At 48.7% G+C, this 141,557-nt stretch overlaps 4 protein-coding genes and 2 long non-coding RNA genes across 12 annotated transcripts; 4 read left to right on the forward strand and 2 right to left on the reverse strand.

Annotated features, from left to right (window-relative positions):
• The first annotated feature begins 36,386 nt into the window (after positions 1–36,386).
• On the forward strand, positions 36,387–38,957 carry LOC135973363 (trichohyalin-like). Its single transcript, XM_065556305.1, has 2 exons — positions 36,387–37,308; positions 38,383–38,957. The coding sequence occupies exons 1-2, from the start codon at positions 36,765–36,767 to the stop codon at positions 38,955–38,957; spliced, it is 1,119 nt and encodes a 372-aa protein (XP_065412377.1). The 5' UTR covers positions 36,387–36,764.
• Positions 38,958–43,755: 4,798 nt separating this feature from the next.
• Positions 43,756–62,448, reverse strand: CLIC2 (chloride intracellular channel 2). The gene is made up of 6 exons (XM_005301357.5): positions 61,962–62,448; positions 54,262–54,371; positions 52,003–52,128; positions 49,180–49,286; positions 47,922–48,103; positions 43,756–45,987 (listed from the first exon to the last, which is right to left on the reverse strand). The coding sequence occupies exons 1-6, from the start codon at positions 62,016–62,018 to the stop codon at positions 45,826–45,828; spliced, it is 744 nt and encodes a 247-aa protein (XP_005301414.1). The 5' UTR covers positions 62,019–62,448; the 3' UTR covers positions 43,756–45,825.
• A 5,231-nt stretch (positions 62,449–67,679) lies between these two features.
• Positions 67,680–100,697, forward strand: LOC101946328 (protein eva-1 homolog C-like). Of its 5 annotated transcripts, XM_065556307.1 has the most exons (9): positions 67,726–67,942; positions 76,047–76,084; positions 78,400–78,599; positions 89,778–89,901; positions 90,570–90,722; positions 91,567–91,710; positions 94,602–94,673; positions 96,202–96,291; positions 98,749–100,697. In XM_065556307.1, the coding sequence occupies exons 3-9, from the start codon at positions 78,573–78,575 to the stop codon at positions 99,135–99,137; spliced, it is 999 nt and encodes a 332-aa protein (XP_065412379.1). In that variant the 5' UTR covers positions 67,726–67,942; positions 76,047–76,084; positions 78,400–78,572; the 3' UTR covers positions 99,138–100,697. The 5 variants fall into 5 exon arrangements, with proteins under 5 accessions (XP_005301417.1, XP_005301415.1, XP_005301416.1 ...); XM_005301358.3 differs by lacking the exon at positions 76,047–76,084 and having other exon boundaries at positions 67,715–67,942; XM_005301360.3 differs by lacking the exons at positions 76,047–76,084; positions 96,202–96,291 and having other exon boundaries at positions 67,680–67,942.
• On the reverse strand, positions 74,371–80,274 carry LOC122174536 (uncharacterized). Of its 3 annotated transcripts, XR_010590174.1 has the most exons (4): positions 80,026–80,241; positions 79,678–79,908; positions 78,896–78,987; positions 74,371–76,529 (listed from the first exon to the last, which is right to left on the reverse strand). It is a non-coding gene; the product is annotated as an uncharacterized LOC122174536 (long non-coding RNA). The 3 variants fall into 3 exon arrangements; XR_010590172.1 differs by lacking the exon at positions 79,678–79,908 and having other exon boundaries at positions 78,860–78,987; positions 80,026–80,274; XR_010590173.1 differs by lacking the exon at positions 79,678–79,908 and having other exon boundaries at positions 80,026–80,244.
• Positions 100,698–110,402: 9,705 nt separating the features above from the next.
• Positions 110,403–112,883, forward strand: LOC135973364 (SRRM2 protein homolog rsr-2-like). Its single transcript, XM_065556308.1, has 2 exons — positions 110,403–111,325; positions 112,396–112,883. Exons 1-2 carry the CDS (start codon positions 110,779–110,781, stop codon positions 112,881–112,883), a joined length of 1,035 nt encoding a protein of 344 aa, XP_065412380.1. The 5' UTR covers positions 110,403–110,778.
• Positions 112,884–121,116: 8,233 nt separating this feature from the next.
• On the forward strand, positions 121,117–125,170 carry LOC101947132 (uncharacterized). The gene is made up of 4 exons (XR_256391.3): positions 121,117–121,256; positions 121,354–121,402; positions 122,748–122,828; positions 124,054–125,170. It is a non-coding gene; the product is annotated as an uncharacterized LOC101947132 (long non-coding RNA).
• The last annotated feature ends 16,387 nt before the right edge of the window (positions 125,171–141,557 follow it).

Raw genomic sequence — 141,557 nt, forward strand, 5'->3', positions numbered from 1 at the left:
CCTGCCCAGGCTCTTACAATGTTTCAGTAGCAGAACTGGGTATAGACCCCAGACACCTTGACACTCAGTTCTGGATTTTAACAACTAATGTGTCTCATCTGGGAAGCTGGCACATGCATGGATCTCTCGCTGATGCATGGATCTCTCGGAATTTGGATGGATTACTCACAAGAGCTGGGGAATTACCCGAGCCCTATGCTCAGTATAGATGAGGTAGCTAATGGTGTCTGTGCTTTATTCAACAGAAGCATTAACAATGGAAAAAAGACAAAAGGCTGATGACATTTCAGTGTAACCTTTGAACAGCCAAAGTTTCCGAGGAGACATATAGGGTTTCTCACTTTCTCGAGCTATATCCATGCTGTGCTCAGTTAGAAGCATGCTGCACAGAATTTTCCAGCAGCTGTAAGATTAAAGACAACAGTAAAATGAGGTATGCCTGGTACCGGTGATTAATAACAGTCATGCCTGGCACTGTGAGACAGAGAGCAGCTGCCAAGGCTCCTGTGGTTTTATTCAGATGGGGTGGTGAGGATGTGGGGGAGGCTTCTTTATATCCAGTCTCAGTAGCCGTGTGTTTCCAGGACTTAGCATGTCAGTGTGCAGCGAATTTGCGCGTAGGCCAGGGGTCTGTCTGAGGAGGCTTGTCCAACTACTCCAGAGCTCTGTGTCTGTGCTGGAGGGATGCTGTCTGTATTACAGAAGGCATCATATATGCAAGTTTGAATGGGATCATCACATGTGACTGCTGATTCAGGGTCTGAGATGTTGAAAAGGAGCATCGATACCAGTCCTGCTGTAACATGGCAGCAGCTTTGCTGGCACTTGGGCTCAGGGCTGGGGTAAGGCAATTCAGGGCCCTCGCTGCACCATGACACGGGGGTTCCCGTGGCTTCACTGTGCCACCCTATGCCATTGCCCTGCCCCTCATCTGCAGGGGCAGTGACCTTCCTCCCTCCCGCCAGAGCTCTCTTCTCCCCCTAGGAACATCAGCAGGGTCACCTGCCCCTCACAGAGAGGCAGGCCCCCATTACTTAGCCCAGCAGATGGAGTGCTTCTCCAGGTCCAGCCACACACACAGTCCTCTCTTGGGCTGCTGTTTGCAGTCCCATCACCACGTCTGAATGTCTTTAATATCCCTTTGAGAGGTTACGGCTGTTCACACCCCTCAGAGCTCACACCTCTGAGAGCTCTCAGTTCACACCTCTCCAAGCTATCAGCTTTGGGTTCATGCCCTTCAGAGCTACCGGCTCTTGGTTCAGGCCTCTCAGAGCTACCGGCTCTGGATTCATGCCTCTCAGAGCTACTAGCTCTCGGTTCATGCCTCTTAGAGCTACCGGGTCTCGGTTCACACCCCTCAAAGCTACCGGTTCTTGGTTCATGCCTCTCAGAGCTACTGACTCTGGATTCACACCCCTCAGAGCTACCGGCTCTGGATTCACGCCTCTCAGAGCTACCAGCTTTGGGTTCACCCCTCTCTGAGCTATTGGGTCAGGGTTCACGCCTCCCAGAACTACCAGCTCTGGGTTCACACCTCTCAGACCTACCGATTCTCACCCAGACATGGGCAGTGATTAAAGTGAGGGCTCTCACAGGGGATCGCAGACCCAGACTGTGGGTTGTTTTTTTTATGTTTGAGCTGGATGGATGCTGCCTTGTTCTGCCCCACTCAGTGAGTCAGTTCTGCTTCCCCATCAACACGCCCCATGCCACCCAGCCCCAGGTACTGTCTCCCCACTATCTGATAGGGGGCTGGGAGTACTCCAGGTTCTGGTGAGGCCCCAGTGGCACCGCTCCACTAATGGAGAGGGAGTAATCAGAGCTGGGCGGCTTGGGATGGGGCCAGAATCTGTGTTGATGAGGAACAACATAGGAGCCCACGCACCAGGTCACAACACCATTCATTGGCCCCACCACCTCTCCGTTACTTATGGTGGGGTGGGTCGGGATGCACCTCTGCCAATGGGGAGGCAGTAACCAGAGCTGGTAGTATAATGGTGGAGCCCGGTCCCTGCTGGCATGACAGAGGAGTAGCCGGGCCAAATTTGAGTGGTATTGGACCTGGCGCATGGGATCATGCTGCACCCAGTCTCTGCCTCTGCCTCTGCTCCCTCAGGGATTACTTTTGGCTAAATGGATTGACACACACATAAAATCTTCTGAAATGGTAGGAATTTTAGACAGAAACAGCCTTGAAAAAAATCCGGTAGCACAACACACCTTGCAGCAGAAGAAATTATGATAAAAGACAGGATGGTAAGTTAGAAACCTCAGTCAATATTAGTAATTCCAGCCATGCAGAAACTACTACCCAAGTGTTTAGGACTGCGTATTATATTTCAAAAAAAAATTGACTTTTGTTGATCATCCAAAGCTAATAGTCTTCAAGAGGCTAATGGAATTGAAATAGGTAGAGTTCTGAAAAGCAACATGATGCTGCAGACATTATTGGTCATATTGCTCTAGAAATAAAAAAGAAACTTGTTAGCTACATAAGGAAAGGAAACTAAAACTATCTATTTTGATGACAAAAACATGGCCATCAGTAATGTTTCTTCTACGCTGATTATTTATCTATGTGGCCTATTTGGAAATGAAGATAATCCAATTACTATATTATTTGGTTTGATTGAGCATAGTGAAATGACAGCTGAGGATATCAAAGAGCACCTCCTGGCATATTTTGAAAGTTGTGGTACGGAGAAATCTCTTCTTCAAGAAATCTGGGTAAGAATGTGTTTTGATGAAGCTTCCAAAATGTTGGGGATAAACAGCAGTCTGGTGAAGCTAGAATTAACCATCTTGGTTGTTACCTGGCATTGTTTGGCTCACTGACTTGAGTGGCTGTTGAAGATACAGTTAATGAAACTTCTGGTGTCAACCACTTCATATTTTTGGTAGGATCTCTGTATTTACTTTACAGCCTGTCACCAAAAGACAAGGGAGCCCTTGAAAGATATGTCAGTGAAACTGGATCTAAATTGCCAAAGATTGGCAAAATTCTTGACACCCATTGGGTGGCATCAAGTTTTAAAACCGCAAATGCCGCCTGGAACTCCTACTCAGCTTCACATAGGCACTTTGAAGAATCCCCCCAAGACACGTCTCAAGACAATAGAGAGAGAAGCAAGTATGATGGCCTTAAGAAAAAGATAACATCTAATGCAGTTTTGAAAGACTTGGGAATGATGAATGATGCTCATCTAGAATGCACGGAACTAGCAGAGGTTTACAGAAGAATGACTTAAGTAATGTGACTGCAAACAAGTTGTTACTTAAGCAAGCAGACCTTTTTAAAGCCGTGAAAGAACAACCAGGTGATTATTTATTCAAAGCACAGAAAGTAGCAGAAGATGGTGTGTTTCAGACTGTTTCCATTGTGGAAGGAGGAGCCACAAGATATGTATCAATAAATGCCATGCAATATTACCAAAGCTTTTCCATCAACATAAAGAAACTATTTGCCCCAGAGACGGACACAGAGCTCATAGCCAGTATAAAGGTTCTCGATCCAGTATTCTGGCCAACTGGAGAACAGAGTGCTTTGCATGGAGAAAAGGAAATAAAGGAAATCTGCTGTCAGTTTCAGCTGTATGTTCATGAGATTTTGCAAGCCTCCTGAATTTACAAAGATTTTGGAGTGAAACTATGTCTTGATGTTCTGAAAAGCCTTTAAATTTGTGTGAAATTACTGCCTGCCATCACTGAACGTGGATTTAGTGCTATGAACAACTACTTCTTCAAGATCATCCATTCATGTTCGCATACTGAAATCCTGCAGGTGACTCAAGCTTAATGGTCCTTCTGTTGCATGATTTCAACCACGTCTGGCAAAAGGAAGACATTCTGCAGCTCGGAAGAACTGTATGAAATGGAAGAATACATCAGACAATACTCATGAAGGACTTTGGAAGTTGTTTTGTTAGATTATGTTGGACAATCGCCACTGTTAGCCAAGGACAGTAGGTTAAAATTTAAAACTTTAAACTAGTTATCACCTCTTTGCAGGGTGGATTGATTTAAATTGAAGACAAGTAGGAAACCTTGATTTAAATAAGTATTTTAATCTTATTTTGTATTCGTACTTTTTAGTTATTTTTCTAAAGAAAGGTTAATTCTCATTGGTTGGTAAGCATTAAAATATAATGATTTGCAACTAAATATAGCCTTAACACTAAATTTGATGCTTCTTTTGCTAACCAGGAGTATACACTGTAGCTATACACATTGATTTAAGGAATTATATAACTTAACTTACACTTACTCAGATTCTTATTTTTCACATTTTTTATAATGTTACAAAATGTGATTACTTGTGGCACCTTAGAGACTAACAAATTTATTCGAGCATAAGCTTTCGTGGGCTACAGCCCACTTCTTTGGATGCATATAGAATGGAACATATATTGAGGAGATATATATACACACATACAGAGAGCATGAACAGGTGGGAGTTGTCTTACCAACTCTGAGAGACCAATTAAGTAAGAGAAAAAAAACTTTTGAAGTGATAATCAAGATAGCCCAGTACAGACAGTTTGATAAGAAGTGTGAGAATACTTACAAGGGGAGATAGATTCAATGTTTGTAATGGCTCAGCCATTCCCAGTCCCTATTCCATCCTAAATTGATTGTATCTAGTTTGCATATCAATTCCAGCTCAGCCGTCTCTCGTTGGAGTCTGTTTTTGAAGTTTTTCTGTTGTAAAATAGCCACCTGCAGGTCTGTCATTGAATGACCAGACAGGTTAAAGTGTTCTCCCACTGGTTTTTGAGTATTATGATTCCTGATGTCAGATTTGTGTCCATTAATTCTTTTGCGTAGTTGTCTACAGCCAAGCTCTAAGATATAACCGCATTTGCTCCAATCCCTCAGACAGAGACAAGCACCTAGAAGATCTCTATCAAGCTTTCTTAAAACTACAATACCTACCTGCTGAAGTGAAAAAACAGATTGACTGAGCCAGATGAGTACCCAGAAGTCACCTCCTACAAGACAGGCCCAACAAAGAAAATAACAGAACACCACTAGCTGTCACCGTCAGCCCCCAACTAAAACCTCTCCAGTGCATCATCAAAGATCTACAACCTATCCTGAAAGATGATCCCTCACTCTCACAGATCTTGGGAGACAGACCTGTCCTCGCTTACAGACAACCCCCCAACCTAAAGCAAATACTCACCAGCAACCACACATCACTGAACAAAAACACTGACCCAGGAACCTATCCTTGTAACAAAGCCCGATGCCAACTCTGTCCACATATCTATTCAAGTGACATCATCATAGGACCTAATCACATCAGCCATACCATCAGGGGCTCGTTCACCTGCACATCTACCAATGTGATATATGCCATCATGTGCCAGCAATGCCCCTCTGCCATGTACATTGGCCAAACCAGACAGTCTCTACTCAAAAGAATTAATGGACACAAATCTGACATCAGGAATCATAATACTCAAAAACCAGTGGGAGAACACTTTAACCTGTCTGGTCATTCAATGACAGACCTGCAGGTGGCTATTTTACAACAGAAAAACTTCAAAAACAGACTCCAACGAGAGACTGCTGAGCTGGAATTGATATGCAAACTAGATACAATCAATTTAGGATGGAATAAGGACTGGGAATGGCTGAGCCATTACAAACACTGAACCTATCTCCCCTTGTAAGTATTCTCACACTTCTTATCAAACTGTCTGTACTGGGCTATCTTGATTATCACTTCAAAAGTTTTTTTTCTCTTACTTAATTGGTCTCTCAGAGTTGGTAAGACGACTCCCACCTGTTCATGCTCTCTGTATGTGTGTATATATATATCCTCAATATATGTTCCATTCTATATGCATCCAAAGAAGTGGGCTGTAGCCCACGAAAGCTTATGCTCTAATAAATTTGTTAGTCTCTAAGGTGCCACAAGTACTCCTGTTCTTTTTGCGGATACGGACTAACACGGCTGCTACTCTGAAACAAAAGTGATGCATTTCTTATTTACTAGATGATGATTAATTTTTTACTTGTGTTTTGTGTCAAAATCTACTTGGATGGAAATTGAAATTCAATTAGAAATGTTAAATAAAACTCTTAAATATATTGGATACAAAAGAAAAAAAACATTTATCAAAACATGTTTTGCATTTAAAACTAACTGATTTATTAAACAAAATATTATCTATAGCTAGGGAATTTTCTGCTCACCCTGCCTCAGTGGAAATTCTGATGCCCATCTCTCTCCACATTTAAAATCAATAACAATAAATAGGTATGATTTTTTTCATGCAGTAGAAATTGAATGTGATTATTATGTAATAAAGGTATAAATACAATTGTGAATTGTCTGTATCATGTGCATAAAAATGTATTTTGGCTGGGATCATGACAGGTCTCCCACATTTTTCAAGCCACTTTAACAGTATTGCCAAACCCAAAAGTTCAAAAATCAAGAGATTGGCCCAAAATCAGGAAATTTAAAAAAACCTGATTATATTGTGATTTTTTTGGATCTGTTGTTTGATGTCTGAACTTGTTCTGCCTATCCCCCATGCATGTGAGCATCCGTGTGCGCGTGTGTGCATGCGTGATGATCCGTGCTGCCCACTCTCCCACATTTATTGGTTGGATGATTTGGCCCTTGCTGAAGGAGCTCTCACCCCACATCCTTCCCCATCCTTCCCAGCTGTCTCAGGGCTCGGTTCCTGTGTTACCCGTAGTGGGAAATTCAACTTCCCTCCTGCCCTTCTCTGTTTGCATTTTGGCTAACATCTCTCTCTGCATGTTTGGAACCACTGGGGGAGTTTGATTCACCTGCCCTGCCCTTCCCAGAGAAAAAGCTGGATTCGGTTTAAAGTAACACATCCCAAAACACAGGCTTGCACTGCAGTCAGGGGCGGCTCTAGCTTTTTTGCCACCCCAAGCACGGCAGGCAGGCTGCCATCGGTGGCATGCCTGCGGGAGGTCCGCTGGTAACATGGATTCGGTGGCATGCCTGCGGGTGGTCCGCTGGTCCCGCGGCTTCGGCTTACCCATCGCCGAATTGCTGCCAAATCCGCGGGACCGGCGGACCTCCCGCAGGCATGCCACCGAAGGCTGCCTGACTGCTGCCCTCGCAGGGACCGGCAGGGCGCCCCCCGTGGCTTGCCGCCCCAAACATGCACTTGGAGCACTGGTGCCTGGAGCCGCCGCTGCCTGCAGTCAGAATCCCAGAGCCGTCTGTGGTGGCCATATTGACTCAGGCCATAGGCAGAGTGCTGGGGTTCACCACACCCACATCTGTTTGCCTGCTAGCCCTGATAAGGTACCATCTCCATGTCCTTCCACCTGGCTCCCAGAGGTATGCCTTGACCTTCTTCTCCTGGGTGAACCAGAGGCCTTTATCCTGGGGACCAAGGTTCTATGGCTCCAGGCCTGCTTCCTGCACAAGCAGCCTTCTCCACATAGCCTTCAAGTCTCTGGACCTCTAACCAGTGACCACAGTTGTTACCTCTGCTGGACTGTCTGTATGGCACTGTCTCCTCAGCCCCCAGCACTCTGTGTACGAGGAAAAGGGATCTTTCCTCACTCCTTGTCTGGAGGGGCTACCTCATCCCGCCTCAGATCAGATGAGTGCAGCATAGCCACCACCTCCGATTGCTTCGGATCAGCAGCAGACAAATTTTGCTGCTCACAAAACTTCAATGGCTGTTCTTTCTGCAGTGGTTCCTAATTCCTGCTCCTATTTCTCTTTTTGCTATTCTTTTTCCTGAAAAGATTTGAGACACTTGTCTCTGTGCTTTTCCTTCCACGGTACTCGCTCTCACTGCTGTTGGCACTTCTTCACACTGTCACAGATCCCACAAACACTACCACCATATTAGAATCATAGACTCATAGAAGATTAGAGTTGGAAGAGACCTCAGGAGGTCATCTAGTCCAACCTCCTGCTCAAAGCAGGACCAACCTCAACTAGATCACCCCAGCCAGGGCTTTGTCAAGGGAGGACTTAAAAACCTCTAAGGATGGAGATTCCACCACCTCCCTAGGTAATCCATTCCAGTACTTCACCACCCTCCTAGTGAAATAGTTTTTCCTAATATCCAACCTAGACCTCCCCCACTGCATCTTGAGACCATTACTCCTTGTTCTGTAATCTGCCACCACTGAGAACAGCCGAGCTCCATCCTCTTTGGAATCCCCCTTCAGTCAGTTGAAGGCTGCTATCAAATCTCCCCTCACTCTTCTCTTCTGTAGTCTAAATAAGCCCAATTCCATCAGCCTCTCCTTATAAGTCATGTGTCCCAGCCCCCTAATCATTTTTGTTGCCCTCTGCTGGACTCTCTCCAATTTGTCCACATCCTTTCTGTAGTGGGGGGCCCAAAACTGGATACAATACTCCAGATGTGGCTGTCACGGAGTATTGGGGAACTCAGGGCCCTGCACCCCCGGCTTCCTGCGATTCACCATGACTCTCAGCCAGCCAGTAAAGCAGAAGGTTTATTTGGATGACAGGAATACAGTCCAAGACAGGTCTTGCAGGCACAGACCACAGGGCCCCCCTCAGTTAGGTCCAGCTTGGGGTCCCAGGGCATCCCAGCCCACCCCCCTTTGGGGGGTCAGAGCCATCTCTGCCTCCCAGCCCTCTCTCCAGCCCGCTTCCAGCACTCTGCCTTCAGCGACCCCTCCCACAGCCTTTGTTCAGTTTCCCGGGCCAAGGTGTCACCTGGCCTCCAACCCCTTCCTGGGTTCTCATGTTACACGCTCAGGTATTCGCCTTCGGGCAGACTCCCATCCCCCAATGCAGACTATCCTAGCCACACTCCCCTGTCAGCATTCACACACCACAGTAAGAACAGTCCCAGTTCGTCACATCTCCCCCCTTTGAGACCGAACTGAGCAGGGTCACTTTAGCCAGTGACCCGGGGAAGTTCGAACCTACCCCCGTTCCCATGGATGCCCCCGCATCCCTCCCATTCCTTGGTGAGAATTACACCAGGCCCCTCCAGTTTCACGCCCCCCCTTAGGTCGGGGGTGCTTGATGGCCCTTGCAGTTCGCATGTGGGAAGGTTTATGCGGCCTGTGCCCTTTTCCCACCCCCATGCCTCTGGGGTTCCAACTGGGCTGTGGTCTTCTCCCAGCGCTCCAGTCTGGAGGTCTGTGCTTTGGGCTCTCTTGGTTTAGAGCCGCCCTTTTAACCTTGGCCACCCTCCGGAAAGGATCCTTTATGCTGGGCAAGGGTCCTAAAGCTGTTTTCCCCTTGTCCCAGGCCTTCCTCCCCCTCTGACAGGGGTCACAGGATCCGCAGTACTGTCGGACAGTAACAAAGACCCCAGGCCAGTAAAAGCTCCGTAGCAGCCTCTGCTGGGTACGCCAGGTTCCCTGGTGCCCTGAGAGAGGAATGTCATGGGCCCGGCACAGCAGCTGGAGGCGATACTTCTGGGGTACCACCAGCTGCCTCCTGATCCCCCCTGACTCCATTTTCCCTGGGAATGCTGCCTCTCGCCGGGCTGGATCTCTACCCAGTCAACCCTCTGTGGGTTCGGTCTGCTCAGTCTGTCCCTGAGCCTGGGGCACTGGGCCCGTATGTGGCCTTTTTGGCCACAGTGGTAGCAGCCCATGTCCCATGGGTCCCCCCGAGTGGGTCGGATGGTCCTGACGCCGGATGTTCCCCTTTGATGGGGTTTTTCTGTATTTTCCCACGGGGAGGTCCCATGGTGACTCTCTCTCTGCGTTGTGGTGGGACTGTTCCTTTGGGACTCCTCCCTGTTATCTCCTGACCGGCTCTTTACAAACTCATCGGCCAGCCGGCCTGCATGTTGCGGGTTCTCTGGCTTTCTGTCCACCAACCACAGCCTCAGGTCAGATGGGCACCGCTCATACAGTTGCTCCAGTACCAGCAGTTTGATCAGGTCCTCCTTCGTCTGGGCCCCATCAGCCCACTTGCTGGCGTATCCTTCCATGCGGACGGCTAGTTGCAGATATGAGATCTCAGGGGTTTTATCCTGACTCCGGAACCTTTCCCGGTACATCTCAGGAGTCAGCCCAAACTCACGTAGCAGGGCCTTTTTGAATAGTTCGTAGTCCCCTTTCTCTGCCTCTTCCAGTTGGCGGTACAATGCCACGGCTTTGGGGTCCAGTAAGGGGGTAAGGACCCGGAGTCTGTCCGCGGGATCAACCCGGTGCAGCTCGCAGGCCGTCTCAAAGGCCTCCAGGAAGTCATCCATGTCCTCCCCCTCCTTGCGTGGGGCCAGGATGCACTTATCAAAGCTCCGTGCAGTCCTGGGTTCCCCCCTCACTCACCGCAGCCGGGGGTTCGCTGCCCTTCAATCTCGCCAGTTCCAGTTCATGCTGACGCTGTCTCTCATTCTCCTCCCGTTCATGCTGACGCTGTCTCTCTTCATGCTGACGCTGTCTCTCTTCATGCTGATGCTGTCTCTCTTCATGCTGTCTCTGTTGTTCACGATCCGCCAGCTCTCTCAGTTTTAGCTCTTTCTCCCATTCCAGCCAATTCCGCTCCACGGATGCCGAATGTCGCCGGGAGGATCCTCTGCTGGCCGGCGAGCTTCGCCGGGAGGATCCCCTGCTGGCCGGGGGGGTCACGGCGCCCTCGGTATTTGCTGGGCTCCTCCCCACCCTTCCCCTAGGCATAGGAAGGAGGGATCTCGGGCAGCCCTCAGCAGCCGGCTGACCACTCCCAGCTGGGACAGACACTGGTGCCTGCGCTGCATTTGCCAGGCTGCTTCCCTGAGACACAGGGATCAGTTCATTCGCGCGATCTTCCGCCTCCAGCCGGGCAATGAGCTGTTCTTTGGTGAGCCTCCCAATGCGCAGCCCCCTCTGCTTGCACAGCTCCACCAGGTCGCTCTTAAGCCGCTTGGCATACATCTTCCTGCTGGCCACTCACCGGCCTGCGTGCTCACAGCTCCCCACAGTTCCCAGGGGGACCCCTAGTGTGCCAGCCCTTCTCGAGGTCACCACCTCTCTGCCAGGGTCGAGCTGCAGACTCCTCCACCCCTGGGACCACTCGCTGCGATCCCCCCGGGGGACCCTGTTACCGCAAAAGTCCTTCTCGCTGGTCACACACTCCCAGGGGTAATAACCGTCTCTCTCTCACTCTTCAGCACGCCTGGTCCCCGTCAATCCCCCTTCGTTTTACTGCTCCCCAGTCACTTACTGCAGGAAGCGCCGTCCACGGGGTGCAGTAGATCCCACCGCTGCCACCAGTTGTCACGGAGTATTGGGGAACTCAGGGCCCTGCACCCCCGGCTTCCTGCGATTCACCATGACTCTCAGCCAGCCAGTAAAGCAGAAGGTTTATTTGGATGACAGGAATACAGTCCAAGACAGGTCTTGCAGGCACAGACCACAGGGCCCCCCTCAGTTAGGTCCAGCTTGGGGTCCCAGGGCATCCCAGCCCACCCCCCTTTGGGGGGTCAGAGCCATCTCTGCCTCCCAGCCCTCTCTCCAGCCCGCTTCCAGCACTCTGCCTTCAGCGACCCCTCCCACAGCCTTTGTTCAGTTTCCCGGGCCAAGGTGTCACCTGGCCTCCAACCCCTTCCTGGGTTCTCATGTTACACGCTCAGGTATTCGCCTTCGGGCAGACTCCCATCCCCCAATGCAGACTATCCTAGCCACACTCCCCTGTCAGCATTCACACACCACAGTAAGAACAGTCCCAGTTCGTCACAGTGGTCTCATCAGTGCCAAATAATCACTTCCCTCAATCTGTTGGCAGTGCTCCTACTAATGCAGCCCAATATGCTGTTAGCCTTCTTGGCAACCAGGGCACACTGCTGACTCATATCCAGCTTCTCATCCACTGTAATCCCCAGGTCCTTTTCTGCAGAACTGCCGCTTAGCCAGTCAGTCCCCAGCCTGTAGCAGCGCATGGGATTCTTCCATCCTAAGTGCAGGACTCTGCACTTGTCGAACCTCATCAGATTTCTTTCGGCCCAATCCTCCAATTTGTCTAGGTCACTTTGGACCCTGTCCCTACCCTCCAGCATATTTATATCTCCCTCCAGCTTAGTGTTATCTGTGAACTTGCTGAGGGTGCAATGCATCCCACATCCAGATCATTAATGAAGATATTGAACAAAACCAGCCCCAGGACCAATCCTTGGGGCACTCCGCTTGATACCGGCTGCCAAGTAGACATCAAGCCATTGATCACTCCCAATTGAGACCGATAATCTAGCCAGCTTTTTATCCACATTATAGTCCATTCATCCAATCCATACTACTTTAACTTGCTGGGAAGAATACTGTGGGAGACCGTATCAAAAGCTTTGCTAAAGTCAAGGTATATCACGTCCACTGCTTTCCCCATATCCACAGAGCCAGTTATCTCATCATAGAAGGCAATCAGGTTGGTCAGGCATTACTTCCCCTTGGTGAATACATGTTGACTGTTACTGATCACCTTCCTCTCCTCCATGTGCTTCAAAATGGATTCCTTGAGGACCAGCTCCATGATTTTTTCCAGGGACTGAGGTGAGGCTGACCGGTCTGTAGTTCCCCGGGTTCTCCTTCTTCCCCTTTGTAAAGATGGGTACTATATATTTGCCTTTTACCAGTCATCCGGGACCTCCTCTGATTGCGATGAGTTTTCAAAGATAATGGCCAATGGCTCTGCAATCACATCAGCCAACTCCCTCAGCACCCTCAGATGCATTGCATCCGGCCCCATGGACTTGTCCATGTCCAGGTTTTCTAAATAGTCCTTAAACTGTTCTTTCACCCCTGAAGGCTGCTCACCTCCTCCCCATACTGTGCTGCCCAGTGCAGCTGTCTGGGAGCTGACATTGTTTGTGAAGACCGAAGCAAAAAAAGCATTGAGTACTTCAGCTTTTCCCATATCATCTGTCACTAGGTTGCCTCCCCCATTCAGTAAGGGTCCCACAATTTTCCTGACCTTCTTCTTGTTGCTAACATACTTGTAAAACCCCTTCTTGTTACCCTTCAGATCCCTTGCTAACTGCAACTCCAATTGTTCTTTGGCCTTCCTGATTACACCCCTGCATGCTCAAGCAATATTTTTATACTCCTCCCTAGTCATCTGTCCAAGTTTCCACTTCTTGTAAGCTTCCTTTTTGTGTTTAAGCTCACCGAAGATTTCTCTGTTAAGCCAAGCTTGTCGCCTGCCATATTTGCTATTCTTTCTGCACATCGGGATGATTTGTTCCTGCGCCCTCAATAAGGCTTTATATAAAGTTCTCCTGGACTCCTTTGCCCCTCACATTAGCCTCCAGGGGATCCTGCCCATTAGTTTCCAGTTGTCGCAGTTTCAGAGGAACTGCACCTGTCTATGGTCCACTCCAGGAGTGCTCCATCAGGTCTTGGGTCTCCAGCCATCACCTGTCTCTGGGCAGGGACCCTTTCCCCCTTCCCTTCTGACAGGGTGCTTTAAGGGTGCACAGTTCCTGGCCTTATGCTGTGATATCCCCAGCAAGCCAGTCTGTGTGCTGCTTTCTCTCCAAGGGCTACAGACAGTGTATTGCCTGCAGTTACAAGTTGCCACTCAGCACTTTCTAAGCAAGCACATTTATTCTTAAGGTAAAAGCATTACAGAAAAAACCTAATAAAAACCACAGAGTTGAACACATGCTAAATATCAAGTTTAAGGTCTTGCTCGTTATCTTCAAAGTGCTCCATGGCTACCTAAAGACCATCTAAAGCTCCAGGACGAAGACTATGGTCGACAGCTTGGTTCCTCTGTTCCGATGGAACTCCCAGCAATAGGCATGAATCTCGTCTCTGTGTTAGACACAACTTTCTCTGGGGGCTGGTCCAAGACTGTTGAATTTACTTCCCTAGGGGCTAAGGACCATTGCAAACCTCCTTGCCATCTGCTCTCAGGGCAAGGTGCATTTCTTTGACCGTCCTCTCTAACAGAAACACATGGTAATGGTGTATGTAACAAAAACACCCCATCCCAAACATACCCAAAATGACACATTCCACTGCACACGCTTCTCCCTCTGTGGAGAGCATGAGAGAACAAATAGCACATGACAGATGTGTGGTCACATTGCTTAATGCACTACTGGCAGGCACTCATTACTACGGGAATTAGCATGGTCTAAAAACCTATATAGAAAGACAAGAGCAAAGAGGGAAATCAGGTTTGGAGGGATGTTGGGGGCAGAAGGTAGGCTGAGTGAGGGTACAGGGATATATAGGGATTAGGGGAAGGCAGAGGGGTGCAGGGGAATGAGGTGGTAGGAGGTAGGCTGAGGGAGGCAGTGGTGAGGAAGGGGGTCCCTTCTGAGCAGCTGGAGGGGCAGTATTGTCAGCTCCTGTGAACTGATCATACATCATGGGATTTTAGTGCCTGCTGGAGAAGCTGTCACAATGATGGGACCCTGCGATTTTCAGGGCTGGGCATGCGGGAAGAAAGCCTTGGGGCTGAGGGCAGAGACCTGCCCTGCCTTCATGTATGTCCTAGCACAGAGAGGGTCCTGGGGCCATGGGTGGTAGGAGAACAGAGAATCGGGGAAGTGGTGTTGCTGGGTGCCAAGTAGAGAAGTCCGAGGGCAGGAGAAGGCAGAGGAGTATTGCTGCTGTGTGCGGAATAATGGGGACTAGCCAGCAGTTCTCCTAGCTTAGGGGTGAGGGCAGGGTAAGTGAAGTTTCCAGCTGAGCAGTCAGGGAGAGACCCGCACTACAGATTGATGTTTCACCCTGAAATCCTCCCTCCCCTCTCTCACACACACAGGCAGAGGAGTAGCAGGGAGTTAAAAAGCCAGGCTGCAAAAACCTGATTTGATTTAATAGTAAAATAAAATAAAAAGTCCTCAGGATTTTTGGGGCAAGCTCATGATTTTTGAGGGTCTGACTCTGGATTTTTGGTCCCTTTAGGCTTGCAGTACTGTAGGCCCAGGGGACATCTACACAGCAAAACCTCCCCCAGCAGCGAGTCTCAGCATCCAGGTCAACTGACTGGGGCTTGTGCTGCAGGGCTGAAAATAGCAGTGTAGACCTTTGGGTTGCAGCCTGGCCTCAGACCTGACAAGTGGGGTCCCTAGAGGGCTTCAGCCAGCCCTGGGGTGGGTTTGATTCATTCTGACCTCAGCTCCTGAAACACCAATGTAAGGAGACAAATCAGGCTTGTGTGTGCTCTGACTCATCTTAAACCCCTTGGTCTGGCTCTCCATTGCTGTCTGCTCAGTGATCTGCATGTTGACTCCTGCAGTTGCCAGATCAAAGAACATAGGAAAAAGCAGCTGAAGCGAGCCCTACTCAGAAAAGCTAGCTCAGTAATATTGTACAGGGTATTTTTATTACTAATACTAATTCTGATAAAACCAAATTGCCTGAGTGCCAAGAAGCTAATTGTACTGGCCTCAGAGAAAAGAGAAAAACGCCCAGGAAGACAGGGGGCGGCTTTACTAGCAGTGACTGGCTAGGAAATAGTTAATCAGTATTTAAATTTCTAGAAAGGCTCGAAATGAGCTTGTCTATAAATCACAATGCTGCAGAATTAAGTCCTGCTATCTCACAACCTGGCAGGGTTAGAACAAACACCTTCACTCATTAGAATGAGAGCCCCTAGTCACTCTCCGTTAGTGCCATTTCTAGTCCTGACCTGAGGTCTTGTGTTTCATTAGCCCTGTCATTCACCCAGGCCTGAGTACTGTCCATGCTGCACTTCTGGGAAGACCTGCATAATTCACATGAAGGTTTCAGCGTGCATCAGTAATGCAGCCATCCTAACCTCAGTCTGCTACAGCATTGATGCCACCCCCACGTACTCCCATGCTTTGTATCTGCATCGAATCATCTGCTGGGGAGCACGCTGGTGTAGACGCTTGAGAGGATAGTCTTCTCCTTAGGCTGGTTCTCAGATGCTTTGTAAACAAATATGAAGCCATGATGGTCTAAAATAACCCAACCGAATCCCACTCCTTCCCTGGGCTGTGCAGGCAGCAGCTGTAATACCAGCTGCTGGCAGCCTGAGCCACAGAGCTGTAGCATGTCGATATCACTCTGCTTAGTACTGATTGGTAGGAAGCGTTGTACAGTGGGGCGGACACTGGTCTAGGAGTCAGAAGACCTGTGTTCAAGTCGCTACTGTGCCTCAGCCTGCCTGTGACGTTGGGCGAGTCACTTAGCCACTCTGTGCCTCCCCCTGTACAATGAAGACAATGTTTCCCTAGCTCCCAGCGGTTTTCTGAGGGTTAATACATTACAGATTGTGAAGCACTCAGATACATCAGCACAATAGATAGATTAATAGAATAAATCCCTGACCTGTTGGGCTTTTGCAGCTCAGTGGGGCAGTAGCAACAACAAATCTTTCACAGATACTGTTTCATAATATTTCCATTTCTGAAGTTCCTGGCTTGCCAGCCTGGCAAAGGGTCTTTTCATGAGGACAATGGAAAGTCTCCAGCTAACTGTGATACAGCCCCTGCTGCAAATGTCCCCACTAAAGATTTAAATAGAATATTCCCCCTGATCACAGCTAAGTTGGCCACATGGCCAGGTTTTTACTGTCTTGCTGGTTAAAAGCTTTAATGTACTGTAAAAAGAACAGGATTTTTTTCACATTAGAGTGCTACAACTCACACCTAAGGCTGCGTGTCTGTCATGGAGGTCATGGAAGTCATGGATTCTGTGACTTTCCGTGACCTCAATGACTTCTGCAGTGGCCAGTGTGGCTGTCCAAGAAGATCAGGCAGCCTCTGGGCCAGCAGCACTGGCCGCTGCTGGGGAAGTTTGGGTGTGGGAAGGGGTTGGGGCTGGGGTGGGGTGTTGGGGTGCGGGGTGGCACTTACCTCTGGGGGGACTCCCCAGAAGCAGCCGGCATGTCCCTGCAGCTCCTAGGCAGAGGGGCCGGGGGCTCCGCGTGCTGCCCGCGCTCCCAGGCACCGGCCCCGCAGCTCCCATTGACTGCGATTCCCAGCCAATGGGAATTGCTTAGCTGGAGCTCATGGCGGGGGCATTGCAGGGAACTCTCCTGGCCTTCCCTCCCCCTAGGAGCTTCAGGGACACGCAGAGCCCAGTAGGGAGCCTGCCAGCCCTGCCAATTCTCCCCCCCAGCATCAGCATGGGTCCCGGGCCGTGTGCCGCTGACCATCACCCCTCCCCTAGCACCAGCAGGGGTCCTAGGCAGCGCGCTGCCGCCCGCCCCCACCAACACCAGCAGGAGTCCTGGGATGCACGCTGCCGCCCGTCCCCACCAGTACCCGCAGCACCCCTGGACACCCCCGCCCCCCCCGAGTACCTATGGCCCAAGTTTTAGTTAGGGATATATAGTACAAGTCATGGAAGGTCACGGGCTGTGAATTTTTGTTTACTGCCTGTGACCTGTCCATGACTTTAACTAAAAATATCTGTGACTAAAACGTAGCCTTGGTCCAGACCAAGATCCAGACTGTGGCACCAGGCATCAGGTTCACACCCCATGGTCCAGACTGCAGCACCAGGTTAGGATAAAGTAAGACAAATGATAAAATCACACACAAATGTGTGTATGTGTACAATCATTCTCTAAAACACTTTAGTAATAATTAGCTGCATCAGCACAAAGCCCCTTTCTGCTGGTGGGTGAGGGCTGGCCAGTGGCTGGCTTTCCTGCCTCTCAGCGGTTCCAGTGTCTGCTTTTCCTGTATTTCAGAGGTGGCAATGCTGGTCACAGCCCATGATCTCCAGTGTTTGTGGAAGTGAGGCTGAGATGTGCTTAGAACAACTATGGGCATTTCAGTTCATTGCATTGACTCTGGTCCAAGCAAGCCCTAATGAGCCACTCCTCTGCAGTTGAGGATGGGAGAACTCTAGCAACCTCTGATGGGTATGAGAGGCAAAACAGAAAACAGGGAAATAGTGTAGTATAGTCCTCTGGATTAAGAGGCGTTGGCCATGTGCAGTCAACGGGGTGTGGCTAAATCAGCAGATCAACCAAATTTATTTCCTTTCTTATATGTCTCTCTTGCATCCATTTGTGGCCAGTGGGCTAGGAGAAGGAGAGCCCAGACCATGCTGTGCTTGTTGAAAGATTTGGATTGCATTAAATTATTTTTGCAACCCCTCCCAGATCCTCGACCCTCTGACACAAGTGAGAGCAGCCTCAGGGCAGCTCTATTTTATACTGGCTACCCATGGCCCCCAGGGGGCTGTTCTGGCATCTGGGATAGGTGGGGACAGAGGGACACCTGAGCCATGCCTCTTTTTTCCAGCCACATCCCCTGCATTTCTTTGGAAGATGAGAAGCCACTACCATTAGCTACAGAGAATATTAAGGTAGCTCTATGCAAACCCCCCCCCCCGCCCCAGATCCTCGACCCTCTGACACAAGTTAGAGCAGCCTCTGGGCAGCTCTATTTTATACTGGCTCCCCATAGTCCCCAGAGGGCTGTTCTGGCAGCTGGGATAGGTGGGGACAGAGGGACACCTGAGCCATGCCACCTTTTTCCAGCCACACCCCGGCATTTCTGTGGAAGATGAGAAGCCACTACCATTGGCTACAGAGCATATTAAGGTAGCTCTAGGCAATGAGGACTCTGTTGGGACTGTAAGCTGTCACTTTAAGAGTGGGGGCAGGGAGGAGGGAAGGGCATTTCATCCTGGTCCTGCTTACAGGATAGGGGGTTCTGTGGTGAAGTGTGTGATCAGAGATTCAGAGTCATTCTGGAAAAAGCTAGATTAGAAAATCATAGAATCGTAGGACTAGAAAATCATAGAATCATAGGACTCCAGAGGTCTTCTAGTCTAGTCCCCTGCACTCAAGACATTACTCAAGTATTATCTAGACCAGGGGTCTCAAACTCAATTTACCTTAGGGCCAGTGACAGACCTAAAATCCTCCCAGCGAGCCAATAATGTCACTGAAGATGGTGTTCAGAAAAGAAAACGTTTATATTTTATTTTTTATTTTGAATTTCTTAGAAATAATAAAACTGTTATACAACTTTATACAATTCTCTGCATGCCAGAGAGTTTTTCTTGTTTGCCAGACACCTGGCAACGTTTCAGTTCAGTTAGTTTGTTGATGTTTGGCCTCAGTGACTGAGCAGTTGAAACCTTCAGGATTGCAGCAAGGTGTGCATCAGATAGTTGTGTTCGGTATTTTGACTTGTTTATATTCATTGTGGAAAAAAGTTTCTCACAAATGTAAGTACTGCCAAACAAGGACATGATTTTTCTAAAGGTTTTGCAAAGATTTGGGAAAGATGGTGGTAGCTGTCTGAAGAACTCTGTGACATCCTCAGTCTTTCTGAATTTAGTCTTTAAAGATGTATTGCACTGCATATCAATGAGTTCCACTTGTAAATCACATGGTGCTGTTGCCACATCACCAGAAAATGGATTAGCAAACATATGAAGCTTTCTTTGTGCTTTCTGAAATCTGCAACCCGCTGATCAAATTCTTGCAAAAGCAGGTCAAGCTTAAAAGTGCATTCAGAACCACTGAACTGTATTTCAGAGCCGAGCTCTTCCACAAGTGACTTGCATGCTGGGAAATGAGTGAGATTCCCCTGAGAAATCTGATTTGTCCACAATTTTAGTTTAGTTGTGAATGCTCTCACATTATCATACACTGCTGTCACCTAGGGTGACCAGACAGCAAATGTGAAAAATTGGGACAAGGGGTGGGGGGTAATAGGAGCCTATATAAGAAAAAGACCCAAAAATCAGGACTGTCCCTATAAAATCGGGACATCTGGTCATCCTACTTGTCACCACCTGGCCTGGACCTTGCAGCTTCAGGTTTAGGATATTCAGCTCTTGTGTTACATCAACAAGGAAAGCAAGATCTGTCATCCATTTAAAAAGAAGAACAGGAGTACTTGTGGCACCTTAGAGACTAACAAATTTAACTCTGAAACCTGTCATCCATTTGTGATCTTCAAATTGTGGTACAGGCATTTTAATTTCTTCCATGAATCTTTTCACCTCTGTTTTCAATTCAAAGAATCTCTTTAAAGTAGAACTCCTGCTTAGCCAGCGCACCTCAGTGAAGTAGAGCAAGTCACCATATTTAGATTCAGTTTCCTCCAAGAAGGCACGAAACTATCTGTGCTGCAAGCCCCTGGAGCAAATGAAATTCACACATTTCACAACAACGGACATGACATTGTCAGATTTCAAAGATTTAATGCACAGTGCTTGTTGGTGAATGATGCAGTGTAACGCTGTTGGTTGCTCAGCATTTTGCTCGGCCATCTTTCTTTGTGTTAGTGCTACCAGACCATTTTTTTGACCAATCATTGCAGGGGCCCCGTCAGTGGTTAAGCCTGCTAACAAGTGCCATGGCAGAACGCGTTGTTCCAGTGCTTCTGTGAGGCAGTGAAAAATGTCACTGGCCGTTGTTCTACCGCGCATTGTTGACAAGCTGAGCAATTCTTCAGTTACTGCCAAGTTTTCATCAATGCCTCTCACAAATATGGCAAGCTGCGAACTGTCAGTCAAATTGGTACTCTCATCAAGTGCGAATGAATATGCGTGGAAAGCTGTGCTTTTCTCAATGAGCTGCCTATCGATATCTTTAGAGAGCTCAAGAATACGCTCTGCTACTGTATTTGGACATAGGAGAGATGTTTTCAGCAATACCAGCCTATCGGGACATACAATCTCACTGACTTTAATAAAGCATTGTTTAATAAATTCACCATCAGTAAATGGCTTCCCACACTTAGCAATCATTTCACTCATGCAGAGCTGGTGCAAGGATGTTCACGCCCTAGGCAAAACTTCCACCTTGCGCCCTCTCCCCTCCCCGAGCCCTGCGACAGCTCCCTGCCCCCCCCCCCCCCGCCCTGAGGTGCCCCCCCGCGACAGCTCCTCACTCCCCCCTCCGCCCTGAGGCACCCCCCCGTGGCAGCTCCCCCCCACCCTGAGGCACCCCCCCACGTGGCAGCTCCCCACCCCCCCGGCCTGGGGAGCCGTGCAGCAGCTCCCCACCCCAGCTCACCTCCGCTCCACCCCCTCCCCGAGCCCTGCGGCAGCTCCCTACCCCCTCTCGCCCTGAGGCACCCCCCTCCGCCTTGAGGCGCCCCCTGCCCGGGGAACCATTCGGCAGCTCCCCACCCCAGCTCACCTCTGGTCCGCCTCCTCCCCGAGCACGCCGTCGCTGCTCCACTTCTCCCGCCTTCCAGGCTTGCGGCGCCAATCAGCTGTTTGGTGCCACAAGCCTGGGAGGGAGAGAAGCAGAGTGGGGCGGTGTGCTCAGGGCAGGAGGCGGAGCAGAGGTGAGCTGGGGCGGGGAGTTCCCCTGCGTGCCGCCCCCACCCTTACTTGCTGCAGGCGGCCCTCCCCGCGCCTCCCCGTCCCAGCTCCCTCCACCTAAATGCCGACGACGACCAGGGTGGCCGAAGATACGGCCGCCGCTGAAGAAAATGCTGCCCCCCAAATGCTAGCGCCCTAGGCGACTGCCTAGGTCACCTAATAGGTTGCACCGGCCCTGCACTCATGATATAACTTGCCAAAACTGTTGATTCTGATTCTTTTCTCGCTTTGTGAAAAAGCTGCTACTGCTTCGCTAATTCTTTTTTCAATTGTAAGACCATCTTCTCTCTCTCTTCTCCCGGATATTTATCATATTGCTGTGCATGTTTCGCTGTGTAATGTCGTTTGATATTGTAGTCTTTTAAAACAGCAATTTTGTCTTTGCAGATCAAGCATGAGGCAGTTTGTTTGTACTCAATGACAAAATAATCAACAGTCCATTTATCTTGGAATTGGCGGTGTTTGTCATCAATTTTCCTTGTTTTAGGTTGAGACATCTCTCTGTAAGGCTGTTTACAAGCAACACGTGTGTGTGTGTGTGTGTGAGAGAGAGAGAGAGAGAGATGGGTTATTATTATCCCGGCACAATGGGTTATTATTATCCCTGTGTGACAGCTGGGGAACTGAGGCTTTGTCCAAGGTCACATAGGACATCACTGGCAGAGGCAGCACCAAGAATAGAAACCTGGTCTCTCAGGGACCACCAAGCACTTTCACCAAAACCATCCTACCAGGAGGCAGTTCCTGTTCCACTTTCCCATACTTCAGCTCTGCTGACAGCAGGACCTTGCTGGGCTGGGCCTCCAAAAGCAGCTGAGGAGGAGGCACAGTCATGTCTGCCCACTGGTCAGATGCAGGGGGTGAGGAGCATGGCTACTACCCTAAAGAGATGGGGCAGTGCGTGGTTCTAATCCTCCCTGTGTGTCTGGGATTATGCTCCCATCAGGTTCAGTGCCTCCTGGTGCTCTTGCTGAGATGGCCCTCTCCTACACAACCTACCAACATTACATGGGACAGTGGGTAAAAACTAAATAAAGGGCCCCATTTCATTACACAGACCTGCAGTGCCAACAGCTAGAAAGAACCTCTTTCCTTTCTTCTTATTTTCACCTTATCTTATCTGCAGGCATCAGGCACATTGCCTCCATGCAGGCGCCGTCCCCTGGAGCTCCCAGGAAGCCGAGCTGCCTGAGGTGAATGTCCCGGCAGCCACGAGGGCCGAGTGAAATAATTTTTTTAAAAGTTTCCGCGGGCCGCAGTGGGGTGGCTTTCAGGCTGCAGGTGGCCTGCAGGCTGGGATGTTGAGACTCCTGATCTAGACGAAGTGGTGGGGTGAATTGTGTATCGCCTCCTTAGGGAGCAGCCTGCTTTGTCTCTCTCTGTTTTGGGTTCTTATGTGTTACCGTTCTGAATTCTAAGAAGTACAGAAGTGCTGTGTTGCAAGAGTATTTATGTCTTTATCTAACTTTTTTGTGTGTACATAGCCATTTCCAGAAGCCTTTTTTGGACAACTAAACTCGAATACCCCAAGCTCATCTCTCCATCCTATGTAGCTGTTTTGTCTCTCTGTGTTGCTGGTCTCTTTGGTGCAAATTCAACTGTGATCATATTTGTAGGTGACATCAAATTGAGAGGGGTAGCAAAACATGCAGGAGGAGAGAGATTTTCCCAGCTCTGAAATAAGGATAAAGATACTGACCCATCTTTGTAACATGATTTAAGATCTACAGATAGAAAGTATTATAGGAGTGCTCAGCACTATTATTATTAATTACTTATTAAAGTGAATGGAAGGTTTGGAGCAGTGAGGGCTTGAGACCATGAGACCACTAGCAAATATAATGTTCTTCCTCCAGAGAGATGATGTGAACAGCAGAAATGTATAAAATAGAGGATATAATCAGGCAACCACACATGGCACATTCAAGCCTGTGATAAATGAGAGTGGGGGTAGCTTTCTTTTGTGGACACGCAGCCAGCCAGTTACCTATAAAATCCCCCTTGACAGCTGTTCTCTACTTACTTTACCTGTAAAGGGTTAAAAAAGTCCATAGGTAAAAAGAAGGGAGTGGGCACCTGACCAAAGAGCCAATGGGAGGGCTAGAACTTTTTAAAATTGGGAAAAAACTTTCCCTTTGTCTGTTTGTTGTTGTTCTCTGGAGAGAGGAAATGCAGAGCAGGAACTGGGCTGAACTATGATGTAGGAAGCTTTAAGCCAGGTATGAAAAACCATCAGATCATACCTAGAGATTGCTTATCTAAAACCCCAGATATGTAAGTAAGTCAGGGAAGGTCTAGGAAGATGCCATTAGGGTTATTTCTTTTATTTCTTATTGGCATGTAGACTCCTCTGTGCTAATCCCAGGTGCTTTTGTTTTGCTTGTAACCTTTAAGCTAAACCTCAAGAGAGCTATCTTGATGCTTAATTGTTGTAATTTTTTTTGATCTAGCAAAAAGCCTAAGTTCCAGATGTATTTTCTTTCTTTTTGTTTTTAATAAAATTTACGTTTTTTAAGAACAGGATTGGATTTTTGTGTCCCTTTTGTGGAGGTTTGTGCATGTTGTTTAATTAGCTGGTGGCAACAGCTGATTTCCTTTGTTTTTCTTTCTCAGCTCTTCCCCGGAGGGGGCGTGAAAGGGCTTGAGGGTACCCCACAGGAAGGAATTCCCAAGTGCGCCTTTCTAGGTTCTCATAAGGTTTTTTTTGTGCATTTGGGTGGTGCAGCATCTACCCACCCAAGGTCAGAGAGAAGCTGTAGCCTTGGGAGTTTAATAAAAGCTTGGAGTGGCCAATATTAATTTTTAGAATCCTTGCAGGGCCCCACCTTCTGCACTTGAAGTTTCAGAGTGGGGAATCAGTCTTGACAAAGCCATTTTGTCTCCTTATTACCATCCACTAGTCCTTTCTTTTAGGGGCACCGTGGAATGACCCACTCACTGAGCAGTGGGTTCAGTTCTAGGAATAAGGGAACATTTGGGGTTGTTTCTTTTTCCCAAATCTGGACACCCATCTGGAACCATCTCCTGGGCACAGGAGTTGGATAAGTATTGATCATGTTTGACAGAAGCATGGAGATCATCCATCTGCAGGCCACAGCAAGCTCTGCCAGCAGCGTGCAGTGTGCTGTCTTTATCGTATCTGGCTTTTATAGGGAGCCTAGAGCACGTCTTTATACCCTCTACCTTCCATATTACAGAGTATTAAAACACTGATCAGGGAAGCCTCACAACACCGCTGTGAGGAAGGGAAATATTAGCAGCAATTCACAGGTGGAGAAACCAAGACAGAATGGCTAGGTGATATGCCCAAGTCAAATGCTCCATTCTGGTCTTCTGACTCCCTAGCCTATGCTCTAACCCCTGGACCATGCTCTCACTTACTTGGAGTCCCTTTGCAGAGCAACCAGATCAGAGTCCCAAGAATGTTATGTCAGTTGCAGTATGGGGAGAAGCACAGTTCTCCTTTGTACAGAAAGCTCTCCTTCCTGCAGAGGCTAACCTTTCACTGACAGCCATGCTGAGAGGTTTCTCCTAGAATGTCTCTCAAACTTTTTCATCCTGTGTGTGGACCACTTGGTAAGCGGACATTCCTCCTAGAAAGTCTGCTGAATCCAGCCCATAAGAGTGACTGAATTTTCAGAACAAATACAAGACCCGTAGCACTGGCTCGTGTCAAGTCTGGTATGGACAACATCTTTGCAACCTTCCCTCAATCACAGGCCTTAAATTTTACCTCATTCCTGATCTGCAGCATGCCCTGAGATGCCAGTCCTGGGCCTCCACAAAGCAATACCAACGCCCTTTCCTCTTGGCCTGGAGCTCTCTGTGCTATTCTAGTCCTGGACCCCCCAAAATCTCAGTCACTGACCATCAATCCCAATCTGCACCATATGCCAGCCAGCTGTGGTTCTGAGATCTGGGCTAGACTGGGACCAGCAAAGCTATATCACTGATAGGATGTAATTGCCGATCTCTGCACTCTCACCACCTTCTTACCTGGCCCTTTGTGACTGATCTCTGGCTCACGCCTTTGCCCCCGTGCCTGTCTGGTCTGATGAAAGGAGTGATGGGCCCCCATCAGGGATATTTCATTCTGTCTTAAGAAATCTGACAGTGGAAACAAATGGAAATAGAATAGAAATGGATTTAATCAGAGAAGAATAGTCTGAGCTGGCTGGCACTTGGGGGGAGGATGAATGGGTGCTGGGCCTCATCAGTCTCATCTAGGCCTCGGCTGATGGGCGATGATGTGCAGACAAAGGTAATGCTCACTAGTCCAGTCCCTCAAGCTGCTGCATGAAAAATGAGCCTCAATTTAGGAGAGGGATCAACAGCAAATGCATGTCTAAGAGTCCCCCAACTGCGCTGTATCTAATTTGGCTCTTCTCAGCAAGTGGAAGGCAAAATATTTCTTTCTTCCTCAGCTTTTTCCAACCCACAGACCCTCCAACATCCCTCCTCTCCTTTACTGTTATTTATTATTTGTAGGAGCGTTGTGCTCAGGAGCCCCATTCATGGAGCAAGACCCTGCTGTGCTTGGTGCTGGGCAGAGACAGAAAAAAAGATGGTCCCTGCCCCCCAAAAGCTTAGTCTATGCCAAGTTTCCCCCCCACTGCTACACACACACACATACACTATGGGAAAGGCAAGGTGGTCATGATCCCCTGGCACCTATTTGTAACCCTCTTTGGAGTCATGACCCCTCCTTTGAGCAACATTTCTAAGAATCTTTTTTATTGCCATTACTTTGGAAATATCTTAACACAATTTTTAACAAGCCTTTAAATGTGATGTTACTACGGAATATACACTAGCCCCCATCACAGGTCATGGCCGTCCCATAGTGCTCTCTGCTGGCTGAGCATAGTGCAGCTGGCAGTCAGCCTCAGTTTCCCTCCCTGAGGTTGGTCTCCTTTGCAGTGCACACACGGGTCTGTGCTGGAGATGTGGCTTAGCCTCCAGCCACATCACAGCAAACAGACCCCTCCTGGGGTAGCAAAATCCAACTAAAAAGTCCCAAACAAGCAAAAAGGTCCCTCTGACATTGGGGGCTTCTCTTCAACCCACTGTCTAGGCCCTGTCCCTTTCTGGGCTACATCTGAGGGTACATCTACACTACAGGGGGGAGTCGATTTAAGATACGCAAATTCAGCTACGTGAATAGCGTAGCTGAATTCGACGTATTGCAGCCGACTTACCCCGTTGTGAGGACGGCGGCAAAATCGACTTCTGCGGCTTTCTGTCGTCGGCGCTTACTACCACCTCCGCTGGTGGAGTAAGAGCGCCGATTCGGGGATCGATTGTCGTGTCCCAATGGGACGCGATAAATCGATCCCCGAGAGGTCGATTTCTACCCGCCGATTCAGGCGGGTAGTATAGACCTAGCTTGAGAGTCTCTCTCTCTCTCTCTGTGCTCTGGGCTAGATGCTGGGCCCATGCTGATTCCCGTGATGTTCCCTTTCCCCGGCAGATCCTAGCTCGGGAGTGAGCCACCCAGCCTGTGGTTCCCTCTCTAGTCTGCTCACACTCTCAGTCCTTTGATATGCCCAGGTGTCCATTAATCTATCATCTGACCCCTCTTAGCCCCACCTCCTCAGGCTGGAAGCAACTAATTAATTCAGGCACAGGTGTGGCTGGCCTCATTTCCCCTTAGGGAATGTCTGCACAGTAACTAGACACCCCAGCTTGCCTGTGCCAGCTGACTTCGGCTCACAGGCTTGGGCCGGGGGGCTGGTTCATGGCTGTGTAGACTTCCGGGCTCAGGCTGGGGCCCAGGCTCTAGGACCCCGAGGGGTAGGAAGATCCCAGAGCTCGGGCTCTAGCAACACCATTGATGATGCTTGTTACCATAAAGTGGTGAACCTTACGTTTTCCATTCATTAGGCGCCGGGAGCTCAGTGGGGAAGCATGCCCTGTCTGCACAGCAGAGAGGAAGGGGAGACAGTACCTCATCTAACTCAATAGTTAAACTCAATAGTTCAACACAATAGACTCAATAGATGGTGTGGATGGACTCCAAAAAGCCCTGTCCACTCTTCCATGGCAAGGCCTGTGTGCAGAGGCAGATTAAGGTTTCCTGGGGCCCTGGGCCAGAGCAAGTGGGGGGCTCCTCCTTCCACCTGCGGTCCCGCCCCTGTTCCACCCTTCCATCTGCAGCCCTGCCCACAGCCCCACCTCTTTCTGCCCCTTCCCTGGGACCCTGCCCCTGTTCCACTCATGGTCCCCCCCATTCTGCCCACTCCACAACCTGTTTGCTCCTTTCTGCCCCCCCCACACTGCTGGGGGGGCTTCCCCCATCCCGCAGTTTCTGCGGGGGATGGGCTGCGTTGCTGCCGGCGGGGGGAAGGGGCTTCTCCCTTCCCATGGCTTCTGCTGGGGATGAGGTGGGGGAGTGCTGCCAGGGGGGCTTCCCTCATCATGCGGCTTCTGCGGGGGATAGGGTCGGGGGCACAGGGGCTTCCCCCACCCCACCCACTGGGCAGAAGTTATGGGCCCCCAGTTGGCTGGGTTCCCAGGGCCTGGGCCCCATGGGCTCAGTGGCTAATCTGCCATTGGCTGTGTGATAGTGACCATGGTGTGGAACATCAGCCAGTGGAGGCCATGAGTGCGAGAAGTAGGGGGAGAGCCCCAAAGAGCTAACCAGGGACACATGAAACTTCCATCTTTCATAAGACACCTTAGTTTAGTTCCAATTTCCCCTGACTATTTATGCTCATATCCATCACCTGAGCGTGTGTAGGGTGAAGTGAAGCCAACAATGCAATGCTTTCCCTCCCCTGATCTCCTGCCACCACCTTTGCACATGGAAGAATAAATATTAAACTCAAAACTAAAAATGTCCAGAATTTAGAAACAAATGTGAATGGTGCAGTGTGTACAAAATCGCACAATCAAGTGAAAATCCCCTGACATTTATGGGCATGGACCATCCCAGTCGGGGAGTCCCTGGGAGAGGGGACTTTATCAATACCCTGGTGTGACTGTACTAATCTTGGCCTCCCCTAGAAGGAGGCCCTTTAGCCATAGCTTGGGGTTCAGTGAAAGGAAAGTGGCTCCCTTGCGAACTTCAGCAGCAGCCTGGTGCTAGTTGTTCCGACCTGTGGCTTCGAGGAGGGGGGAAATGACCACTAACCTTCTATGGTTGTTGGCGAATGGGGACTTCTGATGTGTGTCCTATGGAAGAGGGTCTGCATTATCACTGACCGGGGGTGCAGTAGGAGGGGATGTCTCAAAGTGGGGGTACTTTGGCCCAGATCCTCAAAGGTATTTAGGATCAATGGGAGTTATGTGCCTAAATATCTTTGACGATCTGGGCCTTTATCATTAACCCTGGCTGGGAAAGTCCTGATCTGAAGGGTTTTTGGGGAAAATGGCACAGTGATGTTTGCAAAATAGTGTCCTGTGAAAAGGAACTGCAGGTTTTCTACAAATGGCAGTTCTGTTTCACTGTTGTCTCTCCTCAGATTTCCACTCAGCGTTGGCCGAAACCTGCTGCGTTCATTGTGAAGCTCTCAGGCCTGTGACATCAGGGCTCAGAGAGGGGAACTGCCCCGTCTCCTGTTCAGCATGGCCAAGGTAAACAGTGGGGCTCTTCAAGGGCCAGGCAAACGTCTGTTAACGCCACCTGTTCAAGCAGCGATAGGGGGAGATTTAAAGGATGGTACCCGGGTGACAATAGTGATGGCTGGCTCTGTCACCAGGATGGCTGGCTGGCTAGGAAGATGAGAATCACAATGATGACATATTGATCTCTCAGAGATTGATACGCGAGGAATGTATAAAAGAAGAGGTCCCTTCTCAGCCCTCCATCAGGCTGGCAGGCTCCTCCAACGTTGATCAAGTTTCCAAGGAGAAGAGGAGTCTGGGAGATGCATCCCCGGGTTCTGGTGTGCATCCTGGCAGTGCTTTCAGCAGCCTGCCGCATGGACGCTTATCCCATGTATCCTGAGAGCGATGGGGTGCAAGGTAAGAGCCATTACTGAGTCTTTCTTTCACTTGGTTGGCAGCACCGATAAGCCAGGCAGAGTTTAGTCAGTGTCCTAATGGGCAGGTCCTGTCCAGCTCCAAGTGGAATCAAACCAAATCTGACATTTAGTTTGGCATCGAACGCTGGAAAGTGCATGCAAACTTGCCTGCATCTCCCTGCTTTGGTCTTAGACCTGGTTTGATTTGGTTCATCAGAACCACAAGCTAGCATGCCAGAATTTTTCTACAGCCAGTGAGATGGACTGTGCTGGTCTGGTTCTGTGTATAACTGGGTCAAATTTAGAGGTGAGACAACAGACCCTGTTCTTAGGCTCAAATAGGCAGTGTGGCCTAATGAATTAGGCAGTGGACTGGGACTCACGAGACCAGCATTCAATTTCTGGCTCTGCCACTGACCAGCTGGGTGACCTTGGGCAAGTCACTGCCTCTGTGTGCCTCGGTTTCCCCATTTGGGGTTAATGATACTGACGACCTTTGCAAATTGCTTTGAAATTTGCTGATTAAAAATGCTGCATAAGGGCTAGAATTATTTTTAAATGACTAAAGACCAGTCTACTCATGAGCAACCTGATCTCATTGATCTGTTGTTTTTTAAAACAAGACACAGGTAGCTGAGTTCAGGTGAGGTGCTCAGATGTGCCTGTGGTGAGAGCCCTGCATACCCTATAGGTAGCCAGACAGAAGTAAATATACAACGACCCCATGGAGAATGGGAGATTACATAGGCATTTCTGGCTTCTAAACAGGAGATCTGGAAACCACAGCTCATGTGTAAAGCAATTTTCTAGAGTTACCACCCTTGCTAATAACTAATATAACTAATGTCTGACTATGAACACCATATATGGGGCCAGTCCTGCATCCCTGGATCAGTTTGTTTGCACTCAGGCGAAGTTCTCAGTGGTGTATCAGTGGGAATTTGCCCCAACCAGGGCTGTGAGACTTGGGATTTGTAATTAACGTTATTTGTACCACATAAGTTAGAAACATCAGGATTCCATCATTTGGTATTTTACAGGGCAGCCGAGTAGAAAGCAATGTGGCCTAGTGGCTAGAACACCACACTGGGCATTAGGAGACCAGGCTTTGATTTCCGGTTATGCTACTGCATGACCTTGGGCAAATCCCTTCACCTCCCCGTGCCCCTCTAAAACGGGGTAATGGCATGCCCCTCATCACGTGTGACGCGCTTGGCGATCTACACATGACAAATGCGCTGTGAGAGCTGGGTGTCGTTACTGGCCTATTGAAGGCTCGTGTGTGGGGGAGGATTTCAGGTTGGAGTCCAGTGGTGAACAGTGCCTGTGGGGATCAGTGGCTTCCCCCCCAGAGATTCAGTCTGTAAGTTCCATTAATGACCAAGGTGGTGATCGTGAGCTGCAATCAAAGCTGCCTCTTCAAGATCCCACTGATGTTCTGTGGAAACCTTTGAACAAATGTTATCTGGAGAGACCCCAGGCCTGATTCCAAGTCAGGATCAGATGAGCTAGAAGGAATATGTTGAAGTACAGGTCTCTTTGGGAGAGAACAAAAGCCATAAGGGAAACTATGAAAACCACAAACAGGCCCAATGCTCAGCATTCCTGAGCATCTGTAAATCCCACTGAAGGCAGTGGGTAAAATCCTGGCCCCAGTGAAATTAATGGGAGTTTTGCTGCTGACTTTAATGAGGCCAGAATTTCATCCTACAGCAGCTGCTGGGACTCAGCTGGTGCCAGCCCCTGTGGCCGTAGAGGATGGATACAGAAAAGCGATAGCAGTGCTGATGCATATTGCATTAGAAAGCACTGGACACACACTGATCTTTCTAATTAGTGATCCGGGATGTCTTGGAGGCCGGGGAAGAGCTCAGTTATCCAACAGGTTGATTGCTCAGTCACTGGTGTCTTTTTGCTGTTGCCAGTGGCTCCTCTGCATGTCTTTGCCCCTCTGCTACTTGGTCCTTCTGGACACTGGCATCCAGCAGTATGTGGGAGGGATCTGAAATTTGGTATCACCAGCTGTGCCCAGCCCTCTCTTTAAGCTTCTGCTGCCTACCCCCCATGGATGGCTCCTAAGTGAGCAGGAACAGCTCTGTCCCCTCGGAAGGATCCGCTCAGGGCTTCCCTGCTGCAGACTTGGGCAGTGAGGGACGTGGGGGCAGCCTGGGGGGAAATACTGCCTGAGTGCCAAGTCACCACAGCTGACTGCCAAAGCTCTAGATTTCTAGGTGCCCAGAAATGCCAGTGACAAAGCCATAAGGTGCCCTCTCTAGGGCAATAACCACATCCCTTTGGAACATCCCTTCCCACCTAGCCTGGCTGACAGTGGTCACTACAGCTGTGGCCCAAAGTACTTCATCCCACCAGAAGCCAGAGTGCATTTCCTGTGGGGCATGGGACAGAGATCAGGCCATGAACTCAGATGTCCTTCCTGGCCATGTGATATACCCACAGCCACGAGTGACGAAAGATTCCAATACCACCCCTCACAACATATCAAATTCCTCTGCCTGTCTGTCTGAGGAGCATGACTGTCCTAAAGTACCAGGAACCTTGTGATAGTTTCTTTATTTAACCCAGATTTTGTTCCTACGGATTTTAACTTGGCGGACAATGCAGTTGGGTTCATACCTGATAACACCCCTTCCACTGGGCTCAGGCAGTCCAGGAGATATCCCATCTCCTAGAACTGGAAGGGACCTTGAAAGGTCATCGAGTCCAGCCCCCTGCCTTCACTAGCAGGACCAAGTACTGATTTTGCCCCAGATCCCTAAGTGGCCCCCTCAAGGATTGAACTCACAACCCTGGGTTTAGCAGGCCAATGCTCAAACCACAGTCTGAACTCAGTTCTCTCTGCTCTAGAAGAAGGAATAAGCCAGATTCAGAAAGCTGGCCCTTGGAAGGGTGAGTACCCAGAGTCTTTGGCACCTGCCTTCTGCTCTCCTGGCCCTCATTTGTGTCCTGTGCTCTGTCCCCTGAAAGAGGAGAATTTCCTTTGGTCTCATTATGACACTGCAAGGTGCAATCCAGACCAGTGAAGGGCTGTGTCACCGCCTGCCCTGCAACCTGGGGTGCCTCACAGTGCCTTGCTGCTGTAGCTCCTACCTGGGCCGCTCACAACCAGCCAGACAGTATGCAGGTCACTCCCTGCGTGTCTGTGAGTACAGTCCTGGTCCAGCAACTCTGACCCTAGCAGCCTGTCAGCAACAGACCTGCCACACACTGGCTCCCAGCGGCCTGGATTACTACCTGCACTCCTGCAGTGTGACCCCAACACACTGCCAGGCCCGGATTTTATCCCCAAATGTGTGTTCTGCACTGTCTGGCCCTCTCCTGGACAGTTCAGCTAGATTACGTCCATTGCTCCTCTAAGGGGATCAATATACAGCAGTTTGCCACTTTAAATGAATTTATCCACACAGTTCACAACTCTGGATCAGTTTTGATTAAAGAATGAAACAAATTGATTTAACTACAAGGAGATAGGTTTTAAGTGAGTGGCCTTAAAATCAGAAATGGTTACCAGAGAAATAAAGTGAAAATACTTTCTAGGGCTAAACTCAACTAACTAGATGTAAGCGAGGGAATGGTCCCGCTATTGTGGGGAACTTTCCTGGCTTCTGCACTACCCTGGTGAAGTGGGCTAGCGAAAGGATCTGAGTCCTTGCTCCCACTTCCTTTACCCAGAGGCCTCCCTGCCCTTGAGGACTCCCCTTCCACTCTCCTGTCTGGCAGAATCCTCATAAACCCCGACAAAGCTGGGCCCAGGATTCCTGGGGGGCTTGACCCCCAACCCTGCTTTGGTCACCCAGGACAGGGGCTAGGGTGTGCCCACTCCGGGGTACTCTCTCTGCACTGGGCACCGCCCTGACCCACTGTGGCCACACACTCTCAGGCTCTAGGTGGCAGGACCCTTCTTCCCAGCATCGCCCCCACCCTGTCAGGGTTACGATCCCCCTCCAAGTCTGGCCTGCTGAGGCGTCTCCCTGTGCTGGGCCCACTGCCCAGGGTCCCCCTCACTCTCCCCAGCTGCTCACCACACTCAGCTCCGGACTGCTCCAGCCCCAGCTCCAGCTCCACACTGCCTCAGCACGGCTGCTGCTGCTGCTCTGCCTTCAGCTCCCTGGGCTGCTTCTCTGGCCTCTCTGTCTCTGGTTGCTACAGCTCTGCTCCCAGGACAGGTCTGCTCTGCAGGCTGCTTCTGTGACTCTGCTCCCAGCTCTGACCTGCTTCCTCGCTGCTTGCCTGGCCCCTCTGGCTCTGGCTTTTGGGCTGCAGCTCTGCTCCCAGCAGCTTGGCTTTGGCCCCTGCTCTCTCCTTAGCTCGGCCCCATTCTGTCTGACTCAGGCAATTCCAGCTCACACGGGGGACAGGACACCCCTGGCCTCCTGACTCCCTGACTAGCCTGCCCGCCCTGTCAATCAGGCTGATCTGGAGCATTGGCCTCTCTCCATTGTGCTGGGAGCTAGCGAACCAAAACACCCCCACTGAATGTTAGTATGGGGGCAACAGTCCCCTTACATTGACTTGACTCAAGGTGAAGTCCCTTACCACATGTTTCTAGTAATGCTGCTGACCAAACTTTCAGGCCAGGACCTGCTTCCAAAATCCAATGGCTGCTTCTTTTGTCGTCTCAGCTGAAAAAGAAGGGGCTGGACAGGGAGAGTCATGGAGTCTCTTCATGAAAGAGGCTTCATGCTGTTGTTTGCTAAAATGCAGATTTGCTTTGTCTCCCTCTTGTTGTCTCAAAGACCTTGGTTAGCACTTACATGTAAATTGAGGTAAATTCACACTCCTTTGTTTAGTGTGCTAAACTTGTGTCACGCTGCTTGACCGGTCCTCCCTAACTGGGGCTGCTTCTGAACATATGCCACCAACATCACTCAGGGGGAATTAATAACTTTACAGATAATGTTGCTGCACACATTTCGCCATGATACTATTGACCAGTGAGTTGTTAGTTTTCAAATGATAGCTCACAAGGCATATTTTGCACAAAGATTATTACAGTCATGTGTAGGGGGTGAAGACGGGGTGCATTCCATCACACCCATTTGATTGTTACCCAGTCTTTCTATTGGAAAACCCAGTTGCTCTGTGTTCTGTTGACGATGGTGTTGCCATAGATATTTTGTCATTTCAGGAGGCAAAGAGACTTCTCCGGAGGACGCCCCTGATAACCTGGTGAGTGAGAGAGGCAGGCATTGTTGCTGTTTTTCACTATGGAGTAGTCAGCCTTGTTTGGGATGCCAAGTCCCAAATGATCAGACCCAGGGCCAGTCATTCTGGAGTAGGCCAGGTGATGGAGAAAGCAGTTTTGAGGTCTAGGGGCTGTAACAGGGCACTGCTGGAGGGAAGCTCACACTGTTGGGAGTTTAATCTGTCATTGGCAGGACCCCGCTGTGCAGACTTGGGGCACCAATATGAGGGAGCTCTCACTGGCCCTGCTGCCAGGGGGCTGGAATCCAAGCAACATGCTTGCAGCTTGCAGTGCTGCTGAGGCAGCCTCTTCACTAGCATGTATGATTGGGAGGTGAGGAGGGAAAGGGTTCCAAGGAGGGCACTTTCTCCCCAGCGGAGGGCTGTTGTCAGCCAGCATGGCTCTGTGTCTTTTCAGGTGAACGATGTCAAGATGATCCTGTGGAAACTGGTGGCCACAGACCAGCTCCAGAGCCAGGGATTCACCAAATCAGAGCAGCCCCGACAGAAACCCAACAAGCGAGGTGAGCACTTAGCTCTTGGGGAGCCACAGAGCCAACCTGAGTCTCCAGGAGGGGAAGGGGCAGTTTGCTGAGTGTGGTTCCTTGTTCTCAGGGGCCAGACGTCTGGTCTGTCAGGGTGGGATGCTTGTCACCTGCTGCAGGAATCGAGCAGAGCGTTAGTTTTTCCGTCTCTGGGAGCGGGTTGGAAGACCAGTGGTAGGAGCTGAAGGAACTTTCCCCAGTCAAGTCGTGAAAAGGAATTGTAGGGGTAAGTGCAATTCATGGAGAGTGGGGACTTGAAACAGCTCCCCGAGTACCTTCCACTCCTTTGAGGAGGATAGAAACGCTAGATCCCCTTGCTCTGGCTGCTTGTGAAACCTGCCTGAAGTGACTGCTCAAAGGACTGACAACAGTCAATTACTCCATGGACAACTCAATAAAAATGTCAAAGGACTCGACTGGCCATATTGAGCAGCAGTGACTTGGCGTGTGAGGCAATTGGCTCCCTCCTGTGCCAGCAAAACCATTGCATCCCAGAGAGGATTCATCCCAGGGGATGGGCAGGAGGTGATCCCAGGGTAATTCCTCAGCTCCCACAAGTTTCTGTAGATGAACCCAGCTGGGTTCACTAGCTGCTGTAGCTATACCCACTCTGTAGGGGTCACAGCCTGGACTTGGGGCTGCACTGCCTGTCTGCAGGTCCCTGGGTGAAAGGAAGACAGTAGGTATCTTGCACAACAGCAAACCTGACAGACTCCCTGCACCAGGCCTGGCTCCTGGAGTGAATCTGGCCCAGTATGTTCTGGGAATGTTTTACTTGATGACTAAAGATAGAATGTTGCCTGTGGTCATTTCACTGTCAGCATAATGTGAACAGCTGGCTGAGCACCAGCTCCAAGTCTCCTCCAAAATGATCCTGATAAACTGGAGAACTGGTCTGAAATCAACAATTCAATAAAGACAAGTGCAAAGTTCTTCACTTAGGAAGGAAAAATCAAATGCAAATCTACAAAATGGGGAATAACTGGCAGTACTGCTGGAAAGAATCTGGGGGTTAGAATAGATCACAAATGAAATGAGAGCCAACAATGTGATACTGTTGCAAAAAAAGACAATCATCATTCTGGGGCATATTAACAGGACTGTCATATGTAAGACATGGGAGCTAATTGTCCTGCTCTACTCAGCACTGGAGAGGCCTCAGCTGGAGTACTGTGCCATGTTCTGGGCAGCACACTTTAGGAAAGATGTGGACAAATTGGAGAGAGCCCAGAGGGGAGCAACAAAAACTATCAAAGGTTTAGAAAACCTGACCTGTGAGGAAAGGATACAAAACTGGGTGTGTTTAGTCTGGAGAAAAGAAGACTGCAGGAAGGTCTGATCAGTCTTCAAATATGTTCAGGACTGTTCTAAAGAGGACAGGGATCAATTGTTCTCCACCTCATCTGAGGGTGGGACAAAAGATAATCAGTTTAAGCTGCAGCAAGGGAGATTTAGGGTTAGGTATTGAGGCCTGGTCTACACTACGACTTTAATTTGGATTTATCAGCTTTAATTCGAATTTACCCTGCAACCGTCCACACAACGACGCTATTTATTTCGATGTAAAGGGCCCTTTAAATCGATTTCTGTACTCCACCCCGATGAGTGGAGTAGCGCCAAAATCGATTTTAACATTTCGAATTAGGGATAGTGTGGCCGCAATTCGATGGTATTGGCCTCCGGGAGCTATCCCACAGTGCATCATTGTGACCGCTCTGGACAGCAATCTAAACTCGGATGCACTGGCCAGGTAGACAGGAAAAGCCCCGCAAACATTTGAATTTCATTTCCTGTTTGCCCAGCGTGGAGAGCACAGGTGACCACAGATAGCTCATCAGCACAGGTAATCATGCAGGCTGATAATCGAAAAAGAGCACCAGCATGGACCGTACGGGAGGTACTGGATCTGATCGCTGTATGGGGAGAGGATTCAGTGCTTGCAGAACTTCGTTCTAAAAGACAAAATGCCAAAACTTTTGAAAAAATCTCCAAGGGCATGATGGAGAGAGGCCACAATAGGGACTCAGATCAGTGCCGCGTGAAAGTCAAGGAGCTCAGACAAGCCTATCAAAAAACAAAGGAGGCAAACGGTCGGTCCGGGTCAGAGCCACGGACATGTCGCTTCTACGCCGAGCTGCATGCAATTCTAGGGGGGGCTGCCACCACTACCCCACCTGTGATCGTGGATTCCGGGTCGGGGATAGTCTCATCAGCTACACCTGAGGATTCTGCCAATGGGGGAGAGGAGGAGGAGGAGGAGGAGGAGCTTGCAGAGAGCACACAGCACTCCGTTCTCCCCAACAGCCAGGATCTTTTTCTCACCCTGACTGAAGTACCCTCCCAACCCTCCCAAGCCAGTACCCAAGACTCTGACCCCATGGAAGGGACCTCAGGTGAGTTTACCTTTTAAAATATAAAACTTGTTTTAAAAGCAAACGGTTTTTAATGATTACTTTGCCCTGAGGACTTGGGATGCATTCGCGGTCAGTTCAGCTACTGGAAAAGTCTGTTAACATGTCTGGGGATGGAGCGGAAATCCTCCAGGGACATCTCCATGAAGCTCTCCTGGAGGTACTCCAAAAGCCTTGCCACAAGGTTTCTGGGCAGTGCATCCTTATTCCGTCCTCCATGGTAGGACACTTGACCACGCCATGCTTGCAGCAAGTAATCTGGTATCATTGCCTGACAAAGCCTGGCAGCGTATGGTCCCGGTGTTTGCTGGCATTCAAGCAACATCCGTTCTTTATCTTGTTGTGTAATCCTCAGGAGAGTGATATCACTCATGGTAACCTGGTTGAAATACGGGAACTTAATTAAGGGGACAGAGGTGTCCGTTCCTACTGGGCTGTTTGCCTGTGGCTGAAAATAAATCCTTCCCTGCAGTTAGCCAAGCGCAGATGGGAAATTGGCCCTGAGCTTTTCGCGTTTGGCTAGCAGGGATCTTCCCTGTTACCAGCCACGCGGTGGGGGGAGGGGTACCGTGATCATCCCAGAGAATTCATGGCGGGAGGGGGGCGGCGGCGGGGGGTGGTGGTTAGTTTGGTTCCTGCAGGGATCTTCCCTGATACCAGCCACGCGGTGGGGGGGGAGGGATACAGCGATCATCCCAGAGAATTCATGGCGGGAGGGGGGGCTGGGGTGGTTAGTTTGTTTTCTGCTGCTGCTGAATGTTAACAGAAAAACCGCAGCACTCTACAGGCTATGCTTGGTATGTGGGAAAGGAGGGCACAGAAGCTGTAAGACAATGGCTTACCATGGCCGCATGCAAGCCGAATTCTGTTGCCCAGACCTGTGATCTCTAGCAGCAAAGCCACAGGCACTCAGCATTAAGAGGCAAAATGCGACCTTGCACAGAAATCACATGTGCTATGTAATGTGAATAGTGTTGGTCACCGTGAAAGAGTATAAGGATTGTTCTGCAAAACGTAGCTTTTTAAACAATTCTCTCTTTTTTCCCCTCCCTACAGCAGCTGCAAATTCCTCAAGCCTCCCTCCTCCATCCCGAAGGCTATCACAGATAAGGCGTCGTAAGAAGAGAACGCGAGACGAGATGTTTTCTGAAATTATGGAATCCAGCCGCAGTGACAGAGCTCATCTGAATGAGTGGAAGGAAACGGTTTCAAAGTATAGGAAAGAAGCCAGTGAACGTGAGGACAGGAGGGACCAACGTGAGGACATGAGGGACCAACGTGAGGACAGGAGGGACCAACGTGAGGAGAGGAGGGACCAACGTGAGGAGAGGAGAGACGATCGAGATAAGAGGTGGCGGCAGGAAGATCAGAGGAGGCAGGATGCAACGCTGGGGCTGCTGCGTGAGCAAACAGACATGCTCCGGCGTCTGGTGGAGCTTCAGGAACGGCTGCAGGAAAACAGACTGCCGCTTCAGCCCCTGTTCCACCCTCCCCCCTCCCCATGTTCCGTATCCTCCTCACTCAGACGTGTAAGAACGCGGGGGGGCGGGGGGGAGGCTCCGTACACCTTCCCATTCCACCCCAGTAGACAGCCCAAGCAAAAGGCTGTCATTTTTTTAACCTTTTCTTAGTGGCTTTTTCCTTCCCAGCAAACCTCCTCCCAAATACCACCCGGGTTCCCTCCCTCTTTTTCTAATCTATTAATAAAGAATAAATGATTTTTAAATGATAGTGACTTTATTTGGTTTGAAAGAAAGCTGGGGGAAGGGGGAGGGTGGGTTCCTCACAGAAAATCAGTCAATAAAGGGGGCGGGTTTTCATGAAGGAGAAACAAACAGATATTTCACACTGTAGCCTGGCCAGTCATGAAACTGGTTTTCAAAGCTTCTCTGATGCACAGCGCTTCCTGGTGTGCTCTTCTAATCGCCCTGGTGTCCGGCTGCGTGTAATTAGCAGCCAGGCGATTTGCCTCAGCCTCCCACTCCGCCATAAAGGTCTCCCCCTTACTTTCACAGAGATTGTGGAGCACGCAGCAAGCAGAAATAACAATGGGGAGATTTCTTTGGCTGAGGTCTGAGCGAGTCAATAATGATCGCCAGCGACCTTTTAAACGGCCAAATGCACATTCTACCACCATTCTGCACTTGCTTAGCCTGTAGTTAAACAGCTCCTGACTCCTGTCCAGGCTGCCTGTGTATGGCTTCATGAGCCATGGCATTAAGGGGTAGGCTGGGTCCCCAAGAATAACTATTGGCATTTCAACATCCCCAACGGTTATTTTCTGGTCCGGAAAGTAAGTCCCTTGCTGCAGCCCTTTAAACAGAGTAGTGTTCCTGAAGACGCGAGCGTCATGAACCCTTCCCGCCCAGCCCGCGTTGATGTTGGTGAAACGTCCCTTGTGATCCACAAGTGCTTGCAGCACCATTGAAAAGTACCCCTTGCGGTTTATGTACTCGGTGGCTTGGTGCTCCGGTGCCAAGATAGGGATATGGGTTCCGTCTATCGCCCCACCACAGTTAGGGAATCCCATTGCAGCAAAACCATCCACTATGGCCTGCACATTTCCCAGAGTCACTAACTTTCGTAGCAGCACCTGAGTGATTGCTTTGGCTACTTGCATCACAGCAGCCCCCACAGTAGATGTGCCCACTCCAAATTGATTCCCGACTGACCGGTAGCTGTCTGGCGTTGCAAGCTTCCACAGGGCTATCGCCACGCGCTTCTCAACTGTGAGGGCTGCTCTCATCTTGGTATCCTGGCGTTTCAGGGCAGGGGACAGCAAGTCACAAAGTTCCATGAAAGTGCCCTTACGCATGCGAAAGTTCCGCAGCCACTGGGAATCATCCCACACCTGCAGCACTATGTGGTCCCACCAGTCTGTGCTTGTTTCCCTTGCCCAGAATCGGCGTTCCATGGATAGAATCTGCCCCATTAACAACATGATCTCTAAAGCACCGGGGCCCGTGGTTTCACAGAATTCTGTATCCGTGTCCATGTCCATGTCCATGTCCATGTCCATGTCCTCATCATGCTTGTCGCTGCGCTGCCGCCGCCGCTGCCTCCTCGCCTCATTTTTCTGGTCCTGGCTCAGCATAAACTCCACGAGAACGCGCGAGGTGTTTACAATGTTCATGACTGATGTCTTGAGCTGAGCGGGCTCCATGCTTGCCGTGGTACGGAGTCTGCAGTGTTCACCCACCTAGGAAAAAAGGCGCGAAATGGTTGTCTGCCGTCCGTTGCTTTCATGCAGGGAGGGAGGGAGGAGGTGAGGCTGTACCCAGAACCACCTGCGACGATGTTTTTTGTCCCATCAGGCACTGGGATCTTAACCCAGAATTCCAATGGGCACGGGAGACTGCGGGAACTATGGGATAGCTATGGGATAGCTACCCACAGTGCAACGCTGCAGAAATCGACGCTAGCCCCGGTACTTGGACGCACACCGCTGAATTAATGTGCTTAGTGTGGCCGCATACATTTCGACTTTATACAACCTGATTTCCAAATTCGAATTATATAAATTCGGATTAATCCCGTAGTGTAGACATACCCTAAGAAAAGCTTTCTGGCTATAAGGATAGTTAAGCTTTGGAACAGGTGACCTAGGGAGGTGTGGGATCCCCATCACTTGAGGTTTGTAAGAAGAGGTTGGACAAACCCCTATCAGGGATGGTCTGTGTATTCCTGGTCCTGCCTTAGTGCATGGGCTTGACTACAGGACCTCTCAAGCTCCCTTCCAGCTGTACCTTTCTGTGGTTCTGTAACGTGTACTTATGCCATTGTATGCCCAGTGCAGTGAATGAAGTTACACCAGTGCAAAGCCAATTTAAAAGAGGTGAGATTGAATCAGGACCTGGGTCTCTTCAGAGATCTGTCTCCATCTCTGGGACAGCAAAATGGTCTATCCTGTGTAAACCCTCAATTTGACAGCCTAGGATCCAAACAGAGGAATTTTCAGGAGCCTTTCTCAAAAATGGAGACTTCTTAGCTGTTCCACTGAAACCATTAACTTCCCACCACAAAGTTTCACCTATATGGTGAATTAAAGGGTTAGGGAGGTCCATTGCTCCATCAGTCTGCTCAGTTTAACATCCTCAGGTGCTTTATCTGACATTTCCAGATAGAAGCGTCTGTCTTTTCTACTCACAAGCTATTGTGGATGCAGAATGGTGGGTCCAAGTGCTAACAGTGAGCCATCTAACTACCTGGCTTTGGAACTGATTGCCAGGGCAACTATAGGTGCTTGGCTAGATAACTGTATCCACAAAGCTCAGCCATGTTGCTGTATCAGAACTGTGCTGTATCCCCTCCCACTGACTGTCACACTTCTCCTCCACTCTCCTTGTCCCAGCCTGCTTCTGGAAGTACTGTATCACCAACTGAGGCTGCCTGTCACATGGCCAGACATGCACTTTGTGAGTCCTCCACCAAGAGTCCTCCACAAACTCATCCCCCTTGGATGCGTGTGCCCCTTCCTTGCCTGCCTTTGTGCCCCCCAGCCTCTCTGCAGCTGCCATGGAAGAGCATGCATTGCTTTGTAAATAGCATTACAAATAATGAAGATGCGTCGGTGGAAAGAGGAGAGCATTTGTAAGAGGGTAATGGGCTTAGTATGTTGAGAGAAAGAACAGGGTTTGACTCTGTTCAGATGAAATAGTCCATATTGAAATATAGGCTACAGTCCTGGGGCTGTATTCCCCTGCCACAGCGTGCACGGAAACCCACTGAAGTCAAGTATCCTGCAGTGTGAGAATCAGGCATCTGGTGCCTTTAAAGGTCCCCCCTATCCTGCAGTGTGAATTCCACTGAATAATGCTGAGCTCCTGGAAAGAGACATCCCGGTGCTGCACCACAGGAGGAATCTTAAAGGGCTGGAACTGTTCCAGGCTTGTTTCAGCATTGCAAATTTCAGACAAACTGGGAAGACAAAAGAGCATGACCCATGCTGGGCATTTGTCAGTTTGTTCTTGTGCCTGTCAGGCCCATTGCAGAGGTCACAAGGCGAGAGTGCTCCATGCCCCAGGATCAGCGGGCAATTAAGAAGAAAACTGAATGATCAAACTCTCATGTTGAAAACCACAAGGCAGCTGCGCTGGTTTCCTGCACATCACATGACTGACTCGTAAAGCAGCTAAACCGTTCTTGTGGCTGTGTGGATTATAGCAATGGAATGGTGTAGCTGCTGAGGGATAAAGGCCAGACTTGGTCTGGCAACAGAGACAGCTAAGTGGGGAAAAAGAAAAAGAAAACCCATTACTGATCATTTTCCAGGCCTCCGGGATATGCACTTAGCAATTGTCCATCTCACCAGGTTTGCCGCTGTTCATTCCCCCAGTTCTAGCACTTGGTGGCTTAACCCCACTTGGAGCTATTTTATTTAATAAACTCCGACATGTTTAATACATTTTCTTGATTTCTTGTGTGTTTGGCTCTTTCTCTTTACTCTCTGAGTCCATCTTGTTTAGTGTCTTTGGCCCCTCTTCTTCCCTCCCTTACATTGCACAGAGGAAACAGGTGGGAGTAAATGAAGCATAAAGGGCTCACAGAAAGACAGGAAATGCTGCTGCATGGTGCCATCCAATGGCACTATGTAGAATGCACAGGCAACTTGGAGGTCCTTGCACACCAGGGACTGAACTGGGGACCTCCAGAGCTAAAAGCACCAGTGGCTACAGCTTGCTGCTGCTGAACAGACTCATGTTTGCTGTGGATTGAGGACCGTCGTGGACATGGTGAAATGGGGCCTACCCCTCAGGGAGGAGTCAGGGACCAGTCCTTGGATGCAGCATGTTCCTCTCCCAAATCCAAGCACAAGGTGCAGAAAGCAATGGCAGAAGTTACTGACCAGCAATAAGTGCCCTATATGCTCTGCATCCCTCACTGGTGGCATGGGCACGTCAGATGCCAACAGGGGACTAATATCAGCACAGCAAAGGGACAGGCCATGCTGCCAAAACTGAGGGGCCTGGGAGCCCTATGGAGGGCCATGACCTCAACCAACATGTGGTCAGTAGTCCCTGTCCTTTGCACTGTTCCTACTGCCAGTGAGTGACATCGTCAATAATACCACAGCTGTCGCTATGCTGCTGTGGCTTCTCCCATTCTGCAGTTTCTGAGGGGAGTAAAGGGGTCATGAAATTCCTGTTCATGTGACGCTGCTCTATAGAATTCGAGATGCAGAGCAGATGCAGTGTGCCACCCCAGAGCGGGCTGCCTTGCAGGTGGTGTCTATATCCCTCTAGTCTGTACAGCATATTAGGATCCTTCAGCACAAGGGACTGCACAGAAAATGGAGGTTATTATTACTGTTTATTTTAGAAATGCAATTAATATTCACTTCCTCATGTTCCCAGCACAACCACACACCTTTTCATGCTCTACTGCCTTCTCTAGCTCTCAGCGTCTCCTGGACAGCAGTCTGGGGCCAGGTTGTGAAAGTTGTATATAAAATAAAGTTTATTATCACTTGAATGAAACTAACAAATATATCAAAAGCAGAATTGTGAGTACACACTATTTAGTGCAAAAGTACAAGAGAGAAACTTAGTGGGTTTTCTAGGGGGCTTTTACCATCAGCCCAGTGCAGATCTGTAACGCTCAGTACATTATAGGCAGGCCATTGCATTCTACAGAATATCTACGTTGCCACTGGTTTCCGTACTATTTGGGGCGAGGAGTCAGATTCCTGGGTACAGATTTTGGCGGGAGGCCCCAGCAGCACAAATCTAATGGGGGAGAGGAGAGTGTGGCCATGCAAAATGTTCCCAACATCCCATGGGTCCCTGTAGATAGCCAGTTCACACCATAGAGTGGATAATGCTGGATGAGAAGGGGCAGGGCTGGCATGAGCACTGGGCCAGCCCCTCCCAGCAAACCTCTCTCAGTTGCCTCCTGGACTATGCCAGAGCTAGCAGCAATCCCCAAGGTTGCAGTGGTTGAAAAGGGCCTCAAGAGTCGTACTTCTTAAGCCAGCATCAGTCACTCCATGCTTATATGGGCCAGATTCTTAGCTGGTCTTGCCCTTCAGTGGAACTGTGCTAGGCTCACCCAGCTATGGAAGTGGCCCTGGGTGCTCTGTGCACACGCGCACACAGTTTGACCTTGATACGCTGCACATCAATTATAAAAACCCTTTTGTTTTAGAAAGCAAATGAATTTTTGTCCATTCTGGTTGGCTGCGCAGGTGGGTACAGCTTGTGTGGGATCAGGGGAAAGTTCACAGTCTGCTGCCCAATCATGGAAAACTCCTGCACTGCCTGTACCTGCAAGGGGAACCTCTCCTGATCAAGCTGCGTTGCTGCGCGGGATCATGGAGATCTGGAGATGAAGCACCTGAGTCTTAGCAGTGCACATTCCAGCAGTAAGACCGAGGCAGATCTCTTGCAAGAGTTTCCAAGCTGATCACTGACACTTACCGGGTGAACTTTGTATAAGAAATGGCTCTTTGCTGCTGGTGCTCTGTATTGAGCTTGTGATATGTGTGAGCCTGATCTACCTCGAACCTACACCTACATGCCTCAGGAGGAGCTCTGCTGAAGTCAGTGGAGACAAAGCAATGGAAACCTGGTATTGGAGGAGGGGAAGGCACTGTAGTTCAGTGTCTGTTGTTGGTATGTTTGTGACTTGCAGAACCTCCCATGCTGGAGCCTTCACACAGCTCCGCCAGGGCACCTCATTCCTCATCTAGAGCAGCCCCCGCTGGTGCAGCCCTGTGCACATCCTGAGCACACTATTTTTCCACAACAATTAGATGGAGCTTCTCCAAATTCTAATTAGAAATCAGGCACATGCCTTTTTACCAGTGAGGGTGATTAACCATGGGCATAAACGCTCCAGGGAAGTGGTGGATTCTCTATCTCTTGGTGTCTTCAAATGCCTTTCCAGAAAATATACTTTAGCCAAACACAAGTGATTGGGCTCAAAGCAGAGGTAAGTGGGTGAAATGTAATGCCCTGGGTTATACAGGGTAGGTAAGTCTAGATGATCTGATGGTGTCTTCTGGCCTAAACTCTATGCATATGTGAAAACCCATTTTGCTGGGATCTAAGACATCATTTGTACCCCGTCCTCCAGATTCAAAAGGGGGATACTTAAACCGCTCTATGCCGCATGGTCACCAGCTCTGCGCAGTTTTGCACAATAAACGTTGGTGATCCCACAAAACGGTTGGGAATCCTAGCCTCTAAGGAATGACAAAGCAGCTGCCTCGGCAGCTGGGTGGTGGCATTTCGCTACATGCAATGATTATAGCTGTAAAATCAGGGTGCAGTCAATCTACACATGAGGAGGATAGCTGCAGCAGCTGGAAGCACAGGGTTATTTTCTGAAAGGCTGTTACTAATTACATCATAATGATTCCTCCAGTTCCTAGATCCCCAAATGTTTGCAGGTGACAGGACTGGGCTGTTCTACTGGCATGGCCATTCAGAAGAAGGCAGCTTTCACGGCAGTGTTTCCAATGGAAAGAGGGGTTTCAAAAACCGGCTCGTTTGGCTGCCCCTAAGTCATCTTCTTGGCAACGCTGGCATAGGTGCGTTCTATCTCCTCATTGGCTGGGCATGTGTGGCTGAACTCATCACGGGAGTAGGCATTGTGGAGGTAGCGCCAGATGCCTGTCATTTCCGCTGGGATCTCGAAGTCACGGTATTTCTTGGCAGCAATCTAGAGGGATGAAGGGTGAGAAAATGCAGGTGATTATTAGACTTCTGGGTAACCAGATAAGATCTGGCCCCACTGACCTGGAGGCCCGCAGGCTTTGTTGTTAAGGCACTGGCCTGGTATGCAGAAACTCAGACTTCACTTCCTAGATCCATCATTAGTTCCTTGGGCAACTCACCTAATCTCTCTGTGCCTCAGTTCACATCTGTAAAATGGGAACAATAATCCCACCTTGGGCAGTGTCCAGCACAATGGGGCCCCAGTCTCAGCTGGGGCTTCTAGATGCTACAGTAGAACCTCAGAGTTACGAACTGATCAGTCAATCACGCACCTCATTTGGAACCGGAATTATGCAATCAGCCAGCAGCAGCAGACCAAAAAAAAAAAAAAAAAGACAGTACAGTGCTGTGTTAAACATAAACTACAAAAATAAATAAAGGGAAAGTTTAAAAAAAAATTTTGACCAGGTAAAGAAACTGTTTCTGTGCTTGTTTCATTTAAATTAAGATGGTTAAAAAGCAGAATTTTTCTTCTGCAGAGTAAAGTTTCAAAGCTGTGTTACGTCACTGTTCAGTTGTAAACTTTGAAAGAACCAGAACATTTTGTTCAGAGTTACGAACAACCATTCCCGAGGCATTCATAACTCTGAGGTTCCACTGTAGCATCTTGGACCAAACAGGACTCCATATGCATGAGCAACTAAGGGTGAATCTTGACTTGGAACTCCCAGGGTGCCCCCTAAAGGTTGGCCAAGGCAATCCACGTAAGAGAGGGAGTGAAAATCATGAAGTGGATGAAACAGTGAAGTCCACTGAGTTCCCACAAATCCCTCCCATCCCTTCTGGATCAATACCCTCATTCAGAGGAAGAAGACGGCCAGCTTTGCTGGAGAGAGATCAATAGACCTGTCAGCTCAGAATCTCAGCTTTCTCGGCTCATCCATCCAGCATGTCAGGGATGGCTATTACACACTGTGCTCTGTTCCTGCAGCAATGCTCTCCCTGACTTCACACTTATTGTTCATCATGGATGAGATGGATGGGTTCAAGGCTGTTAAATCCAGAAGCAGAGGAGGGTTGCAGGCGGGAGGGGAGCTGTCCACCCAGTCTGGCTTTGAATCAGAGACACAAAGGTGTCCCAGCGCTTCCAAAAGTACTGGCTGTGAAAGCCATACCCCTGAAAATAACATCAGAGCTTCACACGGCCAGAAGGGGTGATACTGTGAAGGCTTTACTGGGGACATCGCCTTTGAGATCTAGCCAGGAGCTTCCCAGACTTTGGTTACCAGCACTGTGTTTGGGTCTGGCTAGTGCTGTTGGTCCCTCACGGAAGAGCAGGGGCTGGAGTGGGGTTGCCCCTACAGGTTTCTCTCCAGTGCTTTTCCCATTTAGCTTTAGCTCCCTAGAGTGATGGAGCTTCCTTCACTCTCCTTGGGATGAAATTCACCCATGTTTAAATGATCAGACCTGGCTCACCTTCTTCTAGCCTCCCTCTCCAGCCCACTGCCCAGGTAAATGCCCTATTGAAGGGACAAGCGAGACACCGAGCAGGGGATAGCGCCAAAGGGATGAATACAGACAGGCTTGAGTCAAGATATTCTGAGCTGGAACTGGACAGCGCCTCAGCTCCCCAAAGCTTCACAAGGTCAGATGTGGTGAGCTGGCTCTAGTTGGGAGTGTAAAGGGACCTGTACTGCTTTGGGAGGTGATTCTCACAAGCGCCTAAGGCCCAGATCCTCAAAGGTACTCATGTGCCTAACTGGCATTGATCTCAATGAGGTGGTAGGCCTAAGTGACTTAGGAGCACAAGTCCTGCTAACTGTCACAGGACCTTGCACTCCCTGGGCATGAAGGCACTTTTGAAAATCCTGTACTTCGTGTGCTGGCCTGCCCTTTGACCCAGAGATTGTGGCCTCTGTAGCTAGTGGGTGGATTTACTTTGATGATGTGCAGCTTGGGCAGCAGGTTGCAGTCAGCTAACGTTAGCCTGTTCCCATCCAGGAACTTCCTGTTGGAGACCAGGACTTCCTCAGTACTGTCCTGGTCGATTTCTTCAGGGAGCGGGTTGTTCAGGTAGGTATCCAGGCGTTTGAACTCCCTCAGCAAAGCCTTCTCAAAAGCTGCACTCAAGGAGAAACCAGTGTTAGTGTGAAAGACCTTGAGCAGATTCTGCTCTCACACCCACCAGTTTCACTGCAACTCCACTGATTTCAGTAGAGTTACTCTTGATCTACAACAGCCCAACTGAGATCACAGTCAGGGCCCCTGGCGTCAGATAAGGAACCTGCCCCAATACGTAGGTATAGACAGAATCCGTGCCCCTGCCCCCATCAAAAAAAAAAAAATCTCCACCCTCACAAACAAATCCCTGATACTTGTACCGTTGAGCTGGACCATACATGAAGAGGAGTTTCCACCTGGGACCGCTGTTGGGATTTTGGTGGAGAAACCCCGGAAGATATCCTTTTGGCACCTTCCAAAGAGCTCTAGGATCTGAACGTGCCCCTAATACGTATTGCCACCTTTCTCTGAGAGGGAGTGGTTAGAGGGGGTTGGCCAAACCAGTGGTAGACTGCCTCCCCAAGCCCAGATCCACCAAACACAGTGCGATGTCCCACTGCCCCCCCTAGGGTGTGCCAGAACTGCTCACAGTGTGTACAGAACAGGGCTCTGTGCAGGTGGAGCTACCAGAGCTGCTCCTTTAGCAGCCACCTAGCCTGATGCTGTGCTGCTTCCAGGCATTTACAGCACAAGCTATGGATCATGATCCTCAAATGGTGCTGGGTGAAAGGCAGGGTTGCTTTTGTCCTTCCAATTTATTGCTTTACTTCCTGGGGGCATCACTTGGGCGGGTGGAGTGTGGGAGACAGTGGGGACTCCAGCCCAGCCATAGGATGCCCTCTCAACGAGCAGGAATCCTGCACACAGGAGTTATCACCAATACTCAGCACCTCTAGATCCCTGCGGCTGTTGTTGAGAGGCATCCCCTCCACCTCTCCTGGAGGTTCTGTAGCTCCCATTCTGTGCACCGACATCCCCACCTTCATGGACTGTGAACAGCTGATACACCCTCTGGATCTCCTTGGGTGAGCGAGCTATTTTTGTAATAGGTTTTGCTTCAGGATCCAGGAAAGTAAATTTCCAGGGGAAATGATGAACTCAGAATAATAAATAAAAATACCCCAGGGTTCCTTACTCTCATTCGCTTCCTTGCGGGGATTCTTGATGTATGCAGAGAACTTGGCAAAAATGTTGCTGCCCACATCAAAGGACTCCTTATATTTGGGGCTTAAGTGTGGGTACCTTAAACAGATAATTGCATAGAGTCATATATGGAGAATTCACTCTGCCATTAGAAGGCTAGTCAGCTGCATTTTCCTCTGGTGACTATACAACCCACAAGCACTGAGATGGGTTCAAAAGCATAAAGCCCTGCAATGATCAACCTCATCTAACTTCCCGCCCAAGGGATAGGGGGAAGCTCTGAGCTCTGCTGGCTCTTCCGGGATGCTGGCCTCAGACAGGAGTGCACGGATTGGCACGAGGGGGATATGGAAACTCATGCAGCTCCCATGGGGAAATGCCTTTTGTTCTCGAGGTATCCCAGTATACCCCGCAGGCCAACATCATCCCAGCTGTTGTGTTAGGCCCAGCCCTGCACTGGCCCTAAGGTGGGCTTTGCCAGACTCAGGGTCTGTCCACACTGCAGTCAGAGCGGGGACTGCAGCCCGTGTAGACAGACCCAAGCCAGTTCTAATCTAGCTAGCTCTGGCAGCAATAGCAGCAAAGCTGCAGCAGCACAGGCTAGCAGCTCCAGTACCTACCCAGTGGCCTGGGGTGAGGAATGAGTGAAGAAGGTTGAAGGGTGCCTCAAAATAACACTGCTGTAGGTACCAAAACCTCTCCTGGCAGGGGGTGCTGTTCTGTAACTAGACCTGACAATCTGAGCAGGTAATATGCTTTTTCCCATTAGTCTGTTTGTCACAGGGTGGTCGGCCCCTTTAAGGAGAGCAACCCCATCTCAGCCCACCTGTAGGTCATTAATGCCATGCCCAGGTGGCTGGCTGGCAGTTCACGAGTGCCTGGACATGAGGAAAGGTAGCTCAGCTGGTGGTGGGTGCACCTAGAGGAAATTCCCCAGGAGATCAGCACTACTGCTGGCTGAGCTTTCCCAGGGCAGGGCAGGGCTGGAAGGACTGACCTGTGAGCCCAGGAGGGGGGCTGGTGAACTCTCAAATGCAAGGGAGGTAAGCCTGCCTGAATTATTACTCAGGCCATGGAGGAGGCTGTGGGACTCCTGAGCTTGGGGGAAGAGGCCTGAATTAGCTCCCAGAAGAATGGGAAGACTTGAGGGGCTAAAGAGCTTTGTACTCTGTACAGGAGTTAATCCATAAGCTGTTGGTCTAAGTGCCCTTGTCTGGGAGAGGAGAGGGCAGGACTGCACCATGCCATTGCACTGAGCTGAGACTCACACCTGCCCCATCTCTGTGCTGTGCCTGCTGGGCTGAAAGCTGTTAGGTGAGCGAGGATGGAGAGCAAAGCCTCAGTGTTTCATGTGCTCAGCAGTCACCCAGTGAAAGGCTTGAGCCTTGAGCATTGGTGTGTCTGATGGTCGCTAAGAGTGCACTCCTCCAGAGGCATTTCAGCCCCTAACTCCCACAGGAATCAGGCCTTTCATGCTGGGGCTTTCAGAGGGGCTCAGCCCCCGCCACTGTGGACAGATTTGCAAGATATCCCAGCACCCAACATGCGCCCAATGTGCCGAGCTTGTTTGCAGATCTGGCCCTAGGACCTAGCGAGTATCTTGGATTCCTCTAGCATGAGCTCCTGGAGTGCCCCCATGCCAGCTTGCTCGGGACGTGGCTGCAATCTGGAAAGGGTCGTGCAACAATGACCTCTAGCTAGGTATGTTCCAAAGTTTGGCTAGGCACAGAGGGGAGTTTTCAGGGCAATATGGAGCTGAAGGAGGAAACCCAGGCTAGGATTCTGCTCCCTGCTATCCAAAGAGTGTTGCTTTGGGTTCCATCCAGACAGCCATGCAGCAACCAACAGCTGGTAACTGATCAGGGAGGTGAGAGGGGGAGACTCGGGGGAGCCACACAGCTTTCTACAGCTCAGGATCTGGCCTAAAGCCCCAGCTGTGAACTGTTCTGGCCCTTTAAGGTGTCTCCTGTTTACCACTGCAGTGAACCTTTGGGGAGAGAGCCAAGAATGAGCGCATAATAACCGCTCAGCTGGGAGCTAGCTGCACTCCTAACCCCTGGGCTGGAGTGTTCACCTTGGCTCAGCTACATGCACCTGCCCCTTTCAAAAACAAGCAGAAAAAAGGTTTTCAGATCCCTTCCCCTCCCCTGCTGCAAAAATAATGGCATCTGCTTCTTGGGTCTCTAAACCGATCCACTTGCACGTTCTCACCACATCCCCCACCCCTGTGGCTCGCCTGTCCGGCCCCTTTCCCTCTTTGCCTGCATCCAGAGATCACACAGTGAATTTCCTCCCATTGTGTTATCTCACAGGCCAAACTGTTTCCTTGCTGCTTAGCTATTCATAGAGGAAGGGGGAGGGAGGGTCACAACCTTAAACCAACCGTCTCACACTAGGCAAAAGCCTATCTCTGCTTCTTCTGAGGGACACACAGCAGTACCTTGGCCTCAGCAATACCCTCATGGAGAGAGCAATATATTGCTCAGAGCAAGGGACTAGGGCCAAGGGACATTCTAGTCACTGCCACTGGCTCCCAGTCCCACTCTGTGCCTCTGTCCGTTCCCACCGCCCCACAAGATAACAAGATGAGTACCATTGCTGAACTGATCAATGTTTGCAAAGTGCAAGGGGCGAGAGGGGAGGTGGGGGGCAGGGGAAGCCCAGAATTGGGTAAGTGCAATGGCCACTACTGCACCCATGCCATTCGAGCTTTGCCATGGCCACAGATCTAGGCCCAGTGTTCTGATCTGGTGGCAGTTCACATCTCCTGGTTGGAAGGTTGCAAAGAAGTGCATAATACTATGATAATAAATACTTAGGAGGCGCCAGCGTCTGCTCCAGGAACTCCTCGATCTTAATGAAGTCTGTTTTCAGCTCCTTGTTGAACAATAAGAATGGAGGGTTGGTCCCTGGAGCCAGAGATTTCAGCTCTTCAGGTTTCCTGAAATGATTTTTTTTTTTTTTTAAAAGAGGGATTCACTGCTGAGGCGAAGGCCTCACTGCAAGTGCAGTGTCACAATCTCATCTCACCACCATGCACAACCACCAAGAAGAACATAGAATGGTAGGACAGGAAGGGACCCTGAGAGGTCATCTAGTTCAGGCCTCTGCACTGAGGCAGGACCACGTAAACCTAGAACATCCCTGACCGGTGTTTGTCCAACCTGCTCTTAAACACCACATGATGAAGGCATCAAATTAGGGTTACCATACGTCCTCTTTTTCCCGGACATGTCCGGCTTTTCGGCAGTCAAACCCCCGTCCGGGGGGAATTGCCAAAAAGCCGAACATGTCCGGGAAAATGGCGGCTCTGCTCCTCCCCGACTCTTCGGCTCTGTTTAAGAGCCGGGCTGCCCGAGTGCTACTGGCTTCGGGCAGCCCGTGCCTCCGGACCCTGCGCTGCCGGAGCCCGGGAGGGGAAGTGCCCGGCTGGGAGCGCAGGGTCCGGAGGCACGGGGGCTGCCCGAAGCTGGTAGCGCACACAGAGCCGAAGAGGAGCAGAGCCTCCAGCCGCGGCGGCTCTGTGTAACTTACACTGTGTAAGTTACACAGAGCCGAAGAGGAGCAGCGCCTCCAGCTGCGGCGGCTCTGCGTAACTTACACTGTGTCAGTTACACAGAGCCGAAGAGGAGCAGAGCCCCTCCTCTTCAGCTCTGTGTAACTGACACAGTGTAAGTTACGCAGAGCCGCCGCGGCTGGAGGCGCTGCTCCTCTTCGGCTCTGTTTAAGAGCCGGGCTGCCCGAGTGCTACCGGCTTTGGGTAGCCCCCGTGCCTCCGGACCCTGCGCCGCCGGAGCCTGGGAGGGGAAGTGCCCGGCTGGGGTCGCAGGATCCGGAGGCATAGGGGCTGCCCAAAGCCCCAGTGCTACCGGCTTCAGGGTTTGCCGGGCAGCCTCCAGACCCTGCGCCCCCGGCTGGGCGCTTCCCCTCCCGGGCTCCAGCTGCGCTGGGGAAGCGCCGGCTGGGGGCGCAGGGTCTGGGGGCTGCCCGGCAAACCCTGAAGCCGGTAGCACTGGGGCAGCCCTTTCCCCCTTGCTGGGAGTGGAAGGGAGGAGGGGCGGAGTTAGGGTGGAGAAGGGGCGGAGTTGGGGCGGGGCTAGGGGTGGGGAAATGGGCGGGGCCAGGGCCTGTGGAGGGTCCTCTTTTTTTATTTATGAGATATGGTAACCCTAATCAAATAGTGAGAGACACAGATTAGTACATGGAGGAGACACAGTGGTGAGAAGGAATCATGGGCCCCGTGTTTTGGAGCCAGAGCCATGCTGATCAGGAGAGGGAGCTCCCTAGATAAAGGCTCAAATTCTACCCTGAGTTTACAGCTCCCATTGACTTCACTGGCCATTGGGACATCCATCTTTGGCGGCACATGGGATATGTGTAGTCATTTCAATTTGCCAAGAGGGCTCACTGCCATCTTTTCATGGCCTGTCTCTGCAGGATATCTTGTATAAATCTCCATGGACAAACTTTTGTTGTTCACATTGTGTCCCCAATTGCTTACAATGGCCTGAACTGTTGATTTTGGGACCAAATTTCCTGCTGGCTTATCCCCTGTGTAATTCCAGGGAGGTCAGTGGCGGGGGGCAAATGGAGCATAAGTGAGGCGAGAATTTGGTCACAGCTAGACTGCTAGCAGGGACACCGCCTCGTAATGATGCCAGTCAGCTCCATCTATGCCAGTGACATGGCACATGTAACGAAAGGGGATGTGATGCTGACAGCGGGAGAGATCTGAAGTGTAGAGTGAAGAGCAATTGAGCCATATGACACTAAGATTTTGTTGAGTATCAGAGGGGTAGCCGTGTTAGTCTGAATCTGTAAAAAGCAACAGAGGGTCCTGTGGCACCTTTGAGACTAACAGAAGTATTGGGAGCATAAGCTTGCATCTGAAGAAGTGAGGTTCTTACCCACGAAAGCTTATGCTCCCAATACTTCTGTTAGTCTCAAAGGTGCCACAGGACCCTCTGTTGCTTTTTAAGATTTTGTTGGTGCACACAATCCAAGGGGCAGCCCTGAGCTTCCCTGCTGTGTACTCTGGATATCTCACTGGCAAGAATTACCACCATTCCCTTACCTCGTCATGTCCACTGTGGTCACGTTGAATTTGACTCCTTTGAGCCACAGAACCATGAAGAGACGCTGGCAGAAGGGACAATTCCCAATGTTCTCGCCATCCAGGCCAGCCTGCAGAAGGAGCAAAATAGACCAATGCTGCTCACTGGGCATAAGATGTCTCCCACAGCTGGGCCACTGCAAGCGGCTTTGGGCAAGGAGCTGCTAGCACAGCTCCGGGCTTGGTAAACAGGCAGTGGCAGCATAACAGGTGATTCACTGGTTTCATTGGGAGTTAGGCCCAGATCGTCAAAGGTGCCTTTCTCTCCATTTTTTTTTAACAAGGAGATTCAATGCAACATTATGGTTCAGATTTCAAATGGACCAGAGATGGGAGATGCTCAGATGGTTCTTGTAGCAACTATAATCTAAGTCACATGGCACATTTATAGTCTATCTAGATATAGGCCCAGGCTGCAAAGTTTGCATCTGTGTTTAGGTTTTTTTAAGGGATATGTTAGGATTCAGGGGTCCATTCAGGATCCATTACACAGAGAGACACCTAAGCACCAAATTCAGATCTAGGTTTGCATCTGTATTTTGGAAATCCCTTCCCAGAAGTCTGGGGTTGGTTAGAGGCTGGGGGTCCATTACAGAGACAGGGCATCAGGCTGATTGAAATTACATGGGGAAGATGAAGGGGAGAGGTGGGGGAAGCCCAGTGCATAGCCAGCCCAGTACTGGGGAAGTGCAGTGGCCACTACTGCACCCATGCCAGTCTGAGCTTTGCCACAGCCATGGATCTAGGCCTAGCGTTCTGATCTGGTGGCAGTTCACAGCTCCTTTGCACAGTTGTGAATGATCACACATGATGCAAAGCAGGGGGTAATTAGCCCCTACTACGCTAACTTACACCCAGGCTTGGGGAGCTAAGTCAGAGGAGTCATGTAAGGGGAGGAGGTGGCAGTGGCCATGGGCTGGATTCACTAGCCCAGATAGCCTGCATTGCACCCCTGCAGTGCATACAAAAGCAAATGTAACATTATGAAGTCACACTCCAGCATCCAGGCATCACAGCCCAACGTCACCAGGGCATTCGCCAAACACAGGGCTCAGGACTGGAGATAGCTGGGCTGGGAAAGCTTTGGAGTCCCATCCAAATTGGTGGCCTAACTCTAGCGAACGTGGCAGCAACCCCCTGAAAGACTGAATTTAATCTAGCTATTTATATGGCCCTTGTCACTATGGTATCTGAGCACTGGAAATGCACCAAAACTGATCGTCATCAGAGCAGGTGGGCCAGGCCCCTCGTGGGGCTGCTGGGTTCATGACCCAGCACCACTCACAGTGATTGTTTTATACGCTAGTGTGGTATTGTTTCTGTTTCTTTGGGTGGGAGCTGGGTCAGAGGGGAAGACAATATGAAAGCTCTCTGTGCCCCTTGTTGCCATATTTTGGAAAGCCTGTCTCTAGAAGCTGGATTGTCAGGGGTTCCTCAGACAGGAAGCGAGAAAGGGAGGCGGAGGCCAGTACACTCAGCGCTGGTGGGGGCGGGAGGCACAAAATGGAGTTTGATAATGGATTCAACAGGAAGGGAGGCTTCTCACTGGCAGGAGGAAGAACTCAAGAGGGAGGGTGTGGGAGAAAATGCACTAACGTTTTCCAGGAAAACAGTAGTTTGTTTTCTTTTTACTGTTCACTTGCTGATTTAAAGGTACACGGCGTAAATTTCCAAAGGCTCAGATTTTCCATGAACTAGACAAACAATTCCCTTTTTAAAAACGAAAGTCAGTCTTCAACAAAAATGAAGAATACTGCAAGCCTACTGAGCAAGTCCTGGGACTACCTTGTCAGACACAGATTACAGCCCTCATTCTCTGTAGAAGTCCTAATCAACAAATACATCTAGACAGGCCCCTCCAGGAGTCTTGCATGTATTTGGAAGGCTCTGAGGTCAGTATAGGAGAGGTGGGATTGTTCAATACAAGGCAATAATAACTCTCAAACTGTGGGCCCCTTCTCCAAGTGGGGTCTACTCTGAAAAGTGACTGTAACAATGCCAGCTTGGGGGTTCCACATTTATAAACCCACAATCTGGGCTCCTGCCTTCTTGTGCATCAGTGCTATGCGCAGGGTCTGCAGGCTACACTGGGCTCTTGGGGTGACATTTTCAGAAGCACCTAAGAGTAGATTTGTAAAGATCGTTAGGCCCCTAACTTGCACGGAATTGGCCAGCCCCAATGTCTACACAGCAATCTTACAGCCCCGCAGCCGAGCCCCAGGTATCATGTGGCCCGGGCCAGCCACTGGGGTTTTATTGCAGTGTGGACATACCCTTAGGCACTGGAGGCGTCTCAGTCCCACTGAAAGTCAAGGGCCAGACTTTAGAGGTGCTCGGGTGCCTAAAAATACAGATAGACACCTAAGAGGTACTTTAATAAGTCCCCCACAAGTTACGCACCCAACTCCCATGGGCTTTCAGTGGGAGAGAGGCACCCAGCCTGCTTAGGGCTTTCAGAAATGCCACTAGGTATCTGTCTGCAGCTTTAGGCTCCCGCTCCTACATAGTTTAGAAAATCAGGCCCCTGCTTACATAGGCACCATTGGAAATTTTACCTTGATCCATCAGACTCTTGTAAAGACAACTAGAGCATCGGAATCAAACCAAGGAAAGCCGATTGTTTAAATAAACAAAATGACAATTTAAAAATGTTCTCCCCTTACCTTAATTATGCTGAAAAGAAACTATTCAAATGAATATTCTCCCAAGAGTATTTTCTGTTACCGTTTCTGATCAAAGATCTGTGTAATCAGTAATTTCCATCTCAAGAGTCATATGGAACAGGAATAAGTAACTAGTAACTATAAGGCCTCAGCACTGCAAATGCTTACATGCCTAATTTTAAGCCCCAGAGTATTTCCACTCAAGTCAGTAGGACTATTCAGAGACTGAAAGCCAAGCCCATGTGTTTGTAGGACTGTGCCCTCTTGCTGCTGAAGCAAATACATTTACAGAACGGGGGGTGATCAGAATAAATCAGAATAAAAGAATTAAGAGAAATGGAACAACTTAGGTCCAGGTCCTCAAAAGTATTTGGGTGCCTAACTCCCATGGGTTAGACGAATAACGAAATTATGGGAACAAATGTAGGACAAATCGGATGAACTGATTTGATATGAACAAATGAATTAATATAACTTTTAAAAATCAATTTGTATATCTACCAGCACTCAGACAGTCTTCTGCCTCACCTCCGCTTCATGCCCTTGTCTGCTGTGTTTGTCACCCCCTCTTTTAATGGGTGTGTAAGAAAATAATTTGGACTGCCCACAGAATTCTACTTGTTGATTTTAAAAAAGGTAATAAATAAAATCTTTTCAAATAGTCATATTTACAAATGAGGAAAATCTTCTGGGTGCTGAAAGCTTAGAGAGCTTTATTACCTTTCTTGGAGACCTTTACTACTGCAGAGAATTAAAAAAAATACCAAACCCATAAACCTAAAATGGAGATTGGCTACCCTATAGCAGGGGTAGGCAACCTAGTGTGCCGAAGGCGGCACGCGAGCGGATTTTCAGTGGCATTCACATTGCCCGGGTCCTGGCCACCAGTCCGGGGGGCTCTGCATTTTAATTTAATTTTAAATGAAGCTTCTTAAACATTTTAAAAACCTTGTTTACTTTACATACAACAATAGTTCAGTTATATATTATAGACTTATAGAAAGAGACCTGCTAAAAACGTTAAAATGTATGACTGGCACGCGAAACTTTAAATTAGAGTGAATAAATGAAGACTCGGCACACCACTTCTGAAAGGTTGCTGACCCCTGCCCTATAGCCACTGATAATAGGAAGCTGAGCTTTTTGGTGCTAGATGGCTGATTCGGATTCAGGCTAGGCCACAGACAGCTGGAAGTCATTACATGCTGATTTATGGAGACCTATTTGCAAGGAGTGAATGTTCTCCTAACTCCACAGCTACAATACAAGTGGTACTGAAAGAATGGTGCGTGTGTTGACACTGTTATCACAGAAGCCAAGGACTGAATGAATTTAAAACTGAACTACGGTGGCAGCCCTAGATGTGATCTCCCTAGATTAACGTTCAGATGCACTGGGAGCATATCAACAGGGCAAGGAGCTTCCTCTGCTATCTCTACTCAACTGGCCCATTAGACACAGACGATTTGACTCGCCAGGGTTGTCCTCCTGCCACGTTGACAAGCAATCGCCTAGCAATCAGACTCTAGCAGGCAAGGGGCTAGTACAATTTGACAAATGGCCCCTTACAATACACTCCTGAGCTGTAAGGAACTCTCCCTGCCATTGCAATGGGGGCAGTCAGATCATCAAGGCTTGAGAGTTCAGTGACAGCTAGGGATTAGCCGCTGAGCGACAGATACAGAAAGATTGTTGGTTGGGTGACCTAAAGAGAGGACCAATATTGCAGATCAAGGGGGAGTGAAGGGATAGAAATTGATAGGAGCAAAGTGCCAGAGTGAGGGCACAGGAAAGATTTATGGTATATTTTTTCGATTCTTTTAAAAATTAATCCGAAGCTGGGTAATGTTAGACAGAGCTGAATTTTAACAACAGAATGACGATTGTAGAAAAAAGTGACAGATAGCTCCTTAACTCATATAAATTGGTGTAGCTCCACCAGCTTCAGTGGCGCTGCACTGATCCATAGCAGCTGAGGATTTGGCTCTTAGGTTAACAGTTAAGACGATGGCCAGTCTATCACCAGTTCTGACACAGACTTCCTGTGTGACCTTGGGCAAGTCACTTTGAGTCAGATTTTTAAAGGTATTCAGGCACTAACCCCCCTGGAAATCACAGGAAATTAGGTGCCTTTAAAATACATCCCTTAATGTCTTTGTGCCTCTCTTCCCCATCTATGGGGGGATAGCTCAGTGGTTTGAGCATTGGCCTCCTAAACCCAGGGTTGTGAGTTCAATCCTTGAGGGGGCCACTTAGGGATCTGGCAAAATCAGTACTTGGTCCTGCTAGTGAAGGCAGGGGGCTGGACTTGATGACCTTTCAAGGTCCCTTCCAGTTCTAGGAGATGGGATATCTCTATTTATTTATAAAATAAAGATAATCATTCCTTTCTTGCACCCTTTGTCTGTCTTGTTTTCACTGCAAAATTGACTCGAGTTATAACTCGAGTCCTGTCCGGACACAAAACCCATTGACTCTAGTGTGGTGGTGCTTTTACTTCCTGTAGATGAGCCCAAGTGCGGGTAGAGGGTAAAGCTCAAGTTAGTACAACTTGTCAGCTGCTGGTATGACCACTCTGCAGTGTGGATGCAGGCTAGCTTCATTCGAGGGCTAATAGTCCTCTGATGCCTTCCCACAATTCCCCGTGTGCCCAGAAAGGAGAGGCAAGTTTCCCCACAACTCACTGACAGAGAGATCATAGAGTGGCTCAGCCTACAAAAAAGCAAAGAACCATGGGATGGCCCCCAGTTGCCGTAGTGCCACACATGAGTGAATGCAATGCATGCTGGTGTGGACACAACAGCTCAAGTGTTAGTCCTCCGTGTGGCTGCTCTCACCCACTCAAGGCTAACTCCAGAGGGGTAAATTGAGTGTGGCTAACTCAAGTGAACTGCAATGAAGACATGTCCAGGGGCCATGCCAGGGATTGTCTCTTACTATGTGTTTGTATAGTGCCTGGCACAATAGCGTATGCCTCAGGAATAGAAATAATGATCACAAATAATAGCTTTTACCATCTGAAGATGCACGAGTTACAAGGAAGAAAAATCAAGACCAAGAGGTTCTCAATAGAGCTTCAGGAACTGTCACTCTGGGAACAATAGCAAAGGTAGGTAAAAGGGCAGCTGCATCACACCATCCATGTCCTATTGGTCAATATCTCTGCCAGGAGACTAAACCAGTCCTGTGAGGTGCTTGGAACTAGGTGTTCAGCACCTTGTGGGAAGCACTCAGCATCTCATGGGATTCTTTTCCCCCCCAAAACAAGATTGGGGTTTAGGGCCAGATTCTCTCCCACCAACACTGGTGTGAATGGGGTGTAATTCTAAAGTTACTCCAGTGTTAATTGGGGAGCAGGATCTGGCTCTTGATCATGAGAGGTGCTGAGAGCCTACAACTCCCATTGGGATCGGTGGTTGCTCAGCACCCCTTTAGATCAGACCCTGTTTCATTAAAGACTGCCTGCCAAAGATGGTTAAAACACAGAAACTATTATGGTAGGGGACTGTTAGTTTACCACCATACTACTTGTTCCGAGGGGTTTTTTTACTGCTAAATTAAGTAAGTTTTAGGGGAAGTACTGACTAAGCGTTTGTTTTCTGTTTCCCTTCTCTAATAAAAAGCCCCTTGATTCTGATGCAGTTTTGAAACAATCTTGTGTATCATTTTCCGGCCTCTCCCTAAGATAGTTAGGGACTAGCTAAGTAATAGTGATAAAACAGGGAACCACAGAAGCGCTGAATTCACCAGCAAAATACCCTGGGCCAAGTTTGGTTTTAACAATTGAAGGACAGTGAACAGAAGATGATCTTAATGAAGTATCTCTGTTCAGCAACTTAGCCTAGGCTTTGAGAGGTTAAGGACAGATAATATCTTTTACCTGACCCCTGAATAGTTTTACTTTGGACAGTTCTGTACGTCAACAATGAGAGTGGAGTCTGAGTCCCTAGATTTCTAACATAGACCGAGGTAGCCTTCTGTTATTTGCTGTGGGAAGGATTCGTTGTAATAGTTGGGGAATAAAACCTCCTATCTCATTTAAATGACACTTTTAGAACATTAAACATTTCTTTTTAAAAGACTCAGAATCTCAACATTATTTGTGGCGTGAAATCTTGAGCATTTGCTGTTTGCATCAAAATACCCTAGACAAAGTCACGTGTTGTTCTATTACTGTGATGGTGTAATCAATGGCCAGCCAAGTAACAAGCACAGGGCCAGGGAATTTAAAGTTATGGAAGTTGTTTGGGGTCATGTCTCTCTCAGACATTCATTTGGAAATTCAGGTTCTCTGATTTATTTATTGCTCTCTCCACTTTTGCTAAGAATATTTTGAAGAAGGGAGTTGAAATGTTCCAAAGGAAACTGTCCCCCAAACACTTAACGGAGGGGGAAACATTTCTACAGCAAAACAGCCTTCAGCTGAATAATTGACACATACAGAGCAAAAGAGAGACAGAGCAGTTCAGAGAGTCTGTCTTGCAACCACAACTTGGTGAGAAGCTGAAATTGAATGTATGTGTTTGTGTTGTTATCTATTATCTCTTCTGGACAGGCTCACACCTTATCTGTCTCTGTAAGGCACATGCCATATTTACACTGCTGTACATATGATTTATATCAGCATAACAACAATTAATAACACAACATTATACCGAAGGAACTTGATCCCTTGATAACTTTATAACCTGCCAGTTCCTTTGGCACTCCACAGTAGAATGCATAGCTCCCTGGGAATTCCCCCAGTTTGGGCATGCTTGGCACCCTTTTCTGCCAACCGCTGTGCACACACACATGTAGTCATGGGTCTATCTGCCCATATGTACCGCTGACCATTGCAAATGGGACAATGCCCCCCACTCTGAAATGAAAAAGCACTTGTAAAAAAATCTGCAGGTAACTTCATCAAAAGTAACTGGTGAGTTTAGTGGGTCGTTGTTCTTCCTGCCTGGGGTAAATCCAGCATGCAGAATTCATAAGCATGTCTTTGAAACTCACCTTCACGAAAAGCTCGATCTCAGGCTCCTTCCGAGGGCTGTGCCGCTGGCTTGCCATCCTCTCTGCTTGTTCAAACTGCTAGCCACTCTCCACTGCAGCAAGTTGCTCCGTTCTTTGCTGCTATTGAACCTCTGAGTGGAAGCAGGTGGCGATCCAGTGGGAAAGCCGCTGGTGTATGGTGAAGGACCTCTCTAATGAAGATACACCAAGTCCCGTTGCCAGCTTCACTCACCAATGGGAAGTTCTATCGCGGTTCTTTTCCTTCCTCCTCCTGAATTCTGAACTGAGGAGGAGTGACAGAGTATGTGCAGCAACTGCTGGAGGGGCAAGGGTATTTCCACAAGGGCCTCCCAGTTGTGACTCAGCATCCTAATCTATCAGAGAGCATGCAAGAGGTCCCCCTGTCAGCTATCAAGCAGACCAGATGCTGCCCTGGGCTCTTTCTGAGCCGTGGGCTTATGTCCCAGAAAAGGTCCTTCCACTTCTGTTACTGTAAACTCCCACCCATGAGAGCTTTTATGACAGGAAATGGGCTGGAAGTGTCTTGTGCTTCATCAGTTGGAGAGATCATGTATCTAATTATCCAGGAGGCAAAAAGTCCACAGCTCCAGAGCACATCCCTCCCCTCACAACACTCACTAAGAGAAAGCAAGCGTTGTTGGGAGAGACCCCAGATTCACCAATAAAAGAGGCAAACTTCCCTCTACTAAGCACAACTTTAAAACACATAGTATCTGCCTTAAACAACAACATCTGAGCAGGGCCCACACTGGCAGCTCAGATCTGAATCCCTTTCCACCCTTTGGGGAAAGCCCCAGCGATCCAGGGAAGGGTCTGAATTTCATACCTCTGGCCTCTCACTTTTGTGGGCTGATCTAGAACCCCAGAGGTGAGCAGCCCCCAAATCAGCAGGAGTTTCAATTCCAATCCTGATCTGAACTCTGTGGCTCTGGCTCATCTCCTCTGGATCCAATTCACTTTCCATGTGTTATTCTCCCATTTCCTTTGAGAGTTTCATGGATTTGTCATGGATATGTGTGTGTATCATCAAGGGCTGCGTGACAGGGGAGAGGTGGGGATCTGCTTGATCCATAGTAAACAAGGGAATATCTCCAGATGTACTCTGCCCTTGCACAGGTCGCCCAGGAGAGGGAATGCTTGACGAGACAGAGTGGGAAGAATGGCTTGGGGGAGGTCAGGCCCCACACCCAGGAACTTAGGAGAAGCTGGAGAAGTTTACTGTCTGCCCTCCACACTCTGTCCTTTGCTGATTGGGGGCTGTTGGGACAAAGAGTTTGGTTTGGCCCAATGAAAGTCCATCACAAATAGATCAGCTCTCCAGACAAAAACACAGAGATTGAGGATGGCTCCTTCTCTTTGGCCCAGAGACTCCCAGGGGCCAATGGGAGGTGCTGCTGCTTTCCTGGCAGCACAGGAGTGGGGGAAGTGACTGTCATATGCCTTATCAGGGAATCTTTCAATCAGACTCAGCGTAAGAGCCTAGTACTGGAGATGAAGTCATTTCATTAGAAAACATGATCAAGTTGCTTTTTCTCCAGAAGGGAAGGGTCATGAATGTGATATTACTGGCTGGCTGCCCTCCCCCTCCCCCTCCATCCCTCACCCCCCTGCGCCCTGGGATTCCTGATTAGAACTAGAGCACCCACTAGGAAAACAAAAGCGAGGCCTCTCCATTACAGCAGGGGCAATTTATTGGCTTAAACTTTTTTTCAATGAATTCAGGTTGACCAAACCATGTCGTGAATTCAGGTCCAAGTCACTGAATTGTTTCAGTTAAAAAAAAAAAAAAAACTTGGAAAGAAGCCAAAACATTTCCATTTGGACTTTGAACTGACTTGTTTGTTTCACATTTCACTTCACATTGACTTTAAAAAAAGTTTAAAAATACCCCTGCTCAAAACCAAGCCATTTCCTTCCATCTGAAACGAAATTTCATTGACTTTTCCCATGTGGTCAGTGAACCAAAAGCTCAGTTATTTTCACAGATCTCCTGCCAGCCCTCATACTTCAGGACATAGGCTGAGCCCCAGCGAGGGTCGGAGACTAATACCTCTGCCTGGGACAGCATTGCATACTTTGGTATTGTAGCAGCAGCACCCACTGTCAGCCACAGTGCAAAATGCTGGTCGATTGTGCTCTGGCTGCATGTATGGGCCAGTGGCAAAAGCCCCAGCCTTGGAATCAGGGGAGCTGTGCTCTGTAATGATAGCTGCTTGCAGTTATGCTATTCAGCAACTAGGGGCTATACTGAAAATTTCAGAAAGAGTGTGGTCTGTGGGACTAAGCAAAAATGGAGGCTTCATAGATTTCAAGGCCAGAAGAGACCATGTAGGCTACGTCTACACTAGGAGCTTGGGGTGCAGGGCTGGCTCCAGGCACCAGCGTAGGAAGCAGGTGCTTGGGGTGGCCAATTCAAAGGGGCGGCACTCTGTCTGGTATCGGAGCGGCACGTCCGGGTCTTCGGTGGGAATTTAGCGGCGGGTCCCTCATTCCCTCTCTTCCTCTTTGAGCTGCCGCTGAATTGCCGCCGAAGAGGAAGAGAGGGACGACCCGCCACCGAACGGCAGCAGAAGAAGTGACGTGATTGAGCAGCCGCCGAAGTGCAGCCGCTTGTCTTTTTTTTTTTTGCCGCTTGGGGCGGCAGAAAAGCTGGAGCCAGCCCTGTTGGGGTGTGATTCCCCTGCTCATGTACACATACTCAAATGGTATAAATAGTAGCATAGCTGCAGTAGTATTGGTAGCAGCAGCGGGGACACAGATTAGTCATGTACCCACCGGTTTCAAGTAGATTTGTCCTAGGCATGGAAAATCAGTGCCTTTGCTGCTGCTACCATGGCTACACTGCTATTCATGCTCATGCTAGCTCACTGAGAGCTAGCACGTGTGTGTGTACATGAGGGGGGAATCACACCCCAAACTCCTAGTGTAGACATTACGCTGGTCTGACCGCCTGTACTACACAGGCAATAGAACTTCCCCCAAATAATTCCTGTTCGAACTAGAGCACATCTTTTAGAAAAACATCCAATCTTGATTTAAGGATGAAGCTGGAAACTCTGATGGAAGGCAGCTTGTTTGTTTTGCTGCTGTTTCCCCCTAATAAGTGCCTGTTGTTTACCCAGATGGTGGATTCATCCATTCTGACACTGACACTGAATGTGGTCTTGGGCTAATCCCTTCACCGCTCCATGCCTCAGTTTCCCTATCTGTAAGATGGGGGCAAAAATCCCTTTCTAAAGTTCTCTGAGATAATAAGTGTCATGAAAGTGTTAAGTATACTGAGGATTAGCACACAGCCCCTGCTTCCTATCTTGAATGAGTCACCCCAGAGTCGCAGAGAGAGTTCAGAGATTTTTGAAAATGAGCATGCCCCTGGTCAGAAAATAGCTATTGCAAGGACATTTTGGTGACCAATGTTGTCTGTTGCAGCAGAGCACATGGGAAGCATTTCTGCTGGGAGCTCCTGCTGTTATAGCACGGAGCCATAAGACACAGCCACTGGTGAGGAGCATATCATCACCTGCCTGGTGATACCCTGCAGCTCTGAAGTTGTCCTCTGCTGTTCACCTCCTGCCCAAGGACAGGAAGAAAGAGACACTTCCAAGGTGAAATGCATTAGAGAAGGCAAAGCGTTATTATTCAATGACATTGATGCTCACAGGACAGGGCAAGAGATGGGAAAGAGCAGCCAGGGACCAATGATCTTAAGACTGTTAAATTAATACTGGTGGATTTTCAAAGAGCAATATTAAAACATAAACCAACCTTTAATTAATGTGAGTTAGGAAGAAACTTTCCCTATGGGCAGGTTATAAATAAATGCCTTTTACAGGGATGTTTGCACCTTCCTATGAAGCATCTGGGACAGAAACAGGATTCTGGGCTAGATGGACCAATGGTCTGAGCTCGTCTGCCAATTCTTTAAAAAAAAGCAAAGAACTGTCTCCTTCATCCAAGACCACTGGAGGAAGGGAAGAGGAAACATTTAGCATGAAGGGCAACTCCTTGTACAGCTGTTAAATAAATACCATGGCCAGAGATAGGATAGTGCTACAGATATTTGTTTGAATTTGGAAACAAAAATTCACCTTGTGCTTGTGCCCCTTTTGTAGGTGCATTTTGCAAATATTCCAGCCAACAAATTCACTGGCAGGAATATTCCCTGAAACAGATAATGCTACACAAACACTGCAGAATGTTTCCCTTTGGTATCTGTAATCAGGGTATCCACAAAGGGAAAACCCGATTTTAAGAGTTATACTCATCCAGAAGGGGAACAGAAACAAAACTATGTGACGAATCAAAAGAGCACAGCTACTGAATACTCCAACAAACTGCTCCAAAGGAGGTGCTGACCCAAATTATTTGACAAACAATTTAGAGTCATAAATAAATCTAAGGACATTGCAGTCAGTTCTTGGGTAGTCCATGAACAAGAAAAGGCGATTTTATGTACTGTATACTGGGCAATAACATGAGAAGGCTCCTGATTTCTAAAACTAACCTGACTCTTTCTTAAGAGACCTATTTACAGAGATGCTGCAGCTGCAGCTAGCATGCCAACCATGTGCACACAAACTGACTTCCTTCTCCAAACTCTTCCCTTCTGCCCCCCGTGCTCCCCTCTCCAAGTTCCTTCCAGATTGCTGCAAGTGACATTTTCCAGGTAAATTGTTTGATACCACGGAGTCACAGATTTTTAACAACCATTTGAGAGCTCTTTAAAGAGTTGTGCCAGTGCCCTTGTCCTTGGCACTGTTGTCTTGTCTTTCTGGTGCTGACCTCAGATTCTAAGCAGCCAGTTCTCTGGACTTTGGAGGAGGGAATCCTTTGCTTTGGGCTTATCAAAGTTCTGCAGCTGAAGTAACAGCCGATGTTGTAACCCTTTCAGACTGCCAGGCACAACAACAATGTGTTGAAGATTTTCCACCACTTGTGAAAGTGCTGTGTGTCCTGAGTGCCCCCCAAAAGTCAATTCAATGCCTCAGGCAAATTACTGATTTCTCAGCAGGGGAGGATGAGGAGAGCAGCTGTGGATGGATAGAGGCAGCTAGAATTGCATACAGAGTGGTAGAAACTATGGGGCTTTACCGTTGCCAGGGAGAACCAGCCCACTCGCTCTCCCTGAGTGAATTTTCATGCAAGGGATCATTTCATGAGCATTTGTGAGGTTGGTGCAGGGTGCACATTTCCTCTGGAAAATGCCTCTTTGTGTGGCAGGCAGCCGCCTGGCACCATTGCATTCAATGCAAAATCAACACTAAACAAACATTTGCTGAGATGGAGATTTTATGTATTTAATATCTCTATTCATGGTTTAAACAGGGAAAATGGCTTTTTATCTTTCTGAGAAACTAGAGGTGTAAGCTAGAAATCTGGCAAATACACGAAACCCTGATTTGTGGAGAGACGTTGTCTGTGTTTGGGTTGTTTTTGCCAGTTTCACTGGCAGTGAAAACTCTGTGGACCCTGCTCCATGGCACAATTCCCCACCAGGTCTTGCTGCAGAATTCCAGTGGACCTTTGTTGTGGCTTATTCCTCCTTTTAAAGTATGTGTGGTGGTGGGGAAAGACATCCCAGCTCTGAGAATGAGACTTTACTGGTTAATTAATGAGTCATTTTCTCATTGAAGGGAGACACACACACACACACACACACACACACACACACACACACACACACACACACGAGTTCCTAGTAATTCTGGCAATGCAAAGAACCAACCCATTGTTAATGGACAATAGGAGCCTCTGAGCTACAGCACCAGCAGCAAAGAAAGATGAGATCCCACCCGGACTGGAGTCACAGTGGCTCTGGGACCCAGGCAACAGGGAATCCGGGACAAGCTACATGATGACTGTGTCTCAGCGGCTGCTTGGGGCTCGGGTCTCATGTCTGGGGGCAATGCTGGGCTTCCTTTGCTTCTCAACGGTGCTGAAGGCAGCCCCTGAGTTCTCAGGTGAGTTTGTGAGATGGCATAGTGGAGAGTGAGGGTAGGTTGGAGGGAGAAGAATCTTCTTAAGTCTTAGCCCTGTTACCACTACCACTTCTTAGCAGACAGCGAATGAAGATGGGGTGGGGTGGAGATGGGAGGATAATTTCCTCTAATTGTACATCCAAGAGATCAGATTCTCAGACCTATCCAGGGAGAGGTTCCCACCAGTGAAGATGAAGGTGTAGGGAAGGGTTATTTGTCGGAGGTGTGGGGGTGGCACAGTCTGTATTTAGTTCTGGTGAATCAGGGTATGAGTGACACAAACAAATACACCCTGTTTGAGTTCAAGCCGGCTGTGATTCACTGGCAAGACTATTCTCCGTCTGGCCCAGATCAGACCCCGAAGCAAACAATGCCTTCCCTGAGCTGTGGCCGTTCTGTGTTTGCTACAAATGGTCTAGGAGCAGGGCCCTGCCTGCCACTGATGCTGCAGGCCAAGTTAGAATGGCAAAGTCACAAAGCAGAAAATGAATTCTAGGAAGATCCCTTTAACCCCGGTGACATTTCCTCCCTGCCCCATGGAAGTTTGGGCATAGAACGAGTGAGCTGTGAGGCACAGAGACAAAGCCCAGCAGCCTTTAGAACCCATGTGTCATAGTGTGACAGGTACCTTGAAAAGGGAGTTGGGTCCAATGCACCTGTGACTGGCCAGTTGCATCCCAGTTGGGCTTAAGGGAAGGCACCTGGGGCTGTGGGGGAGGAAGACAGGAAGGGGCAGGAGAGAGCTTCCTCAGAACACAGACAGAAGGAGTAGAGACTAGCCCCAGAGAGAGAGTTGCAGGAAGCATGGATGAGGGCAGTAACTGTGGCTGCTGGGGTGAGTTCTGTGGAAAGCCATGGGGTGGACTTGCTAGAGCTGGAGAACCCTGCCAAGTTGTGGGAAAGTTAGTGCAGAGGCCCCTGAAAATGAGGGGAAGAATCAGCTTGGTCAGTGTGTGCTGGGCATAGGGATTCTGGAGGGAGGTTCCACTGAGCGAAGTGGGACACACAGGTGAGGAGCCCTGGGGCAGTGGAGCCCTGAGGGGGGCCCTCTTACAGGAGACCTAACTTGGGGCTACAGGAGAAGGCTGAGGCCCAAGTCTTCAAGGGAGAGAGCAAGGCTTCATGGCTTCAAGACTCATGAGAGAGCGGCAGATCTGGGAACTCTCAGGTGGAGGAGAGTGAGGCCCTGGGGCAAGGGAATGGATCTGGGACCGAGTGGTTAATGACTCGGGTGGACAATCTGGGAACAGAGACCTTTGTGTGGGATTGAAGAACTGGCGCATTGTGAGTGGATTTTACTTTGCGGTTTTGTTTTACCATGAAGGATCCGCAGACTGTTGCCCTTTCTATGACTAAAAGGGTTTGCATTTGCCACAGAGGGAGAGAATATTCTTTTGCATGGGTGACACTCTGGGGAAACTGAGGCAGGCACAGCCTGACCCTGGAGGGCACCCCAGTGGGGGCAACCCAGTGATGCCATATGTATGTAGGACCCTCATCTGAGCAGTGTTTTGGTTCTGTGAAATGAACAGGACGAAATGAGGGGTCAGGTAGAGCACAGTCACAAATGGAGTCTCTGGCTGGAATGAGAGAGCTGGAATTTTTCATTGTGCAGGGGTTCAGATGGGCAGTGATTTGGATTCTAATGCCCGGATCTGAACCAGCACCCTTGCACTGCAGGTAGTCCTTGGGGGCTGTTTACAGCTGCTTCAAGGTCCTTTCATGGTGCTGGAGTAGCAGATAGGGGTTTCTTGGAGCAATGAAATGTCTGGCCCTAGAATTTATGAGCCCAGCTAAATGTACCACCTCTGGGCCCAGTGGTGCTGAGCACCCAAACTCCAGTGACTTCAGTGGAACCACATCTGTTTATGCAAGTAGAGAAACTGGCCCTACTATGTGACCATTACAGCATGTGACATTTCTCCAACTAAGCTCAGTCAAACCTCAGCTCAGCCTCTAGAGATTTGTGCCTAGCCAGAAAGAGCAAAATGTTTCCCCCCACCTTTGTCCAAAGACTCCTGGACCAAAAAGTGTTTGAGCGAAACCCAGCCACTTCCCATTTTGTGGTAAACTGAAACCTGCTGTGTATTTTTGGGTTTCACAGTAAACAGCCCTGAGCTAGTAGGATAATAAACTGAACCCCCTGCCTTTCATTAAACCTAAGCATCTTGTAGAAGCACTAATGCATATCAAGATGTTACTTAGAATAACAGATGGGGCTGCAGTAAGATCAAAGGAAATGACTTCATCAGGCAGGGTTATGGTAACTTCATAACCACGAGAAGAGGGACTGAGTCACTGGAACCTCGAGGCAGGAACAATTCCCTGCAAGCCCTGTTCCTTAAAACAAACGTATGGGCTGAAGTCTGTTTAATTCTAACACTCCTAAAACAATGTACCCCAATCCGCCCGCATCTGTGGAAACAGAGGCTGGATTCTGGTATTATGCAATATACCATGTACCCACGTTCTACCAGTGCCCTTACCAGCTTTGGCCTCATTTCAGATTTCATTTTAAAATAAAAGTTTTTAGTCCTAATGGTTGTAAAGAAAATTGCTGAACTATCAGGACAATCATTGCTGGGAGGTGCCAGCTACAAGAGAGAGTGGGAGTTGGGAGCACACTGCGGTATTGGATTATTTTTGAATGCTTGGCATCAGGCACCTGAAACTCCTAAAATCAGCTTAAAAATCATGAGATTAAAGAAAAGCCCAATACATTTTTATATATATTTGGATTATTAGATGCCTTTTGAGTTTTCAGCATTTAGGGTGCCCTCAGGTCATGTTTTCAAGCTTTTCTCCATGACCATCAGGGCTAGAAACTTACTTTAAAAAAAAAAAAAAAGCTAAGAGTTTCATATAGTCACTTGACTCCAGGAATTGGAGTTTTAAGAAAGCCATCAAAAGTCATGAAGCTCATGATAAAATCATGAGAGTTGGCAACAATTAAGTTGCCATTGTAAGCTCAGTTGGCCATTCAATATACATAGGAGTTTAAAGAACAGGTCAGCACCATGTATGGCAGGCTATCAAGCAATGAAATCTCTCTTGTTTGGGCCACATTTGGAGGTGGTGTGGGCTGCCAAAAGTATGACACCCCCCCCCCCCCCCCGCTTCCCCTGCCCTGGACCTGTGAGACCATTTGAACTACAGTTCCCAGAATGCTCCTGTTCTAAGGAACCTAGGAATTCCAGACTGGATCAAATATGTAGTTCATCTAGTCCAGTGTCATCTCCAACAGTGGCTGGTGCCAAATGCTTCAGAGCAGAGTGGATACAAATCAATGATTTAAAAAAAAAATGTAAAAAATGGACTTTTTTGATAAAATGCTTTTTGAGGAAAAAACCTATCTAAAGATAGTTTTAATTAAGATACATTATAGCTCAAAGAAATCTCATTATGGAATAGGGATTATACATTCTAATTCTATAGTATGAGAGACTATATTCATGTAATGTTTAAGAAAAATTTTGTAAATGAGTTCCAATAGTTCATGGATTAGGGACCCAATTTTATGGGGTTCCAGGGGCTTCTGTATAGATTATTTTGGTTAATCTTTCTATCTACCCAATGGGACTCATTGCTCAGTCTAGAAGATACCATCAGAGATGCTTAGTTTTGCAGTTCTCAAACTGTGGATTTGTGTCTCCAGAGATAACATGCTTGTTAACAGCAAAAAGACTTTTAAATAAATAATATATAGAGGTGAGAAATAACAGACCTCAACCCTATTGCCCCTTTGCAAATTTGTGTACACAGAGACAATCCCTTACCTCTCTCTAAAAGTGCAAATTTTCAAAAAGTTCAATGAATAGAAGATTGTTGGGGACGGAATAGATCTGGACAAGGAGAAGAAGTCTGGAGATAAATGTGAGAAGGGAGGGACAGGCAGTAAAAACAAAAGTGAAACTGTTTGAGCAGCATATTCCAGAAGTCTTGAGGTCTTTCTGAGTGTAGCCTTCATCGATTTGAGATCTACTATATCCAGGGCCGGCTCTGGCTTTTTTGCCACCCCAGGCAAAAAAGCCTCCGGCCGCGCCCCGCCCCCAGCACGGCAGGGGAGGACGCGGGGTGGGGGAGGGCGGCCGGAGCCCCGGGGGGAGGGCGGCGAGCCCCGGCCGGGGCTCCACTCTCCCCGGCGGCCGGGGGGAGGGCGCCGGAGGGGGAGGGTGGCCGGAGCCCTGGGAGGAGGGCGGAGTGCCCGGCCGGGGCTCCGCTCTCCCCGGCGGCCGGGGGGAGGGCGCCGGAGGGGGAGGGTGGCCGGAGCCCTGGGAGGAGGGCGGAGTGCCCAGCCGGGGCTCCGCTCTCCCCGGCGGCCGGGGGGAGGGCGCCGGAGGGGGAGGGTGGCCGGAGCCCTGGGAGGAGGGCGGAGTGCCTGGCCGGGGCTCCGCTCTCCCCAGCGACCAGAGCACCGGGGGGAGGGCGGCGAGTCCCGGTCGGGGTTCCGCTCTCCCTGGCAGCCAGAGCGCCGGGGGGAGGGCGGTGAGTCCCGGCCGGGGCTCCACTCTCCCCGGCAGCCGGGGGGAGGGCGCCGGGAGGGAGGGTGGCCGGAGTCCTGGGAGGAGGGAGGAGTGCCCGGCCGGGACTCCGCTCTCCCCGGCGGCCAGAGCGCCGGGGGGAGGGCAGCGAGCCCCGGCTGGGGCTCCGCTCTCCCCAGCGGCCAGAGCGCCGGGGGGAGGGCGGCGAGCCCAGCCGTGGCCCCGCTCTCCCCGGTGGCCGGAGCCGGAGCGCCGCACCACGCCGCCCTCCTCCAGGTGCCGCCCCAAGCACAAGCTTGGTGGGCTGATGCCTGGAACCGGCCATGACTATACCATTCTCTCACTAGAATGGAAAACCTAGAATGGCAGCAGGCTGTAAAAGAGACCCAGTTTGGGAATAAGAACCTGGGATGGGGTAGGGAGGATTGACCTGGGAATGTTGTGTGGGAGTTTTATTGGGACTGTCTGCATTTCTGATGGGATACCAGGCTGTGGCCTCACTTGAGGGATGATACCTGAGCCCAGGAGGGGATTGGGGCCAGGTGATACCTTTTGCCCGGGAAACTGGACAAAGGCTGGAGGAGGAGCCGGGGGGAGGCGGGGTGAGACTGCTGGAGGGGATTTTTCAGTTTGGAGCTGACTGGGGAAACGGAGGGAACCCCAAAGCTGGAGTCTAAGCTCCCTGCCCCCCCCACCCCCCCTTGGGACTCCACCTGGATGCGCTGAGGCTCCGGGAGAGGGGCGGATGCGGGGTCGGGCCAGGGCCAGGGAGGGAGCCTCAGCCCTTCTTGTGTGGGCCCCTGCGGAGCCCGGGGCCTGGGGCAAATTGCCCCACTTGCCCCCCCCCCCCCCCCCCGGGCGGCCCTGCTCAGTCCTACTTCTTGTTCAGCCAATCGCTCAGACAAACAAGTTTGTTCACATTTGTGGGAGATAATGCTGCCCACTTCTTGTTTACAATGTCATCTGAAAGTCAAAACAGGCATTTGCATGGCACTGTTGTAGCCGGCGTCGCAAGATATTTATGTGCCAGATGCGCTAAAGATTCAAATGTCCCTTCATGCTTTAACCACCATTCCAGAGGATGTGTGTCCATGTTGATGATGGGTTCTGCTCGATAACGATCCAAAGCAGTGCAGACCGAAGCATGTTCATTTTCATCATCTGAGTCAGATGCCACCAGCAGATGGTTGATTTTCTTTTTTGGACGTTCGGGTTCTGTTGTTTCTTCATTGGAGTGTTGTCTTTTAAGACTTCTGAAAGCATGCTCCACACCTAGTCCCTCTCAGATTTTGGAAGGCACTTCAGATTCTTAAACCTTGGGTCAAGTGCTGTAGCTATTTTTAGAAATCTCACATTGGTACCTTCTTTGTGTTTTGTCAAATCTGCATTGAAAGTGTTCTTAAAACGAACATGTGCTGGGTCATCATCTGAGATTGCTATAACATGATATATATGGTAGAATGTGGGTAAAACAGACCAGGAGACATACAATTTTCCCCCCAAGGAGTTCAGTCACAAATTTAATTAATGCATTCTTTTTTTAATGAGCATCATCAGCATGGAAGCATGTCCTCTGGAATGGTGGCCAAAGCATGAAGGGGCACGCAAATGCTGAGCATATCTGGCACATAAATACCTTGCAATGCCGGCTACAAAAGTGCCATGCAAATACCTGTTCTCACTTTCAGATGTCATTGTAAATAAGAAGCAGGCAGCATTTTCTCCCATAAGTGTAAATAAACTTGTTTGTCTTAGCGATTGGCTGACCAAGAACTATGACTGAGTGGACTTGGAGATGCTAAAGTTTTATACTGTTTTGTTTTTATGTAACAAAAAAAAATCTACATTTGTAAGTTGTACTTTCATGATAAAGAGAATGCACTACAGTATTTGTATGAGGTAAATTGAAAAATACTATTTCTTTTATCATTTTTACAATGCAAGTATTTTTAATAAAAATAATAATATAAAATGAGCACTGTACACTTTGTATTCTATGTTGTAATTGAAATCAATATAATTGAAAATATAGAAAAACATCCAAAATATTTAATACATTGCAATTGGTATTCTATTGTTTAACAGTGTGATTAAAGCTGCAATTAAATCGTGATGAATTTTTTTTAGTTAATCGCGTGAGTGAACTGCGATTAATTGACAGCCCTACTTCCAAGTCATTGATACATTTTTATCTTCTGATTTTAAAATCTATTAATGTAATTGTAGTTCTAATCCTAGTACTTTTTAGCATAGGCACTGCTGTTTGGACTATACTACCTAGAATCTGCAACAAGAAGTAATAATTATTAACATTATCATTTATAAATTATATAGAATCATAGATGTGCTTGGCACTTTACAATATAGATAAAGACTGAGTCTCTGTCCCGAAGACCTTACAATCTAAGCTGGTCATCCTGCAAAATCATATGATCATAAGTAGTCCCAATGCGTCAATGGACTGTTCATGTGTATTAAGTTAAGCAGATGCATACATTTTTGTACAATTGGACCTTTGTGCAGATGAGATAACAGTGAGAAAGTGAATTAAGAGGAGGGAAGCATGTTGGAGAAGACCGTGTGATTATGAGTATATGTGCTTATCTAGAAGGGAATATGACATGCTTACAACTGTGACTATGCATCAAGATGATGAATGTTTCTAAAAATAAGTGATATTTTGGGTTTGTCGCTGTGCTCAGTGGATTTTTAGCTGTACAGCCAAGGTTGGTGTGTTTCTTTACAAAAATTAAACCCTACGGAGTGTGGTGTATTGTACATATCTGTATTGTTATACAATTCCCAGCACCCTGCATGTTACAGAGAAATGCCAACACTTCTTTGGATGCTGAATCCTGAGGTTTTGGCAGCTTTGGGCTTTTAGATTCACCTATCACAGTGTATTTTCCTCCTTGGTGTATCAATGACACACCTCTGCTAGGAATTATTACTGTTGCTGGTTAAGCACCTTAGCAGTAAGTTCTAACTTGGGTGGGCTATTGTTTTGTATCTCACATGTCAGAACCCTCCTCCACCAATCAACTTGAGCCTCTGGTTCTGTCATTTGCTTGCCACCTACACTTAAGGTGTATTTGCTGTGGTGCCCCGGAGGCACGCTCTGACCTGTGATTCACTGGTCAATGGACACCTGTATTCTGCTGGCTATTGATGCATTGCTTGTGACATGAACTCATGCACTGTGTCTAGCTTTTGATGGAGAGGTGCTCACATTAATTTACAGTAATTGGTCTTTTGCAGGCCGTGGCACAGAGAGACCAACTGACTGAATGGGCTATGAAGAGTGGTCCCAATGGGGGAAATTGGCACTGCCATCGTCTGAGCCAGCCCTGTCCTTTGGCTCAGTGGAGCACTTCAGTCTTTGGGGCTGTCAGTCTGTCTTGTTTCACAGCACTAAATTAAATGTTAAAGGATAAGGCACCAGGCTGGGAATTAGGAACCCTGGGTTCATTTTCTGGCTTTGCCACCACCACCTTGCATGGCTTTTGGCAAGTCACTTCATCTCTCTTTGCCTCAATTTCCCCATCTGTACAATGGGAATAACTACACTTGCTTTCTCCCACCCTTTGTTTGTCTCATCTCTTCAGATCATAAGTTCTTTGAAGCAGGGGTTGTCTCTTAGCAGGTATGTGCAGTGCCTAGAACAAATCGGACCTGATCCTAATTGGGGCCTCTAGGCAACCATATTCCACACTTGAATCACTGTACTCTGTGGGGACCCTTGAAGAGCAGTACTTTTCCAGGATATGAATGTTGCTCTGTGGCCTTGTTGATCCTGTCAGCCTCTTTCAGTGGACACCAGTGCCCCAAGAGCCTCCCTCTTTTGCCCTTGTTGGGTCAGCACTGTTCTTTCCTGGAACCAGCACCCGTTCCAAGGAATGCCATTTCTTCCCCTCTGGGGGAGGTGGGCTTTGCAGGGACCCCACCAAAGCTGTTGATCTGCTGCCCTCTTGGCTGCATTTCCGTCCTCCTCCCTTCCTTTCTTGTTTTCTTCTTTGTAGTTACATTAAGATGAATGAACCAGTTGTGAAACCCCGAGGCCCTCCAGGGACAGATTTCAGATGTTTATTCTTCTCTCACCAATGAAAAGAGAAGGAAAGAAAATGATCAAAAAATCTGCTGCTGTGTCCAAGTGTATAATTAACCCTTTGGGGCCTGGAATGAGTCTGCATACAGGAAACCCTGCACTATCAGGAGCTCTGACTCCAGACATCAAAGGGTTAGTGTCAGCACTGAGTACTGGGAAGGTAAAAGAGGCCATTGTACAGCAGAGCCTGGTACCAGGGTTTCTGGATGGATTCAGAGAGCACGTGTGAATACACTCGGTGTGGATGGCAACTCCTTCCCCAGATAGCCCAGTTGGAGGGATGGGGGATAGCTGGATGTACACAGCCCCACCACACGGCTCTCCAGATTCTTCACCAGCTGTGAATTCAGAGCTTCTCAGACCAGTGATTGAAAAAGAATCTGGTCAATTGACTCCTTTACTCAGAGTCATAGATTAGGCCAAGGGTTTCTGAGACTTTGACTCTTGCTTGTAAATAGGGCCGGCTCCAGGCACCAGCTAAGGAAGCAGGTGCTTGGGGCGGCCAATACAAAGGGGTCTTCGGCGGGAATTCGGCGGCAGGTCCCTCAGTCCCTCTCTTCCTCTTTGAGCTGCCGCCGAAGTGCTGCTGAAGAGGAAGAGAGGGAGTGAAGGACCTGTCGCCGAACTGCCGCCAAAGAATGGAGCGGCTCGATTGAGCTGCCACCAAAGTGCTGCCAATCAGGTTTTTTTTTTTTTTTTTTTGCCGCTTGGAGTAGCAGAAAACCTGGAGCCGGCCCTGCTTGTAAAACTGGGGTGCTGTTGGTTTGTGGATCTCTAAGGCCTTGTCTACAAATGCCTAGTGTAGCCTCTCTGGTGAGATCTGCACTGGTGTAAATAGTGCAGACTCCTGTAGACACAGATGCAGCTACATCAGGGGTTGAAATTCCAGTGTAGACAAGGCCTAAAACCTAGAAGGGATGCTGGCATTAGGTTGACCAATTCACTACCCATCCTGGCTATTAAATCCCCAAGCTCTGTTATGAAAAATATTAGATTATAGCCTTAGAAGCGATGAATCTATGAACCATCTTGGTCTGTTTCTACAGTAAGTTTGTTATGTCACCAAAAACCTTGAAACCCCCCAATTGGTTCTTTTAGCTTAAAGACAGGTTAAAAAAAAATCAAATTTTGTCTCCAACTCTTGCTTATTCTTTCCAAGTGGCTGAGCTGGTTTTTGTTACTTTTATCCCACTTTGGACAACCCTTAGTGTAGACCAGGGGTTCTCAAACTTCACTGCACTGCGACCCCCTTCTGACAACAAAAATTACTACAAGACCCCAGGAGTGGGGACCAAAGCCTGAGCCTGCCCAAGCTCTGCCACCCCAGGTGGGGAGAATCAAAGCCAAAGCCAAAGCCCAAGGGCTTCATCCCCAGGCCCCTGCCATCCAGGGTGGAAGCCCTCGAGCTTTGGCTTTGGCCCTGGGTGGTGGGGCTCAGGCTTTGGCCCTGGGCCCCAGCAAGTCTAATGCCAGCCCTGGCAACCCTACTAAAATGGGGTTGTGACCCACTTTGGGGTCCTGACCCATAGTTTGAGAACTGCTGGTGTAGACCTTGGTACAATATTCCCCTTCCCCTGCCTGGCAGAAAAGTGCATTCCCCTCCCTGCCACAACATCTCCCTCCCTCTTTGAGTTTGCATTTGCCTAGGATACTGCCCCAGTTCAGGGCCATCCCCTTCCTCCCCCTCCGCCCTCCTCCCCCCTGCTGCCAGGAGTCTGGAGGCTGTGTTCTCATTCCCTGCGGCTCTAGCACTTCCCAGCTCTAATGACTCTCTCTATTTTATAGAGACAAGGTGGGACTAGCATGGCTACAACAACCCTGCATACAACATCTGTGTGTTTTACTCCTCTCAGGTTACCTTCAAAAGGTGCTGAAGAACCACACAGCCCACGCCTGTGATGGGGAGCAACTGGGAGTCATTTGTCCCCACAAGACCTCCATTAGCATCCTATCTGCATTTTATGGGCGTCGAGTGCCCAGCCAGAACCTCTGCCCGAGCACTGGCAATATCTCTGGTGAGAGCATCATGTGTGTATCTGCCACAGCCCGCCAGGTAAAAGCAAAAACATCCTTGAAATTCACAAGTAACAACATTCTAAGGGACTGCAGGAAACCAGGGCAGTACCATGCATGGAGGTGTTCAGGGTGACATGGGATACTTTTGGGTTCAGGCAAGGGAGATTAGATTGTCTGATTGGGGGCCCCCAAAGTGCCCCCACATCTGCCAACTGGCCCTCAAACATTGTAGCCTCAGGTCCCATCCCAAAAAATGGTGGGTGGTTTGGGACCTTGTAGTGAACTCCTGCCCCTTACCTATACATGCAGAAGGAATTCAGGATGCTATTTTACCAGTGGAGTGATGAAAGGTACTGACACAATGGGACCTTCTGTGATGGATTGGGTGGGGTTCACCTCCTGGAACTGCATTTGAAGATATAAACCTAGGAAGAGGCGTTACAGATTCATTTTAACCAAGATGAATTTTGGAATAGGCATACAAAAAATTAATGGTGAGAAATTTATCCATGTTAGGGCTTAACCCAGAGACGAAGGATGGTCCAGTTGCTGTGTAACCCCCAAAAATTGATTCTGGGATGCCGCTCTAATAATCTATCCCCATTAAACTGTCCTTCCCGAGATATAAGTTTCCGGGGTTGTTAAGGAAACGCTAAAGGACACGGATATAACCTTCGGATAAAGAAATTGACACAGAAAGTATTGTTTTTCAAAACAACGTATCTAATAATCCCTAATACACTGTATCCTAAAAATTCTAAACAAAAAAACACAAAATCCCTTGTTGCAAGTTTAAAGAGCATTTAAACCACAATAGTATATAGTTTATGATTCTAAGCAAAGTGCTTTGTTACAAGTGGCCAGTTTGTAACAAATCGCAGACAGTTGTTCTTTAAATCAGTGGTTCTCAACCTTTCTAGACTACTGTACCCTTTTTAGGTGTCTGATTTGTCTTCTGTACCCCAAGTTTCACCTCACTTAAAAACTACTTGCTTACAAAATCAGACATAAAAATACTAAAGTGTCACAGCACACTTACTGAGAAATTGCTGACTTTCTCATTTTTATCATATAATTATAAAATAAATCAATTGGAATATAAATATTGTACTTACATTTCAGTGTGATATTGAGCCTGTTTTTTTCACTTGTGAGCCTTGTCTGAAGCCCAAGCCTTGCTGTCCAGGGCTGAAGCCCTGCTTGCCACCAGCTAATTTTGGCTCTGCACTTGCAACCCCATCCCGTGACCCCCATGGAGGCTTCAAACCCCAGGTTGAGAAACACTGATCTAGATGAGTTGAGTACCTCCTGGAAGACCTTTGAGTACCCCTGGTTGAGAACCACTGCTTTAAATTTCACACAAGTAAAATACAATTAAAAGACACACACTTCTAGCATACACATGTTAAATACTATGCTAGACTACACTACACTAAAAATTATATTAAAACTGGCAAGCTTACTTTATAAATCCATTGGTATCCCTTTATATCACTACTGCTGCTGTGATAAATCTTTTACTATTCTTCTTTAATTGCAGTTCAGCTCCTGGTCAGTCAGCTCTGCTCTGTCTCTCTCTCTCTGCAGCTTTTCTGACTTCTTTGGCTTCTCTTACTGGTTTCCAGTTCCTCCGTCTGCTCCCCACTGAATTCCCCCCTCTCTCTCTCTCTGACTCGGACTCTGAAACTGCCTGCTGGCAGCTGACCTTTTATAGTGCACCTGTGGCTCTCTCCTAATATACCTTTCTATTCTTAGAAGCAATTACCTCACTTGCACATGCCCAGTATCAACCATTAATTTAGGAAATGTAAATTTCAGAGATTTAAATAAGAAAGATCATGATTTTTAATTTGCTGGGGCTAATATAGAACCAAAGGAAATCATTGTTTTCCTTTGACTCTGGATACTCGAGCCATGTATGGTGGAGGTGAATGCCAAAAGATTCTTTGAGAGGTGCTTTTATTGTGTAGAGTCCAATGGCAAAAGAATTTTTAAACCTGATTAAATACTTCCTTAACATTGCACTTTTGCTGGGAAGAGATCTGCCTTCACATGGGCTTATGAAGGAAAGAGATTGTGTGTCAAAGAGTCAGAAAGCCAGATAGAGGCACAGGTTCTTTGACATTAGCAGTAACTAACTTTTCATTCTGTGTGTCACCATTTTAAGGAGGGGTGTCTGGATAAGAAACTAGGAGATATGTTGGGGTTTTAAAGCAACTGAACCTCACCCACCCCACTAGGTTCTGACAACTACTGTGAAAATTGTTTGAGGTGGGTGGCATCCTCTGACTGTCTGGAACATGCAGTGACTTTTCTAACACCAGTTAGATCCTCATCACAATCACAGTGGAATGTTTTTATTTAGTGACAGGCCATTTCACCATTTAGTGCAAGATGATCTTCATCCTCTTCATTTAATAGAAACATTCTTGACTGTCCCAGCTGACATATCAGGGAGTCAAAATGGGGCTATGAGCCTAGACTGATCCTGGGTCTCTGATCTCATGAGCCAGGGGACTTTATACTTGTGAAATCTTATTGCCTCTTGTTGGCTTATCTTGGGGATAGGATGCAGCTGGGTTTTGCTATTGAATTGAGAGCTATGACTTGTTTTGTAACTGAGTCTATGGTAACACCACTAAGCTCCTTTTTACTCACCATCACCTCCTTGTTCTAGATTCACCAGGAGAGTGGAAATCCTTGTCCTTGTGCCTTTGGCTGCCAAGGGCAGCTGGACTTAAAGAGAATATTAGAGCAAGAGGTGTGCAGAGCAGCCCAGGAGAACTAAGAGCTGATCAGAACCTTCCTTATAACCTCAGACTGAACCTTTCATAGTACACGTCTCACTAATAAGAGCAACCCTCCATAGGCAGTTAGGAGTGCCCTGGATGTCATGTTCCCTGAGTCAGGAATAGAATAAGGAATGAGGCCGACCGGGGATAGCAGTGTTACCATCTCCCCATAGCTCATAGTTATCATTCGTCTGACGAAGTGGGTATTCACCCACAAAAGCTCATGCTTCGATACATCTGTTAGTCTATAAGGTGCCACAGGACTCTTTGCTGCTTTTACAGATCCAGACTAAGGGTACGTCTTCACTTACCGGAGGGTCCGGCGGCAGGCAATCGATGTTCTGGGATCGATCCCGGAAGTGCTCGCCGTCGACGCCGGTACTCCAGCTCGCCGAGAGGAGTACGCGACATCGACGGGGGAGCCTTCCTGCCGCGTCTGGACCGCGGTAACTTCGGACTAAGGTACTTCGAATTCAGCTACGTTAATAACGTAGCTGAATTTGCGTACCTTAGTCCGAAGTGGGGGCTAAGTGGGGACCAGGCCTCACATGGCTACCCCTCTGATACTAGAGTTATCATAGTTATCCATCCAGAGTAATTCATCACCACTCTTAACGTGGGTGACCGTTGGGGCAATCCCCTCAACCCTCAGAATCAACTAACTTTCCTGGCTGTCTGGAAACCAACCTGATTTCAATGAAAATAATGGTGCTGATAATGAGCATAAATCACACAACTCTTTCGAAGATTCCCCAGCGCAGCAGCTCTAGTTCTTTGTCTGCCATTTCACTTTTGACTTAATAAACACACCAAAGGCTTTTCACCCATGGGCTGGGCTTTCAATTTGCAACTTTTGTTCCCCATCAAACGTCTCACATCAGCCTGAGCTGTCCTTGTGTTGTGCCTCTCTTTAGTTACAACACTCTGGCCCATCAACCCAGCTAGAGAAGGGTAGGGTAACTCCCTGGTTTCCCTCCAGGGACTGAATCTCCCTGGCCAATCCAAGTATGCAAACTAGGAAATATCATCTGGTCCAGCTGCTTATCATTTTAATCATGGATAAGCCTGTGATTCTGTCACAGAGGTCATGGAAGTCACAGATTCCAGGACTTTCTGTGACCTCCGGGACTTCCAGAACAGTTGATACGGCTGACTCCAGGGCCACTCGAACAGATGGCCCCAGGACCAGCTGCTCCGGTGTCCCACGGCCAGCCACACCGGCCGCTGCTGGAACGGCCCCGGGGCCAGCTGCTCAGGCTGTCCCCAGGGCCAGCCGCATCGGCTGCTTCTTGAGTGTCCCCCGGCAGCTGGCTCCAGGGAGCGCCGGGGCCCCCTGAAGCAGAGATTCAGTCATGGGTATTTATAGTAAAAGTCATGGACAGGTCTCAGGCTGTGAATTTTTATTTATTGCCCGTGACCTGTCCATGACTTTTACCAAAAATACCTGTGACTAAATCTTAGCCTTAATCATGGATTGAGAGGCATAGTATTCACCAACTGACTCCTGCATGGGCATTGAAATGGCTCAGTTGTTTCTTCAGCAAACTTTACTGGCTTATTTTAGTTGGTCCTTCTGAAGCCCCACCCCCAAGCTCTGCATAGCCAATGGGGACAGGAACCCTGTGCTTATCCACTTCCCGGTAATCTTTTTCTATGAACATTGAGGACGAGCTGTGACCCTAGCTGTATATATCACATTGTATGTATTATGTTTATTGATTGCAGGGTCCATTGACTTAAGGTATTGAGGCTTAAGAGTGAAATGGGTCAAAGTTGTTTTCCATATGTGTCATTACAGATACAGTGTAGAGGGAACCAGTCACCAGGTTTGGAGGCTTATTGAGTTATTTGTCATTATGGCCTGTAGCCATCAGTCCCCTATTCCTGCCACTTGTGGGGCCCACTGACTTTCCCTTACTCACCACAACCAGCATGCAGGGCATTTCTTAGGGGGCTTTCTAAACCAAGTGCTCTGGGGAATGTGCCCTTCCCCTCCCCCCCCCCGCCTCTCACGAGGTCAGAAGGCTGCCGGCCCTTTAAGGGAAGTCCCTATGCTAGAGGCATGAAGTCATTCAAGCCTCCAGTGATCTCATTGTACACAAAGATGCTAGGATTAGAACCAAAGAAATGGTATGTAAATAACAGCTCTGGTGTGACACTCCATCAAGGGTCACCCTAGGGCTAAGTACAAGGAATAAGAGACACCTCACAATTTTAGAGAGCACTTTCTCACCCTCCTAGGGGGTCTCAGAGACACCACTCTGTGGCTTTCAGCTCAGCCCAGCACACATATACATTCCAGGTTTCTATCTGGCCCCACCATGGGAATCAGTAATGCACTTATCCCAGCAGCCCTCTGTGAGGCAGGGCTATGTGTCTCATTTTACAAGGTGTGGAATTAAGGCTCAGAGAGATTAAGGAGTTTGTCCATAGTAACATGTGGCAGAGGAGGGAATCAAACCCAGGTCTCCCCCAGCCTAGACAAATGCTCTAATCACTGAACCATCCTTTCTCTCTGCAGCATGCCTGGCTTGTCTGCTGGGGTCTAGCCCTGAACTGATCCAGGATTGTCTCCAGGGCGGTAGCTAAACTCTCTCATTGCCTAGTCTACCTTTGCATCTCATCACCTCTACTAAGCATCCTGGATCTTGCAGGCTGCCTGCTTTTCGGGGTAGTCATAAAGACCAGGCTTTGGCAAATGTCTTGTCTTGGTGTGTGGGGTCACCCTTAAACCAGTGCAGCCTGCTTTGAAAGATGCAGGGCAGATATAACACCAGATCGGAATGACCTGATTGGATACACAGCCCTCAGACAGTGGAGTCCTGTCAGGGGCCTTGGATTTCATGTGGCATTTTTCTATTGTCATATCTAGTGTAGGCTCTTGCCAGCACTGGTTTTAGAAACAACGGACACCTGAAAGAGTGTGCATGGGCACAGCAGTAGAAGAGACACAGAGAGTCATATATGGCCCAGAAGTGAAACAGCAGCTCATAAATTTTGGAGTGTCTGGGACTCTAAGGCCTCTTTGCCTGCACATGTTCCTTTCGGCTGTGGTTTCATTGCTAAGTTCAGTACTACCCCCTCATTGTACATGGGGATCTGTAAGTGCTAATACAGAATGTTTTGCCCTAGGCTTCCACTTGTTCTGCCCATAGTAAATAGGAGAGCTGTGCTGCTCCAGGCCGGTAGTGTCCTTTTAAAATAATTCTTCTCAACATGTGTCTCCATCGGTGGAGCTTTGGAAGCTAGGTAGGGAGAATGTCAAAGAATTGTTCCATATTGGCTAAATTTAAAGTAGCATCAGTAGATAGAAAGGGATTATTGTATGTGACCTTTCTGGTTTTAGCTTTTTCCTAAAAAATAAATAAAAAAAATAAAAAAGGCTTCAGGGAACCAGGAAGCCATATTTGGCACTGGTGTGGCCGTTGCTGGAATATTGTGTCCTGTTCTGGTGCCCACAATTCAAAAAGTGTGCTGATAAACTGGAGAAGGGTCAGAGAAGAGTGATGAGAAAACTTAAAGGATTGGAAAACCTGCCTTGTGGTGATAGACTCAAGGAGTTCAATCTATTTAGCTTAACAAACAGAGGTTAAAGGTTTCAGAGTAGCAGCCGTGTTAGTCTGTATCCGCAAAAGAACAGGAGTACTTGTGGCACCTTAGAGACTAACAAATTTATTTGAGCATAAGCTTTTGTGGGCTACAGACGCATCCGAAGAAGTGGGCTGTAGCCCATGAAAGCTTATGCTCAAATAAATTTGTTAAGTCTCTAAGGTGCCACAAGTACTCCTGTTCTTTTTAGAGGTTAAAGGGCGACTTGATTAGTCAGTAGACCATGGGGAACAAACATTTAATAATGGGCTCTTCAGTCTAGCAGAGGAAGGTCTTACACAATCCAATGGCTGGAAGTTGAAGCTAGACTAATTCAGACTGGAAATAAGGCAAACATTTTTAACAGTGAGTAATTAACCACTGGACAATGTACCAAGAGTCATGGTGGATTCTCCATCACTGACTATTGTTAATTCAAGAAGGGATGTTTTTCTAAGAGATCTGCTCTAGGACTTATTGTGGGGATGTTCCCTGGCTTGTGTTATACGGGGGTCAGACCAGATGATCACAATGGCCCCTTCCCACCTTGGAATCTGTGAATCTCTGAAAAGACTGGAGTAAGATAAATGAGAAATAGGCTCCTGACTCTCTAAATCTTTCCCCTGTCCTCTGAGTGAATGGCAGCTGTAGGGGTCAGGCCAGAACTTCTTGGGTTGACCACAGGCTCAGAATGCAGTAGATTAGTTTAGATTAAATGAGGTTAGACCAGCCAATCAGTTCTTATCCCTGATTTGGCTATTTCTGGGTCTCCCAATGCCATTCCCGGCTGCTTCCAAGCTTTCAGTAATGCCATTCTGGGGTGGGTTTTTTTCCTTGCCCTCTGCAAAGCTGGGAACAGGCACCCAGGCACTCCCATTAGAAAAAATCCCCAGCATCTTGCTGCAGGCTCTTCTAAATCTCTCTCTAGAGTTGGTGAACTGTGGAGCCTAGGGAGCTCTGGAAACGCTCGTACAGAGTTAAGCTCCTCCTTGCTCTGCCTATTCAATGGAAGAGCTGACATTGTCCTCTTAAAATAATTCTTTCAAATCTGGTTCCACCTCATGCCTGGCTTTGGTTGCATATATGGGGCTTCCATTGACTGAGGTTGGAGCAAAGCCAGTATTTTACCTAAGGACTGCAGTGAAAATGAGCCTTCTCTGTGTGTGCTAAACCCCATGTCTCTGGGATGCATGGGCTCTGCTGAGAGTAGTGGGGAGGGACTGGGGAATGTTTCCCCCAAGGAGCTCACCATATTGAAGTCCAAAGCAGGAGTGCCTCCATCTTGGGACAATCACCCCCAAACTTCTTTTCAAACTGGTTGTTGTATTTTAAGAAGGGGCTTTTGAGCGCCTGCTCCAGCCCATCACTGGAGATCACGCAGGATGACTAACGCCATGACCCTTGGATTAGTTCAGCTCAGATCCTGCATGCTGCAACCAACTCCATCCTTTGCTGGAAACAATCCGCACAGAACTCCTCAACAGCCACGTCTGAATTTATTTTCTGTGTACGTTGATGGGTGTCTTTAGCCTCATTGGAGCACTGCTCCTTTAAAATACCTGACGCTGACCTGCTCAGCTCTGGGCCAGGAGGTCATGGGCTCAAATCCTACATGTCCCATGAGTTCAGGTCTGGAGCTTCGACCCAGTGCTGTCACTGTGGGGCATTTCTGTGTGGGTGTTGCACTGAGCACTCTTCTATTAACCTTGGTGTCTTGGTCAGTGTTCCTTCTTTGAGCATAAAACCAAGTGCTACAAGCCATAGCTTTCGGTGAGCTGCTGCTGTTGAGCTAAAATAGCTGTTGTGTTATAGTCTCTGGCTGCAGTGTTTGTGCTGCCAGCATCTAACTCAAGGATTTCTCTGTAAGACCAAATTCTACTCATATGCATCCGAAGAAGTGGGCTGTAGTCCACGAAAGCTTATGCTCTAATAAATTTGTTAGTCTCTAAGGTGCCACAAGTACTCCTGTTCTTCTTTTTGCAAATTCTACTCTGTTCAGGGAGCAACTGAGTTGCAGCCAGTAATTGTGTTTGCTTGTTGAACTGTGCCTGTGAAGGGAGGAAGTGCCATCTAGTGGCCAGTGCCTGTAATAATCTATGCTGTTGAGAGTATATCACTTACCCGCTACTGAAAAGCAGCTGCGCATTCATGACACTGGAGCGGCGCACGCAGCATTGTAATGCAAGACAGAAAAAATAAGCTGGCAGTCTTTAAACTGTGTGCAAGACCTCATTGGCAAAGTCTGATTTAAAAGCCTGATGCCTAGTGGCTGCAGTAAAAGAAACAGGTCGGGAGAGCCCTGAGCCAAAGAGTGAGAAAGCAGCAATACTTTTGAATGATGCAGGATCTCTTCTTAGCTTAGGGTCCCTTTGGTCTGTCTGCTGATGAGCTAAGTTTCCAACAGTGTTCAGTATGTCTGAATGCCTTTACCTGGGAAGCTAAGGAGATTAATATACATCTACAATGTCCAGCAAAACTGTGGCCCTATTTTCCTAATTCTCCATCTTTTGCAATACGAAGCACTTGAATTGTTTGAAGAAATCTATCCTTGGTTGGGACATGATCTAGCCATCTTGTTATACAAAGTGGTAGCTCTGTCCACCTCTTGAAACACACACAAATTGATTCTATAGGCATAACATTGCTATCATTTTTTATTCTTACTTTTATCGTAAATGGTATTTACGGTATAGTAAAAATGTTTGACTTTGAAGAAGGCATCGCCAATCTGAAAAGTGTTGAGAAGACTGGCCTAGAAGTTGGAATAAATGCCATGGTTAATGGAACCGGCAGATGGTTTTAACTTGAGACGAGCTGTGAACGTGGGGGCAGAGAAATAGTACAAAGGGACTGGATCAATGAAGCAGGACTGGAAGGGAGCTCCTGGGTCACCACACCCTGTCCCTTGCTGTTGCTGGTAACCCCTACCATATAATCCAGTCATAAATTTATCAAGATCCCTCTTACTCCCAGTTCCATTGTTATCCCCATTGCTCTTGTTGGGAGGCTGTTCCAGAACCTCCCTCCTCTGACGGTTAGAAGCCTTCTTCCAATTTCCAACCTAGATTTATTCATGGCTAGTTTATCCCCATTTGTCCTTGGCCCACCATTGTCCTTTCGCATCTATAGCTCTCCTCCCTCCCTGGTGTTTGCTCCTGATGGATTTAATAGAGCACAACCAGCTCCCCACTAAACCTATGTTGGTTTAGTACAGCTCTTCCAGCCTCCTTGCATGAAATCGGCCCTTCCTTCCCCGATCATCCTTGTAGCCCTTCTCAAGGCCAGTTCCCGTTTGAATGCATCTTTCCTAAATCATAGAATATCAGGGTTGGAAGGGACCTCAAGAGGTCATCTAGTCCAACCCCCTGACTGATTTTTACCCCAGATCCCTAAATGGCCCCCTCAAGGATTGAACTCACAACCCTGGGTTTAGCAGGCCAATGCTCAAACCACTGACCTATCCCTCTAGGAGTGACTAGAATTGTGTGCAGTATTCCAGATGAGGCCTTGTGCAATGGTTTTAATATATGGGCAGAAAATAACCAGATTAGATTAAATTTGGAATAATCCAGGCCAGTATCTCTGTGAAAAGATAATTTGAAGGGTAGATATTCAATGGGAGGGTGAAGTCTGGAAAGCAGTAATCCTAAAAGAGATCATGGGGTGATAGCAGGTCTGGCCCACTTTACAGATGGGGGTTGCAACTATCTGCTCCTACCCCATGGCCAAAGCCATACTATCAGGTGATGGCGTGAAGAGGAAGGGTATCCTTAGATAAGGATCAGTGGGCGAATAGACGCACCGTGGAGGAAGAGGCCCAGCAAGAGAGCAGCCAAGGAGGCCACCTGGAGTTAAGTACATTAAAAATAGTTTCCGGTCTCTTTACATCTTCTTCCTGCTGTTAGAGTGGCTGGCCCAGACTGGGGTTGGGCTGGCCCTTCCTGGATCAATGACAGGCTCAGAATTCAGCAGGGAGCAGCAGTGTTCGGGGGAGGAGTTCTGTGCTCAGTAGAGGGCCCTGAAACCAGACTGGGCCTGCAGGATTTCTTAGAAGTGACCTTGTCAATCACGACCGGATCACTCTTTACCACTGTGTGCATTGGGTGTTATGTGTGTCTCCCTTGGTTTAGCTTTATGCAAAGGCCTGTGGTCACACTGCCCATCACAGGGCAGCATGGCCAACCCTGAGCATCACAAATCATAATCAAGCCCAAGAAGGACGGGAGAGAAGTGCAAGGGGATTTGAGGAAAGGTTCAAAGAGCTAAACTAAGGAGGAGGGCTCATGATACAAATATGGGAAGGCTGTAAACATGATTTGTGTCATTCCCAGAGAGATGTGGCTGTATGTCCTGAGATGAAGAGAAGACAGAGACAAGTCAGGCTGGCCTATTTCAAATGCAGCCACCAGGACAATATATTAAACAGCCCAAAAAAGAAGGGGAGTCAGTGGGAGCAATTGAACTAAAGTGATATTTCATTGTAAGGTTTTCTCTTTAATAGATTCCAAGACCATTGTGATCATCCAGTCTGCTCCACTCAGTAATGTCTTGTCAAGAGGAGATTGTTTGCTTGGCAGTTTTTAAAATGGTTTGAAAGGTTCTTATGGAGGAAACGGTCAGCTATAGAAGTCAGCACTTGCGTGGTTGTTGCAGTCTGATGCTTTGCTAGCAACGTAGAGCTTGGGAGTGGCAGCAACAGGTCACTGTCACCAGGGCTACATGCACTTTGCCTGGCTCTGTTATTATAGAGGTGTTCTAGGGTATGTCAATGTGACCTTAGGATTTCTAATGTTAAATTCATATCTGTTTCCCCTTCTGCCCCCACCCCTCCACAGAAACTTCTGGATGAGTGCCAGGACCAGCGCTGGTGCCAGTTCTCTGTGCATAGTCCAGTGTTTGGGCCCGACCCGTGTCCCGGGACACACAAGTACCTGATAGTTTCATACAAGTGCAGACCAGGTGAGCTCTGCAAATGGCTTTAAAGTGCAAAGGAGGGTTTTGCTTAGCATCCTCTCTGTTTTTTCCATAGACTATTGGTGCAGTCAGCACTATAAGTGTACCAGAGGCAAGAAGGGGATTCATTGTCTTTGTCAATCCATTGTCAATTACCCCACCTGTGTCCTGGACAGATCATCCTTCTCCTGAAGAGAGAGAGAGATCATAATTTTTTTGCTTGTCTTGCAGTAGCATTCCAAGGTCTCAGTCCAGATCAGGCCCTATTGGACAATGTGCTGTGCAATCACACAGGAAGACAATGGTCTCCATTAAGGAGCCTAAACTATGCCGTGTAATGTAAGTGACACAGATAAATAGTCAAAGCAAACAGTTTCCAAAATCCCATAGGATGAAAAATATCTGCCAAATCATTTAAGCAAATGCTAACAAATAGCTAGTGCATTCACCAGCTGGTTGCAGAGAGAACAGCGAAGGGAATTGCTCAGTCTCTTGGTTTCTTCTTGTTAGGTGTTTTATGCACTGATTGGGAAGGGATGCTTTTAGGCCAAATGGGAGGAGCTGAGAGCTGCCACTTCGGAGAGGGCTACATAAAATTTGCTTTCTGACTTTCGGAATGGTAAAGGCCTATCTGTTAATGATGCAACAGAATACTGTGTAATGTTGTTTCCCAGCTAACCACCGCATTAAGACCGTGTGTGAGAATGACAAGCTGAGGCTGCAGTGCAGGGCTAAATCTGTCCTAGCAATTTACTCCGCAAGCTATGGCAGATCCATGCGGGGCAAACCAGAGTGTGACTCTGCGAACAGGACTGGACTCAATGTAGGTATGTTGGGAAGGTGTGAACTAGAAATCTGGCGGGGCCCCTTTCACGTTGAAGAATCTGGAACTCATTGCCAGGGGATGTTGTGGAGGCCAAAAGTGTAATTGGGTTAAAAAAAGAACTAGATAAGTTCCTGGAGGATAGGTTCATCAATGGCTATTAGCCAAGATGGTCAGGGATGCAACCCCATGTTTTGGGTATCCCTAAGCTTTGATTGACAGAAGCTGGGCATGGACAGGGGATGGATCACTCACTAACTGCCCTGTTCACTCCCTTTGAAGCAAGTGGCATTGTCCACTGTTGGAAGACAGGATACTGGGCTGGATGGACCATTGGTCTGACCCAGTATGGCCGTTCTTATGTTCTTAATAAGTCATTACGCTGTCAGAGACATTACATTGGGCACAGCCATATCACTGCTGTGTGGGCATCGAGACATACACGCTCCCAGCCAAGACCCCATATTGCTAGGGATAGATGACTGCCACCCAGGCACAGCACTGCGCTCACACACAGCCAGCTCACTGCTGCATGGGCGCTGGGATATACAGTCTCTCAGCCAGCTCGCTGCCATGTGGGCTGAGGGAGTATGCATATAATCAGCCACATGGACACAATACATGCACCCTTCCTTCACAGCCAGCTCCCTGCTCAGTGGGCAGGGAGACATGCGATCCTGACAAGGTCACCAATATGGGCTCATTCATATACACTCCTATGTGGTGCATGTGAATGGGATATTACAGACCAAGTATGGCTTTGGGCTACATGGTTTCCAGAAGCTTTTCTGCCTGCTACTGAGAATGCAGGGGCCACAGCCTGGTGACCACCTGGTCTATATTTCCAGAGTGCTTAGCTCCTGATGCCTTGAGGAGAGTCTCTCGGAAGTGTCACAGGAAGGAGAACTGCACCATCTTGGCTAACAAGGCCACCTTTGGTGACCCCTGCTTCCCTGGCGTGAAGAAACAGCTGAGGGTCTCCTATACATGTGGTAAGAGTCCCCAGTCACCCTGACACTGCCCTGGGGAGGGGCTGGAAGGACTTCAGCAAGTGCTTTACGATGTACAACATGGAGAGCGGGGGCGTTTTGAGGACTAAGGGCACCTGTTGGCCTAGCAAGCCGATAGCATAGCTGTTGAGGCTGCCGGGCAGGGTCAGTTTAGATGAGAGTGGTGCCATATGTCTCCTTGAGAGATGCTTGTGCATTCTGTCAACAGCAGGCTGAGAACTATAGAAACGGCTACAAAGCTGAGCCCCCGAGAAACAAGACAGATGCTGAGCAGCTGTTGCTCTGTCTCCTCCTCTTGTGGCATGGATCTTTAACCACATGCATGCGCGTGGGGAGTGGGGAAATGGGAAGCTTCAGGGTGCACAGATACAGACAGAAGGTGAATCCTCAAAGCTCCCCATTAGATGAAATATTTTTGTCTTTCTCTGTAAGTAGCAAATCGTAAGGATCTGAGGGCCCATGAAAGCAAGGTTAACATCCAGCCAGCCAGGGCATGGGTAGGTTCTATGCAAGCTGCCTCTCCCACCATGGCTCCAGGGCCGATACAACCACTAGGTGAACTAGGCGGTCGCCTAGGGCGCCAAGATTTGGGGGCTCCAAAAAGCGGTGCCCCCCAATTTTTTTTACAGCGTTTCAGCCTTCCACCACCCCCCGTGCTTTCCCCAAGTGTCCCCCGGCCCCCAGAAGCGTCCCTGCCCCTCTCCTGCAGCTCCACACTGCCTCAGTTCTGCTCTGCTCCCAGCATCAACTGCTGCCACAGGGTCCTAGTGCCCTCACCTACTAGTAGCAGGGCAGGCTGCCCTTCCCCTGCCCTTCCCCCTCAGACCCTTCCCTTTTCTGGTGGGACCCTCCACCAGCACAGCCCCCGCCCCCTGCCCACAGTCACCGCTTCTGCCCCACACTGGGCAAGGGTCACCCCCAGTGAGGCTACAGTGAGGGGCAGCAGCAGGGGAGGAGGCGCACCTGTGATGGCAGCCCCCCAACAGCACCCACCACTGGGGAGGCAAGGGGGCTTCCTGGACCTGAGAGGGGCGCTAGGAGCACATGCAGTGACAGTGGTGGAAGGTGAGTGTGCTACTGGGGTGGGGGGGGGAAAGTGGGGGCCCCTCCCCCAGAACTCACTGCTGCTGGCAGAGAGAGGGCTTGGGGGAGTTCTCATCCCCCTGCACCCTAATCCTCTGCTCAGCCCTGAGCCTCCTCCCAAACCCTAAACCCCTCATCCCCAGCCCCACCCCACAGTCCTCACCCCTCCAGCCCCACCCCCTTCCCACACACCCTCTCTGCTCCCAAACTTCCTCCCAGAGCGTGCACTCCAGCCCTTCACACACCCTCCCAGAACCTGCACCCCTCACCCCCTCCTGTACCCCCACCCTCTGCCCCAGCCCAGAGCCTGCACCCAGCACCCAAACTCCCGCCCAGAGCCTGCACCCCAGACTCCCTCCCCCACCCAAACTCCCTCCCAGATCCTGCACCCCAATTTCCTGCCCCAACCCAGGGCCTGCACTCCAGACCTTCTCCCCCAACCCAAACTCCCTCCCAGAGCCTTAGGCAGATGGGGGGCAGAGTTTGGGGAGGCGGGTTCTAGGCACCACCAACATTTCTACAAACCTGCCACCCCTGCCAGTATGTGGGTTTTAAGCCCTGTTATGCCTGCAACAGGCCTAAGCCTGTGAGTGACCCCCATAGCAGCTGCCTGAAGTGCTTGGAGGAATCACACATGAAAGACAAGTGTTGGATTTGTAAAAACTTTCGTCCGAGAATGCAGAAGGAGCATGATATTCGTTTGAGGGCTCTCCTCATGGGGGCTGCGCTCTGCCCGGCGCAGGACTGCAGTCTCGGCAGGACTCTAGGCCCAGCACCTCGGCCTCGGTTTGTAGTGCACCCCTGGCACCGGGCTGAGTCTGGCACCGCTATCCCTTCCAGTGCCCAAGAAGCAGTCAAAAAAGTGGGACTCCCTGGCACCAAGCAAAAAGGGTCAAGGGACATCGGACAAAGGACCTAGTTCAGGCCACCTGCCCACCCCAGAGCCGCATGGGGGTTTCTCTCCGATTGGATCCACTAGTCTCCCCAGGGATCCACCACTGACTCCCGGGAGTGGCGTGGGATCCAAACTCACTATTGTGCGAATATGAGTGTGTAGATTATTGAAATTTGTCATATTGATATTGTCAGTTGTTGTTGTATGACATTCTAATTTTATAAATTGTATTAATAACAATAATTGGATACTCTAAAGGTAGAATAAAATGTAGTAGATTTTATATGAAAAAAGGAAATATATGTGACTAAAAAGGGTGTATTTCTGAAAGTATTTTGAAAGTTTATAATAAGTGATGGTCCAGGGGGAGGGAAGGGAGAAGGGGGGGTGCAAGGTGGAAGTTTCACCTTGGGCGCAAAATATCATTGCACCAGCCCTGCATGGCTCTACCACATACTGGCCTCCTGACTTGCAGCACCCCCTGGGAGCTTTACCAATGCGCCTCCATCCTGCCAGTAGCTGCTATTCCAGCCCGGGGTTTGCTCTCTGCCCAATACAGACAAGGATGACACGTGACTTACTGAACTCATGTCTTTGGTGGTCAAGGCCAAGGACATTATTTACCCAACCTGGCCCCTCCCTCCTTGACCCACAGAATTCTCCCGGTCAGACTGAGGATGGCACCTGTGCTGTCTCTTCGCCCACTGCTTTGACATAGGGAAATATTTTGTATGTAAATTTCTGGCAGTAGTGGGTTGGTCCTGCTCTGTCCATACACCCCTCACCTGAGGTACCTGTGCAGCCTTCATGTCTCCTCTCCATCCCTGGCTGCTACCCCCATCTCAGGGGTTCTTCATGAGCTGCCCTTTCAGAGCAGTCTCCTTTCTCATTTCAGTGCCAAGGCAGCTGTTTGAGGAGGTGGGCCAGGATTCTCCAGACCCCTTCTCGCTCTCCGACTACACACATGGTAAACACTTGCTGTTCCCTTGGAGCTGTGCTGTGTGGGCTAAGGAAGGCTCTTGTTTGAGTGTCAGGTTGGGGTTTCCTGGCTGGCTGGGGACCGCATGTGTGTGATGTGCCAGGCTGGCTCCTCTCACACAGGCTGTGCGCTGGAAGGTTTGCCCAAAATCTGGCTCCTGCATCGCAGTGAAGAGGGGAAGTCCCTGAGCCAGGCACTTCTACCCTCCATGAGGAATGCAGTCCGAGTCCAGAGAAAGGGAAGCAGAAACCTAAATCAGGGCCTTTTACCTCCATGGACCAGGCTGATGGTCACAGGGCTCACAGAGATTCAGTTCATGTGCCTATTCTAGATGTGCTGACAGAAGGAGGGCTCTATTCCCTTCTTTACTCACACAGCCTCTGTGTCTCCTGTGTGTGGGAAATTACTTTGAGCTCCCTGGCCTGGTTATACAGGCAGTTCAGTGCAGTGCTGGTCACTAGAATGGCTCATTCAGTCTTTGATTTCTTAGTGCTGCTCCATCAATGCTCTTGCTAGACCCCAGCTGTGCCCTGTGGTGGCTCCTCTCCACTGGGAATTCATTCACCATGTTTGTTCTCTCCTGGGTATCACACACTCTCCCAGCTCTTCCTGGGGACTCCACCTTCTTCTTGACTAAGGGCAGGTTTCAGTCCCCATAGTTATCTGGGTGTGGGCTAGGATCCCAGCCCAATGCTGCAGGGTGCATTTTGCCAGTGGCAAAAGGGAAGTGGAGTTGCTCTGTGAGGCGTGTCTCTTTGGTGGATTTGAAGCACCCTGCGCGGTAGCAGTGGCAATGAGGTTGCACTGGGAGTTCATGCCATGGCAGATGAATTAGAGAAAAGGCAGCAGGTGGAAGGCTAGCAAGAACTGGGAAGAGACCTCCTCCACACCACCGCCTCCACACACACTTAGCTTTGTAACATTTTTTCATGAGGAAAACCAAGGTTGCAAAACCAGGAGTGAGATCTAGAGGATGTGGCCAAATGGTCTGGCAATAACATGGGGATCTCTGGAGGGGAGATGACAGATGAGCACAGACCAGCCGGGAGAAGTGAGCAAAGTGACAGATAGGAGAAGCACTGCGGCCTGCAGAGGAGGGGTGCCTCAGAACATAGCAAAGGGGAGTGGACTATGGAAGAGTTAAGGGAAGAACAGATCTGAGGGGGAGAAAAGTGGCCAAGAGCAAAGGAAGACTAGGAGGAGCTAGAGGAGAAGGTTCGGAACATGGCATGGAGGAGAGAGAGATGGTAGGGGGAGAGCGAAGAGTGGGAGCGCAGACAATGGGAGGAGCTGTGAGTGGATGGGAAGAACTTAGGGATGGGATGGTGAGGATCATGGAAGAGAAATGTGCCGAGTGCCTGGGAGGAGCAGAGCTGAGGCGGGAGGGGTGGGAGTGAAAGTTGGCAGATATGTGGTGATAGGTTAAGGTTCAAGTCCACAGAGTGGATGAGGGCGTTGAGAAGCGCCTCGCTCCTGTACCCTAGCCAGTAAGACCATGTCCCCTTGTTCACTGCAGGTGGCTGGTACCATGGGCCGATGCTGTCCAGGCTCCGTGAAGATCTGATGATTTTTACTAGCTCTCTGAAAACGTTTGCCCACCTCTGGGGTATGTGAATTCGCTGAGCGTGTGCACAGTGCTCTGTGGAGAGGGTGCAGGCAGAGAGTCACATTCCAGTCTGTCTCTCTTGCTTTAGCGTGCCGGGAGACACGGGCATGTTAAGGGGCACTTGGCGAAGAGCCCGCAGCACCGTGCGCTCCCTTTATGCCCATCAATGCTCCTCTGGTGTAGGCTGGTCATTAAAGCCACATCCAAGATACATCCGTAGGGGTGGAGCAATGTCATGGAGACTCAAGGACTGAATGACCCCAGGACTGAATTCTCTCTCCCTCAGGCAAGGAGACAGTACTAAGTCTAGCTGAGAGAGGATGTTAATGAATGTGATGCCCGCTGAATTCCTCACTCATTCTAGGGAGAAGCAAAGATGCCAGTCTGATTGGCCACTTGTTGGAACTCCAGGGCCACCCCTTTCCTCCTGCAATCAGGGAGGCAGCTGCAGCACATGTAGACAGACCCAACCTGACTTTGATCTAGCTAGTTCCAACAGCAATAGCAGTGAAGGTGCATCAGTGCAGGCTAGCCATTTAAGGAACATACCCAGGGTCCTGGGTGGAGTTGTACAGCCCATGCTGCTGCCCATGCCGCCGCAGATTCCTTGCTATTGTCACTGGAGCTAGCTAGATCAGGACTAGCTTGGGTCTGTCTATACATGCTGCAGTCACACCTCTGATTGCAGTGTAGCCAGACCCTCAACCTTTTGCGGGATATTGTTTTGCATCCGTTTCTGTAGAGAGAGAGGACAGTGCCTCACAGGGTTTATAGCTCAGACCCCTGAGCTCGGTGTGAGCTGTACCATTTGGCGAACTAGCCTCCCATTCTAGAAATTACTAGTGTAAATGAGTTAAAAAATAACTCCTGGAGTTACCAGTCCACTCACTGTGTGTCTTGCCCCCACCCTACCAGGAGTCAAACCCATCTTTGATAGTGGTAGTCAGAGAAACACAGAATTTATCCTGCTGGAATAAAGCAGTGTCTTCCAGCCTGGCACCCTGTCTCCTACTGGGACCAGTGACAGATTCTTCTGAGGAAGGTGTAACACCCTGTACCGTCTGTGATGGGATCCCTGGGGTGCAGCCTGGGACCGTGGGACTGCTGTGCCCCCTTAACTCTCTCCCAGCCTGGGCTGTCCCTCACAATGCCTTGCTAGTGACAAGCAGCAAACCCCTCCAGGTGCTGTTATCACTCAGAACAACTGCATGTGGAGCCCCACACCCAGCTATATTACATGAATGCTCCCAGAGCCACTCATGAATCACACAGGGAAAGGCACCAGACCAATCCCCCCAGCTCCCAGACTTACACTACAGGAAATATACCATCTTGCTCTGCTCAAGACGAGCAATGCAGATTTAATAATTGGTTCACCACTTCATCAATGGAAAGTGGATATACACACCAGCCTTTGCAAAACCTGAGTAGATTTGCCACACACTTCATACAAATTAACTGGCAAAGATAAACAGTAAAACAAATGTGTTGATTACAAAAGATAGATTTAAAATTATATTAAGTGATAGGTAAAAAGTCAGAGTTAGTTCCCAAAATAAAATAAAATATAATCATGCAGTCTAAACTCTCAACCATATTAGACTGGGCAACATCTAGATTAAGCAGTTTTTCTCACCCCACTGGATATTGCAGTCCTTAATATACAGATTTGTCCCTTAAATCTGGGCGAGTCTCCTCTGTTGGAGTCGTCAGTCTTCTTCTCAGTGTCTTTGTTGCTTGCAGCATAGGTGGGGGCAGGAGAGAGGCCCAGCAGCATGGGCCTGCTATGTTCTGTTTTATACCCTTAGTCCCATGTCTGGGGACATTGCTGAGTCTCCAGGCAACGTTGAACAATTCCCCTGGTGTGGCCTTATGCAGGTAAGTCACTGAATTGTAGCTCCCTTGCTGGACAATGGCCGTTGATGGGTTGTTTCACACGCTGCCTGAGCGTTGGTTACTTTCCTTGCTGTTGCCTCTGGGGAGCTAATATCTGTCTGATTCCCCAACTTACAGCATGATTTAGTGACAACCATACCACACAATTCTCATAACTTCATATGTATTAATGATATACATATATGGATAGAGAAATGACTTTCAGCAAATCATACTCTTTCCCCTGATACCTTACAAGGCATGCTTTATATATAAGATTATGATTATATAAAAATGAGGAATATGGGGTTACAAGACACTGCCCCAAGGTATAGAATGGCACACTGTCCTAATTCCATGATATGTTATCATGGGGGACAGAGGTGGTTCCTTCCTGACCCCTATACTGTGAAGCATGAGGATTGAGAGCCCTTGTTCTTTTACATCCCTTCTTCCCACTTGCTCTCATGCTTGCTCAGTAGGGCTATGAGACTGGTAGCTCACTGCAAGGGAGAATGATTCCTGTTGCTCTTTAGGAGTAATTCATATTCTCTTCTGAAGTGTTTGCACGTCTCTCCTTAGGTGTCCCCGAGAAGGTGGGCCTCTATTTTCTGTGTGGGGTCTCTGGAGGCCTGGTGTTCCTGCTTTGTATCTTCAGCCCCAAAATGGCCTTCATACAGGACATGAAGGAGGTCTTAAAAGACTCGAAACTGGGGAGCAGCTCAGAGCTAAGCCAGACCAAGTTACGGGATGACCACGACGAGGACAACCACAACGACGACAGCTCCTCAGACTCCTCATTCCGCCGCCTCACCCGCACCTACCGTGCATCCAACAACATCTTCAGCCCGGAGCTGACCGCAGCCCTGGAGGGTGCTGCTGAGCACAGGGCCCAAGAGGGAGAGGAGATCTGGATGCTCAAAGATTCCAGCCCCTACGCTATTCACAAACTCAAATCTGCTACCAAATGAGAATGAGGAGCAGGGGCCACTGGCAGGGCAATGAGCCAGTTCCACATCAGCAAGCAGCTCTTCCTAGTTACAGATCCAAATAATGGAGTGGGAACAGGGTGGGAAGGGGGACAATTTTCATCTCCGGGGACCCAAACTCATAACAGGCTTAGGTCACGTGCAACGAGTATGTTGATAACAGTCTGATCCCTGATAGAGATTTATCATGACTCAAACAAAGCTAGGCAAACTAATATACATTCTGTGAACGCCATGTAATAACTTTCCTGCTATAGAAACCATAGATTCCATAATCAGTATTTATATCACACACAACAAAAGCACATTTGTTACAATTGGCAGTCTCTGCTCAAGAGGCGAGCTGGTTGGAGAAATGTAGACATAATCATATTCCATCAGAATATACAGTTCTGTTGAAAGCAAAACGTTTAGCAAAATTGGGTTGAATTCTGCCTGAACTTTGTTTAGGAAGAAATGCATGGGGGAAAAGGGATTCCAACAATGTTGAAATGACCCGTACCAACATTTTCAGAATGAAACTTTTTTGATTTTTTTTTGTTTTGAAACAACTTTTAGTTTCAAATTTTTTGCATTTTGTAGTAAAATATATTTATAATACAAAATGAAAAAAGTCAAAATTGAAACAATACATTTCGGATGATCCCAAACAAAATATTTTTTGGAATGTTCCTTTGCAGAAAACTTGAGATCTTCAGTTTAGGAAAAACACATATTTTGAAATCTCAAAATCCTTTTGTCCTCCCTGAGATCCTGGTCTAAAACAGCAGGGAGAGCTGCAGGGCAGGATTGAATGGGATTGTCTGTCATTTCAACTGAAAGTTCTGACTGGGAGTTACCCTGGTTTGGTTACCAAGAAGAATTCAGAGGTAGAAACCTTGCATTGTCATTACAGTTGGGTGTTTGTAAGGTCAGTGAACCGACCAGTTATGAAAAGCTATCTCAACAATATCAAGCAAGGAATCAGACTGGTACATTACGTGGTGTTTTGTCTGATTTCTTGGGGTACATCTATACGGCGGGTAGTGTTCGATGTATCGGGGATCGATTTATTGCGTCTTGTCTAGACGCGATAAATCAATCCCCGAATCGACGCCTGTGCTCCACCTCGGCAGGAGAAGTAAGCGGAGTTGACGGGGGAGCCGTGGTGGTCGACTCGCCACCGTGAGGACGGCCAGGTAAGTCAAACTAAGATACTTCGACTTCAGCTACGTGAATAGCGTAGCTGAAGTCGCATATCTTAGTTCGAACACCCCCCCCCCCAGTGTAGCCCAGGCCTTAGTGATGTAATTAATTTTAGCCAATTAATGATTCAGTTCATACTGAATGCTCTGCTTACTCATGGTTGTGTTGCAGTCAGTTGCTAACACTCAATTACTCAATTAATTTCTTGTCTATTGGCCTATTTATAAGGCCCCTTTATCCTCCTTTTCACTGATTCCTGTCTTCTGTTTTTTTATTCCAGTTATGTCAATTTACATTACAATTCATGGTCAATGTTCTTTAATGATATGTGATAACATTGTGTGGATAGAGAGCCAAGGAGATCAGAGTCTGGTTTTTGGTGTGTATGGGAAAATCAATACAGATGCATATGCCAAGTAAAAACGAGAGCGCGAGAGAGAGAGAAAGAGGAATAAGTAAGACAGACAGAGTTATGTGAGGCACTGGCAGGGCCGGCTCCAGGGTTTTTGCTGCCCCAAGTGGTGCAAAGCAAAAAAAAAAAAAAAAAAAAAAGCCGCAATCACGATCTGCGGTGGCAATTCGGCGGGAGGGCCTTCGCTCCAAGCGGGAGTGAGGGACCGTCTGCCGAATTGCTGCCGAATAGCTGGACGTGCCGCCCTCTCTGGAGTGGCCGCCCCAAGCACCTGCTTGGCAAGCTGGTGCCTGGAGCCAGCCCTGGGCACTGGACTAGAACAGAGGTGGGTTCAGGAGGTCAGAGCTGTGCAAGATCCAATGCTTGAATTGGCAATGCTACAGGCAAGGTTGAGCGCATTAGGAACAAACAGGAGTCAGCACAACCATGTTGCGCGACAGACACTTGACAAAATTACCGGCCTTAGTGACTGACATTGGCGGGGGGTTATGTCATTCAGTCATTCAACCTGTAAAATAGTGCAAATAATTTTCCACACTGAAAAAAAACAGTAACCTAGTATGGGAATGGGTTTTGAAGCAGCAGTGTAATGTTACTGGCCTTTGCTCTAATCTTCAGGGGGTTGATCCAGAGCCGCCTGCAAGGCCTGGGAGTGGAGAACTAGGCAGTGCAATGGGGGTAGGGTGACCAGACAGCAAGTGTGAAAAATTGGGACAGGAGGTGGGGGGTAATAGGAACCTATATAAGAAAAAGACCCAGAAATCGGGACTGTCCCTATAAAATCGGGACATCTGGTCACTCTAAATGGGGGCTCCCCTTGGTTTGGGGGATGAACTCCTTGTGAGCTCCTAAAGGGACAGTGCCCCCAGTTGATTGCCTTGATTCACAGCAATTCACATGCAGATAAACCGGAGCAGCCCAGTTCTCATTTCAAAGTGCCTCTTCAAAGGGGCAGCCAGCCCCTCACTACTCCCCAGGGAAGTGGAGATTGACACAGTCTCAACACCTCTGAGAACTGCCTGAAATATTTGGCTGGTGCTATTTAAATGCAGAGGGGGATGTTAACGCAAACAGGGTCGGCCAGGCATAAGGAGAGACCCCTCTGCGAGATCAGCTCCGTGCACTGCCGTGAGATCCCAGCCCAGCCTGCAGGAGCGTGGCCCGCAAGGTGGAGCATTGGGGAAGGCTGGCTCTGGGCACAGCCAAGAGGATCCCTCCCCGCTCCCCTCCCCATGTTCCCAACCCCCTGCTCCGCCAGGAAAGGGCAGGTCTCTGCAGGGCGGCGCTAGTCGCAGGCACTGCTGCTGCCCCCTGTTCTCGCTGACTCTGGGTAGCTATGGTGCACGTGCCTAGAAGCCCTGCGGCCCGCCCGGGCAATTTAAAAGGGCCCAGGGCTCACAGCCGCCGCCACTGCCGCTACTGCCAATAGGCTGGGAGCCGCAGAGTCAGCACTCAGGGAGAAGGGACAGAGGCAGCCTGTAGACTCACCTGGCCATGCCTCCGCCAGCAACAGCATGGACGGAGAGCCACTTGTGGGGAGCCTCCCGAGGTGAGCACCCCCACGGACCTCAACATTTTTACCATGGACACTTGTGTCCGTGTACAGCCACGTTGCCGATCCCTGGCAACAAACTGGCAGCTCAAGTTTTGCCTTCTTCTGTCTGCAGTTGTTGTTTTCTGTCCCTCGATTTCAGGAAGATCAGCTATTGCCCTGAAAGAAAAACCATGCCCCAAAATACCAATAATGTGCTATGCACTTGTAACATATCAAACAGGTTTTCTTTCCATAGCTCAAGGTAAATGAATTATCCCTTCATGGTGCTTTCATAACTGCTCCAAAGGTAAGGAGTCACTTAACTGTCATTGAAAGCTTTGTGAAATTCTTTTGCTATATTTCAGCTTTAACACCTCCGTGAGTCCTTTATCACTGCTTTTATTATTCCAGCTTGGCCAGCGCCACTCAGTTTCTAGGTAACAGGCTAAACTGGCATGGTCCTTTTTCAGCAAATAAACACTAAACATTTCATTAAAGTTGGGCTGCTGCCAGTCACACAGGCATGTGAAGAGCCTTTTTTCACTGAAAAATGCAACTTCCGTTTGTTTGAAATATCAGGTAAATTTGGGTCTAATTTGCTGAATTGTTTTGATCAGAAAAAAAATTCTGAAAACATCAAAACTTTTCAATGTTTTGATTCAAAATGACTTTTTCCTTCAAATTTTATTTCAATTTTGTTTTTAAAAGGTTAAAAACTCTCAAAACCAAAACAAAATGTTTCATTTTGCGTCAAACAGTACGTTTTGTTCTACCCGAACCAATTTTTTTTTTTAACTTTTTTGGTTTGAGAAAAATTCAAAAAAATTTCATTTTGAGTCGATCCCAAATGATTTTTTCTCCCTGATTTTTTGGTTCACCCATCAAACCAAAAAATCAGTTATTAGCCTGGACATGTTCACATCAGACATTGATGTTACTGTTGGAAACACACACTTGTGTCAAATGCGTGCTGGTCTTTTAGCAGTGGGCTGCCATATCACTCTGAGCTGGGAGAGCAGCCCTCTCCTTTGACGTGGGGAGAGCTGGAACTGGGGGTGCCAATGTGTATCGTGTCCTGGTTACGTTCCATGTGTGAAGGGTCACTTGTCTATAGCAAATCACCTGTATCTAGAGCAAATATCCTACACTGATTTGCCTCCCTTAGCTCCGTAGAATCTGAGGAGAAATAGATGTAGCACAGCCATCCTGGCTTGGTGGAGCACGCGCTGGTATCAGCTACAGCCTTCTCTGGGGGCAGGCTCAGCCGGGAGACAAGGAATGACTTGTTCCCTCTTAGCAATGCACCCTGAGGCCTGGCAGTGAGGCCCTTTGGCAGGGCAGCATGGGCAAAGCCACTGCTTCTGTCTCCTCTTAATGCATCTGATGCCAACACATGCCTCCCACCTGTAGACCATATGGTATATTAGACATCCATGCGTGCCATTTGTGTCATAGACTGTTACATGTGTGTATGTAACACCAGAGCCACACACTTGGTTTTAGAATTGTAGTAACATTTTCCGTGTCTCAAGACCTCCTCTTCCGCTCCCCCCTTGTCTTTTGTGACCCCCTCGGGGCAGGACCCTCCACTTGAAGAACACTGGACTAAAGGATAAAAGATTTCTGGGTTACTGATAACAAGGGCTGTTGCCCTTCTGCTAGAGGGCTGCAGAGGTGATCAGATAATTCACTTGCATACCCAGAATGAAAACCAATAAACCAAGCCCGACAGCTTGCTGCTGCTGGGGGTTCCATGACGGGGGATGCAGAGATTTCATTTACCTGCTGCTGAGGGCCAGATGTTTGCATCTGCAGCTGGGCAACAAGGGCAAGGGCTGGTCACATCCCAGTTACTGACCAAGGAGAAATTAAATGAGAACGACAAAGTTTCCTGGAACACATCTCTGCCAGGCTGAGTTTCCGACACTGCAAAGCTGGGGTCTGGTACTGACTAGAGAGCTCTGAAAGCAGGAATCTCTGCATTGGCTGCTGGCCTGAGGTCTGTTTGGGGAAGGAGATGATACATTAGGAATGGAAATGGTGGGAGAGTTTAGAATGTGAAAAGGGGAGAATGCAGTTTTGTGGTAGGTTCAAAAGCCATTTTGCCATGGGTTAGCACTCCTCCTCCACATCCAACTTCACTTCTTCATCCTATCTCTTAATCTGTCTTCCTGGCCCCCGTCACCATAGTAACTGAGCATCAGGATATTGGCAAGCAGACTCTATCTGGCCTTGCCACTCAACCTGGGCCTTGCAGAGGATGACTTAGGAGCGCTCTGGCTGAGCCTTCCATCCCCCAGAGCTCCCAGCTGACTCCACAGTTTCGGATGGCCTCTCAACACCCTTCTACTGCCCCACACCCTGGGGGATGGGCAGGATGGGAGTCTTTGGTTCTGATTGGTTCAAAAAGTCTCTGGTGAACTTTCCTAGCCCCTTTGGCACTTTTGGAGACAATGTTGCCTAGTGGATAGAGCCCGGGGACTTGGAAGACCTGGGTTCTAGTCAGGAGCGCCGCCAGCTTTTTTGCCTCCCTAGGCGGCGGAAGGTCCCGCCCCCGAAATGCCGCCCCCGACAGAGGAGGCAGAAGGTCCCACCCCTGAAATGCCGCTCCCGACAGAGGCGGCGGAAGGTCCAGCCCCCGAAATACCGCCGATGACCGGGGCGGCCGAAGATCCGGCCACCGCGGTCACCGCCCCCCAAATGTTAGTGCCCTAGGCGACCGCCTAGGTCGCCTAATAGCTTGCGCCGGCCCTGGTTCTAGTCTTGGGCCCTGCCACTGGCCTGCTGGGTGCCTTTGTGCTGTGCAGGTCACTTGCCCACTTTGTGCCTCAGTTCCCCCAGCTGTAAAATGGAACTAATGCTACTGACCTGCTTTGTAAAGCACTTGGAGATCCACTGATGACAGGTCTCTATAAGTGCTAGGTGGGATTAGCCTCCTGAAAAATCCATTATTTGCTCCAGTCTGCTACCCCATCTTGTATGTTTGGCAGAGAACAGAGGTTCCCAGACTGTGGCCTGCAGACGCTTGCTAGTGACTCGCAGAGAGCTGGCTGCTCATATGGACCTGGCTTCTCCTCTGTCCTAACTACTATGCAACATTAAAAGAAGCTACAATTACACTTTGGGTATAAATGGTTTTTAGCATGTTTCAGGTGCTGTGCTTTTGAATCGATTCAGTGTAATTTCAGGGATAGAGGTAGAGGCCAGGGAAGCATTTCTGAAAAGGGAAACAAACTATTTGTTTGGTCAGTGAAAATGTAGAAAGTAAGGCTAGCTTCTCTATGGCATCAAGGCAGCACAAAGGGGTCGTAATGCTGCAAAAAATAATGCCCCTGGGGAATACCCTCTGCGTAAAGGAGTTCCCCAGCCAGTGCAGAGTTGCCAGGGTCACAGAGGTCCCTTCTAGCTTTATAATCTATGAAGCAATTTGGTTTGCCTTCTCACTGCCCTTTTCAAGAAGGCAGTCTCCCATCCCTCCTCCACTGCAGGAGGAGAATCTAATGGGCACCAGGGAGTATGATTTTACATACCAGTTTTACAGCCAGTTGACTATACATGTTTGTAATACTAGATGCCAGGTTTTGTCACCACTTTGCCCTGGGGTATTCTCATGGAAGTGCTGTTATTTCATGCTCTAGGATGTGTGTATGTGGAGAAATGGTGGCTTCTCCATCCCTGATGACATCTGGATAATTGGCTGGAACATGGAGCCACAGTGCTCAAGCATAGACAATGAAAATATCTGGTATGTGTGTAGAAGTGAGCGTGTCACAAACAGCTGGTGATCAGGTAAAATAGCCACAATTCATTGTTGTTATCACCACAGTATTTACCAAGGGATGAGGTGCCAGTTGTTCTTTTAACAGTGCTGCTGGCAGATGCAATTGAGTGGTGCACTTGCATTCTGGGGGCCTTATCTTAACTGGAGAAGAGAATCGCAGGATCAGATCCTAAGCTTCGATTTTCAACCATATAAAACAGGATCAAAGAATAACCACTGGGCTCAAATCTCTGACACTTGCTCTCAGCCCAGAAGCAGATTTTGTTAATGGGGAAAGGAAAAGGGGTGTATAAACATATGCCTTCCTTTCCAGTCTATGGCACGTATGTGCCCCCATCACTGGAGTATCTGAGCACCTCACAATCTTTAATGTATTGGCCCTCCTACACCCTATGAGGTGAGGTGGTGCTGTCATTCCTATTATACAGATGGGAACTGAGGCAGAGACTAAGGATACATCCATATTGCAAAAGAGACCCCACAGCAATAAGTCTCAGAACCCTGGTCAACTGGCTCTGGCTCTCAGGGCTTGCGCTCTAGGGCTAAAGATAGCAGGTAGACATTCAGGATCAGGCTGGAGCCCTGGCTCTGAAACCCGGCCAGGGGAGTGGAAGCCTGAGTGGGAACATCTACACTGCTAATTTTAATCCTGTAGCGCAAGCCCAAGTCAGTTGATCCAGGCTCTGTAACTCGCTGCCGTGGGTCTATAAAGATGCACCCAGAGTGACTTGCCCAAGGTCACATAGGAAGTCTGTGGCAGAATAGAGAACTGAACCTGAGTTTGCCAAGCCCTAACCACTGGACCAGCCTTCCTTCCTGATCTAGCCAAGAGTGCAAATATGCTCCTGCCATGTCTCTGAATACATATCCATTTTAACCCCTGCAAATGTATTGATTCTCCTAGCAGCATGTGGAGTGGCTAAAGGTGAGGAGAATTATATGGCTAGCACACTGCAAATTTATGTACTTAGGGCAGCATCTGGAAACTCTACTCAATCACCCAGCCTGTTCAACACTCTTTTCCTTCAGTCTTCAACCTCTCACTTCCCTTTGTATAGCGGTTCACTGTGGTTGTCCATGTTACTCAGCTGATGTGACGAAGGTGTTATATGCATTGCTCTGTCATTGCAGAAGGATATAAAGCTTATGAACAGGAAATGTTATGCTGAAAATTAAGGGCCTGATTCAAAGTCAGTTGAAGTCAATGGAAAGACTCCCACTGATGCAAATAGGCTTTAGATTGGTGCCTTTGTCCTTGCAATATTAAAGATTTAGAGACCAATTCTCCTCTCGCACTGGGGTGGTTATATTAACTTTCCTGGAGTTACGCCTGGTTTACACTGAAATAAGTGAGAGGTGCTCAAATTTTAATTTCTCTCGTGTCAGGTGATTCAGAATAATGGGACAGATCATAAATGGGTGCAAATGAGCATAGCTCCATTGATTGCACTCACTGGGGCTGTGCCATGTAGACCAGCTGAAAATCTAGTCCAATGAGCCCCCCTCGGACTTATGCATTACAATAGGGTCTTTTGTTTAAAAAATGATACAACATTCAGCAATGTGACAAACCATTTGCCAATTACAATGACACAAAGGAGCTGTTCCTTTTTACATAGCTGTTACCTTTTGTGTTATCTCCACTGGGTTGTGCACATTGTTCGCGACACAGGTTTGTCCAGGGGTGGGGGGTGAGGGCGGTCACAAACACCCTGGATCCCATGGTTTTACATATTTTCACTTTAGTACTTTTCATTGTAGCCAACATCAAAACTCTCTTTGATTACAATGGGAACATGAGGAGGCTTCTAATAATGCTATAATAATAATAATTAATTAATAATAATTAATAATAATGCTGTGAATTCAGATGTACAAATTGCATTAATGTAGGTTTTTGCATATGCTTTTACTATGTTTCTAATGTAAGGTTCTAAACATGGTTCAGAAATGTTTTTTCTTGTTTTGCACAAGAACTGAATGTGTGTACGAGACCCTGAACTTTGCTACTTGCTGAGATGCTAAAAGCCAACACTGTAGGTTAGTTTGGAGCTGGTTTCACTTTCTTGTTGATAAAGAAGGAGGAATCTTTGGTCTGTTTATTCAGACTCAGCTGAGACCGAGGAATTTCTACACAACATATTTATAGCAGCCACTTAGATATGATTTCCATAAGGAGAGGGAGTGGGCCAGAGAATGTTATGTCTTATTTACTTTTAAAAAGAACCAGATAAAACACATTATTATACAAGTGGCATTTCTGGGGCACGTATCAGGAAATGCCAAATCACATCATTCTTTGGCCAATAAATCCCCTCACACTGAGCACAACTCTACATGCATGGGCGGTGGGTGAAGCTTCCCCTGCGGGAGGCTAGCGCTCTGTCCCACCTCTTCTGCCAGTGGCCCCACCCACATTCCACCCCAGGCCCCACTCCCTCCTCTGCTCGGCCCCCTTCGCACTCCCCCTCCCCACCGCTCAACAGCACACCACGTCCCTCCTCTCCTCCCCCCACCCGCGTGAGGCCACCACCACCTGCTGCATCCCTCCTCTCCTCCACCCCCTCCCCCATGAGGCCCCCACTACTAGCACTTTCTGCATCCCTCCTCTCCTCCACTCCCCTCCCCCACAGGGAAGGGGCCATGAGGAGGGATGTAGCGGGAGGGGGGATCTCGCGGGGGATGGTGGTGGAGGAGAGGAGGAATACTGAGGTGTCTCACAGGGAGGGGGGGTGGAATGGAGGAGAGGAGTGAGGAGGGATTCAACAGGCAGCGGCAGGTGGTGGGCCCTCAGGGAAGAGGTGGAGCAGAGAGGGGAAGAGGCGGAGCGCAGTCATGGCCACCATGGCCCAGGTGTCCGGCGGTGGGGCAGCAGCGGCGTATGGGGAGGCTTAGCCTCTCTTGGTCTATTATACCCCCTGCCCATGTACACCTGTCTGAAGTAGTTTTGTGTTATTTACACCCCTTAACTACCATGTAAGCAGATCGGGTACACCTTCAGTGCTCAGCATAGCAAAGAACCCAGACCACATTGGATAGCTGCCCTGCGTAGATTGCTCTTCCCTTGTATTGCTACCTTCCTATACACACAGTGAGTGCAGGGGAGGGAGAGCCCATCCTACCCCTACACCTTGACTTCAGTGGGATGCAAGCACGTGCAGCACAGGATTGCCATTCTTGAATCAGGGCTTGTGTGCTGGAGAGGCGTTAGGAGGAACAGCAGAAGAAACCTGGCTGCCATAGCTGACTGCGAGACATCTGCACGTGTTCTAGTATTGTCAGCTGTTTCAAACCTCAACTGGAAATGCAAAGCCCTTTAAATCGACGATAAAACTCAGACTTTGTTTCTTAAGTGAGTTAACCTTTGTCATTCCGAATTTATAGTTCTGAAGTTTTATATAGCAGAGAGAATATTACTTTATTACCTTAAACCCACAAAACAACATACTCTGTCCTAGATGTGGCCTCCTTTACAATAACCTCAACTTCACCATGGCTTACCAAGGACCCAAGCAAATGACAGGAGTTGATGAAAGTCCAGAGTTCAATCTGATTGACTGTCACATGAGTCATTTTTACATTCCTATGCCCCAGCAGTGCTGAATTAGTTGGGATTGTTGGCCATCTGATTAATGTTGTCTCCACTGAGTCTATGTGAATGATTGCTTTTTGCCCGAAAATCTATGAAGCTATAACACTGCTAGGCACTGACTTGCTATCTGCATCTGGGCCTCACATGCTAGGGCTGCTCTTTGGACCCCAGGAAGGTGGGGATCTGGCTATCTGGGGGACACCTCTTGCTTTGTACATCATGAAGGCAGCAGAGATCAGCTGAGCTGGTTTTGCTGATAGTTCTTAGGGTGAAATGCTCCGAGCCCAGCAGCAAGGGGCTTTGGTCTCACAATTTACTTTGTCCAGCAGTTGGTGGATTATTTCTGTTTCATTTGGCTTTGGTTCCTGACTGTTCTGTGTCTTGTTCTGGTAGCCCATGAACCCAGTAAGTTCCAATAGCCTGTTCTCAGGCCCTGCATTGGCACAGGGATCAGGGATGGGTTGGGCAGCCAGCCGGCTAATCTGAAACGTCTCAGACCTCGCCCACTTTCTGAGTCCCATCTGTCACTAGATTCTCTGCCTGCAGAGCCCTTTCATGATGTCATCCCCCTCCCACTTAGGTTTTATGGATTTCTCTTGGGAGAAAGGGCAGGACTCTCACACTTACTAGTTCCAGGAATGTTTATGAGGCCCTTTCTTACCCACTAGGGCCCTTCCCCTACTGCACCTCCATCACAGCTGATGCTTGTAAAAGGCAGGGCTGTGTGCCAGAGTCCAAGGCCTGGTCTACACTACGACTTTAATTCAGATTTATCAGCTTTAATTCGAATTTACCCTGCAACCATCCACACAACGACGCTATTTATTTCGATGTAAAGGGCCCTTTAAATCGATTTCTGTACTCCACCCCGACGAGCGGAGTAGCGCCAAAATCAATTTTAACATTTCGAATTAGGGATAGTGTGGCCGCAATTCGATGGTATTGGCCTCCGGGAGCTATCCCACAGTGCATCATTGTGACCGCTCTGGACAGCAATCTAAACTCGGATGCACTGGCCAGGTAGACAGGAAAAGCCCCGCGAACATTTGAATTTCATTTCCTGTTTGCCCAGCGTGGAGAGCACAGGTGACCACAGATAGCTCATCAGCACAGGTAACCATGCAGGCTGATAATCGAAAAAGAGCACCAGCATGGACCATGAGGGAGGTACTGGATCTGATCGCTGTATGGGGAGAGGATTCAGTGCTTGCAGAACTTCGTTCTAAAAGACGAAATGCCAAAACTTTTGAAAAAATCTCCAAGGGCATGATGGAGAGAGGCCACAATAGGGACTCTGAGCAGTGCCGCGTGAAAGTCAAGGAGCTCAGACAAGCCTATCAAAAAACAAAGGAGGCAAACGGTCGCTCCGGGTCAGAGCCGCGGACATGCCGCTTCTACGCCGAGCTGCATGCAATTCTAGGGGGGGCTGCCACCACTACCCCACCTGTGATCGTGGATTCTGGGTCGGGGATAGTCTCATCAGCGACGCCTGAGGATTCTGCCGATGGGGGAGAGGAGGAGGAGGAGGATGAGGATGAGCTTGCAGAGAGCACACAGCACTCCGTTCTCCCCAACAGCCAGGATCTTTTTCTCACCCTGACTGAAGTACCCTCCCAAGCCTCCCAAGCCAGTACCCAAGACTCTGACCCCATGGAAGGGACCTCAGGTGAGTTTACCTTTTAAAATATAAAACTTGTTTTAAAAGCAAACGGTTTTTAATGATTACTTTGCCCTGAGGACTTGGGATGCATTCGCGGTCAGTTCAGCTACTGGAAAAGTCTGTTAACGTGTCTGGGGATGGAGCGGAAATCCTCCAGGGACATCTCCATGAAGCTCTCCTGGAGGTACTCCAAAAGCCTTGCCACAAGGTTTCTGGGCAGTGCATCCTTATTCCCTCCTCCATGGTAGGACACTTGACCACGCCATGCTTGCAGCAAGTAATCTGGTATCATTGCCTGACAAAGCCTGGCAGCGTATGGTCCCGGTGTTTGCTGGCATTCAAGCAACATCCGTTCTTTATCTTGTTGTGTAATCCTCAGGAGAGTGATATCACTCCTGGTAACCTGGTTGAAATAAGGGGAACTTAATTAAGGGGACAGAGGTGGCCGTTCCTACTGGGCTGTTTGCCTGTGGCGGAAAATAAATCCTTCCCTGCAGTTAGCCAAGCGCAGATGGGAAATTGGCCCTGAGTTTTTCGCGTTTGGCTAGCAGGGATCTTCCCTGTTACCAGCCATGCGGTGGGGGGGAGGGGTACCGTGATTATCCCAGAGAATTCATGGCGGGAGGGGGGCGGCGGCGGGGGGTGGTGGTTAGTTTGGTGCCTGCAGGGATCTTCCCTGATACCAGCCACACGGTGGGGGGGAGGGGTACAGCGATCATCCCAGAGAATTCATGGCGAGAGGGGGGGGTGGTTAGTTTGTTTTCTGCTGCTGCTGAATGTTAACAGAAAAACCGCAGCACTCTACAGGCTATGCTTGGTATGTGGGAAAGGAGGGCGCAGAAGCTGTAAGACAATGGCTTACCATGGCCGCATGCAAGCCGAATTCTGTTGCCCAGACCTGTGATCTCTAGCAGCAAAGCCACAGGCACTCAGCATTAAGAGGCAAAATGCGACCTTGCACAGAAATCACATGTGCTATGTAATGTGAATAGTGTTGGTCACCGTGAAAGAGTATAAGCATTGTTCTGCAAAATGTAGCTTTTTAAACAATTCTCTCTTTTTTCCCCTCCCTACAGCAGCTGCAAATTCCTCAAGCCTCCCTCCTCCATCCCGAAGGTTATCACAGATAAGGCGTCGTAAGAAGAGAACGCGAGATGAGATGTTTTCTGAAATTATGGAATCCAGCCGCAGTGACAGAGCTCATCTGAATGAGTGGAAGGAAACAGTTTCAAAGTATAGGAAAGAAGCCAGTGAATGTGAGGACAGGAGGGACCAACGTGAGGACAGGAGGGACCAACGTGAGGAGAGGAGAGACACTCGAGATGAGAGGTGGCGGCAGGAAGACCAGAGGAGGCAGGATGCAATGCTGGGGCTGCTGCGTGAGCAAACAGACATGCTCCGGCGTCTGTTGGAGCTTCAGGAATGGCTGCTGGAAAACAGACTGCCGCTTCAGCCCCTGTTCCACCCTCCCCCCTCCCCATGTTCCGTATCCTCCTCACCCAGACGTGTAAGAACGCGGGGGGGGGGGGGAGGCTCCGTACACCTTCCCATTCCACCCCAGTAGACAGCCCAAGCAAAAGGCTGTCATTTTTTTAACCTTTTCTTTGTGGCTTTTTCCTTCCCAGCAATCCTCCTCCCAAATACCACCCGGGTTCCCCCCCTCTTTTTCTAATCTATTAATAAAGAATAAATTATTTTTAAATGATAGTGACTTTATTTGGTTTGAAAGAAAGCTGGGGGAAGGGGGAGGGTGGGTTCCTTACAGAAAATCAGTCAATAAAGGGGGCGGGTTTTCATGAAGGAGAAACAAACAGATATTTCACTCTGTAGCCTGGCCAGTCATGAAACTGGTTTTCAAAGCTTCTCTGATGCACAGCGCTTCCTGGTGTGCTCTTCTAATCGCCCTGGTGTCTGGCTGCGCGTAATCAGCAGCCAGGCGATTTGCCTCAGCCTCCCACCCCGCCATAAAGGTCTCCCCTTTACTTTCACAGAGATTGTGGAGCACACAGCAAGCAGAAATAACAATGGGGAGATTTCTTTGGCTGAGGTCAGAGCGAGTCAATAATGATCGCCAGCGACCTTTTAAACGGCCAAATGCACATTCTACCACCATTCTGCACTTGCTTAGCCTGTAGTTAAACAGCTCCTGACTCCTGTCCAGGCTGCCTGTGTACGGCTTCATGAGCCATGGCATTAAGGGGTAGGCTGGGTCCCCAAGAATAACTATTGGCATTTCAACATCCCCAACGGTTATTTTCTGGTCCGGAAAGTAAGTCCCTTGCTGCAGCCCTTTAAACAGAGTAGTGTTCCTGAAGACGCGAGCGTCATGAACCCTTCCCGCCCAGCCCGCGTTGATGTTGGTGAAACGTCCCTTGTGATCCACAAGTGCTTGCAGCACCATTGAAAAGTACCCCTTGCGGTTTATGTACTCGGTGGCTTGGTGCTCCGGTGCCAAGATAGGGATATGGGTTCCGTCTATCGCCCCACCACAGTTAGGGAATCCCATTGCAGCAAAACCATTCACTATAGCCTGCACATTTCCCAGAGTCACTAACTTTCGTAGCAGCACCTGAGTGATTGCTTTGGCTACTTGCATCACAGCAGCCCCCACAGTAGATTTGCCCACTCCAAATTGATTCCCGACTGACCGGTAGCTGTCTGGCGTTGCAAGCTTCCACAGGGCTATCGCCACGCGCTTCTCAACTGTGAGGGCTGCTCTCATCTTGGTATTCTGGCGTTTCAGGGCAGGGCACAGCAAGTCACAAAGTTCCATGAAAGTGCCATTACTTATGCGAAAGTTCCGCAGCCACTGGGAATCGTCCCAGACCTGCAACACTATGCGGTCCCACCAGTCTGTGCTTGTTTCCCTTGCCCAGAATCGGCGTTCCATGGATAGAATCTGCCCCATTAACAACATGATCTCAAAGCACTGGGGCCCGTGGTTTCACAGATTTCTGTATCTGTGTCCATGTCCATGTCAATGTCCTCATCATGCTTGTCGCTGCGCTGCCGCCGCCGCTGCCTCCTCGCCTCGTTTTTCTGGTCCTGGCTGAGCATAAACTCCACGAGAACGCGCGAGGTGTTTACAATGTTCATGACTGCTGTCTTGAGCTGAGCGGGCTCCATGCTTGCCGTGGTATGGAGTCTGCAGTGTTCACCCACCCAGGAAAAAAGGCGCGAAAATGGTTGTCTGCCGTCCGTTGCTTTCATGCAGGGAGGGAGGGAGGGAGGAGGGAGGGAGGAGGTGAGGCTGTACCCAGAACCACCTGCGACGATGTTTTTTGTCCCATCAGGCACTGGGATCTTAACCCACAATCCCAATGGGCGCGGGAGACTGCGGGAACTATGGGATAGCTATGGGATAGCTACCCACAGTGCAACGGTGCAGAAATCGACGCTAGCCCCGGTACTTGGACTCACACCACCGAATTAATGTGCTTAGTGTGGCCGCATACATTTCGACTTTATACAACCTGTTTTTCAAATCCGAATTATATAAATTCGGATTAATCCCGTAGTGTAGACATACCCCAAGGCTCTGCGCTGCACTCGGAGCTCTGGGTTTTGCACACAGACAATTGTAAGTCTCCTTTGTCTCTGGGGACAGGCGGCTCTTAGCCTCTTTTCACTGATGCTGTCTCAGGCAGGTTTCTCTTTCCCTGCAAAAGGGGAAATGTCAGAAATAACTGTCACTGTAGGATTATTTTAAATCTGTAAATCATTTCATGGCCACATGAGAGGTTAAATCTCTGCAGAGATTGAAGCTCTGCTTTGCCCATTTGCTGCATGCATGTTCCAGTAGACCAGCAATACGTTGTGGACTATTAGCCATGGCTGCAGGACCCAAACCCAGCCCCTTTGGTTCTAAGGAGTGCTCAGACCGTGACCATCACCCAGTATCTCAGAGTCACTGGAAAAGGGGTCCAGTGATGCTCCAGCTCACAAAGGGCCCTGCCCACATAGCTCCTGACTGGGGGAGACGTCCAGCACCACTGATTGGGTGGAATGCACTACTTAAATTGCAAAAAGGCACAGGGCATTGTCTGAGCAGTTAATCCCTTGCTGGCTGCTGCTATGTAAGGACTGTGCCCACTTGCCTGATGCCTGCCTATTCCTGTCCTCCTTATCCCAGGCTCCTACCGGTCCCTGGTTCCTGCCTCGCTCCAGGTCCCTGCACCTATGCCCTACCCCTGGTGCTGGGGTTGGACCTCTGGCTCTGCCCTTTGGCTTGGCAGCTGGCTCTGGTTCCAGCCTCCTGACTCTATCCATTAGGCCTGATTGCCCATGCCCTGGTCCCCACAAGGAGGTGTGATGGGATGTATTCCCCATCTTAGCTCTGAAAGAGTTAACCGGAGCTGGAGAGCTCAATTGGGGCACTTGGTTGCACCTTGCAGGTGGGCTAGGCCCAATTACAGAGGATTCCCAGATGTGCAGGGAGTTAGTATAAGGAGAGGAAGGGAAGGAGCTGTGCTGTCCCTCTCTTTGCAAGTGAGACCAGCAGGGGTGAAGAGGCAGCCTGGTGGGAGAGTTGGCCCAAAGAGCCTCTCCTCAGTAGAGAGGCTCGGGGAGACAGACACAGAGCTGCGCTGAGCTGCCGGCTGCTGCTGCACAATGTGGATTTGAAAACTGTGGCCTTGGCAGGAGGCAGCCTGCGATTGGCCAGTCAGCAGCCAATCAGCGAGCCAGGCTGAATATGGTTGCTAAAGCTGGTGCATAGCATTTTTTAAATCAGCTCCCTCAGCCAATGGGAGAAATGGCTTCCTGGCAGGTGGGCAGGCCAAGAAACACAGGGGTCATGATCTCCCCTATCCGCCATTTTCATTGGCGCGGAACTCACATGGGGCGTGGTCTCCCTATCCCTCATTTTCATTGGCTGAGAAGTCATTGAGCGTTGTATCTTGTTTAAATTTACCTTAGGGCCAGACAACGGGGAAAGTGTTAGCAGCTGCCAGAGCAGGAACTAGGGAAGGGATTGCTTCTGCCAGGACTTGTTCCACCTCCAGGACCTGTCTCCAACCCCCCTCCTCCAAATCATGCCTCACCAATCTATTAGAATTCTTTGAGGGGATCAACAAATGTGGACAAGAGTGATCTAATGGATATAGTGTACTTGGACTTTCAGAAAACTTTTGACATGGTCCCTCACCAAAGGCTCCTAAGCAAAGTAAGCAGCCATGGGATAAGAGAGAAGGTTCTCTCATGGATCAGTAACTGGTTAAAAGATGGGAAACAAAGGGTAGGAATAAATGGTCAGTTTTCAGAGTGGAGAGAGGTAAATAGCGGTGTCCCCCAGGGGTCTGTACTGGGACCAGTACTATTCAACATATTCATGAATGATCTGGAAAAAGGGGTAAACGATGAGGTAGCTACGTTTGCAGATGATACAAAATTACTCAAGACAGGTAAGTCCAAAGTAGACTGTGTTGGGTGACCATATTTTCCCATAGTTCTCATGACCACATGTAAATTCCCTCACTGTATATATATATATATATACGCCCTGCTGCTTCCTTGCAGGGTGCATAGCAAGCCATGATGTCTGCAGCACACCAGAAATGTCTGAAACCTGTTTAGCAACACTAACTGGTTCACTCTTTATAGCCGCTGCTGAAGTTAGCCTGGGGCTGCAGTAGCTTTGGTAACAGTCGCTGTGCTCTAGAAAAATCGAAACCAAACCTTCACCTTTTCCTTCACCTTGAAGGCAGCCCATTGCAGCTGTTCCTGGTGAAGGGGCCTTTCTGTTGATTCCTTTCTGCATTCAGATTGTATCGGGTTAGACTGAGCTTTCAGGCATAGCCCTGAGTATAGTGTTGAATGTGAACTGCACCAGCCCAGGAGGAGCTGTGACAGATGCCACGTGAGGCATAATTTCCTCCCTGCCTCCTTCTTGTTCAAGGGTGTGAGCAGTAATTTGCTCTTTTCCTGTGCCCTCAGCTAATGATAGGTACACCTACACTTGGTGCTGGAGGGTGTAATTTCCAGCTCAAGGAGCAGTACCCTGGCTAGCTCTGATCAAGCCAGCACACTAAAAATGGAGTGCAGCTGCAATGGTGTGAGAGGGGCTATGCCCCAGGTATTATCCCTTCAGAGACTCTAGGCGCCTATTTGGGGCAGCTAGCCCCTCGCACCATGGCAGCTACATAGCTATTGTTAGCACACTAGCTCTATCAGAGCTGGTACTGGTATGTCTCCTTGAGCTTGAACTGACACCTTCCAGCTCTAGGGTAGCTATTTGGGGGGAGGGATAGCTCAGTGGTTTGAGCATGGGCCTGCTAAACCCAGGGTTGTGAGTTCAATCCTTGAGAGGGGCCATTTAGGGATCTGGGGCAAAAATCTGTCTGGGGATTAGCCCTGCTTTAAGCAGGGGGTTAGACTAGATGAGGTCCTTTCCAACCCTGATATTCTACACTAGGGCATCACTTGCTGGAGGAATGAGTAAAGGTTCTGTGTATTCACCATCCACCTGGATTAAGTTTCAATCGAAGACAGTGAAGAGGGTTGGAAGGAAAAGGGGGGAAGAAATTCCTGCTATTAGTCAAACCATTTAGGTAAGAAAAAAACTTGCATCAATGTAAAAAGAAAAGAGATACTCAATCCATCATGGCAACTGACAAACCTCCTTTGGGGAACAGAGCCCAAGTTGAGTGAATTGGCCCACAAAGATGATATGTTTCCATCTGATAAAAGCAAAAAACAAAAGCCAATCCCATTCTCTGGACAAACAATTGCACAGCTGGGAGATGTAACACAGGAGAAAGCAGTATATTACAGTTTAAAATTCTGGACAAGACACACTCCTATACATGACTTTAAATTTTGGGAGGAGGGGTTTGAATTTTTCATTCTCCATCCTAGCAACTCCTGACAACAGCTAGCTGTCCCTCTGCACCTGTTCAAATATCTGTCATGACATCCAGCAATAGACAAGCATGTTAGCTCGATTTTTTGTTCAATAGTTAGCAATCTGTTGATCTTTATATCTTCGTCATTCTGTTTCAGTGTTAACACCACATGGCAATGAAGGGGAAGAGTTCACGCTTGCACGTGAGCAATTTTGTCTGGCTGTATGTCTGCAGATTCTGGCAGATGTCACTGAATTGGTTTACAATCAGTTTATATTTTGAAGGCGATGTTTGCAACCAAAATGGCAGGAGACATTTTTTAAAAATCAAAGGTTAAACTGTGGAGTATAATTATGCAGCAACTTTTAAAACTGCATAATATGGTGATTTGCCCAATCATACAACTGCCTTACATGCTTGGCCTTGTAAATAGTGAATAATGGCAAAAACTCCTGAGCTGGCTATTTTATAATTTCCAGTATTGTTATTACCAGTGGTGTATTCTGGGTCCCATTCTGCTGGTATAAACACATCCCTATAGAATACAAACATACCCTACATGCAAAGACTATGAGACATACAGCACATCTTCCTTATAACAACTAGGGCAGCAGCATCTGTATACGCATCTCTTGAAAAGGTAACTGCTCCTGTTGATGGACGTAAGAAACAGCAATTATTCCATTCCCCAGCAATCTAAGCCACTTTGCTACCAGCCACCATGGAAAGCTGCATTTTTAAAAATTCTTACAGTAAAATAAATTGTTTGAATGCTTTGTAGATGTTTTCTTTACATTATAAATGAGCACTAAAGGATGATCAGGAAACTAAAAGATTGCTGGACCCATGTTCTTGGTATTGCTGCTCTTGACACAAATCAGTCTCAATCTTCTTTTTCCAGTGAAAGTTAGCAAGAAGATTTTGGTAGGATGGAGCTGGCCCTACCTAACATCCTCAGCCGCTTATGATCTTATTTCAGGCCTGGCTGTGATACAGACACATTGCTGGCCGCATTGACTGGTGGATACCTTGGGACTAAGGGCAATCACTAAGTGCCTCATTAACACTGGCCATACAGCTGCAGAATTACTCCTGATTTATATGGAGGTGAAATTCACAAGTTACCTATTTTGCCCTCAAGACTGGATTACTGCAATGGTCTCCAAATGTGATTGCTCTAGGATCACACTTGGAAAGTTTGGTTAGTGAGGAATGTGCTTGCTTGCTTACCTAGCAGTATTTTCTGCCTAGAACATGCTACTCTGGCAAGCACTGTAGGTCACACGAGCTCCCAGGTGGTTTTTGGTACAGTTCAAGTCATTTGGTCTTTAGCTAGAAAGCCCTTTGTGGATGGTGCCCTGTGCAGCTTAGAAATAGCCTCTGCCTTCTGGCTTTCACCCAGCAGGGATGCTGAGGCTGGCACTCCCTAAGTACATCTGACATGTAGGCAGGGCACTCTGCTGAGACCCGACCTAGCTAAGATACCTGTGAGGCACCAGGAACATCATATATGACCACCTTATGGCTGTCAACTCTTCACGCATGCCTAGGAGGTGGGGACATGCTGTGTCTCACTTTGCAGGTGGGGCAGTGAGCAGGAGTGCCACCAGCTTTTCTGCCATCCTAGGCGGCGGAAGGTTCCGCCCCAAAATGCCACCCCCACAGAGGCGGCGGAAGGTCCCACCGCTGAAATACCGCCGCGGTTGCCGCCCCCCAAATTGTAGTGCCCTAGGCGACTGCCTAGGTTGCCTAATGGGTTGCGCCAGCCCTGGCAGTGAGGTACAGTGGGAGGAAGGCCTAGATTTACAAAGGGACTCAGGTGGCCAATTTTGGTGCTTAAGTCCTGGTTTTAAGCTCCTCTATAGTTCACAAAACTCCCTTGGTGCCTCAATTTCTGCCTCTGAGCACACACACTGCTGCCTCCCTCTGGGCATCCTGATGCCTATCTCCTGTCTATGCCTGAGAGCAATGCACATATTGGGGGAAGATCAGTCTTGTTAGGGCCTGGGCTAGTGGGTGTGCCCCGAGGCTGCCTGCTGGATTGGGTCCCATTCAAAGTCTGGCTGGGTGGAGGTTGCTACTGCAGCCAACCTTATAACTGTTAGCCCCATGGGTAGCACACTCACCAGGGATGTGGGAGACTGGGATTCAAGTCCCCTGTCTCTGCCAGAGGGGGAGAAAGGAGGGAGACCCTTGTTCAAATCCTCTCAGGAGAGTGGTCTAACCACTGGGCGATGGGAGACTCTGGTGTGGGGTCCTATCAATCTCTCCTGCTGCGTCTAAATAATTAGTCACTGGAGCAGGGGGTTGGGTTGGACCCTGGGTCCCCCCACTTCCCAGTGGGTGCCCTAACCACTAGGCAACAGAGTCATTATCTCTCTCTGGCCCAATGACTCATTATTTATATTGTTTATAAAGAACCCAAAAATCCAAGACTCTCTGGAAGTCCAGGGGCCAGATTACTCCACCAAGATATGAGTACAACGGCCCCGGAGTGTTTCTGCAAAAGCCACAGCAAGGGGTGGGGGACCCTGACCTGGAAGGGCTCCTGCCTCACCTTACTTCTTTGCTCTCTGAAGTTCTCCTTCTCACGCCATACACATTCCGCCTGTAAGCTGCCTCCCAGCTGCTAGTTCAGTGTCATCTTAGGCCAGCACCCAGGAGAGAGCAACCTGGGGCTAAGGGACTGAACCAGAAGCTGCTGTGGGAAGGCAGAATAGGAACTGGCTGTGGGAAGAAAGGGTTGAGTTGTGGCATTTTGGAGGGATGGGATGCAGGAAGGCTAGTGGATGTGGTGGGGGGAAGGGCAGCACGTTTGGTGGGGTGTATGGGGGAAGAGAAAGAAGAAGAAGTGAAAATCAGTGAATTTGCCTTCATTTTCCTAGTGTAGTTCACTGAGAAGGAGCACACCTGTCCAGTGCTGACAGCTCCTTTGCAACTCGAGGAAAGTTAGAGGAGGAACTATGAACCCCAAGGGGGAGGTGCTAGCCAGGCTGTCTTCAGCTCCTGAGCCATAAAACATTCCACTTGACTACAGTTCAGACTACAGAAAACAAGTGCAGCAGACACGTCTGTAATGTCAAGCCGTGTGACAGGTAACCCAGCTGTTCCTTACTGTCTAATGACTCCAGCTCCGTTACATGGCAAGAAAATAAAATCTAACTTCTCAATTGTGATTGTTTTCACGAATAGATGGCAGTGGATCAGATTCCAACAGCAAGCTAGACAGATTCATAGAATGGTATGTAATGCTGGGGCAGCCCCTTTTTATTACTGAGCGTGAGTGAGTGAGTGAGTGAATGAGAGTGAATGTGTTTTGAAGAGTTGGAATTACTCTAATTTGTGGCTGTTTCATTTTATCTAGGTAGTTGCCATGGAAAAAAATCATCATCCTAGACCTGTTGCATGTATCTTTCTTTCTTTTTCCCTTTCTGTATGCATTCTGTAACTGTCGGTCTCTCCTAACCTAGGTGTTCGCTGTTAGCAGACCAGATTTAAATTCCTCTTTACAAAGGATGCTAGGTTGCTCTGGGGAGCTTTGTTAATAATCAGTCAATAATTAATGATCACTAATAATATTTTCATAAATGTATATAGTGCTTTAAACCATTGAATAAAATACTTTCCCTGCTCTGTATTCTGCATTACTTTCTAGTGTCCAAGATATTATTGTGCAATAGCACCCAGATAAAATCACATGTTTTTCTATTAACCATGTCAGTGCTGTTTAGCATACCAGGTACATAGGGGAAATCCACTGCCTGGGCTGCTCCCTGTACCTGCTTGGTCCTTGCTTATGGCACTGCCAGCATTGCACTGCCAATTACTGAAAGTTAGGGGCTGGCGAGGGAGGTACTATTCCGAGCTGGATTTGGTTTAGGCTATGATTCAGATTCATGTTGTGGGTGTATCCTCAGGGCTAGTCTTTGAGGTTTGGTATGAGGCTGCATCAGCACCAGGGTTCAGGGTCAAGCCCCCATCAGGTGTAAAGCTCTTGTCTTGATTTTATGAACGTCACCAGGCTGGCCTCCTCCCAGCTTCCCCGTCATAGCTAGAGGTTGCTCTGTAGGTGGCCTGCCTCGCCTTAGTTTCCCCCTTCAAGAGATTTCCTCAATAATTCACAAACCCTTTGTCCCTTCCCATCCCTTCTAAGCTTCTGTGTTATTAAATTAACAAACATTTAAAATAAAGTTTTCAAGTCCCTCTGTTCTCTGCTGGAGCTTACTCTCTGCAAACTCCCTCACTCTGCAGCTTCCTGCTGCTCTTCTAAGGGAATCGAGTGACCCCTGCTTAAGTGTGCCTCCTCAGTAATCAGGGCTGGCTGGCCACTAGCCCTCCCTGTTAAAATGACACTGAAATCTCACAAGTGTTAGGGTGGAAATGTTTGTGAGATCAGCTTCTCTTCTAAGATTCTGGCCACATCTGAACCAGAAAACAAACACCTTTTAACTGAAACCATCCAAGTGGATTTGGGATTCAGGGACTTGAATCTGACCTGCCCCGTTTGGCAGACATCAAAAGAGGCAGGGACATGACTTACCGGACTGTATCGTAACAGCCCATGTAACAACACCTGTTAATTGCAGGCTGATGCAGAAGCTCAGTTACATCAGCGTGACAACCGGCCATGATGAGTACATGAAGGAGATTGGAGAGAGGCAGCAGAGGTGAGAGCCAGGAGGTATTTAATCAGGGAATGACAAGGGTGGACTATTCCCCCTCTAAATCAATAAATTAGTTAGGAGGTGGGGGGCCCTTCCCACTGGCTTGAGCCAGGCACAGAGTGGTACAGGGCACTGACAGGGCTCAACTTCTGCTGCAGGCCTGCGTGGCTTCTGGGCAGTGGCAGCATGCAGCAGCAGCCTGCTTTGCCAGCCAGGTGTGCTAGGAACAACACCAAACTCAGCTCATGTAATACCTGCTCCTGCCAGGGCCTCAGCACCTCAGTGCCCTGTGCCCTGTGCTAGGGATGTGGAACAGAGCAGTAACAGACTCTGCAGAACCCAGCTCGTGCCCAACAATGGGACAGAGCAAGGGCGATTCTAGCTCCTTTCCAACAGAGGGTGTTGCTGTGACATGTTCTGGAGCTGCCACCTAGCGTTCAGTGGTCTCCCCACACTGCACGGTACTAGGGTAACCAGATGTCCTGATTTTATAGGGACAGTCCTGATTTTTGGATCTTTTTCTTATATAGGTTCCTATTATCCCCCACCCCCATCCCGATTTTTCACACTTGCTGTCTGGCCACCCTACACGGTACCAGGATGGCTGACGGCCTCTGTCCCTCTCTCGCAGTTTAACCTGTTACCCTTCGCCATGATATCTAAGCACCAGTTCTCCCCTGCTCTAGCCCTGGACACTCTAGGGAAATCAGTGCTGAAGTGGGTTAGTTGTCCATGAAAACAGGACAAAGCCCTTTTCAGCCCCACTACAAAAAGCATTTGAGACTTCAGTGTCACAGCCCACTCCTTCCTGTCTAGTAGTTAAACCTCTCAGCACCAGCTCAAGAGCATCCAGTACTGATGAACATTTACAGTCTCCCAGTGGAGGCTGGGCTTTTGTTAGTCTGGACAAGGCCCGAGAGACAGAGATTTTTCTTCAAATACTTGACCTCTGAGCTACCACCAATGCAGCTTCCCCTGTGGTAACAATGACGGGAGTGCTAGCGTCCACCAGCATTTTAACCAGTGTGTTATCTGGACCTGCTCTGAACAGGTGGCTAAACTACCTATGCCTGGTCTTTCTGAGAATTTCTACCACCAGGAAGCCGTACAGGTACTAGCAATGGGAAGACACTGGAGTTGTAGCAATGTCCTCAGGCATTTGGACAGGGTTTGGATGCTAAAACTGATGTAGAAGTACACTGACTTCAATTTCTGTGTCTCATTGCAGGAACGAGGATTTGAACTGCGAGAGATTAGTGCAATGTGAACCAGCCATGGCAGACGCTTAAAATAATATTATTCTTTCCTACAGTTTATACTGTAGTGTATGTAGTATATTTTTGCTACTCTATATAGTGTTTCTCATGCTTGGCCTCCTATAGCAAAAGAAAATTAGAAAGTGGGGAGTGATTGGGGAGATGGGGGCGGGCTGGGGAAGTGATTTAGAAAGTGATCCGAGTGCATCTGAAAACAAAAAAATCTTTAAAATTGACTGAGCCAAACCTGGAAAGCCACACAAAACAGGAAGGGAAGGAAAAGAAGAGACAAAATAAATAAGAAACAAGGGGGAAAAGAGAAACAGCAGCATAAGGAAAAGAAAATGAATGAGAGACAGAGAAAGGGACTTTTTAAAGAGGCCGAGGGGATAGGGGAGGCCCAAAAGAGACATTCAGAGTCACTTGGGGATATAGCACAGGGCGACAAGGAGCTGGATAATCGGGTGTCTGGACAGAGGGCAGGAGATGAAGACAATGGTGAAGGAAACACTAGGGCAGTAATCACAGGGGAAAGGACACAAGCTGTGGGGACGGGGACAGTATTCATGGAGCGGGACACATGGGCAGTAATTTTAAGCAGAAAGAAGCTAATTAGGGTGACCAGATGTCCCGATTTTATAGGGACAGTCCCGATTTTGGGTCTTTTTCTTATATAGGCTCCTATTACCCCCCACCTCCTGTCCCGATTTTTCACATTTGCTGTCTGGTCACCCTAAAGCTAATGGAGGCAATTCTCATTTTACTTTGCCTTCCCAATTATATATAGTCACTGAGAAGAAACAGCTGCAGGATCATAAGTGTTTATGGCAAAAAAAGTAACTAGGCAGAGCAGGCAGTGGTGGGTGTAGCTACAGTTGCTTGACACTTCTCACTACGACACCTAGTTAAAGACTGCACCGTGATGCACACACACAAGAGGCGGGCAATTAAAGCTGCAGAGCAAGCTGAAGTCTGCCATTTCCTAATGTTTGAGTGCTCGATATGGAGCCAAATGGCTTTGTGAATGTAACGTGGGACATATACTAAATCACTCCAATGAGTTACATAAATATTGTAAAGAACATTAAATGGGCATCTTCTTTATTGCATCCCTATGGCTGCCCCAACTACCCAGGCTGTGAACTGGAGGAAGCTCCAGCCTTCTGCTCTGGGAAGCAATTTAACACTGGTCTCAGGAAGGGCGTCCCACTGACCGAACTCCATGGCCATGGCGGGCACTAGTGGAACTGTGCATCCGCTTGGAGCCACTTTACATCTTGGTCAGCCATGGTCTGATTGAAGCTTTCCCTGGCCATTATTTGGCATGCACCACCGACCACTCATGACTTAGGGAGACATAGCCCCGCGTGGAGCCGGGGAACTAAGCAAATGTGGCCTAGAAGCAATATAGCAAATAAAGCACTCGAAAGGACTCAGAAGGCTTTGGTGATGTGCACTCAGCGTTTCTGTGAGCTTCTGAAGGGTTCATTTGCTTAGCTGAATTCTGAGAATCCCAGCACTGCAGACAGTGCCATCGGGTGTTCAATAACATGGATTTATCGTAACCCAGGTATGTGCGTGTTCAGGGAGTGCATCGCGCTAACCTGTGTGGAGCTACCCATCAGGGTGAGCCCACAGGTGGTTGTACCATGTGTAGGTGAAGGGGGGTGACTGTTACACTCAGGATACAACTGTTCAGGGTTCTGGCTCTGACCATGACCACAGGAGGTGTGGGGCACAGGACGTGGTTTCACTGCTGCATTGTCAGCATGGGAGAGTTCCTATGCCTGGAGGTGGTTTTGTTTGCCAGTATGGAGGAGGACTGGATGTTATATAAGATGATCTGGATGACCTTGAAAGCTGGAGTAATAGAAATGGGATGAAATTTAATCGAGCCGCCAATGTGATGTGGCCGTGAAAAAGGCAAATGCAGTCCAAGGATACATCAGTGAAGTATTTCCAGTAGAGACAGGGAAGTCTTAGTACCATTATACAAGGCACTGATGAGGCCTCAACTGGAATATTTTGTGCAATTCTGGTCTCCCATGTTTAAGAAAGGTTAATTCAGACTGGAACAGGTACAGAGAAGGATGACTAGAATGATCCAAGGAATGGAAAACCTATCTTATGAGAGGAGACTCAAAGAGCTTGGCTTATTTAGCCTAACCAAAAGAAGGTGGGGAGATATGATTACTACCTATAAATACACCAGAGGGATAAACACCTGGGAGGGAGAGGAGTTACTTAAGTTAAGGGCCAATGCAATAGGGCCACAAGAACAAATGGATATAAACTAGCCATCAACAAGTTTAGACTCTAAATTAGATAAAGGTTTCTAACCATCACAGGAGTGAAGTTCTGGAACAGAATCCCAAGGGGAGCAAAAAAACTAACTGGCTTCAAGAATGAGCTCAATACGTTTATGGAGGAGATGGTGTGATGGGACTGCCTACAATGGCATGTAGCCAATCTGCGACTGCTAGCAGCAAATATCTCCAGTGGCTGGTTATGGAACACTAGATGGGGAAAGCACTGAGTTACCACAGAGAATTCTTTCCCAGGTGTCCGGCTTGTGGGTCTTGCCCACATGCTGAGGGTCTAACTGATCACCATATTTGGGGTCAGGAAGGAATTTTCCCCTGGGTCAGATTGGCAGAGACCCTGGGGGGGGGGGGGGGGTTCACCTTCCTCTGCAGCACGGGGCATGGGTAATTTGCAGGTTTAAACTAGTATCAATGGTGGAGTCTCTGTAACTTGAAGTCTTTAAACAATGTTTTGAGGATGTCAGTGACTCAGCCAGAGGTTAGGGTCTGTTATAGGTGTGGGCAGGTGAGGTTCTGTGGCCTGAAATGTTCAGGAGGTCAGACTAGATGATCAGGATGGTCCTGTGTAGCCTTAGAATCTATGATTTTATTTCCTCAAACTTCTCATACTGCCCTAGTGTGGGCAGGAGCAGGGAATCGTCTCCTAGCAGCCCTAAGTGCTAGGATGGCTATGCTGCATCCAATGCTCTCCAGCCAAACCCAGTTTAGGAGCTCACACGGCACCCTAGGGTTGCCAACTTTCTAATGGCACAAAACCAAACACCCCTGCCCTGCCCTGCCCCTTCCCCAGGGCCTCACCCCCACTTACTCCATCCCCCCTCCCTCCGTTGCTCACTCTCCCCCATTCTCACCTACTTTCACACGGCTGGGGCAGGAGGTTGCGGTGCGGAGTGTGTGGGGAGGGGTGAAGGCTCCAGCTGGGGTGTGTGGTGGAGGTAGGGATGAGGGGTTTGGGGTGCAGGAGGGAGCTCTGGGCTGGGGCAGGGGGTTGGGGTGTGAAAGGGGGGAAATGGGATCTGGGCTGGGGGTGTGGGCTCCAGGTGGGGCCAGAAATGAGGGGTTCAGGGTGCGGGAGAGGGCTCCGGGCTGGGGCAGGGGGTTGGGGTGCAGAGTCCCGGCAGTGTTTGTGCCCTCACGCCCGCAGATGCCGCCCCCACAGCTCCCATTGGTCAAGTTTCCCAGCCAATTGGAGCTGTGGAGCTATGTAGTAGTAGGATTTTATGTTTGTATTAATATAATTTAGAATGAAGGATAAAGAATAATAATGTAGCATGTATTAAATATATTGGTGTATGATTTGATCATAGCCTGCCAGCCACCCTTTTTGAATAATAGAAAAGAATGGTCTAATGGGCCATTGGTAGAGATACATCAGCCAGAATCTGTGTGGACTGATTTCAAGGCAGTGACAGACCTTTGAGGGTCACCAATTTGTTGTAGGTTTAGCATTTTAAAATAAGTAAAAGAATGCAATTATTGTCTTTCTTTTGCATTGCAACTTGATGTTTATCTTCAAAATGTTCTGTGTAAATTAATTCTGTTTTGTGTGTGAATGAGGAATGTGTGTTAAGAGATAAGTGTGAAGGCCATCACTGAACTAGATGTACAAGGGAGGAACCAGAGACAGATGCAAGGGCGCCAGGAGGCTGCAACAGGCTCCTATTGAAATGTCAGAGGAGGGGAGATTGACGATTCTAAAGATGAGACAGGCACCTTTCAATGGGGACAAGATAGCTGTGATAAAGAATGAGAAGGACAATTTAAGAAAACAAGCACTCGTCAAACAACAATTGATTACAGCATGGCGGAGCAAAACTCATTGGACCCAATAAAAAAAATCACTATATAAACAGGGTACCTTGCAATGAAACTTTGGGTTCGTACTGCCAAGACTTCCCCAGAGCATTGTGTTGCGACCAATGGAACCAGGCTCCTCCCTACTAGGTTGATCCAGACTAGTAACTATAACATCCACTGGTGGGACAGTGTGCATGGTGTGTGTATGTGTGACTGAAAAGCATATGCTAATTGTTGCCTTCTCCCCTGTAAAAGATCTTGCATGCTTTGTATAAGCATAAGAGCCAGCCCTGGGAGCGGGGGCAGTGCGGTGAGCCTCCCTGGCTGCCCATGCAGAGAACCGAATGGTGCTAGGGCAGGCAGGGAGCCTGCCTTAGTCCCAGACCCCCGCTGCACCACTGACCAGACTTAAAACAACCTGGTCAGCAGTGCCGACCAGAGCCAACAGGGTCCCCTTTTGACCAGACGTTCTGGTCCAAAACTAGACACCTGGCAACCCTTCAGCACCCTTCCACCTACTGACCCAGACTAGCATTGGCCATGGACATCACTATAAGGACAGTATCACAGAACAGGACACTTTGAAGGAGGACTTGGGAGAGCTTGAGGTGGGGAGGGGACTACAGGGAACTTCTTCCATATGGGGGGCAGCATGGTGGAAAGTACAAAGTCACGAGTTCAAGCAAGCACCAAGTGGACTGTGGAGCGGGGCAGCCTGGGCTGGTGGGAGGAGACATCATTCTAGTGAATGAGAGATGATAGGATGCGGTGGGGAGGCGACGAGGCCGGGAAGGGCAATAGAGAAGGGGGAAGCTGGTGGAGGGCTGCAAACAGAGGGGTGACAAAACCAAGGCCACAGGCTAGGAAAGCGAGCTCTGCAGCAGCATTCTGAATGGAGATGTGCAGGGAAAGATCACGCACCTGTGCACACCAGTCAGGTCTGGTCCCAGGTGGGCTCTGTGTCCCAGCTCACCCCATCACAACCATAACTAACACCCAAAGACAGGCTTTGCCCTGACCATGTGCTACGAAAGACTAGAACCTGCTGCTCATTATTACAGCTGCTGCTGGCACAAATGGTTTCTAAGGAACTCTCTGTCGCCATTGTTGATACCAGCACATAACACACTGCTATTGTTTGATATCCTGTTGCCCTGAGAGACGAATGGGGCCTGGCCTTTCTCTGACAGCGCATGATGCCGTGACAGTCTCAGGAATGCCAACTTCAAGAGAGCAAAACTCATAAGTCAGACCCCAAAAATCAGGAGATTGGCCCCAAAATAATAAGATTTTTAAAAAGATCATACTGTGTTTTTAGTACTTGTGGCATCTTAGAGACTAATAAATTTATTTGAGCATAAGCTTTCGTGGGCTACAGCCCACTTCTTCGGATGCAGCTCTAAGGTGCCACAAGTACTCCTGTTCTTTTTGCGGATACAGACTAACACGGCTGCTACTCTGAAACCTGTGTTTTTAGGTGAGTCTCTTGATTTCTGAACTTCCCCTGCCCATCTCCAGGGTTGTGCATGGGCCAATTGATGTCACCCAATCTCCCACAAGTACTGGATTAGGGGATTTTGGCCTCTCTGCAGGAGCTCTCACCCCCACATCTGCCTGTCTCCTGCCCAGCAATTAATCCTGTCCCTCAGTCCCCACCCCCCATCAGTTCTGTCCACAGCCAACCCCCCTTAATTCAGGCCCCCTCAGTTCAGTCCCTCAGCCCCCATCATCACCACCTCATCAGTTCAGTCCCCCTGCCCCAGAGAGCCCACTGCCTTCAGTTCACCCTCCCTGCACCAACCCACCTGCTCAGAACCTACCATCAATACAGCCCCCTATAGCCCCAAGCCATAGCAGCCCTCGCAACCTCACCTCTGCTCCTAAGGATTCTTCATCCTCCCCAGGCATGGGGGGGCTGTAGTGGGGTCCCCTCTCCCACTTACCAGGCTGGTAGGGGAGCAGCCACCACAAGACTTTACAAGACAGCGGGAACCTGAGGGGGCCATTTAGGGATCTGGGGCAAAAATCTGTCTGGGGATTGGTCCTGCTTTGAGCAGGGGGTTGGACTAGATGACCTCCTGAGGTCCCTTCCAACCCTGATATTCTATGATTCTATGAACCTGGTGACAGCAGGATCCCTCACCGCACCTGGGGTGCCTGACAGGATTTCCAAGTAAAATTCAGCCTGCCTCACATTTAGAACTCTCAAACATTAGGATATTTTTTTCCCCTGAGAGTTCTCTCGCGAGATCATCAGTGAGGCTTAATTTTAATCAGAAATCACGACTCTTGCAATCAATGCACAAGAGTTGGCACGTCTGCAGTTTCTGTTGTGTGCTGACCTCCCAGTGGGCCTCCCTCCAGCTCTGTAAGATACAGGCATTTCCTCTGTGTTATATCACAATAAAATCCTTCCTTTTGCTACCTAAACTCAGAGCTGCTGTGTGTGTATTTCCCTGCTGAGACAACACCGGGAACACCCTCCACACACACCCAGAATTGTAACATGAGTCAAGTTGACTGAAGCAACCACGTTAGATTAGTTCAATACTATGGACTATATCTTCAGCCACAGCTAAGAAACGCATGGCATACCACCAGTGTTGCCAAATCTAACAGTTCATCATGAGTCTTGTGGGTTTTGGTGTCTTTCCTAAAGCCCCAGCTCCTGGAGTCCTGGGATCATGCAAGAATATCAGTCTCGTTTAAAAGAAAAAGTAAATTTCTGCTCCTTAGGGTTGTGGTGGAAAGCTTGTAAACACAACACAAGTGTGGCCCTAAAAGCTCAGAAATTGAGAGTCGAATTATTTAAAAATCATGATTTTTACATCAAGCTCATGATTTGGGGGGGCCCTGTTTCATGAGCACTGGGGTTTAGCAATACCAAGACTCAGGAGCAGGGTCTGCAAAGACGGCTATAAGCCCCTGTGACAGCTTTGGGCCCTTTTCTCCAGGACACATTTCCCTATGCATCCTAGAGCAGGATTTGTCCTTAGCTTAACTGCAACTTCCTGGCAGCCAGCAACCTGGACAGTCTCCCTACTGTCAGGCAAATCATTCCTGTCCCCTGAGGGAACAGCCACCCGACAGGAGCTGGTTTTACCCACCCTCACCTTTGGTAGCAAATTGCTTTGCAGGGCAGTAGAGGAATTAAAGAGACACTCTCTCATTTCCTCAGCAGTTTCTGTAGCTTTGCTCCTTCCCACTGGGGCTTCAGCAAAGATTTCTCCTTGCTGCTCACAGACCCCTGGATAGCCCTAGCCACACTGAAAAAGTCATTCCCCAAAAGAATTTGTGTAGGATTTTGAGGGACCGCAGTTAATTTAGCTTGCAAATCCCCAGTTTCCATGTGCACTTTAGCCAAAGGCACAAATATTTTGTGACCACCCACTAACGAAAGCTCTGCCATCTGTCCTGTCAGTATGTCTTTCTCCAGAATCAGGTCTCTCCTGACCAGAGAAATTTCTGCACCAGTTTCTCTCCATTCAGGGAGCTCCTTGCCATTTACTAACATGGGTGATGCTTCCAATTATGGCAAATATAAGGATCTGGTTTTGAAACAGTTTCAGATTACACCTGAAATTTATAGAGTAAAATTTAGAAGCCTTAAGAGAGGGGCTGGATTAAGTAATGTGGCTTATGTGAACCAAATGAGAGATCTACTGGATAAGTGGGTGAGGGGAAAAGATATTACAAGCTTGGAAGGAATGCGTGATTTGATTCCTCAGGAACAGTTCCTGAATATGTCTAGTGATGATGTAAAACAGTGTTTATGGGATAAAAAGGTGGAAATGGTTGATGAACTTGCAGTTTTTGCAGATAAAATTGAGCATTCCCAAGAACCTAGTAGGAATAAATCACAGGCAGAGGGGTTAAATTTTGGTGGGAAGCAAGGTCCCCATTTTACCCCTGAGAAGAAGGAGGGTGGATGGGAGACTGGACACTCACCCCACCAAGTTCACTCCTCCAGTCCTCGTCCCAAATCTCCTGGGAAAACAGAAGATCCAGAAGGTGCTATCATTGTAATTCCACTAAACACATGAGGAATAAATGCCCTGTGCTGAGTGGGAACAGACAGCAGATAACTCATGGAAATGCTGCTACCCAGAACACGGAGGCACCTCAGGCAGTTGCCACTTATCACACAGGATTTGTAAAGGTTGCCACTGCAGCTACAAAACTAGAGCTGGCCAGACTGGAAGCAGCAGAGAAGGACCATGAGTTTCAAATGGGGCAGGCAGAAATGAGTCTTAAAGAAGCAGCTGTGGCCAGAGAAACTATGGAGGCAGAGGCAGCCAGGGAGGAGGCTGCACACAGAAGGGCTATGGAAGAAAAAGAGTCAGCCAGAGAAGAGGGACATGGAAGAAAAAGAGAGAAAGAGAGAAGAAAGAGAGTGGGAAGAAAGAGAAAGAGAGAAAGAGCAAAAACACCAATTGGACCTGCTAGAGAAGCAGAAGCAGAACCCCCTGACCACCAATGACTCCCAACACTCCAAAAACCCAGAAATGGGAACACTTATGTCCTGCATACAGTGAAGAGGATGATATTGCTGATATCTGACTACCTTTGAAAGGCTGTGTGTAATACATGAAATCCCTGATACTAAAAGAGTTCCTACCCTGATTGCGAAATTAACTGGTAAAGCTCGAAATGTATTCAGTGGAATGCCTATTGAAGATGCTTTAGACTATTGGAAATTTAAAGATACTCTTTTGCGAAGTTTTCAGATTACCCCTAAAACATATAGAGTTAAATTTAGGAATCTTAAGAGTGATATTGGTATGAGTACTGGGGAATGTGTAAACAAAATGTTGGGAAAATGGGTGAGGGGTAAAGAGGTGTCAAGTTTTGAGGGAATTGTGACATTGCACTCCATATGTTTTATGGAAAGATGTTTTAAGTGTGAATATGATGTAACTAGAATATGCTTCATGCAAAAGGTCTCTTGTAAGGTATCATTACAAAGCTTATAATCTACTGAGTGTGTTCATCCTATTTGTATGAATGTATCATTCTTGTATCTGAAGCTAGAAATATGAAGTAGTACTCTGAAGTCCTATTGTAATTATGCAAAGTGTGTGCCATTAATGGTGGTTTAGAATCTTGATGGCTCCCATTGACCAGGACAATTGGTTGTAAATGGCTCTATTTACTTGTAAGCCTTCCTGTGTTCATGTGAGTCAGGCCAGAAAGAATGGAGGCTTGGGGTCTCACAAGACATGTGACCATGTCACCTGGTACTGGAATCCATTTTAAACCTGGTGCTTTTCCATTTAGAACAAGGCGTGGGGACCCAGAGAGAAAAAAGATTCCCGCCTTGTGCCAAAGCCATAAAAGGGGGTGGAACAGAATAAGGGGGGCTGCAGTCATGAGAAATCCCCTAGCTACCACCTGAGCTGGAACTAACAAGAATTGTACCAGGGGAAAGGATTGGGCCCAGATTAGGAAGGAGTCTAGTCTGTGAAAGAAGCTTATTGGAACATCTCTGAGGGTGAGAGTTTACCTGTATTCAGTTTCTTAATATATTAGGCTTAGACTTGCATGCTATGTTTTATTTTACTTGGTAACTTACTTTGTTCTGTCTGTTATTACTTGAAACCACTTAAATCCTACTTTTTATACTTAATAAAATCACTTTTGTTTATTAATTAACTGGATTTTGTTGCTCAAGAGCATTTCCTAAGCATACATAAGGCTGATGTAAAGCTGTGTCTATGGGACAAAGATGTAAAGACTGTGGATGAGATGGATTTTTTAGCAGATGCGTTCAAACAGACTCAGGCATATATTGAGGGCAGGCCACAGAAAGAGGGGTTTAAAACTGGGGGGGAAGGGAGGATGCCATTTTGCCCCTGGGAAGAGAGAAGGGGGTTGGGAGCCTAAACATTCTCCTACCCAAAAACATCCCTCTAACCCTCATCCCAAATCTCCTGTAAAAGTAGAAGAGCCCAAAAGGTATCAGTATAATTCCACTGATCACCTGAGGAATAAATGCCCTGTGCTAGGAGGAAGCAGGCAATCAATATCTCATATTAGTTCTGCTGTCCTCAACACAGAAACGCCCCAAGCAATTGAAACCTATCATATTGGTTTTGTGAGGTTAGCCTCTGCTGAACAAGATATGGAGCATGTTAAGGTTGTCCAAATTAATGGCAGAGGGATACAGGGGCCCAGATCTCTCTGGTTAAGCAGAGTGCGGTCCCAAAGGCCAGTATGCTACCTGGCCAAATGGCAGAGATTGTGGGGGTGGGTGAAAGCAGATTCCTCGTATCACTAGCTAAAATCCATGAGGTTTGGGAAGGTTTGGAGAGTGTTTTGGCTGTGGGGGTAATGGATAACTCTGACTCGCTCCAGGTCCCTGCACCTATGCCCTACCCCTGGTGCTGGGATTGGAACTCTGGCTCTGGCCTTTGGCTTGGAAGCTGGCTCTGGTTCCAGCCTCCTGACTCTATCCATTAGGCCTGATTGCCCTGGTCCCCACAGGGACGTGTGATGGGATGTATTCCCCATCTTAGCTCTGAAAGAGTTAACCAGAGCTTGAGAGCTCAGTTGTACCTTGCGGGCGCACCAGGCCCAATTACAGAGGAGTCCCAGCTGTGGGTGTGTGACGGATTCGATCACAGAAACCCCCTTGGGACTGTCACCTGATGTGCTGAGACTACCTCTGAGCCGGTTTTCTCTGCCAGTTTGGGCCTCCAGAAGCCTGCCTTGTTGAGGCAGACACGCCAGTCTGCTCCAACACAGACTTAACTGAAAACAGCTTAAGAAGTGCTCCTGTCTCCAGCACCCAGACACCCAGCTCCCAGTGGGATCCAAACCCCAAATGAATCTGTTTTACTCTGTATAAAGCTTATAAATGGGTAAATTCATAAATTGTCTGCCCTCTATGACACTGATAGGGAGATATGCACAGCTGTTTGCTCCCCCAGGTATTAATTACTTCCTCTGGGTTAATTAATACGCAAAAGTGATTTTATTAAGTATAAAAAGTAGGATTTAAGTGGTTCCATGTAATAACAGACAGAACAAAGTAAGTTACCAAGCAAAATTAAACAAAACACGCAAGTCTAAGCCTAATATATTAAGAAACTGATTACAGATAAAATCTCACCCTCAGAGATGTTCCAATAAGCTTCTTTCACAGACTGGACTCTTTCCTAGTCTGGGCCCAGTCCTTTCCCTGGTACAGTTCTTGTTAGCTCCAACTCAGGTGGTAACCAGGGGATTTCTCATGACTGGAACCTCCTTGTTCTATTCCACCCCCTTATATAGCTTTGGCACAAGGCAGTAATCTTTTGTCCCTCTGGGTCCCAACCCCTCCTTCTAAATGGAAAAGCACCAGGTTTAAAATGGATTCCAGTATCCTGTGACATGGTCACATGTTCTGTGAGACCCCAGCCTTTATTCTTCCTGGCCTGACTCACAGGAAGGTTCGCAAGTAAACAGAGACATTTACAACCAATTGTCCTAGTTGAATGGAGCCATCAAGATTCCATTAATGGCCCACACTTTTCATAATTACAATAGGACTTCAGAGTTATATTTCATATTTCTAGTTTTAGATACAAAAATGATACATTTATACAAATAGGATGACCACACTCAGTAGATTATAAATTAGATTATAAACTTTGTAATAATACCTTACAAGAGACCTTTTGCATGAAACTTATTCCAGTTACATTATATTCACACTCATTAGCATATTTTCATAAAATCATATGGAGTGCAATGTCACAGGGTGGAGCTAGTATAAGGAGAGGAAAGGCCCAGGAGGGGGAATTAGGGTATGTCTGTATTGTTAGGGTGGGATTCTGTTGGGGGTTCCAGGAGAAGGCCTTGCCCTATGAGTCTTGGCCCTGAGAGAAGAAAGTGGGAACCTCGAGAGGTGGTGGGGGAAGGGCTGGCAAAGGGCTATGTTAAGAAGAAGTCCAGGAAGGAGTCAGACAGAGCTGAGCTGGGCTGCTGATTACAGGACAGGAACCCTTTGTGGACAGGAACCCTTCGTGTTGTGGGATGCCTGGGTCCCCTGCCAGCCACTGGGAAGGTGTCAGGAGACCCCTGAGAAGGGGATAAGGTTGACTGGGAGCCCTGAGAGAAGGACGTGAGGAACAAGGGATACAGAGTTGAGGGTCAAAGACCCAGATGTCAGGACACTGGACGTTCATTTGCTGGGCTTCCTGTTACCCCAGAAGAAACAGAACTAAAACGTGACCGAGCTGGAGCGCTGAGTCATGAGACGAGGCAGAGCACTGGTGGGACCACAGCAGCTGTTGCCAGGGGAAGCTAGAGAGGAAACGGCTGCAGTGCCAAACCCAGCCACGAGGGAGCCAGACGGGAGTCCAGTCTTCCACAGGAGTTTTAGTCATTGGTGCTTTTGGGCTACATCCTCACCTGAGCAACTTCTCTGCTCCCCTGAGCCTAGGCCAGCTGAGGGCCAGAATAGCCCTCTGTGTAACTAAGAGCAGTCCAAGAGCTGCTGTGTTTTATGCTGGCTGCAAGTAGGGTTGCAAACGTTCTAAATGCACAAAACCAAACACTCCTTCCCTGCCCCTTCTCTGAGGCCCCACCCCCACTCACTCCAGCCCACCTCCCTACTTCGCTCAGTCTCCCCAACCCTCACTCACTTTCACTGGGCTGGGGAAGGGGATTGGGGTGCAAGAGAGGGTGAGGGCTCCAGCTGGGGGTGCAGGCTCTGGGGGGGGGCAGATATGAGGGGTTCAGGGTGCGGGAGGAGGCTCTGGGCTGGGGCAGGGGGTTGGGGTGCGGGAGGGGGTTCAGGGCTGGGGCAGAGGGTTCAGGTGTGGGAGGAGGTTTGGGGTGCAGGCTCTGAGAGGGAGTTTGGGTGTGAGAGAGGCCTGGAGCAGGGGGTTGGAGTGTAGGAGGGGGTGCGGGCTCCATGAGGGAGTTTGGAGCAGGGGGTTGGGGTGTGGGTGGGTGTGTGGGATCCGGCTAGGTGGTGCTTACCTCAGGCAGCTCCTGATTGGTGGCACAGCGGGGCTAAGGCAGGCTCCCTGCCTGCCCTGGCTCCACACCGCTCCCAGAAGTGGCCGGCATGTCTGGCCCCTACGTGGAGGTGCGGCCAGGCAGCTCTGCCTGGTGTGCGCTGCCCATGCCAGCAGGTGCTAGCTCCACAGCTCCCATTGGCCAATGGGCGATGTGGAGCTGGCGCTTGTGGCGGGGTAGTGCTTGGAACCTCCCTGCACCTAGGGGCCGCAGGGACATGTCACCACTTCCAGGGACCATGTGGAGCCAGGCCAGACAGGGAGCCTGACTTAGTCCGGTCAGAGGCGCAGCGGTTCCTGTAACGGCCCGGTCAGCAGTGCTGACCAGAGCCTCCATGGCCCCTTTTCGACTTGGCATTCCTGTCTAAAACTGGACACCTGGCAATCCTAGCTGCAGGTGGTCTCATAAGGACTACTGTGCCAGTCAAGAATCTGCCCCTGCCCTTCCTTCCTACTCCAGCCATGCCCTCTTCCTGCCCCAGGACACCACTTGGTGAGAGGGAATCTTCCACTGCTCCTTTGAGGCAGATTTCCAGCTCCTTCCCTCTCCTACAGCTGCCCAAACCTGCCAGGGCCAAATATCTGTCCATCCATCCATTTTATACAGCTGCTTGTCATAATAGCCTCCAATACAATCCGCAGCAATAGTAAAGCCCTTGCTGGATTTCATGGCGTCTCTGGCTCATTTCTCTCTTCAAGGTAACACTCAGCTTGGAGGTGCTGGTTGGTTGGTTTGTTGTGGAGGGGAGGCTGGTTAGATGGGGTGTGAATACTGGGGGTAGTGGTTGCTATATTGGAAAGGATCTCTCAAAGAGCTAGGTTGTTCATCTTTCCAAGAATCTGAACCATTATTCCTTGGTGCCCATAAATTCCACCTCTCAAATTTCCCTGGGTTTTGAAGTACTCCAGAAGGGGAACACTTATAATCCCATGAGAAAGAGGCTGTAGAGAAAGACGTCCTGCTAAGTCCTCCAGTGTTGAATCTCAGGCATTTGCACCCAGTCTTCAGGAAAGTACAGTGGCTGAATCCCAGCAAGTGTCTGAGACTGAGCTGCATTATTGCTATTGCAGATGTGGCCCTTGAAAAGCTTGGCCTTGGAGGGGAAGGATGGTGCTGTGGTTAGGGCCCTTGCCTAGGACTTGGGATATTCCCTGCTCTGCCCCAGACTTCCTGTGTGACCTTAGGAAAGTTACTTGGCTTTTCTGTGCCTCAGTTTCCTACCTGTAAAACAGGGTGTGGCTATGTGGGAATCTGCCCATACGCCATATGAATTCTGGGTGAGACTATAAAATGTTACTATGAAAAACTGCTGTAGCATGACTGCCTCAGACTGTGTTCACCATGGACTGGCAGGGTTGTCATGTCCTCCTAGAACAGATACAGTGTTAATGTTAATGATGGTGCCTTGACCACACAAGTTATGTCAAAGAGTAACTGCACCCCAAGGGAAAAGAGATTTCCTCCATGTTAGGAGTATTAGTGCCAATGTAGGATCCAGGCCTGTAAGTTTTGCCTGAGATAGTACTGCTTCCCTGACTGGTTTTTGATATATATACATTTTTACTAATATGTGTGAACAAAGGGATTCTACTAAAAACAAAGACACTGTAAATGTTGCTTTTGCCTAAACCAGATGGGTCTGTTAGTATAATGGAAATAGATAAGAGCACTTAAAGTGTTATTGGGCATGGTGGGAATGTAATATATGAGCACACACTTGAAAACTGCCTCAACTCCTTATCTCAAGGCAAGGTCAAGCAACCATTTGGGAGGGGCAAGGGAGGACTGGGAGGAAGGGGGGCAGAATTAAAACACTAAAAGACCAGATAAATGCTTGCCCCTGACTGAAGTACAACCTCACTCTTTATCCTTCCCATGTAGTATAAAAGGGGTGTAATTGAAGACCCCAGCCGACCCCCCAAAACGGAACATGACCATAAGTTGTAAGGGGTGGGACTGTCGGTGTGCATTTCAGGTATTATTATGCCTGCTGAGGAGTGGGGAGTGGGAACACTGGGAAACAGGGCTCTGCATCATCAGAGTTATGGTATACATATGCCTGCTGGAAACTAACCCCAGTAAACATTGCATTGCTTGCACTTCGGACTTCTGGTCTGCTTTCCGTCCACATGACAAGAACCAGGGGAGAGGGTGAAGGGAAAGCCCTCTAACACTCCATCCAAAGGGAGGGGGATGGGAGCAGAGGAGAGTTACCAAGAGACAGAGCAAAGGAAGGAGGTGACCAGAAGTTCCTTAAATAAGGAAACACACAGGAAGCGGGGGAGGGGGGTGGGCAGCAGACTCTATGCGGGAGAGGCTGGGGAGAAGCCACCTAGTATGTAGCAGCCTGCAACAGGCAGGGAAACTCTGCCTGCCTTCCTGGCCCCAGTAGTTTTCTCCCTACCAAGGGAAGGGTCAGCTAGTGAGAGGCTTTGCTGAAAAACAGAGTTCTCACTATTTGTTTAGGTACAGCAAGTCAGATGCTTTATTAACTCTCACAATTGCGCAGAGGGAGAGAGCTAAGCAGGTCTCTCAACAGATAAACAATTACAGCAAGCATTTATACCTTTTGTTACAGACAATAATGAGCAACAGTTGCATTTTGTTTATACATAGGTCATTCTGATATCTTGTTTTGCTCACTAATGTAGACTCTTAGTCTACATTCCATATTATCTACACAAGGTCGCAACAACTTCTCACACAGTTCTTTCCCACTCGCCTCACACATTCCTCGCTTCTACAAATCTCGCGTTATTAGGGTTACAGTTAGCCTAACTCTTGCTAACGAACTGTCATGCATTGCATCCCCTTCCTGTCAGTTCTTTCTCTGCTTCCACACATTCAAGCTGGATGTTTTCTAAATGAGCTGTACTCACTTGTGCTTTGTCTGATAAAGGGCTTGTCTAGATGGAGAGTTACTACCTGGCAATTGGGGGTGAAGAGATGCTGCACCCTAGGGAACTTCCAGTGCGCAATAGCAGAGTCCACATGGCCAATTAGCATGCAGCCAGCTAGTGCATGGGAGATTCACTCCTCAGCTTGCTGCAACCTGACTCGCCACCTAGACAAGCCCTAAGCAAAAGAGCATTCAGGTGTTAGACTCTGGGCGAGGTGTTTCAGTGTTACATGCTTCACAGCTACAGTGTGGCCACCCTGCCTTCCGAGAGAATTAAACTGTGATGTGTACACCTTTGAGTGGAGTTTGGAGAGAGGGGTCTAATGTATGGGGGAGTCTGAAGGGTCAGGGTTGTGCCCAGGGACTACACAGCTGGACAGCAGTACCAGCTCTCAGAAGAGAGTTCCAGATAGAAAGTCTGTGCCCTGGGCATGCCATAGAGAGCAATGTTAGAAGGGACCAGCAGGTCATCTATTCTGACCTTCTTTAAGTCTCAGGCCACCAGCCCCACACAGCACTAGGGTGCTAAACCTAACAACTGAAATGAGACTGAAGTGTGACAGCCCTCAGGAGACTAGACTGTTATGTGTCACAGGCAGAGAAGAGGAGGACCCAAGATGGGAGCAGTGGTGGGGCTATGTTAAGGCTCTGGAGACTTAAACCACCCAGAGATCCATGGACCGTGCAGCTTGGATTCCCCTCACAGCGGTCTGGTGGGTGGCCAGCAAGGGGGTGCCCGACTGGATCTGTGACACAAGGACAATAGCTCAGCCCTGCCTCACAGGGATGCTGTGGAGATGCTGAGCAAGGCACCCATTGTGACAGACTGTACCCCTATGCTCACCACTCTTACAAAGCTATGATAAATTGTGCAACAAGTACACCTTCTGAGGTATCACTGAAAACTCATAATTCACTGATAATCATTGTCCTGATAAAGTATGTGTGGCAAAATTGTATGCAGTTATAACATTATACTATATGATGTTACTTGGGGTATGTCTTCACTTACCGGAGGGTCCGGCGGCAGGCAATCGATGTTCTGGGATCGATTTATCGAGTCTTAACCAGAAGCGATAAATCGATCCCGGATCGATCCCGGAAGTGCTCGCCGTCAACGCCGGTACTCCAGCTCGCCGAGAGGAGTACGCGGCATCGACGGGGGAGCCTTCCTGCCGCGTCTGGACCAGCGGTAAGTTCGGACTAAGGTACTTCGAATTCAGCTACGTTATTAACGTAGCTGAATTTGCGTACCTTAGTCCGAAGTGGGGGTTTAGTGGGGACCAGGCCTAAGGTATGTTCCAAATTGGGAGAAGCAGCCCAGACCAGTTCCTCTGGATCAAAAGGTTGGCAGCATCTCAGCCAGGTGTCAGCACAATCAAATAGACCATCACCTGGGTAAGCAGCCATTCTTTGGCAGGAAGAAAGATGTGAGTGAGAAATTTACATC

Source organism: Chrysemys picta, chromosome 9, assembly GCF_011386835.1.
Source record: "Chrysemys picta bellii isolate R12L10 chromosome 9, ASM1138683v2, whole genome shotgun sequence".
In the NCBI taxonomy this organism is placed as follows: domain Eukaryota; kingdom Metazoa; phylum Chordata; order Testudines; family Emydidae; genus Chrysemys; species Chrysemys picta.

What these genes read in the sequence shown, in the direction of transcription:
- LOC101946328 (XM_005301358.3), top strand. Translation starts at nt 67,834, where the DNA reads ATGATGACTGTGTCTCAGCGGCTGCTTGGGGCTCGGGTCTCATGTCTG. An exon ending in GAGGGTCTCCTATACATGTG is followed by an intron (nt 91,711 to 94,601) that starts GTAAGAGTCCCC and finishes TTCTCATTTCAG; the next exon opens with TGCCAAGGCAGCTGTTTGAG. An exon ending in AACGTTTGCCCACCTCTGGG is followed by an intron (nt 96,292 to 98,748) that starts GTATGTGAATTC and finishes GTCTCTCCTTAG; the next exon opens with GTGTCCCCGAGAAGGTGGGC.
- CLIC2 (XM_005301357.5), bottom strand. Translation starts at nt 62,018, where the DNA reads ATGGCAAGCCAGCGGCACAGCCCTCGGAAGGAGCCTGAGATCGAGCTT. An exon ending in ACCACAGTGGACATGACGAG is followed by an intron (nt 52,129 to 54,261) that starts GTAAGGGAATGG and finishes AAATCATTTCAG; the next exon opens with GAAACCTGAAGAGCTGAAAT. An exon ending in CCGCAAGGAAGCGAATGAGA is followed by an intron (nt 48,104 to 49,179) that starts GTAAGGAACCCT and finishes CCTTGAGTGCAG; the next exon opens with CTTTTGAGAAGGCTTTGCTG.
- LOC135973363 (XM_065556305.1), top strand. Translation starts at nt 36,765, where the DNA reads ATGCAGGCTGATAATCGAAAAAGAGCACCAGCATGGACCGTACGGGAG. An exon ending in CCCCATGGAAGGGACCTCAG is followed by an intron (nt 37,309 to 38,382) that starts GTGAGTTTACCT and finishes CCCTCCCTACAG; the next exon opens with CAGCTGCAAATTCCTCAAGC.
- LOC135973364 (XM_065556308.1), top strand. Translation starts at nt 110,779, where the DNA reads ATGCAGGCTGATAATCGAAAAAGAGCACCAGCATGGACCATGAGGGAG. An exon ending in CCCCATGGAAGGGACCTCAG is followed by an intron (nt 111,326 to 112,395) that starts GTGAGTTTACCT and finishes CCCTCCCTACAG; the next exon opens with CAGCTGCAAATTCCTCAAGC.